The 144,179-nt window shown below is 39.1% G+C and overlaps 6 protein-coding genes across 7 annotated transcripts in view; 3 read left to right on the forward strand and 3 right to left on the reverse strand.

Moving 5' to 3' along the window:
* Positions 1-3,587, forward strand: part of gnrhr4 (gonadotropin releasing hormone receptor 4) — an 11,247-nt gene extending 7,660 nt beyond the window's left edge. Inside the window, exons 2-3 of the mRNA XM_040133183.1 lie at positions 2,821-3,025; positions 3,124-3,587. Coding sequence (XP_039989117.1) covers positions 2,821-3,025; positions 3,124-3,587 — 669 coding nt within the window. The remainder of the gene's footprint in view (positions 1-2,820; positions 3,026-3,123) is intronic.
* Positions 3,588-20,988: 17,401 nt separating this feature from the next.
* Positions 20,989-28,203, forward strand: pex11a (peroxisomal biogenesis factor 11 alpha). Its single transcript, XM_040133382.1, has 3 exons — positions 20,989-21,353; positions 21,530-21,645; positions 26,594-28,203. The coding sequence occupies exons 1-3, from the start codon at positions 21,298-21,300 to the stop codon at positions 27,160-27,162; spliced, it is 741 nt and encodes a 246-aa protein (XP_039989316.1). The 5' UTR covers positions 20,989-21,297; the 3' UTR covers positions 27,163-28,203.
* Positions 28,204-29,016: 813 nt separating this feature from the next.
* On the reverse strand, positions 29,017-56,654 carry LOC120793369 (RNA polymerase II elongation factor ELL). 2 transcript variants are annotated; one of them, XM_040133378.1, is made up of 12 exons: positions 56,497-56,654; positions 53,114-53,161; positions 41,524-41,651; positions 40,818-40,972; positions 38,156-38,397; positions 37,325-37,449; positions 35,567-35,681; positions 34,377-34,833; positions 33,794-33,857; positions 33,135-33,306; positions 32,983-33,027; positions 29,017-31,988 (listed from the first exon to the last, which is right to left on the reverse strand). In XM_040133378.1, the coding sequence occupies exons 1-12, from the start codon at positions 56,632-56,634 to the stop codon at positions 31,878-31,880; spliced, it is 1,800 nt and encodes a 599-aa protein (XP_039989312.1). In that variant the 5' UTR covers positions 56,635-56,654; the 3' UTR covers positions 29,017-31,877. The 2 variants fall into 2 exon arrangements, with proteins under 2 accessions (XP_039989312.1, XP_039989314.1); XM_040133380.1 differs by lacking the exon at positions 53,114-53,161.
* On the forward strand, positions 56,613-88,620 carry fkbp16 (FKBP prolyl isomerase 16). Its single transcript, XM_040133381.1, has 10 exons — positions 56,613-56,694; positions 56,894-57,017; positions 60,501-61,056; positions 61,314-61,483; positions 62,017-62,105; positions 83,955-84,172; positions 85,980-86,161; positions 86,414-86,491; positions 88,017-88,154; positions 88,255-88,620. The coding sequence occupies exons 3-10, from the start codon at positions 60,594-60,596 to the stop codon at positions 88,339-88,341; spliced, it is 1,425 nt and encodes a 474-aa protein (XP_039989315.1). The 5' UTR covers positions 56,613-56,694; positions 56,894-57,017; positions 60,501-60,593; the 3' UTR covers positions 88,342-88,620.
* Positions 88,621-88,854: 234 nt separating this feature from the next.
* Positions 88,855-99,843, reverse strand: zgc:162879 (ras and EF-hand domain-containing protein). The gene is made up of 17 exons (XM_040133377.1): positions 99,216-99,843; positions 97,413-97,565; positions 95,650-95,740; positions 95,193-95,288; positions 93,248-93,325; positions 93,061-93,176; positions 92,893-92,961; positions 91,755-91,836; positions 91,550-91,620; positions 91,183-91,372; positions 90,993-91,082; positions 90,384-90,528; positions 90,215-90,296; positions 89,958-90,072; positions 89,759-89,872; positions 89,572-89,648; positions 88,855-89,477 (listed from the first exon to the last, which is right to left on the reverse strand). Exons 1-17 carry the CDS (start codon positions 99,524-99,526, stop codon positions 89,375-89,377), a joined length of 1,983 nt encoding a protein of 660 aa, XP_039989311.1. The 5' UTR covers positions 99,527-99,843; the 3' UTR covers positions 88,855-89,374.
* Positions 99,844-102,763: 2,920 nt separating this feature from the next.
* The window catches only part of sema4ba (sema domain, immunoglobulin domain (Ig), transmembrane domain (TM) and short cytoplasmic domain, (semaphorin) 4Ba), a 69,061-nt gene continuing 27,645 nt past the window's right edge, over positions 102,764-144,179 (reverse strand). Inside the window, exons 2-16 of the mRNA XM_040131911.1 lie at positions 140,758-141,004; positions 122,187-122,600; positions 111,765-111,925; positions 111,575-111,637; positions 110,839-110,937; positions 110,173-110,284; positions 109,858-109,974; positions 109,379-109,536; positions 106,452-106,633; positions 105,505-105,655; positions 104,919-105,129; positions 104,697-104,812; positions 104,105-104,262; positions 103,883-103,974; positions 102,764-103,674 (exon numbers count right to left, since the gene is read on the reverse strand). Coding sequence (XP_039987845.1) covers positions 102,902-103,674; positions 103,883-103,974; positions 104,105-104,262; positions 104,697-104,812; positions 104,919-105,129; positions 105,505-105,655; positions 106,452-106,633; positions 109,379-109,536; positions 109,858-109,974; positions 110,173-110,284; positions 110,839-110,937; positions 111,575-111,637; positions 111,765-111,925; positions 122,187-122,304 — 2,511 coding nt within the window. The 5' untranslated portion in view covers positions 122,305-122,600; positions 140,758-141,004 and the 3' untranslated portion in view covers positions 102,764-102,901. The remainder of the gene's footprint in view (positions 103,675-103,882; positions 103,975-104,104; positions 104,263-104,696; positions 104,813-104,918; positions 105,130-105,504; positions 105,656-106,451; positions 106,634-109,378; positions 109,537-109,857; positions 109,975-110,172; positions 110,285-110,838; positions 110,938-111,574; positions 111,638-111,764; positions 111,926-122,186; positions 122,601-140,757; positions 141,005-144,179) is intronic.

Raw genomic sequence — 144,179 nt, forward strand, 5'->3', positions numbered from 1 at the left:
GTTTATAACACACTATAATGTAGCTGTAAGCAGATATAAGGACATTGTTTATTAACAAACATTGCCTGTCAACAATTATAACTTCTACGAAAAAATATTATATGTCTTTACAACTGTATAACTTATAAGATTTTGATTGTTGCAAAGCAGAGCATCCACTTTTCCAATTTTATTTTCCCTTATGTAGCTTCAGGGTTGGAAAAATCATCTTATTCCACACTCTCTGACTGTATCATATACTATATATTCTGTATCAGCTTCTTCCAATGTTGCATTGAAGCTACAGTATGTGAAGTTTACATTGAATTGAGTATTTAAACCCAAGCTCCAACATTTACAAGGCTGCACCATTCCATCAAATGAAAATATATAGTCTGGAAGCCTTGAGCATCACTTTATCCACCTTTCTTCAGATTGAGAATGACATATTTGTGTCATTCGTTCGTGTTTTTCGAAACTTTGGCCTCTCTCAAACCCACATCCTTAGACACAGACATTTCTGTGAAATCATACTCACATGTTTTATTGCTACATACAGATGCTATACATACATATTTTATTTTATTTTATTTTGACACTTCCCACTACACTGGGTAAGCTCCTTAGTGTTGCTGTCCTTTGAATGTCCACATACAACAAAGTTTATTGTGAGAAGCAAATTGTGGTTATTCAAGGATCCACATAGGATATAATGATATATTTGCTGGAGGAAAAACCAAGTTGTCTTGCTAATAAAGTGGACTTATCCATGCTTTCCTGAGCAGATGTACTGTTCCTGACTTACAGTGGCGCAGCTGTTGTAAAGCTCAGCCTTTGCAGTCCATTTATCTTCACTGTAATATCTGAAGGACTCAAACAAACTGCACTAAATGTCTTGATAAAAAGAAATAGCCGGGAGCAATACTGCTGCTGTCTATTTTCTCAGCTCAGAGGCTGCTAGGTACTCTCAAATTTCAACCCATGATTTAGCCTCAAAGTGTGACTCTCCCTTGAGACTTGAATCTGCGCTCACTTTATATGATAGCATGTCTTTTCATAAAAAAAATATCATAAAACTGATCTGACATTCAGACCCTGCCATAACCATCGTAAATTAGAAACATACAAGCAGTATAGCATGTTTTATTTACGTTTAATGTCTAAGTTTGTGGCCTATTTTTTGAAGTCACGGATTTCATTTATTTGCCCATGTATGTGTTTTCCATAGCAGAGAAGCATGGGAACACATGTAATGACGACATTGTCACAGGAGAACTGTACAATTGTTGACCGAACATCGGGTTTCTGTTGTTTTTTTTAAACTCAATTTCATGAGAATTAAATCAGGCATCAAATTAATTTAATTGCTTTTCAGGAAACCAGGAATTGAGTTTTTCCTTTGGTTCGGGCTTCATTTGTCTACAAGAATTACAATTAGATTGGATTTTACTTCAAAAGAGGATTGAAAGTGTACATAACCCACAGTGAATGCGGTGTTTCAAGAGCCTTGATGTCTCATGGGATTGTCTTTCCTCCAAGACAAATATCGTTTTTATCTTAAACGTACACAGCCAAAGGCTTCCAATGAAAAATATTCCATGACAGTCTTTTTACTTACATTAGAACCTATTTCAGTCAGTTATTATATTTAGACACATTATCAGTTGATAACATGAAACACATTCAAGATTTCAAGTAATGGACAGTCCTAATCCAACTGCCCGTCAAATTACCATGCAGCATTTTGAGCTCTGTTTCTCTTCTGATTTTTATGACTTGTTTCTTTACAGTTAATATTTGTCAATCACAGAAAAAACAGATCCAATGTGAGGCAACAGTCACAAACAGCTATAACTGCTCTACATAAAATTAATAATTGGTCTGTGAAAGGCTGCATGTACAATAAGCTTGTTCTTTACAGGCTCAGGCCTGGATATTATTGGTCTAATAATAAAGGTGACTGTGCAGATGTATAGGAGAAATTAGAATACCTCATAAGATGCACTTGGAACAGAAAATAAGAAATGACAAAAAGAAGAAAAAGCTTTTTATAGAGGATGAAAAAGTAGAGGAAATTACAATAGTGTTTTCATGATTGATTCGTGTTTCAGTATCTGCACATTGTTGTGGAAGATTTTCTACAAAAGACTATGAACACAATTAAACACCCAAAACACTGATAGGGTCAAAGTGAAATATATTGTAAGTTACAATATAGGAGACAAACAAACCTTATCGCAAGAATTCAATAATGTTCATGCGCTGCCAATGCACGGCTTATTTCCATTTATGGTAAGGCCACAGGCTGCTCCATATGTATGTATCCTCCCCCTGGGAGAAACCTTGAAACTTCTATAGGAACATCACCAAAAGTGAATAAATGATAAACCAACTTTTCCCCTTGCAAAATGTAATACTTTTATTTCATGAATAATATGAAAAATTATAGAGCAGTTGTGGGTGCTATTATTCCTGTCTCCATCTACAGTGTTACACTCACGCTATATTGATAATATTACAGTAGAGCAGTTTCTGCATTAGCCCAGCTGTTCCTCTTACTGCCCCATCAGATCGGATGACAAATTAATAATCAGATTATGATTAAAGGACAAAAAATTTCTGCACCTGTAGAACCTCACTCCAAGCTCCTTTGAGTGCCTCCCTTTCTCCTTGTCTGATCCAAGAAGGCTTTAAGTGACTGGCACGTGTCATGATGGCAAACCTCATTCATTGAGTCACGGGCTGGAGCATGGAGGAGCGGTGACTCGAGACACCCAGTCTGTCTGTCTAACTGATTTAGATTTATTGCTAAGCAGAACTATTCTTTATCTTTTCATGTAGATGTTTATATTTCACAATGTGACCATCACAGTCCCCGAGAACTTCACCCAGTGCACCACCCACGGAAGTTTTGTCCAGCACTGGCAGGAGACCCTCTACAACATGTTCACCTTCGTGTGCCTCTTCCTCCTGCCTTTGGTCATCATGATCTTCTGTTACACACGAATCCTCATTGAGATATCCAGCCGCATGGCTAGGAGTAACTGTAAGTCTCACGTTTTCTACACCATCTGCAGTAAAAATGATGTTTTCTGAGACACAAGGAGTTTTGCGTGACACCGATAGTGTTTTCTTCTGTTCTAGTGGTGTCTAGACATGTCCATCTCCGCCGCTCTCACAACAACATCCCTAAAGCTCGGATGAGGACTCTTAAGATGAGCATCGTCATTGTGACATCATTCATCATCTGCTGGACCCCGTACTACCTGCTAGGCCTGTGGTATTGGTTGTTTCCTGAAAAAATGGAGGAGATGGTTTCCCATTCACTGACTCATATGCTGTTTATCTTTGGCCTCTTCAACGCCTGTCTAGACCCCATAACTTATGGTCTGTTCACCATTCATCTTCACCAGGGTCTGAAGCGATGCTGCCGAAGTTCAAACACACGGTCTGAATTAGAAAACAACACTTGCCTTATACACATGACTCACCTGTCGTCTCACAGGCAGATTGCCTCAGGTTGCCCCAACACAGACATAGAGGAGAAGAGTGACAAAAACAGCAAGAAGGGTGATCCAAGGCCAGTCCTCCCAGTGAGCAAGATATAATAGTGTAAAGAAAAAAGGAATCTTTGCTTTTAATTCAGTGCTGAGCTTAGACTTTTACCAGAGGGGACATCTAGTTCAGTGATTTTACTTTGAAATGCCGAATCTCCATAAAAATTCAGGGTCTTTTGTCAAACGAATCTGTTCATTTTTGTTCAGTTGATATAATCAATGCTTTGTTATAGCTCAGCCCTGGTCTGTCCGTCCCACACATCATCTGATCTGTCACACATGGTATTTTAGATGCCTCTGATCAGATTTTGACAAAACACATCAGAGTGATACATGTTGTTGCTCTTCTGCAGCATTTACAAAATCACCATGACTGGCTGAAGGGCAACGCTGCACATCACACAGAATGTCTCACACACTGCTGATAGGATTTTCAGGAAGCTTAAAGACCCATGTGAGTTTGTCTAAATTCACGCTGAGCTGATGAAAAATCTGGTTCAAGTTGCTATAAACTGGCTAAAAATATTCGCTCTTGATGACAGTGGGTTTAAAAAAGAATTTTGACTGACAAGTTGAAAGGTAGTCACACACAACACCCACAGCACACACACACACACACACACACACACACACACACACAAACACACAATTAATTAGATATAAGCTGTCTGTGATTAAAAATAATTGCCGCACTGGTAAAATTGAGGTTTCTCAGTTTTACATTTTTGGTATATGTTGTTTTTGTTTTTGTTTTGTTTTTTTTGGCTCTAAGACCCTGTGCTAATCATTGCTTATTGCCTCGAAACTGCTCTAACATGTCATCCATAGTGTTTTGTGTACAATGTAAAAGACTGTGATTTTCTTTCATTTCACAAAAGAATGTTATGTCATGATCATTTCTGACCATGACAGCCTTTAAAATAAATTTTATGGCATACAGTGGTATGTATTGAATGTACCTACGCAGCATGTTTTTGATGTGTTATTGACTGCTTAATTTGTCCGAGATCATTTCTGTGTTTACTGTCTACTCCAACACAGTGGAGACAAAGCTCTATACTCTAAAGTAACCGTAAATCATCATGTCATTTGGCATATTTGATATTAGTATTAGTGTCATTAGCGTATTATGTTGTGAATTGTGTTTCTTTCTGTGACGGAGACATGGATGAGAAAGCGGCTTAGTTTAAATTTGGAACTTTAAAACTGTAATATTGTAAAGTTGACAGTGAACAGTTAATTTACTTCTGTGATATGTTGTTGTAACACGGAAACAAAAGATGAGTGTTCAGTAGCATCCGTTTGTTTGCATGATGTTATTTCTTTTCTGCGATTTATGCAAGATGTTGTGATGTATACTTGCAATGTGTTTATTTGTTGAATAAAAAATTCAGCCTTTCTTTTCCCGCTGCATTGGGTGTTTCACAAACAGCTCAATAAGCTTTTGTCATCGGCTGGAAATGGCTCAATCAATGAAAATGAGAGCATCTTTATGGTTCTGGGATGCTGATGCTTCTACTGCAATACAGCCTATACCTCCTGTCTTTTTCACTACCAAAATGAAAACCTTAATTTGCTGCATATCCATTTGTTTTTTCAAAAATAACTACAGTAATGCTAAAGTGTTCTCTGACGTTTGTGAAGTACTGTGAACTGAAATGAGTGAATGAGAATTCCAGCTAATATTTCACTGACACGAGTATCGGACCACTGTGCATGAAGTCTGCTTACAAAAGCACAGATATTACTGATGGGTACAGAGACACTTGATGGTGTAATTGTGTATCTCTCTTGAATTATCCAATTATCAGTGCTTGGTCCACTTGGTATCTGTTCTGGAGCTTTCAGTCATATCCAATGGGCAGATGGAGTTTTCCCAGTAAAATTTCATTTCATTGTGACCACTTTAAGGACTTCTCGCCCATGTTGGCTTATAACTTGAGGTTCAAAGTTCATTCTTGTTCTTGGAAACAAGGACAAGGAGTTGAATAACCAATATAAAGGCAACTAAATGGACTTTGTAGTGAGATTGTTTTCTGTACTGATGATTTCAAGGTCAAGACTGAATTCTGAACCTAATTTTTTAAGCCAACATGGACAATTAGTCCTTAAAAAGTCAAATTCCACGTTTACTGGGAAACTTATTCTGCGAATGAAGATCACGTGATTGAAAGTTCCACAACAACTACTAAATGGACTTTGTGTTTCCAAGGTCAAGAATAAACTTTGATGGTCAGCCCCAGAGAGGACTTTTTAAAGCTGATTTTCCAAATATTTTTTCTCATAGTAACCTTGTCTCTCTCATCCCACTATCATTTCTATGGTCACTGACAAAAGGTTTAAAACCTCAAGATGTCTGATTTACACACATTTACACACTCTTTTCTTTTAGTTGAGAATCCCATCCTGCAGCACCAGCAATCCAAGTTTGGATCAGGCCTTTGTACAACACCAGCTGCACTCCTACGGAAGAATAATTCTCCTATGATAATCAGTTTTGTATCTCTGACGATTCAAGAATTTTTGAAAAGCTGTTACATGGAAAAGAAATGCCATACAATGACAGGAGACATTATCTAGCCACTGTCTCTCCCTCACTGACAGCATTTCCCACTTCTACACAGGGCTCCTCTTGCCACAGGAGGTCCTTCCGTCCTGTGGCCATCCATTTGTATAATTCCTCCCCTCTCTGAACATCTCCACCAGTACTATGCCGTTAAACTACTGTTGAGTTACTGTTGACCCATGTTAAACTTTTCAGTCACTTCACCTTTCCACATAATGGTTCATTTACAGTTAAGTTACTGATAATCTGCTTTGCATGTTTTCATTTTTGCACTTGTGTCCATATTATAATTCTATACTCATTTACTTCCTCTCTCCTAACTGAGTGTTGAGCAATTGTAAGATCACAATTCTCCTGCGGAGATCATTAAAGATTTTCTGAATCTGATTCTGGTTCTGGTTAACTGGGGATTTTCTTCAGATTTAACATTCCTTGTAACTATGAGCTTATCTCTTCCTCTGTGTTCACTGCCAAAAAAGTGATTTTTCTGAAAGTCATTATTAGGAATTTGTTAGATGAAAGTGTACTGAGGATTACATCTATCAAGGGGCATTGTTAAACATGTCTTAAAAGATGGAATCACGTCAAGATTTTTCATGTTTTTATTGTTCATCATCAGTTAATCTCCAGTGTGACGTTAGTGTGGCCCATAATTATGCAAAGCCGCTTGACCTAGAAATGTTTGACATTTCCTACAGAATGATGTTGTAGCTGTTATCTGCATAATGAAGTGTTATTTAGTGTGATAGTGAACATTTCAATACACCATATGTGAACCACTTGTGTTTTATTATGCCCCACATTCTACATTCCCAGAACTTGTTGAAGACTCTTTACCTATAATTACTACAAAGGAAAGCGGATCATGGTATAGCTGTCTTAGCATAATGGCAGAACATTTTAAATTGTCTTATTTACTGTCCTTGCATACAGAGTGTATGATAGATAATGAGTGCCAGGATTAAGGGTTGATATGAATACGAGAGAATAGAATTAACCTCCTCCGTTATTCCTGAGACAAATTAAAAAGTTTCAGTCCAGTGCAGATTTCACCTTCAGCAGAGAGGAGGGCATGTTGGCTGAACCTGTAAAAACTGACAGGAATGTGGAGGACAGGCATAGGTATTCCCAGAGAAATACTCGTTAGTGACATGGAGCATATGTGCCATGCTGCAGCAAATGACAAGGTCATTGATCTCGGCAGATCCACCCCAAGTGTCGTCTTTTTGCTGAGTGACACTATTAACCCAAAACCTAGCAGGAGATATCTCACCTGTCACATAACATTTGTGGATGAAACTGAATCATAGATTTCATGCCAGGCTTTCTGGATGGATTAGTTAGAAGGCAAAATGTTCCAGTTCACTGTCCCCCAGAAGTGACAGATACGGGGTAGTAGAATTGATAAAGTGAAAATTTCCTTTTTCAGAGAAACTTTTGTCAATGTGCAGTGCCGTCAAAAAAAGTAACTTCATTTGTACATCATGAGTATAAGAACAAGTTCTATAAATGTGATACAACAAGCGTACAAATTCATAATGCAAGAAAATCCTGGATTGGGTGGTTGTCCGCCCAATTGGGCTACTTTTCATTGGATTGGGTACTGGCACAGGGAGGATGTGCAAACCTAGAGATGGTTATAAACTGATTTTGAACAGTTTGTCTGTGTCATATCCTCTGCCGCTGGGAGGGGCTCTAATTCACGAACGCCAAGGAGGGTCGAGTGTCTCCAGTGAGCACAACTTTCTGTGGTTGGAGCGCTTTCTAATTCCACCACTGCTGCTGATAAGACACACCAAGGTTCCAATTTGGCCAATAAGTCATTTTTAAAAAACTTTAAGGTTACTTTTTTCGATTAGTACAACTTCTTTTGTAGGAGATAGATACTCCATGAGCTGGCAAGATTTCTGAAACTGTGTCGTGAACTGCCAACTCTGATGAAGCAATGTCTGATGAGTACAATGTCTGTTGTCAGACTCATCCAAGCTGACCCGATGAAGAGCAGGGTGCTAACAAAAACACAAAAAGAACACTACAAAGTGGTAGAAAATACACAATTTCAAGTGACCTAAGCTCAAAAGAAAAACCTGAGCTCCACTTTTTCATAGCTTACTAATAACAGCAATATAAACAAAAAACATCAAAGGCTGCCTGTGCCATCTAATATCATCAAACCCAAATACAAGTCGAGTTTTCGGAAAGGAATGCAGACTGCAAATCCATCATCTGGACACAACTTTCACAGAGTAATTTCTTTTTTCATAAGGGAAGAACTGATATCTGACTTAAGCAAGGTTCAATTAAGTGAGTGAAGGGACATGATAATGTATTTTTAAAGATATCCATTCATTAAGTTTCATAAATTATTTTTTAGTGTTTTAAAAATTGTCATTAAAGACAGAAGAATAATCATCGGCCTTGTAATGCATTGTTCTGGACTACTTTCTATGTGATGTCAAGGCAAGCAAAACGTTCAGTGAAATGCTAGATAATTCCTCCTCCAATCAATCAGTGCATCATTTAATCTGAATAAAGATAATCTGAATCCAATTCATATTCAGTGAAATGCACTGAAGTGAACTGAACATGAAGACATGGCGCTAGACAGCAGATAAAACAGAATAAAAATAATCACTAAATACCAATAAAAAAGAAAGCAGTTAAGTTAAACTAGATACATAATCAATAATAAAATAGAAGAGAAGAAGAGATCCTCAGCAGCATAATAAACTGACCTGTACAACAGTTTAAAATCCAGGCTGATATCATGTTCTGCCTCACTCACACGTCAAGACGTTCATCCTGTTTAACCTGTTCATTACTAGTCACTTGTTGTGGCCCTGATTGTGCGCTCATCAAAGTGACTGACACGACAGGAAACGCATGAGCCACTCAGGTTCAGTGCCACCAAAAATCATTAACCCACAGAGAGACCTTCTGATTACAAATCCACGCAGAGTGGCGAGGGTTTTGATTGTGTCAGGATGAGGAATATAAGTAGATTCAAGTGCATTACTCCCAAGTTTTAGACTTTATCTGTTTTTTGTTTTTGTTTTTTTCAGATTCATCATCAAACATTCCCTAAAACACCTTGGCTAATAAATAATTTCTACAAATTATAAAACAGTCTAATCGCAATGAGGATTATTAAATTTGTGAATTTACAAGCAAATATCAATATTGATATTGTTATTGATGAAAATAATCAATAAATTAAAAAAACATGTTACTTCTAGTAGAAATTTTTCATTTGCATTCAGTGTCTGATCAGTGAAGTCCTTATACACACCGTGGATCGACTGATCCGAGCACAGTTTAGATACAGAATGGAAGTTTTTATTAATGTGCTTTTTCTTTTTCTTTTTTTTCTGTTTTTCTAGGGAAACATTTGGAGAGACTGGAAGGAAAAAAAACCCCATCACTGTTTGCTCTTCTTTTTCTATGGACAGTGCAGATATGGGCAATTCCAAACCACAATATTGTAATATGCAATATGGCTATTAAGGCTGAATGACAGCTGACCCAGCTGTGTCGCTGTCAACAGAAACAGATGTCACAGATGTCATAGATGAAAGTTCAGAAGAAAGGACGTTTCATCTCTCTGTAGATGTGTGTCCTTGATTCCTCTCTTCTCACATCTTTTCCTTGCATCCCTCCATGTGGGAGGGACTAAGATGCAAGAAAAAGACTCAAGTGAGGGAAATGAGGATTCAATCAAGGGAACTGGGATGTACCCTAGGAGTCTCTAGCCCTGCTAGCAGCTCTGTTAGGCTGTAGGCACAGCTCTTTGAGCTTAATGCTAACATCAGATACTGTCACGCAGAACACAAAGTACAGTACAGCTGAGCCTGATGGAAATATATTTACTTTTGATGGTGTTGTTGACATGCTGGTAGCGCTGCAGGAAAAGTAAGGGGATCATCAAAGTGATTAGGATTCATGCTCTAGGGAACATGAATGTACAAAAGTTTGTACCGAACCGTCTAGTATATGTTGAGATATTTCTCTGTGTATGTGAAAACTTTGTCTTGATGAAAAGACTAGATGAAAAGTCGGGGGGGGGGGTCAGTAAGATTCATCCTCTGGGCACCATGAATGTCTGTTACAAATTTCTTACTCGTTGAGCTATTTCCGTGGGGACAAAAGTGGACAACAGACAGACAGAAAGACAGACACCGCAATTCCTAGACTAAACAATAATAAACTACTCTTTGTGCTACAAATAGTATTCTTTGAAATTTCTTGAGTTTTTTTGGTCATTCTTTTATAATGCATTTTTAGTAAACAACGAAAAAAACAACAAACAAGCAAAGACACCATTGTGCCACAGCCATTATCTTCACCCAAAAGTCAGTGAGGACACAAGTCAATTAGGAACAATCCACCTTTGCAGTCAAGCATGGAGAGCTGAGCAACACTGAATACAGTATCACTATCAATGGATTCAAATAAAGACGGACAGTTGAGAAAAGCAACAGGTTCTAGCCAGAAACACTTTATCCTTTCTTTATCCTTTTTCACACTTACAATTCATGTCCTGTTTCCACTTTAAAAGCTAGGCGATCAAAAAGTATAAAGCGAAGATCCAGGACTCAGGACAAGTGGAGAGATTAAGATGTTTATATATTAAAAACCATCACACTCATCACACCTTACCATTGTAACATTGCTCTATTTCAAAATCCAATCAGTGGTGTCTGAAACATTAAGTGGGACAGAAGGACAGACAGACAGACAAATGACTGAACTAGGGAGACTGATCCAGTGGGGCAACTATTTCACATTAAGTACAAATTATAATGATTACACTGATAGCTCATTGGGCAGCAAGCACGGCAGCAATGACTGGAAAATGTTACCAGGATTAAAACAATGAACAATCCTCATCAGTTTTGAAAGACATTGCGCGGTGTGTATTTTGTAGAGCTCCAGGTTGTGTGGATTAGTTGTAATTGCTATGAACATCAAACAAAACAGACAGAAGAGTTAATTCTGCAATGCCTCCTATCATAGGCCCATGTAACACAAGTAGTCTATATATACCTCCACAACGTGTTCAATTTTTATTGTTATGCAGCTTTTCAAAGCAAACAACAACATGGCCAGAGGCTTTATAATGAATACAAAGAATTCTTTCAACTTAGCTGTGAAATACAGTCCTGGTTGATATTATAGGCACCCCTGAACTTTAAGTACAGAATTTAGGATATATTCAGAAATAAATGCAAATAAGACCATTTTGTATAATCCAAATATTTTAATAAAATGTCCAAGGTTAACTGAACAAAAGAAAATTAAAAAAAAAAAAACTCCTATGATAATGAAAAAATACAAACACAAAATGTTCCCCAGACACAATTATTGGCAGCCTTCCCTAATATTTGGTTGCAGAACCCTTGGCAACAAAGGCAGCCTCTAAACGTTTCTCGTAGCCATCTAGAAGCTTCTTGCACCTGTCTGCTGGTCGTTTCTGCCACTCTTCCACTGCAATGCGATCAAGCTCTTTTAAGTTTGCAGGAGTCCTTTTTACAAAGGTACAATGGTAATGGAATACAAAGGTTTTCAATGGGACTCACTGCTGGCCAGTTTAAAACAGTCCATCTTTTCTTAATATGTTTACCATGTTTTACTGTAGGTAGGGCATTCTCTTCCTTATGGGCTTCATTTCGTCCTCTGTAAACCAACCAATGCACTGCATTCCCAAAGGGCTCCACTTAGCTTTCATCTATCCATAGAACATTATCCCAGAAAGACTGTGGCTTATCTAGGAAAGTATTTGCAAACGTAAGTCTTGCCTTTTTGTGCCTTTCTTCCAGTAGTATTGTCCTCCTTGGCCTTAGCCCATGGAGCAACTACTATTTAGTGTGTAGCATATGGTACGGGCTTAAACCACAACACCAGATTGCTCCAGGTCAGCCTGGAGCTCTCTAGATGTCTTGCGTGATGTTTTATTCCACAATCTGCACCAACCTTTGCAGACTTCTCTCATTGACTTTCTTCTCAGCAGCATGTCCTGGAAGCGTCTCAACAGTTTTATGATGGTGAAACCTCTCGATAACAAACTGTTGAAACAGGGATTTCAAGATCTTTGGAGATTGCCTTGTAGCCTTTGGAATTGTTATGTTTTTTGATTAAAGCATTTCTGATGCTCTTAAACAGCTCTCTCGTCTTCACGATTGTGAAAAAGAAACTGGAAACCATCAGCCCCTTGTTATGCAGTAAAACCGTCATTCATTGGTTAATTCAGGTCATGTGAACACTGAAAATTAAGCACAGGTAAGTCTTATTTGTTTTTTCTTTTTGTTTGAGGAATTAGTTTAAATTAATCAAAAAGCCAATAATTGTGTTCAACGTACATTTTATGTCTGTATTTTTTATTTCACTATATGAACGCATTTTTTTGCTGTTCAATAACCTTGCACATTTTATTAAATATTCTGATTATACAAAATTTGTTAATTTGCATTTATTTCTGAAGATATTCTAAAATCTGTACTTAAAATTCAGGGGTGCCAATAATCTCTGCCAGAACTGTATGTATTCTACATTATCATGCCCTTGACAGTTTTCTTTGCTTCTGTTTACTCTTATGAAGCCTTTACCTTTACAAGTATTTTTTTTTTCTCATTTAATGTGAACTATTCAGTATGCAAATCACATTTGTGATACTACTGTCTAGCTGTGTGACTGAGCTCAGATCTGTGTCATTCTTTGTATTCTTGTACAATATTACACATTGCGTTCTAATTTAAACTAGTAGGACAAATCCAGAGTTCCGTCAATGACCCACACAACAATTCAAGAATAAATTTATGCATTCATCCTTCCCTTTTCTGTGTGTTTATAACAATTTTTATACATTAATTCAGAGTTTTGGAAGACACAGACAGATAAATTTAGTAATAAGGGACAGTTACATTAGGCACAAGTTATATTGATTAGAAGGATAACTAGGGGCAATATAGGGCAATAGGCACAGTCTCTTTTCTATGTTTTTATTACATTTCTAATTATTTCTATACATTGTTTCATATCTGAAACACTATCACCATAGTGTGAAACTTGACAGCATCTTGCAGTAATTTACCTTTCTTTACAATGCAGATTAAAAAAATTATTTAACATTGACATTATGATTGCAGTAACATATCTCAGATTGTCTGCATATTTCTAATATTAATGACAGCCCTTTGGCCTCTGTGCTCACGTCTGTAAAGATTCATTACAGTCTTAGTATTTTACAATAAGCTACAAACACAGTGACACTGCAATCGAGATCTCTTCTTAATGAGAGCTTTTTGTTGCTGATAAATTAGGCACAGCTCATTAACGTATGAAAGTGGTGAAACAGTCAAAGATTTACTATAAATTTGATGGATTATTACAGTGGGTCATGAAGAAATGGGTTTCTTCTGTAACATCTAATAGTGTCCTTGATCGTGTTAAACTCTGTAAATATCCTCAATGGCAAACTGCTGTTGAAAATAAAATGAAAATGTCTGTATGTGACATCTCTGAACTTTGCAATTTTTGGTGACGGAGTCAAATAAATACGGGGCCTGAATCCAGTGGTAGTCAACTCTTGAATACAGTGTGTGGCATATACATAAGAAAAGATGTTGAAAAGTCCAGCCAATTAAGAGAAACTAAAATGACAAGTCAGTCATAATCATTGTCAGATACACAGAAAAAATGCATTTAACAAAACCTTGAACTATTATGATTTTCAAAATATTGAAATAGCTACTTGTCTTAGTTGATGAAGTCCTGCACCAGCAAGACATTGTTTTCCCTCTGGCTAACTAAAGAAATGTCCACTGAGGTTTGGAGGTTTGCATGTTAGATATTTGAAAAGACATACTGTATTTCAAAGACTCATCGCCAGCTGGATTATTTACTACAAAACTTATGAACCTTTTTTTCTTAACATTAGATAATTCATTAGCGTATTGATATTCCCCGATTAATACTAACGTTTTACGACTTTTTGCTGCATTAATTACAATGTTAAAACCAAAAATTATTTATGAAGTACACAGAGTGGGGTTTGAAGGAATGGAAATTGTGAGTAGGAAGGTCGGGTGGTGGATTAAAAGCCGCTCTCAGCTGTCTCAGGGTCATGATTAACTGTATTCAATCATGTCAAAATCTCAGAGTGGAACACTGAGAAAAATTTACTCCAGAGGTACAGAACTACACAGTCTGTGTATCTATCCTTATTTTCAAGCTGAAGTGGCGATTTTAACGCTTCATTATCTGATGGTTTTTTTTTTTTTTATGAGTCATGTAATTGTTTTTCTTATTTCTTTACTGATTATGGTGGTCTGGTCTAAATAATGGTATTGTTGACCCTAATAGAGGCAGATTGCAACATTGGTCTTGAGTATATGTCACTGATAAATCAAGCTATAGTGTTTGTTTGCATTTTTCAGTGAATATAGTTGACTACACCGCTCTGGCCTGTACCTCAGTACCTCAGGTGTGTTGACTTACATAATTAACCCCACACATGGCCTCAGAGATTTATTTGCTTCAGTGAGCGGAGTCCCATGAGCCTCGTCGAGACCATTGTCATTTTTCATTAAAAGATCCTTTTGTCTTTATCTCTGGCTTCAGCTTATTGAACAATGATGCATGTCAGATGCACTGATGTTATAATGTTGCAATTATGATTGTGTATTACTCCAGCATATGCAACGTGTACACTGAGCTATTTTACCACATCATTTGATATGGACACAATTTAAGGGCTTTTCTATACATTAGAAATTATTTAATATAGTTTATAGTTAATATAGTCCCTTGAATTTTTAGGGTTTTCAACAATACTCAAAGTGGATGCACAGCCTGAGTATCAGCAATGCAAGTGGTTCCCATAGGAATCATTCAAAAAAGAACTGAAATCAGTGACAAATCTCTCTCTGTCTCAGTAATTCAAAAACCAAAACTTTGCACATTTGGCTGGAAATGTATACAGAAAGCCGCTGTTGGGCTCTTGGCGGGTTGCAGAGTATATCAGCTCAGCATGCACTCATCTTCACTTTATTTATTTATTTTTTTGAATGGACTGGGTCCTACTTATATTGTACTTATACCGAACTCCTACGCTCGCATTGAACCCCAAGGTCCCTCACGTACCTTGAAAAAGACCTCTTAGGTTTTCTACATTCGAGGTTGGAACTGAAGGCAGATCTGGCGTCTGAGGTTGTAACCCCGGGATCATGGATCAGCCTCCCACTCTATATCAGATCTGCTCCCATCACTTACACTTCTAAAAATGGTCACATCTTTTTTCCCCTCTTGGCCTATAAGTCTGCATGACATGCCTGTAAATGCGTTGTTGTGCATCTATTTGCAGCACTTGTGGTGTTGTTGATTTATATTTGTCTATATCTATTCTTGATTTTGGTCTTCAAATGTACCTGAGAAATAAACTTGTACACACATATGAAAATTTGCTAATACCTATGAGTCAATGCGTCCATGTAACACTGTAGACACTAGCTGCTATATATTTAATACTGTAATTTAAAATGACTGACAGTGGAAGAAAGTGTCAACATTAAATGAATGGTTACATCGAATAGTTTTAAGGGATACACGGTATATTCAATTATAAATAGAGGATACCATAAAGCAGGCACCATTCATTGCTTTTTTTTAATTTAAAAAAGGTGTTCCTACTTTTCCATGATTAAACCCTAATCAACCACTTTATAATGTCCTTCACCAAAGAACCATACTGCATATTGAGGCAAGGACATTATCTACAATGATTTTTGCAATTAGCTTTTCATTCATGAACTTCTTTTTGTGCATTCTAAAATCAGCAACTTTAGCTTTACCCGTACATTGTATAAATAAATACGAAAGCTGGAACTCAGGGCAAAACTGAATGTATCTGTTTCAATAAGTAAGTAACCTTATTAAGTCACTTTAAAGAGTTGTGCGTGGGCATATTACTGAATCAGCAGAAAATAAGAAGGGTTTTGGCAGGGCAACTACGTATTTGTCAGGCTGAGTGGACAGATATGCAGTAAATTCTGGTAGTTGAAGATTGATTTTTGCCACCTGTCGACCAAGTGAGTATCATCAGTGGATTATACAACTGAAATGTTGACAAAATTCCCCCTTGGAACCAAAAACCCTCTAATTTAAAAAAAAAAGCAGAGTTAGTTCCTGCTAATGTTGCATGACAACTGTTTGTCGAAGCCGAGGTTGTGTAAAGCTTTTTATGAGCAGAAGTGATCCAGTCATTAGTTTAGTCCAATTACAATCTTTAATTGCGGTGCCAAATGTGAGTAGTATCTGTGCTGAGTTCAAGAACGATGAGACTGCAGACTGCACTGAAATGGACTGGAAACGTTTTTGAAGAGTGAGTGAAACCCTCAAGGTTTCGTCAAACACGATTGATTAATTAGATTTCAATTACATAGAGAATAATCTACTGAAAGTAGATTTTTTTTTTAACTCTTTTAAGTGTGGAGTGGGTGTAATATAGATTTTGTAAGAGGTTTTTTTGAACTTCAAAAACTTTGCATCATCACATTAGTAAGGAAAAGTTGCTTTTAAATTTATGTCTTTAGAAAAAAAGGACCAAATCCTACTATTTCTACAGTTGCTAATTATTAATAAATGTTTCATTTTATTTTTTATTTTTGTCAGATTAAATATTTCTTCTCAGATTTTCTTTGAAGCATTTGTTGTCATGTCTAGGGACTGCTAAGTTTGTTGTGAAAATACGCTTTTTAAACCTCTGGCTAATTTTTTTTTTTCGTCTCTACTCTCTTTACTTTTAATGACCAAGTCTTCTGAGAGGTTGTTGCAAATTAACTCTCAACGTCAGTGGGAGCAATGTAAGCCCTTACAAGCACTCATCTTCTGCTAAACTTTTCAGTACTTGGAAGCGATTTCTCGTACTACAATACTGTCAGAATTACTTTAAATACTTACAGTAGATGTTTAAGTGAGCTGCCTTCATGTGGTATTCAGTTGTTCTAAGTGCGGAAACTAGGTATTGCAAATCAATTGACTGGCAGCCTGCCTTGAGATGTCAGCCAAAGGCATTGTATGAAGTTTGCTTCCAATAAGGTAAACATTTATTCTGTAAAAATGACAATTATGATGGAAGATATACTGTACATGTACGTTCATCCTAAAGGTTGATGCATAAGAAATTCTTTCAAGGTCACTTGTTTTACCCCCGCTGCCACGTCTTTACGTCTATGGAAATTAGTTCAACTGATATTGCAGTACAGAGTGACGTTATCTACAAAGAGCCCAGGGGATTGGGAAACACTACATCTGAGCCTGACTTTCAAACACCCTCAAAATACTGGAATAGTAATAATGCTGGATTTTTGGACAGATAGAATTTGTCACTCAGGATGTTGACAAACCCCTGACAGTGGAGACAATATATTGGCAGCCCAAAATATTTCTCAAGTAGTACATTAAATCATAATCACTTCACCAAACTCGCAAAGAAATACACACTACCACACCTTTCACACATCCTCCCATTTCTTAATATGATGAAAGTGTCACATCACATGCAGTAGTAGGACAAGCAGGAAGTTTAAATTTTTGTTTCAGTAATCAGTCGATATTTTTCGGGGCATAGATTTCTTATGTTTTGAAATAAAAACTTGTCATTTAAGCTCTGCGTGATCTGAGGTTTAATGTTATAAGGCTGGCCAAGTTGCTGCCATTTATCATCATCCACTGTGCACACCTGTATATTGTCGGGAGCAGCCTTCGCATTTCTCGAGAATGAAATTATTTGCCATTTCAGTCATAGACTATTTTTTTAGGATTTACAAGTAGGATTTTAATTGGGCTATTATGTAAAGCTTTGTCATTCATTTTGCACAGGTTAAAGCTATATAAAATGAAATCCTGTTACATGACAGTGTACGACCATTTTGCGACTGCAAGTCCAACTTTTTATAGTAATAAACCTTCACTTTTGCTGAAGGGTAAAATACAACACAAAATACTGTGTATTAGCTATAGGCAGCATCAACAAAATGCACTGTTATCAAGCCTCAAAAACCCACTCTGGTGAAAACCCTGATTGAATGTTATTGTATATAAACTCAACCCAACAAAAGTATCTCTAACAAATGTAGGATCCTTAATGTTATAAGGTTATTGATTGACTCACATGTTGAAATTAGGTCTTTAGAGCAGCAAACAACTGGAGCACAAGAGTAAACGGTATTAGAAAAAAAAAAAAACATTCAAGGAGGGATATAAATATAAATACTTATCAAACAATCAATAGCTTGAGGGAGAAGTGTAATGTATAAAAAATACAGTTCACAATGCATCACAGTATTATGACAACTGAATGAGTAACAATGTTTGTAGAGGCTGCTGAACAAGGAGGAATTACGATACCATGAGCAATCAAAGGCACTAGGGACCAAATCGGAGCTAACATTTAGAAATACCCAACAAACCGAATACAAACACACCACAGACACAGTTGTCATTACATCTGCAGTTCTACACCACAGTCAGCAACCATGTTGTCAACACGTATGAAAGCTGCCAGACGCAAGATGTTCACACCGTACAATTTAATCTACAGCACAACGGAAGCAAAATAATGCCAGTGATAACAAAAATAAAGCTTTACTCAAGACTCATGGCTCATCAGTTATCAATGGAAATGTTTCTACAGAGGAACAATTTTTAAAGACTGAAAGTTTAGGTATGTTCACAAACAGTGATGACTAGGGCCACTGTACCCCCAGTGAGAACCTCTCGTGTACAATCAAGTTACAGTCAAATAGATTTTCATCCAGATGGTTGGAGGAGCTTTTCAGTATTGTGGAAACAATTTTATGATAGTGGTAAGTGTCATTAAATAACCTTGAGGTGTTTTCAAAAATTGATGCGGATTTATTTCTTCAGAAAAACCGACGCTTAGCTCTGTGACTAAAATGTCAAGATAATACATGAGGGGCACAAACTAGGGAAAGGTCCACAGATACCAGGACTGCACTGTAGTAACAGCAGGAGAAACAAAATGCAGCATCTACGTAAATATTATTCTGAAACCAGTATGGATTCTTCAGTGGTGAGTACATTTTTGAGGTACTTTTACTTTACTTCCCTATTTCAATTTTAAACTACTTTATACTTCTACTCCACTACATTTGAGAGGGAGATACTGTACTTTTCACCCCACTCTATAAATCTGACAGCTATAGTTACTTCACTAATTGAGATTTTACAAATAAAAAACGTGATCAGTTTATAAAATATAATGCAATGCCATAACTTAAATTGTCCAACTGTATATAAAGTAGTTAAAATGAGCCCCATCTCTACCAGCTGCAACGTTAAAATGCTGCTTACATGTTAACGTATCAGTAATAATAACCCAATAATATAATATATATAATATATACAGAATATTAACATTTCAAGTACGTTTAGCTGTTTACTTTTACTTCAGGGAAATCTTGAATGTTGGACTTGTAACAGTATTTTTTAAGAGAAGATTTATTTCGGGTCTGATTTGTGCCTTTGGCTGGCCTCTTCTCCAAAGCAATCTGATTAAAAAAAACAACAACATGAGTTTCAGGCTCAGCTGTGATGTTACTAAAATAAATGACCTAACAGAAACGTGTAGAGTTGTTAAACTATCAAAGATACTCTCGATGTTGAGGAGCAGAGGATGTGAGAAAACTTTTAAGTGGGAGTTTTTTTTTCAACTTTATTAAACTTTTAAATTCATACTAGGCAGATCAATTAATCACAATATGAGAGCAGCAAAAGAGATAAATCGTAGTTACCAACAGATCAAAATGAAGCAAAAGAGTTAGTCTGCAGTTTGCCCAGTTTATGTAATGAAGGATCAGCTTGCACAGTTGTAATGTTTTCCATACATCGGAGTGACTGAGTGACATTGACGAACCCTCACGGTGGCAGCCTAACTCATTCATTCAAGTCATGGGAACTGTCATTAATCTCAGTGATGACATTAGATTATGCGCAAAATATGATACTTTCCTATCACTGAATACTGTCACATACAGCAATTAATCTATACCTTTTTAAAAAATAAGGGGGGGCCACGTGGCTGGGGCTGAATTGACAGTGGTACAATGTGTTGCAATTGCCTGAAAATGACTGATCTTTTTGTAACGACATGAATTACACAGTCAGAAAATACAGACAATTTTGGGACAAATGCAATTTTTGAGTAATAATAGATCATAAAAATCATTGTATTTTATCAGAATAAATAAAAGCAACATAACTAACAAATTATTTATTTTTCAAAATAAATAACCTTCAATAACATTAGTCCTTTTTTTTTCGATAGGACGATATCACAGTTTTTGAGTATTGGGTCAAGTAGATCCACGACTTTCTTTATTCTCTACACTGTGCTAGATCACTGTAGAAAGACACCTGTAAACCTACCTTGAAACGTATAACACGAGCAGAAGTAAACACATTCATGAGAGTGGCATCGTTTTACTTTACATCTAACCACCTGTCCAACACTACATTGCCCCCTGCCGTTTAAACGTAGGCATCTCAGTTTTTCAGTACATGAAACACTTAATAAAGGTTCGTTTTTCTACAGACAAGACTCACTGTAACATTCAAGTAATACACCTGTTGGGACTTCGTGTTTCTGTGAAAATGTACAGTGATGGTTTTTGTCGCATAGTCTACAATGTTTTCCTTATTTTTATCTGGTAATATCTTAAAGTAGTTTATCTTTCTTAAAGTGCTTACAAAGTTTTTATTTTAACTTTTTACTTCTGAAAAAAAAAAAGACTATGACTGTAAAATGTACAGTTGCCATAGTAACCAATATGTAAGGGGGCTGGTACGTCCACAAAACCCGCTCGGCTTTTGGTCCGTTTGCAAAACTTTCCGTAGTGAGACAAGAACGTTTCAGCCCAGCTGTCATGTGTCGGCTGAAGCGACCGGATAATTAGCTTAATGTCAAAGTGGAAGAAGTGTCACAATTCAGATTATCTGCTTGAGTTTTAGTCGACAGCGCTGGATGAACCGCCGCTGCTGACGTTATTTAAACCGAGACAACTAACTGACAACGGCAGCGAGAAGTTACATCGACTTATCGCAGCTTCGGTCCTTTAACGAGGGTTCAACTCTGCCCTCGCCTCGGCTAACTAGGACAACCTGTTCTTGTTTGATCTAACCATGGACGCGGTTGTGAAATTCACAAGTCAGAGTCAAGGAAGAGACCGTGTATTCAGGTGACTCAGAGTATTGTGTGACTTGGACTTAAATGTTGACGATTTATTTTATCAGTGGAAACGTGAAGTTAATTTGCTAGGTCGGCGTGGAGCAGAGGCAGAGCGTGCCGAGAGCTGTGCATTCAATATCAGCTTTCTCCGTTTTACCTTCTCTCCGTCTAATGTCTTTATTTCAGAGCAGCCCAGTATGCATGTGCTCTGTCAACATATCTACTCCGAAACAACTCGGAGAGAAAGGAGCTCGTGGCAAAGCTTAAAAGTCTGGAAGCCAACATGAGTGCTGGACGAAAATGTGAGTATAACTGTAAGGCTGAAGTGAAGGGGGGGGGTGTCTGAGTAGTTACGCTGAGGTTAAAGTGGGGTTTGGTGATCCCGGGGACCCCCCGAGGTGGTTTCATTAGGTCCCCAACAAGATGAGGGAAAATGGAATCAAACAAAAATCACAATAATAAAGATTTATCACAATTGACAGCGTTCTACAACGGTCAATGTAGGGTCCGGCATGTCCTCATGTACAGTGTGGGAGTTTTTAAAATTAAATACTAGAAACTTAACAAGACTGTGCTAAACATATAGGTCCCTGATACAAAATCACCTTAGTCCTACCACTTTGCCCAGTAATATTTGCAGCAGAGTGGACGTGCTGTATTCACAGTAACACTGCTGTCCTATGTTTTCCATCAAATATAACCTTTTGGATCCAAGTCCAAACATAATCCTTACCTTTTAATTCAAGTAATCCACTGATTATTATTTTTGATTAATTGTTAGCCTATTTAGTGTGAAAAATGCACCATAAAATCTTTCAAAGCCCAAGGTGACATCTTCAGATGGATTTTTTTGTTTGACCAACAGTCCAAAATTATTTTACAAATATATAAAATAGAGAAAAGACAAGTCCTCACATTTGAGGAGATGGAGGCAGCCAACCATTTTTGCTAGATCATAAATATTGTTGTTGATTAATTTATTGTCAATCAATTCATCATTTCAGCACTAGCTTTACATTTTTGCAAAAGGCACTTGCAGCTTGTTCTACTACTTTTTATAGTTTCTCTGTTACCTCTGCCAAGGAGGTAATGCAATCACCCATGTCTGTCTGTTTGTTTGTTGGTTTGTTTGTTTATTTGTCAGTTGGATTACCCAAAAAGCACTGCACCGATTTGCACTGAACTTAGGGGGGGGGTGGGGCATGGGTCAGTGAAGAGCCCATTAAATTTGGGGGCAGATCTGGATCATTTACTATGAATTTCCATTTTTTTCTTCTGAAGTCTGGCGTATGTTGTTGACATTGGCCTTGGCAGAGGTCTGCACTCTACTGAGTGCATTTTCCCTTTGTTTTCCTACCACTAGCAAATACTGTTCTAAGCCACAGTATTGAGTCACGATGAAGTCAGTTTAATTTTCCTTCTGCATAGTCACTATTAGTTATAGAAACTCATTCCCAAAAGGAGTGAAACAAAGCCTGCATCCTTTTTCATTATTTCATCCCACCGTTGCTGAATATACATTTTAATAGCAGTGTGGTCTTTTTGTGGCATAATAGTCTGAAATCTTCTATTTTTGTTCGGAAGTGACAGATTCAGTTTCATGAAAACTTTTGAAAACGCCACTTTTGTTCAAGGAAATATAATAGAAAATAAAAAATAGAGCTTCTTCCAGACAGTTGTTTCTAAGTAACATTGAACATTTGATGGTAAAATATATAAACCTTTATCTGCTGTTTTAATGTATAATAATTACATATTGCATAGCACTGGGTTCTAATGGTCATATATATCAACAACATATATCAAGAAAAGGTTGTACAGTTTGAACATTTGTGTCCAAATATAATTTCACAAATAAGCAAAAGTTGCGACATATCTGATAATGGCACTAAAGAAAGATGCGTATTTTCGAATGTAAACTAAAAATCAGAGAAATAGTGTGGTAAATGGTCATTCTGTGTCAAATCACACAGAATCCAGGGAAGTGGCTGCAGCATCGTCTGATTTTGTTCTATATGTCTATATAATTTTTAAGTCTAATAACTAAGGCCTGTGAAATATTTTTGTTCAGCCTCATTGTTTTTTATTTTTATTTATTTATTTATTTATTTATTTATTTTTTCCCCAGATAGTTTTTCATTTTTTACCCTTTCAAAAACACCTTATCTGGGAAACCATGTCTGGGCATTATTATCTTGAAGAGTATTATTCCTAGCCTGACCAAACTTTGTAGGATGGAAGATAAACATGTTCTCAGTATAACTGAACCATTAGAAGTTCGTATTGAATGCCTATTGATTTTTCTAAAAGGCCCTAGATTTTGAAAAAAGTCCAAAACTCCTGAATGACCACCAATATTTGCGGTCTCTATCACTAATGGACAAGAAGATATTAAGAATAAAACAAGGCGTCCCAGCATTTTTCAGTCATTTTCATAGTACCAAAATGGTATGTGGCGTAGCTAGAAGGATCATGAAAACTTACATGGAAATTGCTTAATGAATGGTCATTTAGGGCAGAAAGTGCCAATGTCCTTCCATGTTGCCTTCGTAGATAAATACATAGTTAAAGGAAGTTTTACCTCTAGGAAACACATCCATAATGAAAAAGCAGGGTCTTCCCTTATTATCGCTACTTGTATGTGTTTCAGCCTCTGAAATATTGGTAGGAGTCAAGAGATACATGTTCTCTGTAGGCTCATTTTACTATAGGTCAGCAATGCCAACTATATTCTGTACTATCAGGGCCTCATTATAGAAAAAGGCTGTAACTCTGATAGATGTTATATTCAATGGGGTGGTTAAATTTTATATTCCATATTTAAAAAATAATAAGATACTCATAAAAAATTCAAATAACTATTGAAAATGATGTGCAATATAGAATATTATGTACTAGAAATAGCATGTGAAGACGACTACTATCCTTTAACCATATAACTTGAACAACAGGACTGAACTGGGTACATGCTTGGTGTTTTCTTGATAAAATGTATGGGAATATACTGATGATTTCACTGGACACGCTTCAACATGCGTATCATATAGCTTTCTAACATGCACACTGTAAAATTATGTGTATAAACACATCCAACTTTTTATGTGGCAACACATTTAAAACGCTCCCACTGGAGCTTGAGAGGGCCATTTAGGATACCACTTATTCCTCCTTATACCAGAAGTTTAATCAAAATATTTCATTTATTTTCAACATCCGGGACCTTACCAGAGACAGAATTCCCATCTCAAATGCCTTCTGTTCTAATGAACATACTGAAAACAGGTTTATCCTTTCGTTTATCATTTCATATGACCCAGGAATTCAATAATCACGGAGATACCGTGACAATAAAATTTAATCATGAAATGGACGTTTTTCCTCTCATAGGTAATATCTATTTTTGTATGAAGGAAAAACAGAAGGACATTAGAACTTTGTACCCTTCATAACCATGCATCAAGCAATTTCCATGTACATTTTTATTTTTCTACTAACTGACCCACATACCATTTTGGTCCTATGAAAATGACCAAAAATTGCTACCACACCTTGTTTTATTCTTAAAATCGTCGTGTACATTAGTTGTTGAGACCTCAAATATTGACAAAATTGGCACAAAACAAGATATTAATACCCGTGGCTTTTTTAGAGGGTATAAAAATGAAATAATGGGGCTTGAAGAAAAATACGAAAACATAGGATTTGAAGAGAAATATTTTACATTCTGGACCCATCCAGGATATAGACAAGGTTTTAACAAAATCTGAGATGATGCTGCAACAACCCTGTCTGATTTGACACAGCCTATTACTGCCATACTAGTGTTTACCCCAGGAAATTGATTAACAGTACAAGTGTGCAATTCAGATTCTACACATCTTGTCCTGTAATCAGTTTAATCAGTGGTTGATGGCCTAAACATTAGCCACACTCATTAAATATATAGGGCGTTTGCTGTGTTACTAGAAAGGTTAATATATGACTTTCATAAAAGTCTGTTAATTTTTTATGCTGTTAGTAAAGATGATATTTATTTCAGGCGAGGTGGCCCACCTGTGCTATAATACATGCACTATTTTCGATGTTAATCTTTGATTAAATCTTTCGTCAGCCTACATACTAACTCTCCAAAAACACTGATACATACAACTATTTGACCAAGTTCTTTTGTGACACTAAAGATGCTTATCCTCGTAAACATGTTTATTGTTACAGCTGTTTCTTAAGTTTTTTTCATATAATTAGATTAAAATAAATAAATACACGCTAAATACAACACACATTTGTGGCTGTTCTAAAAAGTGTGTCTCATCACTTTTTTGATTGTGCTCTGTAAAAATGCATAGCAAATTTCATTACAAGTTTAGAATGAACTTTGCAATTTTGCATTCTTTTTGCCATCCATGTGTCCTTGGCCCGTGGGCTTAGACCAGGTTGATGGCTGTTTGTGGCTATGTTGAAATCTGTAGCTTTTTCTCTTTCTCCGCTGTGAGCTGAGATGGACACTTTGGGTGACTGCATTGTTTGTTGCCACATGGACCCACAGCAACACTGATTGACCCTGAGACTGGCCTAGACAGCTCATAGATCGGTTTACTTTACAACCTTGTGTGACTTCTTAAACCTTTTGCACTTAGACACATTGTGGTTTTTATTTATGAATTTAAATTTTTCAGAGACTGGCTTGATGAGTTCCATGTGGAAATTATCCATAAGGTGCTGCCTTAGAGCAGGGTCAGGCAATAAAGACCTTGCCGCCCTTGATGCTGTTCCAGTAGAGCTGTATGAGGGCTAGGGCTGAGCCAAAGAGAACCAGGCCAGGCTCTGTTGGTGTACCACTTAATTATCTCTTCTCTGCATCAGAGCTGCAGCCACGGGGCTATACTGCCTCTATGCCTGGCCTGCCTGTGGGGAAAGAGACTGGCAGGGCACATAATTTAAAAACAGAGCTTTTAAGAGGAGGATTTCTTGTAGATAATACTAATAACTTGTTTTCTAAAGTGTTCAGTAAGTAAAGTATGCAAGGAAGAGCCACAGCTAGAACTGATGTGATTACAGTATGTAAACACACTGAGTAAATGAAGACCATGACCTTCTTCCCTCAGAGGGATACTGTAGTTTGATAAAAGTGTCGCTTAACAGTATTCTGCTTTCCACGGCGGACTGCTGCTATGAAATGTTGACCTGACATTTCATATTAAATTGATTACTGCTCTAATACCCTTTTTTTTTTTCTTCCTTCTTTGTCAGTGTTCAGGCTGGGAAACACAGTCAATTCCATTGAGGCTGCTAAGCGAACCATGCAACTCTCTGACCGAGTGCTGTGTCTGTGCCTTACTGCAGCCAACATCAACCGCGCCTTCTACTTTATCTGTGACAATATACTTTGGGCCAGAAGTGTCAGTCTTATCCGCGATATTGACAAGGAACGTTGGAGCCTAAACGCCTCGTGGTGCTACTTCTTGTCGCTAGTTATGAATCTGACCAGAGATGTTTATGTCGTCCTCCAGTTAATGATGCAGAGAGCAAGAGATAAGCGCTTTAGACAGAAAATGGATCAGCATCTCAATGAGAGTCCTGAAGTGGCTGAAGTTGTCATTCCTCAGCTGGATGCTTTGCTCTTTCTGCTGTTGGACAGCCTCAAATCACATCCAGCTGTTGCCTTGGACATGCTGAAAAACATTTGTGATCTCTTCATTCCCTTAGACAAGTTAGGTATTTACCAGTCAAATCCAGGAGTGGTTGGGTTTTGTGGTCTGATATCCTCACTGATTGGGATTTTAACCCTTGCACAGCCCAAGTTACGAATCAAACCATGATAGCGAAGGTAGAGATAAACCTTACTGACTAACTGGAGATCAGAACGCTTATTATGACAGGTGACAGGATTTAGTGTCATCTAGCTGGAGCTTTACTGGTGGACTGAGGTTAGCCTGGTGCGCAATGAGATTAGGCAACACACCACAGGCACATTTTGTAACATTTATGTTAGAATGGCAGTTATGTTTAACACCAAACTCAGGCTAGCAATAACTGAAGGGCTTGGTTTAAAAAGGAGCAAATCAAGTTAATATAGTATCCTTGTTTATTTTATTTTACTTTTTTATTTAAAAGAGCCAAGGCAAACCTTTGTACATTCCTGTCTTCTCCAACACCACATATAAAACCAGCAGTTTTGTAACCACTGCACTTGCAAAATAAGAGCTCCTTACTGATGCAAGCTTTTGCATCTGCTTTTTCAAGTATCTTTTAGATAAGCAATGCGTTAATCTGGGTTGCGTTGTCACTTTAAGCCTACTGTCTTTCTCTGCTCTGCCTTTTATGATAAAATGCTGCTTAAAGTTTTATCCCTACCATTCAAGTAACGAATAAGCTGCTTCTCAACCAAAAGTGCTTCTAGAGGGGATAAAGCAGCTGAGAGATTTAAAGGAATTATCTCAAATAGTATTTATTTTTCACTCTAACTTTTAAGGCAAGGCCTGGACTGTGGCTGTCAACAGAGGATACTGTTTAACGTAAAGAAAAATGTAAAGAAATTATTTGAGTACAAAGAAAATGAAAATGAAAATCATGTTACTATTTAAAAGAGCAAAGACACCCTAAACAATGTGTTTATAATTACATTTTTAATAAATTGACTAGGAATTGTATGAATATGTATGTACAGTATGTTTTTTAACCTTTGTTTCACAGATAAATCAAGTGTACGAGGATAAACTAGAAAATACCATCATGTGACATATACTTTCACATGTAGTAGCGTAATCCAGTTTAGGGGACTAAATGTTTTCACTGTCGTGTTGATTGAAAGGTTAATAAAAAACTTCATAATAAGCATAAAAATGATTTAAATTTGTGCTTTTAAAAACTACATGTTTGTATTTCAGTGATGTGAATAATTGCTAAATATCTGAGTAGTAGATCATTGAAAAACATTTGTGGTTCAGTTTAGAAATAGAGTAACACTGCCCTCTTGGGGTAACATGACACCATGCTGAATTGAAAAGAGCTTTTATTTTTCAATTTTACCGAGACAATAATACAGTTTTTTCTGAAAGCTTTTCTCAAGAGGATGACCTTGCGATAAAGCATCCACCATCAAAAATTGCAAAAATATATTCCGTTTCCCTTTCGCCATACTTAGTTTTGCTGTGAAAAGAATGAACAGACTATGCGAAGAGGAATCCAATAAAAGAACAAACACATACAAAGCAATAAATAAAGATATTTGTTCTCCTAGGTGGATCAATTGCAGCAGTTTATAATTGAAAACAATGTTTAATTTCACATTTCCATGGAGGCATTGTTTTTTCCAGTACCAATGCCAACATACCAATTAAGCACACCTGTATGAGTTATGTGAACACAGTTTCCTGGGCTGAAAGTACAAATTAAAATAAAATCCAGGCCATTCTTTCAAATATGCCTGTATGCAATAGCAAACATTAGAAAGAGTTTAATTGGTGTCCTTGAAAACCTTGCATTTTTAAAATGCTAAATTGACTATTTAAATATATCATGTCCGTGGTAATACACTTTATGCATTTTACAAGGCATTTGATGTCAACTTAATCTAAAAATGATGAACAAAGCACTTTGAACAGTGGCAACAGTGTGAAACTACACGTGTAAATACTGCTGGCCCAGGTTTTTTTTTTTTTTTTTTTTTTTTTCCTCCCAGAATACAAATGATAGTTACTGGCAGAGTGGCTCTGCTTTCTGAATGAAAAAGGCACCTTCAGTAGTTAGCTCCTGTAACAGTAAAAAAACATCACAGTTAGCACTTGAGAAGCCCCATTTCATCAAGGGTCTGGTTTCCCAAAAACAAGTTCAAACGAATTGAACAATTATTTTCCTTCATACTATGATTAGACTGATATTTTGCCCACGGAGTGTCACCCATGATGCAGTTTGTTCGATTACAATTGATCAGTATGACTTAAGTGGTAAATGGGAAGCCCTTAACTTGAATTGGTTCTGTAAATTATTATTACTTTCAAGGTTGCATGATCTAAGTGGTATTTTGTAGACATTTTCGTCCTGCCGTAATTAAACAACAAAAATATTTAGTACCTTTTTGTTTTGAAATAAAACAATTTCTGTAAATCACAAACAATGCCTCACTGATTTCCAGTACCAGAACAAAACACAAAGGTGTTTTCAGTTGGGTGGAGCAATGTACCACATTTGTTAAGATCATCAAAATGCATATAAATAAAAGACTCAAAAAAGAGCAAGAGGTCTGGTCCTCAGAAGAGATCCACATAGCCAGAGAATGAAAACATTTCTGTAGGTGCGTCGGAGCTTTAAAAATCCACAATTTTTAGCTCTGATGATATTTAATGGTTCCTAATTGATAAACACCGTTTGGGCTTATAATGATCATTTTTCTAATAAATTTTGCTAATAAATATTCCTTTCTTTCATATGTGCCAAGACAGAGCAACTGTTGCTAGTCTCAGATCCTTCAAATGTCCCAGAATACCAAATGTAGAAACGTACATTTAACTGCAAAAGAACTGCTAAATATGTGACAATGAGTATTTGCACTGAGAAATCAAGAGAAGCAAAGCACATTATTTTGTGTATATTTCCGCAATGATTCTTACTTTTGATAGTGGTGCTTGATAGCATTAGACAGTGAATTAAATTCCTTTACAGTCCATGATTATTGGACAGATTATGAGACAACAAATGAAGCTAAATACGAAAAATGATTAAGACGTACATCGAAAAAACAAGAACAACACAGATTAAACAACTGTTGCACAACTATCCAGTAACTGATCTTTCCCTCAAACTAAAAGACATTCACAGAAATGCTTTGAACCTTGCAGAGAACACAAAAACAGTTCAGAACAGGGGTACCAGAATCTTGGAAATTTCTGACATACATGTTAAGGCAAATATTAGCTTCATTCTCCCATTTTAAGCCATCATTAAGACAACACTTGTGAGTACAGCTACATTGATGCAAATTTCCAGAGAACACTGAAATCTGATCACTATTCCCTATTTCAGGCCACAGCTAATTAAGGTGAAATAAAACTACAGATTGTTTTTCCTCAAATGTAACTGAAATGAGTCTAAAAAGTCTAAAATGAACTGAAGTGGTTTGAACTGAGTGAGTGACCCACAGTCCCAACCTCCACATGGTTCAAACATGGGGCTATAAATTACACAGTCCAATTTTTTAAAAGGCATCTCTGTCACATTCAGCAGAATAACATCAAAGAGTAACACTCACTGAAATAAATTATTGTTATTCAACCAAATCCCATAAAAAAAACATTGACTTAAACCAAAAACAAAACAATAGTACATCAAAATGTGTGGACTAGGTTGATTACCCAGATAAATAGCCTAAGTTTTACAACTGCACGTAAAGTGAAAAGTTATGTTTCATAGAGCAACTTGTAGTCGTTCATCAACACTGTGACTACAGCATGATTACTGTATGTACTGTACAGTACAGTGTACACTGTATGTGAGTAAACCACTGTAACTTGAAAGCTTGAGAGATGTGAGAGTTGAAGTTTTATCATTATACAGTGAAAAGGCAGTTTGTGGTACTGTAGGCTACATGTGGATGAACTTGACACTATCTTGAAACCAGCTTTACTGTACTGTGAGGAGTGGTTTTGTGGCATTCCAGTATTACTTAGAAAAGAAACAGGACGTTGGCAGAAAGCTATGTGATAAAATCCTTATGATCAAAAAAACTGGTCCTAACCACAGATTCTGGGTGAAAACACAACGTAGCACGTTTTCAAACAACTCAGCATATAATGCATTAATCTTCATTTTGTGATTATTTTAGAAGAAACCTTTGTATGGTCTCAGTCCTGCAGAAATATAGGTTTTGTATGGATGATACATTTTGTCTAGCCTTCATGAGATGAAAATTGAATGAATTTGTCAGTTTGGATGTGGCCTGAAGAGAGATACACTTTTTGTAGCATGACCATATTACTGTCATTATGTAAGTGTATTATTGTAACTAATGAATAATTAATGTGATTGAATGTGTCAAAATTTGACTTTCTATCAGCAAAACGCAAATAAACAAATTCCTCTGTAAGTTAAATATATAGACTTTAGTAGCATTTGTTTCCCCTTAAGATTGATTGTACCATCAATTTTATACTTTATATAAATCAATGCTTTGTTAGTTCTGACAAGATAAAGGATAGAATAAAAATGCAATTAGGCAGGAAGGATCACATCTGTTTTGTATTTCAGAAAATGGACTTGGCTTTCACTGTGTCATCTGACCATTCTACAGCGGAACAAAACCAAGCCACTACAGCAATAATCATAGACGAAAACCATAGTGTTAAAGGGTAACGTCTGATCACGAGTCGGTGGTCTCAGCCCACTTTTGAAAAAGAATCTCAATCCTTGATTCCATTAACAGGATGAGTAAAGTGAAAAGTGTCTCAGCCCCTCCAGGACCCAGCTGGGCAGTCTTTGGGTCCATTAGGAGTCTTTTGGTCCAGTCATATTCCACCCTGCTGAGGGTAGAGGCCAGTTACTAGGAAAGTTCCTGTGCTTGGTCATAATCTGTGATCAGGCCTTTGATATGCGACAGTTTCTGATGGAGGTACTCGCATCGCTTCTTCTCTTCCCGATACCCAGGAAACTTCTAAAGAGAGAAAAGAAAAGGGGAACCAGTGAGTTTTGAGTAACACTCATTAAAATCCAACTCGATGGGCCTCATGAAAGAACATTTTTGTATTCTTATCATAAACCTCTCTTTGTTTTTTTCCAGGAGGTTTGCTGAAGTGTTTCATATTGGATTCAGTAGACCCTCTTAACTGCAAAAACTTCTTTATAAATTGCTTTTTTTCAACCCAATGAATGCCAGCCAATGGTGGCGTAGCTGCTCATAGGTGAGATTTGGCCGTTAGCATAATCACAGTCCCCGCATTGCTACAGTATACAATGCAAATTTACTCGTCTCAGTAGGCAAGTGATATAAGGGGGATTATACAACAGTACTATAGCTATTAAAGCTATGTCAAAAATGAAGCAGGAATGGACTGACAAACAAGGTGGTGATCCAGGCGACATGACATATTAGACGATCGTAGATTTGATTATGTTAAACTGTCAGGTGCTTTACGGAGGATGTTTCCCTGGACAGCAACCTACATATAAAACCTTGACTAAGGCAGAATTTTCTGAGCAACTACTTAACTGTTTACTCGGTTGTGCTAAAATACACATGCAAATAAAATCTAAAAGGAAAAGTTGTCTAACCTCAGTGAGCTGGCAAGCTATGATGCACATCACACTGATAAGCTGAATAGAATATTAATATTACATTTTATTTTATTTTACCTTTTCGGGAACATATGATTTCCACATTCATTAAGATTAAAGCATCATAATTGTCAGGTCGTCAAAGTATTTTTTGGAGAAGTGCAGACTATCTGTACATGACTGGTACGACAGGCCTGCATCACACCAGAAAATTGTAAATACAGGAAAAACTAGTAAACATGATACATTGTCTTAAATTCCTCATATGTGCCACATAAGAATGAATATTTTCATACGAGTGTTTCTTGCATGAGGCCCAGTGCATAGTGCTTTAAGTGTTACATGAAATTAGTTACAATTTAAACCATTCTTACTTTCTTATACTTTCTGTACTTTTGTAGTATTTGGTCCTCCATGAGCTGAAAAGGTTACAAAAGAAAAGGTGTTAGGGCGCCAAGAATCAGATCTGTTTTCTGTTTGGTGTTTTGGTAGAAACAGAGCAGCGGGTTTCTGGTCCAGACAGTACCTTGTACTCTTGTGTTCCCGGGGAGAGAGTGTTGATCTTTGAGCCCAACTGAACAAACATCTCTGTGATAGCCCCAATCCGGTCATGAAGAGCTCTGTATTCATCGTACTCTGCACAGAAGTCGTCCTTATACTGTTGACGCTGCTCCAGTGCTGTTATGGTGCTGTATTTTCTGAAAATACAAACATAATCCGTTTATTTAAAAGCAGAAGTGATTTTTAGAGGCCAAGTTTGCCTCCCTGGTCATTCCAGTAGATGGCACTGCAGATCGATGGAGTTAGAGGTCTGACACGTCACTGATTTAACAGCATGATGTGTCGACCAGATGTCTAAATGTAAGACCTAAGATCTTTATTTTTCAAAGTCGTTCTCAGTGACACTTTGTGACAGCTTATTTAGACAAGTTTTATTTCCCTTCTATTAATGTGAATGTTTTGAAGCTGAACTTAACCCTTTAGGGACAAGTTTCTATTCTCAGCAACAGTGGGTTGGACTCTGAAACCTAAACTCCTCAGTGGCAGATGGTATCAACAACGACTTATGTGGTTCCACTGATGTTGGGGCAATTATATGGAATTCATTCCTGACTCACACATCCATTTAGAATCTGGGAATATAACATTTGGACAGTCAGGGACATGATATGTATTTAATCTTACATTAAATAGTCAGGCAGTTCCTCTGCTGAGGTTCGACTGACAGGTGTTTTCTCTCCCTCATGGTCTGTAGATAGGAAAAACACACATGCAGAGAAGGGAAGGTTAAAGCAATCAGCCAATGCAAATGTGATAATGTGCCCATCATATCAAGGCTGATGGAATCATTTATCACTGTCTCCGATAAGAGATCTGATCCAAGGCAAGCAGTGACGTCAGCAGCCCAGAGTAGGAGGCAATACTGCCTGCTGACGCGCTCGACCGTAGGTCACCCAGCTGTTCCACAGTCAATCATCAACAGACTAGAGCTGGGAGTAAGGACTGGAGGGCGGAGAAAGTGTTACACTTCTAACAACACTCACTGCACTCTCAAATGAAAATATATGAATTGCTCTTTGCAGGCTTCTCGTGGGCTTACTCTATAATTCAACCCTGAGGATTTTTTTTCCTTTTAGTTGAATGAAAGCTGATAATCTTAATGGCCTGAACAAATAATATAAAACAGTTTCATGACAGCATAATAAGATACATGAAGTGTGACAAAACTTTTAAGGGAAGACAGTTTTCTAATTTTAATGCCATTTACCTTTGAGATTTTCTTGGTTCTGCTTCAGGTCTGGACTGGTCTCTATCCAGTCTTGTTTTAAGCGTTCTCGTTCCTTGTCTTTGTGCTTTTTGGACCTCTTTTTTTTATGTTGGCCATTGGTGAACTGTTGGTCCGTGCAAATTGAGTTATCAGTGTGTGGGAGCTTTGGGCTGGGAGCAGTAAGAGCTGGCTCTGTCCTATCCAGTTTGGGAATAGCAGATGACCCGCTGAGTTTGTGCGGCGAGTACAGACCATTTGGGCTCCTCTGGAGATGATTGTTGGTTTTGTCGAACTCCATTTTGATCTGTACACTAGAGTTTCCGTGACTGGAGGAGCTACGAGACCCATTGGTGCTGTATTCTCCATGAGAAGGCGACTGCAGAGGCAAACACTGGTCTAATAGTCTTTGTTTTTTGGGGGTTTGACAGTTGGATGGGTCCGAGTGCAATGGTCGTTTCTAGAGAGAAAAAAAAACAAAACAAAGTGATTGACTGGCCTTCAGGTTTTGGATGAACTAGTGCAAGTTACATGAGATTTGCCAAAAGTGCTTTTAGCATATGCATAAGAATTACACTCAAGCAATAATTCAATATTTTGGGAAATATGTTTATTGGCTTTCCTGCTGAGATGAGAAGACTGATACCACTCGTATGTCTGTAAGGAAAAAATGTACTTGGAGCCAGCAGCCGGTTAGCTTATCTTAGCACAACTACTGAAAACAGGGGAAACAGCTAGCCTGGCTGTGTCCAGAGGTAACAAAATCCAAAACCTGCAGTGTAAAAATTACAATTCAACGTTATACGGGTCTATATTTCTTGGCCAGTACTAGTAACTTCACGGAGTCTCTGTTGGTTGTTGACAACCCGTCCCAGCCAAGAAATAGCGTGGCACATAGCATGTTAAACTAGGCTAACTAGTTCCAGCTACATATTTACCACACAAGACATGAGAGTGGCATAAATCTTTTCCATCTCGCTCTTGGCAAAAAAGCAAATAATATATTTCTCTGAATGTCAAACTATTCTTTTAATTCCAGTCAGAGCTGTATTTCGTCTCAGGCAACTCAATGTAATTACAAAAAGATATAACAGAAAAATACTTCCTGTAATGTCTATCTGCAAAAAGGAAATACCTTATCTATTCTCAGTAGAAGTAGGGGAAAATAGAATTCATTCAGGGTGAATAATTACCACAGAGAGATTCTTGGCAGGACTGAGTTGTGAAGGAGAGTTCCCGGGAGTTTTGTGGAATGAATGGTTGGACTGGGGACTCTTCAACTGGCTACTGTGGAGTGGCTGAAGTTTCCTGAAGAAAGATTAAGAACACAGTACCTTCAGTTGGACATGAACTGTGAGGTAAATGGTCTGTAAAGCTAAACAGGAAAAGGCAGTATATAGGTCATTAAGTTTGCTTTGGTAGGTTTATGAGCAAGTGGATGAGCAATTATCATTAATTATGATGCAGGCTCCAGAAAAAATACATAGATAGCAGCTTTAGCAGAAGAAAGAATGATTGACAATACAAAATGTTTTTGACGTAATCAAAGGTTTTTGTGTGTTTCTGTGGTATGTTTTGTTTTGTGTCTCTGGTGATACAATCTACAGGAGGCAACCACAAAGACTGAACACAGTCCAGGGAGCAGAACAATAGCAGCAGATTTAACCTCTGTAGGACCAAACCCTCTTCTCCGTTAATCTGCTTCCTACAGCTCCTTCCTCAAAGAGACGCCACTACAAAAGGACGCCCCCCCCCAGTGGATTCATGCAGCCCTCTTGATCATTTGGTCAGTGTGAGTGGAGTTCAGGTCCATTAAACATTAACATCAGTGAGTAAATGACAGTAGAAAGAGAGCCTGAATAAGAGGATGATTTAATTTTTCACTGTAAGCTTTTTACACTTAGCAGGGATGGTGAACAGAAGGTCTCTGCAATCAGCCAAGGGGACTTTCACTTTTTCCAAAACACTCATGAAGCACATGGCCTGCATGTTTACTGGCAAGCAGTGTAAACGTATGAGGGGAGGAAGCTCACCCCGAAAAGCTCAGCCTTGCTATTCTGAACCTTCCATGCTAATGCCATTTGGCAACATGGTGCAGGGAATATTTTCCTCTGCTTTGATGTGTCCATTAAGAGATTCATCAGTACAGAAGACTTCTATGTTAATTCAGTGGCCTTTCTGTATAAACGCCAGCACTGTCACAACACATCCATCCCTTAGTCTTTTCTGCATTATCTGCCTAAACGGAACTCTAAAAGTCTAAAAGAAATTTTAAGCAATAGTTTGACAATTTGGGAAATATGCTTATTTGCCTTCTTGCCAGGAGTTAAATGAAAAGATTGATACTACTCTCATTTCTGTACTGTAAATATAGGGTTACAGCAAGCAGGTGATTAGCTTAGCACAAAGACTGGAAACATGGAGAAACAGCTAGCCTGGCTCTGTCTGAAGGTAACAAAATCTTGTACCAGCACCCCTGAAGCTTATGTATTAACATCCTAAAATTCTGCTGATTGCCTCATGGTGATGACAAGACTTTCAGAAGTTGCTGCTCCCAGCCAAGAAATTGCCTGGCAATTAACCCCCATAAAATGACGAACTGTCACTTTTGCACTTTGGTTTTTGTACAGATTAAACCAACGAGATATAGCGCTTTAATTATTTTTATCTTGAGAGGTGCTGGTAGGTGGATTTTGTTACTTTTGGACAGAGCCAGGCTAGCTGTTTCCCTCTGTTTCAAGTCTTTACGCTAAGCTAAGCTAACTTACTGCTGGTGGTAGCTTTATACTTTCCTCACCTAACTCAGGGAGCTAATAGGTGTATTTCCCAAAAAGGTGAACTATTACTTAAAAAAAAAAAATAAAGATAACATTTTGTTATACATTTTGAAGTCTTATCAATGGAACAAAACAAAAACCATTTTATAGTATTATGTCTAGCTTAATAACCACCTGATCAGGAGCCTATGGATGAGTTGCTTTTCCTCTTCTAAATATCCAGGCCAGTCTCTCTGGACGTGTCTGTAGAGCTCATCCTTCAGAGAGTAGCTGTGGTCTTTAGGGTTCAGTTTACCAACCTGAAGCACAGACAGCACACAGTGTTAATACATCAATAGAAAGAGGGCAGAATACAACAGGAAAAGAAGCCTGCTCAGGTCATAAAAGCACCAAACTGTGTTAACCTGCAATGCCGTAATTCCACCTTATATCTAAATAAAACAAGACCTGTTTGTGATTCGGTGGGTCTATATTGTTTCCCTGGTAAACAGTTTAACCCTGCCCTTATATAACGTAATCCTACTGATACAAATCTCCCCAAACCAACCACTTTCAATTCTGAAAGTAGCCAGATCCCAGCTGGAGACACCCCACCCCTCTCCTGTCAAAACACAATCTTCTCCTCCAAAGATAATTAAAGCACAGCCCTAATTACAGCTACCAGCGGCAGCACAGTCCCCATTTAATGATTGCAGTGGGACACTCAAACATTGTGAACACAGGAAATATGCCTGAAATAAACTTACTTACTTCACCATTTTAGAGAAGAGTTTTAGAGCTGTATAGCAGTAGTCTGTACATTAGTATCATTAGCAAAATGGCAAGTTATAAACCTCATTTATGTTCGCAGTTTGAAATCCTTGTCCTGATATCAAGTGATGCTAAAAGCAGCTAAATTTGTATTTATCACACTAACATTCTGGTATTTTCCTTTACTTGTTGCTTCTAAGGATATAAGTTTTTGGTCGACCATGTGTTTACATAGCAATGTGCCAGATGTCTCACCTCATCCAGTACTGAGGTCAGGTCAGTCTTGTCCTTTGGACTGGCCCGCTCCCTCTCCAACCACAGTAGCAGCTCAGGTTTCCTATAGGGCTTTAAGGCCAGGAGATGAATGATGCGATCCCTCAAGGGCCGGTGTGCCACGGGGCTGGGAACCAGGCTCCTCTTGTTGCTGGGGGAGTGCTTGTTGCTGCTATCTGAGCCTGATACCAGACCCTGCTTCCTCTGGACCTTCACGCACTTACCTGAGATCAAAATGAAGGGAGACACAGTAGAGTTTCAACAAGACTCTTCTGGAAGATGTGGGCAGGTTTATTCTGTCAGTGATAGTGGATCAGAAAGTTATCAAAGCAGTAATCTAAAGCTGTTTTTGAATGGCAATACAGTCGCTACCCTACACAAAACTAAAGAAGAGCAGAGAGATAATAACTGATCTGATAACAGAATTCACATATGTTGACAGTATCCTGTAATAGCACAGCTGACATATCATTCCTAATCCAGTCCTCAGGCCAGTTATTCAAATCACACACTGATTTTGAAAGACAGGCCTACACATGAGAGACAACCTAATACATTTTTATCTTTCTATATATCTCTATTGTCATGCAATCTGTTTATGCAAATGCAACAGATGCAGTATGTGCAGCACTTTCAGCCAAATCTAAAACAGCAATTTACACACATACAGTAAATACCTTGAACATGGTACTGTGCTTATGCACAGAGGCTGTGTTGCTGCAAGTTGAGAACAGTGAAAGGGGTTGACAGTAGGGTTAGCCTACTGCTGAGTAAACAGGAGCATGGAAACTAAAGCAGCTAACACAGAGAGGCCCTTTCTTCCTGGTGCAGCACTAATTCACTTGGACCCAGCCAGGCAGTACTTATAGATATCTGCAGACTGTAATCTCATTACAATTTTAAGCCATAATTTAGACGTTGCTATAGGTCGAAGACTGACAGGACTTTCACACAGACAACATGGCAGACTTATCATATGTATCCAGGGCATTTTACAGGACAGTAATACTTTCCTACTATTTTCACTTTCTAAAAGTAACTCTAGACATCAGTTTTAGCAATATACAGCATTCTTTGTAAGATTCAAAAGGAGTCTCTTTTAAATCTGCGGTGCAAAATACAGCAGTCTTGCAGGAGCTATTTTTCAACATCTACCTTGAACTAGGTCATGAAGATTTTGGGCAAATATCCTTCCTGCACTGAAACAGCTTGTACTGCCACATTTCAAACAAGCAGCAACTAGAGCCATTGTTTGACGGTAATAAATTAGAGCAGCTTTAGGGAAATTTAACTCAAGGCAGTTTTTGGAATGATATTTCCCATGGTGACAGTGACATCGTACTTAGGATAAATGACATGCTTTAAAGTAATGTGGGCGTATTTATGAGCAATGACCAAACACTTAAAATAGCAACTGTTTGCCATAATGTATCAATATTACAGAGGAAAAATAATTATAAACACTAAAATGACTTTATAAATTATGTGAATTTATTTTCAAAAGCAATTTGTACAACATCACGTGAGTACAAATTGTCACTGCTGCCTTTCCACTGAATGCAACTGAACTTTGACTGACATTTTTATGATGAGTATAGCATTACTCAACCTTAAAGACAGTCAGTTACAACAAAAAAACAGTGTGCTTTTTACTGCAGTTTTTATACTGTGATGCATAACCTATTTAGTATTTCACTCTCTTGTGCCCAGGAGAAGGTAAAGACAGCTTGACATCTTGAAAACAATGTGCAAGTGAAGCGGGATATCTGTAAACTTCTGCATGTTTCCAAGCAGGATCTCTCATGTCTTTTCCATCATTTATTAGATGCATACACATGCCAGATATGTTAAATGTATTTTGTAAAAGCCTTAGAAAAGCCTCTTAGAGAGTATTTCTGCAGCAAATCATGGCATGCACTGGCTAAAAACAGGTTCTGGCAGCTGGCTTCTACAGCAATTACCCTAAACATTATGTTGTAGCAATGGACTAAACAACATTTTTCAATTGTTAAAATATAATCTACACAAGCTTTTAAACTCATTGGACCTCTAAATGTCACAAGGCCTCATGGGTAGATTGTTTGTTTATAAGGATGCAGCATGGTCAATTTAATCAACAGTGCCTCTAAAACCACGGCTCTGGCAAGGAGAAGACCATGAATAAAGAAAATTAATTGCAAGAATGAAATCCTGTATGTCAGGCCCAGATTACTCCAGGTTAAGTGTGGCCTCTTCTTTAGATGGTATTTAGAAATATTTTATCAAATGAAAATGAATTAAATTCCAGTCAGTGCATATTAGGCAAAACTTCATCAGTGTGAGACTTGTTAGCACATAATGGTGCTAGCAGGCAAGCTGGCATAGTGCCTCAACAATCTGGTTAAAATGAAAGGAAAATTACAAGAAAGAGAGGCAAGCCTCTCGCATGAATAATTGCAACGCAGCACTTTGATCAATTATGTGATAACTTCCACGCCATATGGCAGTTATCAGCAGGATGACATGGTGAGAGGCAATGGTTTAGAAGCTTTCTGGATAAATGAAAACTCTGTTTATCTGTCCTTGATTCCTACGTGCTTGAAGACTAAAACTGAGGCTTGAAGATACATCAGAATCCAGTTACAGCCATTAAGCAAAAGCTTACTTGGCCCAGGCTTGATCTCAATTGCTGAGCGGCTCCAGATGTCCTTCTCCACCTGAGACATGCGCTCCCTGGTTGTTTGGTAGGAGTCGTCTGTGGCACAAACTGTGATCTTGTCCTGAATGCTACCCTGGCCCTCCAGGTGATCCCTGCCCTCCCTGTTTGGAGGACAGAGGAGAAGAGAGAAGGCTTAAGAGTTTAAGCTTTCAAATTCTCTGACTTGGCTCAATTAACTGGCCGACAGTAGAGATTATTGCTGATTATTGCTGTCCTACATTGATATGTGGTGTTGTCTGACACAAATATAACTGGTTGTGCAACTTGTGCTTGCATACAAATTCTAGTCCTGTTTCATAAAACTTAATTCTTAACTACAAGTGTGCAGTTATAAAGGCTAAAAGATTCCTGTAGAAATAAAGCAGCTCTAATGTAACCCTTTAACCAACCATTTGGCACTGCATACCCACCAACACTACCTCTCTGTTCTCAATTATTAGTGGTCACACCTCTGAGGTCAGTCATAGCATTACAGCCTTTGGGTGTTATTGTAATCTTGTTTGAATATAGCCTGACAGTGGTACTGTCTGATGTTGTAGTATTGAAGAGAGAGGCCCCTGTTTGGTAAAGCCCTCTGGTCTCAGTCTCACACCAAATTTACTACAAATTCAATTTGTGGTCGACTGTGGAAGGACTTATGTGTGCTGCTTACCCTGAGACGTACTGGTGAATACAGTCGAAGCTGGACTGAGGCTTGTCTTTGCTGTCACTGGATAGGTAGAAGGAGAAGACTCTGAATCCCTCAGGAGACTCAGGGGTCGGTGCTGGGATCTTTATGTACTATTTAAGACAAATAAAGAAATAGAAAGCATGAAATGATAATAAACATTGTTTAGAAGTATGAGATATTTAGAATAAAAAGTAAAAATAAACACCAAGCAAGTTCTCAATTTGTATTTACAAAACCCAAGTCATGAGGATTTTTAACCTGTAACAGTTTTACAGTGTTGTTGCATGCTTGAGTGTATCTGCTAGCATTGGTAATTTGAGTGATGTGTTATGTAATAAAGATGTTTTCTCTTTCCCAGATGTAGCCTGATCTGATTATATGTAATCTCAAAGTGGAAAAACACTGGGTAAAATAAATCAACATGAGCAACATCTTCCGTTGAAACTGATGAGGGCAATCTTGGGTTGCTGGTTTTTGTTTTTTCACGCAATAAATGTGACCTAAATAATCTCCCACTTGGGCCAATCACAAAGGCTCTACGGGACCTCCCAGGTCAGGGATGATGACCTGTAGCCAGTCATGGGAGGAGCCTGTCTGAAAGGCAAAACAAAACAATAGTAAAGCGGACAGCTTTTTCACTTGGGTGATAACCTCTCCTGTCACAGACTGTCCATGTCTCCCTAGCAACACACAAGCCAACAGGGTGAAATCTATCTCTGTCAGAAACCTGTTACATAAAATGACCCAAAAACCTACTTCCACTAAAAGGACAGTTCAACATAGAAAGTCATTAACCAACAGGTAATATGTCCTTTAAAACACATTCGGCAGTTTCTCTCTTCTTCACTGCCTGCAGCTGTGTTTCAGCCTGAAAATGGACTGGACAGTTTACTTTTGTTGATAGAATGTCCTAGATTCAGCTGAACCTCAATGATTATCCCCCATCCTTTAAAAGCATGAATACGTGATTACTGAAGAGCTCAAAGTTTTCCTCTTTACGTCTTCTTTTTATAGCAGACCTTGTGGTACCACCTCAGGCCAAAGCATACAGGCATTTTTAACTGCAGGTCTGAAGAAAAACAAACGTCAGTCAGACGGATTTGAAGCTGCCTCTTTAGTTATCAGTTGTTGGTGATTGATTATAAGCTGACTGGCTGAGAGCACAGTGCCCCTGGCAGATGTGGCAGGCAGGACTATAGCTGTCACAAATGCCCAGTCATGCAGCAAAGCCATAAGCAGTTTTTTTTTTTTTTTTAGCAGCACGGAGCCAATGAACAGCTTCTCTCCTTGACACCCCTCCTCCTCTTCTAAAACCCAACGCATGCCATTCACCCTACCCCCATCAGCCTCCAGCTTTCCTTCATGTGCACAAGCCCACCCATGTCAACACAAAACGAAAAGCAGCCCACAAGGCCATGGGCACTTGAGGCACACAGCTGACCATTAATTCTGCCCTATTTATGTCTGACCATTCACGTGAAGTGGTAAAGCAGTTCTGCATATGTCTGCTTTGGGTTTTATGCTAATTAGGAACAATCAACCTAAAAAGCATCAAAGTGAGCAGGGACTAGAGGGGAAACATGTCCTCAGGACCTGTTCTTAAAATCATAAAGTAGTAGCTGCCTTGACCAAAATTACACGCAACAAGTCACTAAGATGGGGTTACTGATGTAGATAAAGGCATGCAGAGGAACTGCATTTGAATTTGTTTTTAAAATGAGAGTCGTCCTCAACAAAAGCTAGCTTCCAATAAAATGAGGGTGCACATTTAGACATTTAGAATTGCAATGGTGCCACCACGTCTCATCTTTCAGTCGATGGCAGCAGTATGACCCCTTTCCAGCCATGCATTACTTTTGCCTGTCACCCCCACCCATGCCACCGTGCACACTTCACATTCAGATTCTAATCAATGTCACTCAGGTCAGACTGTTCAGAGGTCGCCCCCGTTTTATTCACAGCTTCCTTCTCAAGCTTCATAACCATATGTCATTTAACCCATTAGCTCCCAGTCCCTGACTCCTGAAGGAGAGCCTCTCTGTCTATCTGTGGGTTCAGAAACTTAGCCTTTAAAGTGCTGCACAAAAACAGCTCAAAATCTTGAAGATTGATGTGTGCATGATAAATACGAAGCTAAATCCAGTTAGCTTACCTTAGTACAAAGACTGGAAACAAGGGGGAAAAGCTAGCCAGGCTCTGTCTGAAGCTAACAAAATCCATTAAAGCTTACTGTTTACATCTCATTTTTTTAATTCATACAAAACTAAAATGTACAAAGTACTATGTCTTTTAGTAAAGCACTTATGTAAACATCCCTGCAGAGGCATCTGATTTGCAGTAAAAGTTATGCTGTGTCCCTTCTGATAAACAGCGAGAGATTGACTATTATGAGATAAGAGTCGATGCTAAAACGTAGTGTAACAGTATTAAGAAGAGTCATTAAGTCAACAAAATGAGTCAGTACTGTGATAATATCCATCTGAAGTTTGCTAACATTAGCAATTATTAGTCACCATAAGGTACTGGTCACACCAGACCAAATAAGGCTGTAGCTGCACATGCTTGCTAATGACTTAAACTTTTCATTCAAGAGGGAGAAAGTGTTATCTCAAAAGTTGCTAAAAGTTGGTCAAAACAATTAAACAAGGCAGGAAAAATTGAGTGAAATGTCAGGATTTTGCGGTAAAATCTGTAATGTTTTAAATGATATATCATTATTATATTTTATCTCTGATTTTGGTGAAGCAATGTTGTGTACTTGAGTTTGAGAATCTTTTCTTACTCTGCTATTGAGTCTCCGGTTGACAGTGCCAACGCTTTGTATCTGAGTCAATTCAGTTAATATCCACAGTCATGTTATGCAGTCAGTCGTTGTCATTTTCACAGCAAACCAACAAGAAGAAGCAACTCAACAACTTTGCCGTAATCTTAAAAACCAGAAGGTTACAGATCACAGCTCTAAACAGGGACTGCAGAATACACTAATCAATTTATACAAAGTGGCCTGTTTCTTCATCATCCCACCAAGCCTGATGAAATTAACTCTGAGTCTTGATGTGCTTAGTTAGTGACACAACTTGTGCCAACAGGTCTGTGATCCTGAAGCTGCTGTCAGTCAAGTAGTAGGTGTAGATTTACATAGAGACGCTGAGTCATATACATATCCGTACGGAGCTTTGGTCTGATCCCCTGAGGCTGTGTGTGAGTGTGTGTTGCTGTCGTCTTTTTTTTTTTTTTTTGAGGCAGGGGAAGCCTCACGCTCTCAGAGGTCACATGCAGGGAATGAGTTCAAATACCCCGAGTTACACCGTTACTGACAGTTTAGGCCTCTCCAGAAAGAGGCGTTTATCAGTAAAACTCTGTTATGTACAATCATCAATGAACAAACACATATAGAAAAAGAGAAACTGAACACACAATAGTCAATGTGAGTAAAATGGTAATTGAATCGCAAATAGTACACATAGGGCAATTTTTAAAGTTCTCAGATTGGCCAACAGATTGGCCAACAGAGTAATAATAAAATATGGCTCCAGTAGTCCCAGGTCAAGGACTGGTGAGTCATGTATACACATCCATGTAACAGCTCTGGCTACATGACTCTGGTAGGGATGTGCGCAATTAGCCGACTAAATGATTAACGTTGCTACCCTTGCTAGTCGGCACTAGAAGTACTTGTCGGTTAAACTGATTATTAATATTTTATTACTGTACAATGTCGGTTAGCTGTTGCGTCTAGGATGTCACGCAGCTGCTAGCCACTAGTTGGGGCTGCATCCCTGACAGACGGCAGCCCCACGCTTCCCTGCGCTAATGCTCCGAAGTTGTAAACCAACAATGTTTTCTTACTTTTAGATTAGTCAAATAGCCTAATTTAAATTTCCGTTTAACCGACAGGGAAGTAAGTCGTTGGGATCATCCCTAGACTCCACCAGACTGCATGTATTTTGATATTTATGTTTTCAGTTATATTTAAATCTTGTATGTATGTATGTAATGACATGTAATTTGAAGTTGGTATTCCTTCAGAAGAAATTACTAATAATTATGGAAATAACTATTAAATTGGTATTATTTGTCCAGTTCGGAATGATGGGAAGAATTCATTCAATTGCTTATGCTGCATTGTATTCTAATTATGATTGTGGGAGTCTTTTAATCTGATGAGTAATTAATCAAAGAAAAGCTTAAAGGGGCAATAAATGCGTTTTTTATTTTTATTTTTTAATTTTTTGGCTTTATCATTATGAAGTTAATGTTGATTGCACAATGTAATGGCTATAATAATGACATCATTGGTATTTAGATTGGTTCTCTTTAAGCCTTGCTTTCACTATGCAATTCTGTCTGTCACAGGGTACGAAATCTCCTGGGAAAATGAAGGCTCAATTTACGGCACAAAGGAAGTGCGTCTGCCATTGTGTAACCAAAACGGGAAAAGGATAGCATTATTGTTTTAGCTATCAGTCGCTTTCCCCAGGTAGCAGAAATGGCAGACGGTGTAACAACCAGACTAACTGTGGAAACACTACCCGGTAAAAGAAAAAGAGCCCTGTTGTTGGAGAAGGCAAAGAAGACAAAGAGGGAGAGTGATAGAAACCAAGGTTAAACAAGAGTGAACCTTGGACAGACATTCACTTGATGGAGAGAGCTCAGAGACTTGAGAGGGTTCAAAACTGACATTCAGTTGCCATTATTTCTACTGGATGTTTTACTCTGCCTTTATCATAGCACTGAAAATAGAAATTGATCCGGTCTTTGCAACAGCGGTGCCAACACTAATACCACTTGGAAATGCTGTTTGGGGGGGTTGTCTGTTTCCACTTTAATGGGATATTATCAGAGTGCACTGTAACATTTCTCAGTTTAATGAAATTGAGCAGCTTCACAAACACACAGATTCTCATTATCATGATATGAGTTAAGACAATGGACAGTTATAGTCAGAGCAACCACATGGCATCAGAACAGCAATCCTTAGCACCTTCTCAGTGGAACCCCCCCCCCAAGGAGCATCCAGGCTGATACAATAACTGCCTCTGTGGCCTTGGCCCAGCCACATCTGCTAATCCAAGCCCTGTGTGTTTGGAGATGTCAAATAGTTTCAAGCTGCTGTAAGGTGTGAACTGGACTGGAACAGAAAATCTTGGCAGGGGGCTCAGCATTTGAACAAGGACAAAAGGCACTATCAGTGATGTCCTTGTAAAACTTCATCTTTAATTCCCTGAGCATCTTTAAACTGCTCATCTTTGATGAGGTTAAACAGAGTTCTTAACCCTGCTCTTTGGTGAGGAAGGAGATATACCTTCAGTAAAGAGATCTACTTTTTCCCCAGTCCTGTGTGCTTTTTGCAAGCCAAACATCTGCTGGGAATGATGAGACGATAGTTTCTCTCTCTGTCTGTCTTTCTTTGCTCTGCAGACGAAAGAGAGAAGGCAAGGTTCCCAGTTCTGGTATTTGTCATGGCAGCACTGAGATGGGAATGGGCGCCTGGATATGTGATTTATTCTGAAATCTTTGCCTCCTGCCCCTGTCGGTACTGACACTAGTTACCATTGTCTTCTCATCTGAGCCTATCCAGCCATAGCTGCTCTGTGAGCTGCCCATCTTTTGTTCTAGCTTCTTCCCCCACAAAGCTGAGTGCAATGGCCTGTCGGCCCGCCTGGATTATTCATGAACAGCAGGGACGTGTGGCTGTGTGTTGTTGGGGGTAAAGGGAGGGATTGGGGGTTTGGGTGTGTGTGTATGGAGGGGAGGGGGGTTGGCGGTGGCTCCCGGTAGAGGGACTGCATGAGGGATGGTCCTAAATAGTCTTCCTTAGGAATGTGCAACTCAGTAGAGAAGAGGGGGTAGAATCCCGTCTGGACTGATCCCAGCACTGTATTTGTTCCTGATTCACTCCTTATTTAGGTTGATGTGTAAGTGCAAATTTGAGCTCATACATCATATAATGGACTCTACAAGTTGAGGCTTTGGTCTGACAGTACAAATCGTCCAACTGTCAGCTGTGTTTCAGTGTCAAAGGCAGTCAAGCAAGTGAAGTGGAGTTGACAAACCGTTTCTCAGAGAAACGCAGGGGTCAGATTAATTTTTTCCCATCCACTGTCCTCAAGCTTTGTACCATATGATCTACAATTCCACTGTGACTCATTTGTTAAAAACAAAGTGCATGACATCACCTCTTAGGGTTTAAATCATGCTTTCAGTGAGCCAGGATGGATGTGGTGGTTCCTGTGCTTGAGGATCTATTCATTGAGGGGGGTTGGTAGAGACAGGAAAAGCAAAATAAGGGGGGTGGGGACTGACGGGAGTTAGTGTGGGGATATGGGGATGGGCAACTGTCGAGCATCCCCCAAGGTACTGCCTGTTATGCCAAGCAGAATCAGTCCTTTTCCAAGAAGCTGGGGCTAATCTGTCAACCTTAACAAACACTCTCCTTCCTCCCATCCCTAACACCCCCAACCCTCTTTACTTTAGGTGGCTTCCTCTTCCTACACAGAGGGATGGAGACATAACTAAAAAGAATACAGCTATATTGTATTGAAGTGGTATGCCACTTTTTTTTCTCATTACAGTATGTAAACTAAAAGTTTTTTAAATCAGTTAGACATGCTCAGACTGTGTTTTTCTGTAAATGTATTGCCCCCTCTATGCCTTTCCTAATTTGCATTTGATGGTGACAGTGTTTGGAAGTTAGGAAATTCCCTTTACATGCTGGTTATTAAACCCTGGGATACACTAACACTAGTAATGTTTCTGTTGTTGATTCCTAGCTGTTGCACTGGAGCAACCCAACAAACCATTCGGAGCTCTGCACTCTCATGCTTGCTCCGGACTTTTTTCTCCACGCAAGCAAGCAGTCTGTAATCCTTTAACAATTCACAGATTGTGCGTTGGAAAGTATGTCCAAACCTGATTAACTTCCAGGGAAACTTGGAGAAAGAAGGGAAAATCTAAAACATGCATTGATATGTGATGTGCAAAATCAGGGTTCACGGACTGGGGAGGGGTAAGCCAAATAACACAATGAACCTGTTTGAACTGTCAAACACATGCAACTTTCAGGTGTAAGAAAGGACAGGGATCATTGAGTCTGAGTTTTTATATGTGCAATTGTATCGGTGGTGTTCATGAAAAACATGATGAGCAAATTCAATTTAAAACTTTCAAAATATTCTTGCCTTGTCAACATCTAGGCACATTATTCTTGATTCCTTTGACTTGTTTATTTTATTATAGAGGAACCATAGAGAAAACTGTTTTAAAAATCTAGTGAAAATAGTCATTCTTGTCCAGTGTGTACCTTCCACCAACATACTAAGAAGGAATACATGAAGCTGTTAAATCTCTCTGTCTTCATGTTAAACAATAACTCTCTGATGTTGGTTTCAAGCTCTTGGGTTTAGGCTTTAAAGACTCCTCACTGCTGTACACAGAAACACTGCCTGTGTTTACTTGCAGTGTGTGTGTTGCTCATATCCTGTTGTACTGCATTTTTAAATCCAAGAAAAAAAATGTTGGTGATAAGACTCCTCAGAGGCCAGTGCCAACACCGTATGAAATATTTCCTTATTATCAACTTTGGTCTACCTTTACAATACCAAATGACTTATTGGATAAATTAATAATCAACAGTTTTGTACAGTGTGATTGTAACATTTATAAAAGGTCCTTTAAATGCCAATGTCCTTATAATCATTTAAATCTATAAAGGTCTTAATGATTTGAACATCTTTAGTTTGTGAAATGAGGCTTAATTCTCTTAAAAGATTTATAAGATTTTGCTGAAATTAAACCTGTTTTTCTAAAAAAAAAAAAAAGTGAGAAAATTGGAAAATGTTTTAATAATATATAGCTACAGACTTTTCTGAGAGTGCAATAAACAGGAAAACCAACGATTTCCTTTTTGCAATCCATTGCCTTTCATTTATCTACATGCTAATATTTCAGATAATTCTTTAAGATGAATTGTTCAAGGTATTGCATGCTGGCTTTGGGGATATTGAACCTATAATTTATCGATCAATCAAACATTTTTTAAATCTGCAATATTCCCTCAGTCTCTTTTCACAGCAGCCCGTGCTGTTATTGTGAGGTTTTCTCACTGCTATTGTCAGTTTCCCAGGGTGGCGCTTACATCTTTATTCCTAATGGTTCCAGATTAGCGTGGAATGTAAATAACCAACATAAAACCATAACAAGAACACAAACCTCTGTATGTGTTTCACTGCGTTTCTACTCCTGACCAATTAACATTTTTATATCCTTACTGTACATAGTGCCGTCTTTGGTCATATTGCCTGCTCAGATTGTCCCATTGATTTCTGATCATTTACAGCACCCCTGTAACCGTAAAATACTCTTAAAACTGCCACAGTCACCTCGGCATCCTTTTGAGATCCCTTGTTTGAAGCTAAAGAGCACAATGATTACAGAGGAGCTAACTAAAGAAAAGTCTTTTAACTTTAGGATCTCATGAGGCTTGCTCCTAAAATACACTGTACGATCTAAAAATCGTAAGGCCGAGAGCCTCTGTATAAACACTGTGGGCCTCAGACGAGCAAAGAACACACAGACTTTTGCCTCGCTTAACACATCTGGATGAATAGAGCGGCGTGTGCCCTTTCAGAAACACGTGGGACAATTCTCCCTCTCACTGCTATGCCACTGGGAGAGGAGAGCTCTCAAACCACATTCCTGTTATTGTTATTCTAATTAGCTTCCAGAAAAAAAGAGAGGAGTAAAAAAAATGATGTGCATGCATGCATGCATACACACTTGCACAGTGCAAAAGCTTATTTGCAGTGCGAGCAGGAGGCGAAGCAAAGCGATGTGGTGGCGGGGGTAGAGTCGGAGCAGCCGTGTGTGAGATAGAGGCCCTGATGTCTCCTAAGGATTCAGCCAAGGCATGGGGTGAAATGGCACAATAATCAAGAGGGCAGGCGGGAGGGAGCCGAGGGGAAGCTCAGCCTTCACACACAGTCGTCATGAGAATATCTTTAAGAGCATCTCTACATTCCCCTTTCACCCTTTATGTGACAGCTGTGCACATAAAACAGACAGAGCCATAAACAAAAACAATTACACTGGCAACTGCAATTCAACATTTATGAACTGAGGAGGAAAGGAAACCGATGTCACACCTGACACAGCACCGCATACAGCATTCAAATATAATGTCCGTGTTTACTATGAAAATATTACACCCATAAAATTTATATTCAGCCGTACAAAAAAAAAAAATCAAACCACTCAACGGTATGCCACAATTTTGCAATGCAATAAGTTACGGTGATCACTAACCACAGAAGTGTAACTGAAACAATCAACAAATAGAAGTATGTGAAGTATGTGCTTTTAAATAACAAGCAGAGTTTTAGTTAAGTGGATAAAACACATTATCAAATCAATACATGCCCTACACTATGAATTTCATAAATAAGAACTAACACAAGTTTCATTTCTCACTAAATATATATAGATCATGCCAACAAGCAGGCGGCGTTGCCAGCACTAAAGGAAAATAAGCACTACGATGTGAAATTCCAGGCCATGGGAACCCAGACCAGCTGAATATATTCCTTAATCCCCTCTGATGATTTCAAAGTAATCCAGAATCGAATTTCTTTTCAGTTTAGAGCTTCTACAAAACGTGAGAAGAGTATCTTTCTACTTCTCCTATTTCTTTACAGTTGCATCACCATCTACACTAATAAAAATTTTCTTTCACTGCTCCAGATGGTGGTTGTTGATCAAACCCTTTAGCTCACTTTCCACATCCAGCTTTAAATCACTTTTTACTCTGTTTAGATGAATAAAATTAGAATTTGGCGGGATTCAGAAGCAGAATTTTTTAAATTTGTAAATTTTACAGCTGCCCTTGGACACTAGTTTCAGAGGAATCTGAGAGCTTGTGTCTTTCGTTGCATGATTACTAGCCTGGCAGAAAATTTTACAATAGTAGGGCTTAATGCCGCAGGGTCAGAGAGAAAGGCAGCTGAAAACCTCAGCGTGCTATTTCTCGATAGGAGCCCTGCCCCCTGATACTGCTGAGCCCTGGAGTGATGCCAGGACAGTGATTTGAAGAATTCCTCTGGTTTTTGTGGCCCTGGAAGTGCCCCTTTACAGGAAATCTCATGTGAGCCAGCGAGAACAAAGATCAGAAAGAAGCAGTCGTGGCTTCTGTGATCAGGCTCTACAGCTGGCAACTGTCAGTGGACACAAACCTCCTAACTCGCTACATATGACCTCTTGAACCTCATGCTGCTTTTGGGGAAGGGATGAGCTACAGCAAGCACTTATTCAGCAAATAAAAAATAGGGGAATACCTGCATCTGTAATGCTGTGACCCTCCAACCTGGAGGCTACGATACCGGTTATCCCCTCAGTCTGTTGTATGCCAGATTGCCATATTCACCAACATCCTCCCCCCACTAACGGCTTAATCTGGCCTCCCCCGCCACCAATGGTTGCAGCTACCTCATTAATGCCCAGTCGTCCAGCTCGGGGACTGTTGTCAGAGGGGGAGGGAGACCATGCTCAAATTCTGCAAAGCAATTTGAATATGTAATGTGCCAGCCGAGATATAATCACCAAATCCAATTCAGTGATTAAAGCACACTTAAATTGCACTCACTTAACATTGCTTCACAGAAAGACTCTTATAAGCAGGTTAATCTGCGGTTCGTCTCACAGATGTTTCATTACATGTTTACATAGATTATTTGTGTTTTGGATATTTTTTTTCACCTTTTCCTTGATAAAAATTCCACCGCTCCTGTATCATTCCTGTATTTCAAGTCTTTCATGTCTGCACAGACACAGCAGGCATGGAGACACAGGGGCTCCCTGGGGTTCGCCAATCCCCCTACCTCCTCCCCCTCACTGAACAAAGCCTCCCTAGTTGTGAGCCTGACCCAGTAACCTGGCTAGCAGCCTGGGGGTATAGCGTACCCTGTCTTAGGGCTTCCAGGGCCCGTGTGAGCACAGACGGCCAGCATTTGTGTACAGTCACTTTCGTCAATGCAATCGGCTCTTGCAGGGATTAGAACAGCTCCTTTTAGACAGGGCTGATTGTGTGGTAAATGTGAGGTAGCCTAGCAGGCAGAGCCAGGGAAGGTGGAATAGTGGCCAGGCTAATCTGGCTGGACACAGGCATCTCTCTTTACAGCGGCTTCACAGAAATGCCCTATTTGCTTTCAATGCCAAATGTTTTGTAGACTATGTAAATCGTCTCTGTACATTAAAACCCGTAACTGGTTTTAATTGAGCAAATTAATGACACCTTTCCCTCAGGATATGGGCTCTGGCACATTAACAGCCAGCCACGTTCTCCATGTGGATCACTGCATCTTTCAGTTTTGATGTTCTAAGAAATAAACGACCGAATGGCAGTGAAATCATCCCGATATTTGGAAAGGCACAAGGCCGACCTCTTCTTGGATGCATGCAGGTGCTTAAGAATCAAATAAGATGTGCACAGGAACTGTCACAAGTGCGCTCCACAGCAAATCAGAACTAATTAGAGCATTCAATTTCGGAGGCATTAGGGAGAGTATGCAAAACATCTTACCCCCTGGCTCCCCTTGAAGCAAATCGCTGGCTGATTTGATAGCGATGCCTGAGGAGAGAGAGGAAAAAAGAAGAAACTGGTCACTGATTCAGAAAACGTGTTGACGTTTAATCTAATGGACTCATACATTACGAGTGAAAATAAATTGCCATTGTTCCAGCTCTGCACAGTGGATTTTTCCAGGTAACAGCGTTCTGGCTTGGTTAGACAAAGCTTGGTGAACTTTCCTCATTAAATTCCAAAACACCATGATTGCCATTTCCCATCAGGCTTTGCCCTGATGAATTACTGTCATATTTCTATATAATCGAGTCTACAGTTCAGGGGTTTCTGGACCTAATCTGCAGGGAAATGTGTGTGATTAATTGAGCTGTAGCCTATAGAAAATTTATGTCAGGTAGTTAGCTGACCATGTTTGTGTGTATGTGGGTTTCGGGCGATTTTTTTTTTTTTTTTTTTTTTTTTTTTTTAAACAATGAAATTAATACAGGCTGAAACAAATCCCAGAAGAAAGACAAAGCTCCTTCTGAAACCACTTCTATTTCTTTAAAAAGGTACTTTTTGTAAACCCACGGTGCTGTGGTTTGTATAATCTGGACTGCTCTCCAAGACCACAGTATACCTGGCTTAAGATCACAAACATCATATTGCCCCCCCCCTTACTAATAAAGAAATATCAATATCATAAAGAGTGTCTGCCTTTGAGGCAACATGATACATGGTTAATAGGTAGAGACTATAATCCGTATAGTACAGCTGTGCTCGTGATTGACAGCGCTCTTAATTTATTATTAATGGTTTTGGGAAATGTCTTCCCTATCGAGGGGTATTGCTGTGATTTTCTTCATCATCCGTTAGCTTTTAATATTGAATGGAATGATAAATATTAAAGCACATAATGTTTGTAACATATTACATATACAGCCGTAGGGCTAAATCCAACTTGTTAAAGGTCTCAGTCATTTTTAAGAGGGTTTCTAATAAGTGGAGAAAAAAAGCACCTGATTTTTTGTACAATAATTTAAAATATGAAGTGTTTATTATTTTGGAGCATTCACTAGAGCTGAAACAATTAGTTGATTAACTTGTAACCCTTTCTAATAAGGCACCCTTGATTGAAGATTTATAAACTATAAGTAGTAGCTTTATAAATGTCAATGATCATTTACTAATACTTAGTAGACTAGTGATGAGCCATTAAAAAGAATTTCTGCAGACCTAATGACTTATTAGAAAGAAACCCATGAGTGTTAATTAATGGATTACTAAATTTTTTGACTGCATTATCACAAAATAGAAAGGGTAAACATCAGTCAAAGGGATTTTTTTTTACAACTTGGCAACCAAAAAGTTTTTATAAATGGCTAATAACTGATCTGTAAGGCATTAGTAAATGATTTATTAACCATTTAAAAAAAACCATTAGTTACATTTAAAAACCAGTATTCCAGTTTAGAAAGTGGTACAGGTTAATTGATTAGCCCATCAACACAAACTTTATATGCAACTCTTTTTTTAGAATTTTTAAAGTAATTTTTTATGCAAAAGTGTCATGAATTCACTGGTTCCGATTTTCTTAGACATCTATGATAGCAAATTGACTGTCTCTGGTTTTAGGACTGTTGGTTGGACAAAATGAGGCATTTGAAGACATCACCTTTGGCTTTGGGAACATGTGACTGGGGCAATTTATCTATCTATTATTTTACTCGATAATTTCTAGAGCTGACACTATTAGTCGATCAGACAGAGATTTATGTGGCAACTATTTTGAATATCAATTAATTGTTTAAGTCTTATTGATGTCTTTTAAAACAGTAGGGTAAGTTGAACATCTTTCGGGTCTGGGTAACTGGGAGTTGAGGAAGCTTTCAGTATTTTCTGACATTTTATGGACCAAAACCAAAATCATTTGATTACTTGAGAAAATAATGGGCAGATAGATCGATAGTTGCAGCCCTAATATGATCAGCTGTACAATAATTTGACTACACACACGTGAGTCTTTTTATTCTAGGTTTCCCAAGCCTCTCTCCTCACCCACAACATAATCTAATAACAGACACTCTTTCAGGTTGAAGTTCCTGAGGGCAAACTCTTCCACGCCGCAGTCCAGCAGTCTCAAACAGTATTTTCTGAGGTGCTCTTTGACTTGCAAAACTTTTGCAGTAACCTCTGCTGCCTGCCTGCCTGCCTGCCTGCCTGCCTGCTTGCCTGCTTGCTTTGGCCTGGAGGAAGCTGTCAGGCTGTGTGAGCTCTGGAGTTTACGCTGCTTCACAGACCAATGAGCTCCGGAGCTGGGCGGGCTTCCAGGCGTGTAAAGGGCAAAAAACAATAATACACCAGAGCCGAGCAACAACTTGCCGAGCCCTGCCACCGAGCACAATGCTTACTCCACAGCTGAACCGCCGACTCCCACATCCAGATCGAGTTCTGCTATGGCCCGAGACTGTGGCGCACACGTTTTGTACACTTATTTGTTTTGACGGCTCTGGGGGAAGAAAAGAACTCAACCAAATGAGCCTCCTACTGCAGTCATAACTGCGTCTTATCAAGCATTGCTGTGGGAAAGACATTTGGATAGACTAAATGATCTCGGTCTGATCTAATGGACCATAAAAGCAATAAAACAGTCTCCCGATTCAGCAGAGTCGAATAATTTGCTTGATAGCTTGTTCATTAATTTATCCCCGAGAGCAAAACGAGCCGGGGGGGAAAAAAATGGCCTTTTTTTTTTTTTTTTTTTTTTTTAAACATTTAATGACTGACAATCGTCTGTGTTCGCCAATAATCTTAAAAATGAATTTCATGTGTAATGTATCTATAGAAGAAAGGGATGAAACAGCAGGCTTTTAAAGATCCAGGGCATAATCACAAACCTCTGTCATGCGAGAACTTTAATAGCTTTTGGTTTTTTCGGGAAATTGCGCTCTTTGGTAAACAAGCAGACGTGCGCAATTTAAAATAGCCCGGGTTTCTCCTTTTTCTGATCAAAACAAATTTACTCGGGGCTTACGAGGATAATTCAATGAAATCCCTTCGTTCACCGGAGTCTATCAAATTGCCTGTTGTGATGACAATAAATCAAGCTTAGCCTGCCTTCTACTGTAACAGAGCCAGAACAAACCAGCACAGCCTACATTTATCAGCCACCAACGCTTTTGTCGATGAGATCTGAGCAGTCCACGACCCACTAAAGTATCGAAACTTTACTTCTTTTTTTTTTCTCTTTCTTTTTCCTTTTTCCTCCTAAAAGCAGGAACCAGCCTCGTTTTCAGTGGGAACTGTGCAGTTCCCGGAGTTTGGAGGCGATAAGCGAAAAGAAAATATAGATGAGAAAAGACGCACACGCTCCAAAGTTGAACCCGGTAGTTTTTGCTTACCTTCAGGTTTTGGTAGGCCTCCAGGGTCCGGATGGCGGTGTCAGTGAGTTTGACGTGATAGAGAGTTTGATTCGGGGTGTTTTTGTTGATTTTGCCACAGGAGAGCCCATACCGATGCTCCTGTCTCAGCGCTGCCATTTCTACAACTGAAGACTATTGGTGACATTCAGCCTGAAACGTCACGGAGGAGAGAAGCGTGTGGGCGGGGCTAACACACACACACACACACACACACACACACACACACACACATACACGCACGCACAGAAGCTTAAAGTACAAAGTAAAGAAACTACTTTACTTCAGCAGTCCAGGTCACACTCGTTGGCCATTTGTGCCCCCAGAGTTTCCAGCCTGTATTTATTTTGTCTTTTGGTCTATTTTCGCTCTGGGTTAGGTCCAAGTTGCCCTCCTCCAACTGGATTGTGGTAAATGCACTCTATATGTCCCTGCAGCACAGACACGAGGAAGTCTAAATACACCTGCAGACAAATGCATGAGTGAAAACAGACGGCATTTTGGTAAGAACACTCATTTATTTGTGCATTGTCGTATAGAAATTGTAATCAAATTACAACCTATGAAAACTTGTTTTTTTTCCCCCTACAAATAGTCTGTGATGGAAAAAGTATTTATTTAAAGTACCAATACAACAATATAAAACTTTTCCCTTACACATAAATGCTCTGTCTTCAAAATTTAACTGAAGTACATAGGTATTATCAGCAAATAAACCTTTAAGTATGAAAAGTAAAAGTACTGTTTATGTAGATTGTCCCTTTTCAGAATGTTATATTATAATTTGGGCTGCAACTGGCTGTTATTTTCATCATCAATTAATCGGCTGATTATTTTCTTAGTTAATCAATTCGTTGTTTTGTCTATAAAATATCAGAAAACGGTGAAAAATGCACGTCATAATTCTCAGAGCCAAAAGTGACATATTAAAATGTTAAAATTTTGTCCAATCAGTGGCCTCAAACCCAAAGATTTTGAGTTTAAAATTACACAAGACAAATAAACACAGCAAATCCTCTTATTTTAGATGCTGAAAACCGAGAATATTTGGCATTTTTACTCAAAATAACTAAAACGATTAATTGTGTATCAAAATATAGCTGGTTATTTTTCTGATGATAGACTAGTACTCAATTCATCAACTAATTATTTCAGCTCAAATTACTATGTAATATGTAGGATTGGAATATTTTTACTGACACATTTAAGTGTAAGCAGAATTTTAATGACACATCATATTTAGGAGATTATCAAGGCCTCTTGTACCTGGAATGTAAATGTAGCTGTCAAATAAAAGCAGAAAAGTAAAGCATGTAGTATTTTCCTCTTAGTTGTAGTGGGGGGGGTCAAAAGTAGCATAAAAGGAAAGTACTTGAAGTAAAAGTATTTCCAAGTTTTATTGAAGAACAGTGCTCATGAAAGAACAAACTCCAATCAGAGAAATTTAAAGAAAAAATTGAATTTGGATTAATTTAATCCCTAATGGAAAACGTGCTTGGCTGTGCATTGAAAAGCAGCCTCACAGTGAATAAAGGAGGATGTTGATGTCTAAGTATTAGTGGTCTCACATTAGTCTAGTTCTGTTCCTGCAGAGTTCACAAACTTTGTTTTCTTTTGGGAATGGAAATATTATTCTAAAGCACTTGACATGACAGCCAAATACTTGATATAATAGAATATTTCGTAATTTTTGTACTTTGCTTTGTTTAAAAAGTGATGAATAACCTTGCACTTGTATATCAGTGTAAAAACTGGATAATGTTGTGCGCTATTCATTTGCTGAGAATGATAGCAACTCATAGCCTATACTCAAGCCGTAACAGTAGTCTCGTGATGTTTTAATCCATGTTATCTCAACATTTTATCATTATATCACCCTCTGTGAATAAGTGGATGTTTTTAAATAACATATGTGGTTTAAGGCCACAAGACTTTAGCCTTTAGATGAATTCATGACGCAGTGCCCCCAAAATGTTAGTCCTACGCCACTTTAGCTGAAAGTCGAATTTGTTTCACTTTTTAATGACTATTGCGGAGCTAAATTTATGCAAAAAAAGTCAATTCAAATGTATTTATAAAGCACATTTAAAAACAACAGTTGACCAAAGTGCTGTACAATCAAAATAAGAAAAGCCATAAAACAGCACAATAAAAACGCAAAGACCAGTTTAAAAGACAAAAAGATGATAAAATAATAAAGACAATAAAACCATGATAATTACCAAAAAAAAAAAAAAAAAGGAACTCTCATACTGAGTTAAAAGCCAAGGTAATAAAGATGTGTTTTACATTGGGATTTAGAAACAGGCAGTGTAGGGGGCAGCCCAACATGCAGAGGCAACTTGTTCCAGAGTGTAGGGGCTACAACTGCAAAGGCACAGTCTCCCCTCTGCTTCAGCCTTCATCTTGGGAGAACCAGAAGCAACTGGTCAGTGAACCTGAGAGCCCTTGAGGGGATGTGTGGTTTTAAAAGGTTAGAGAGGTAGGTTGTTGCCAGCCCATTTAATGATTTGTAGGCAAACAATAAAATCTTAAAATCAATCCTAAAACATACAGTGAAACCAGATAATATCAAATGTGTATCCTCAAGGAAGTTTACACCATAAATACAGCGTATTGTATTTAATCTATTATCCAGCTTCACTCTTCGATGAGTGTTGTGCCGCTCCTTAGAAAGTGAAAATAAAAATCTCCCAACGTAATTCAAAGCAAATTAAGTTAGATCTCGTGTCTCCTGAGATCCTTACTGGTAGATTGCATTCATGGAAACTGCGTTATGGGGCACAACGGTGGAGTCATTAAGAAGATTACAGACGCACTGGCAGATTAGGTTTTCCTCTTCTAATCCCACAGATTACCACTGCACAAACCCACTGGCTGAGAGTGCTTCGTTGTGCTGAACAGTTTCTTTACATTGATCATTTTTTGCTGCTGACACATCACTGGACTACGTAGACTACGACAGACACAAGCAGGAGACAGAGAAGGTCAAAGTGCAACTGAACTCCAGAAACTACGTAGCTGCAGGCGGGACAAAGCTTTAAAAAAAAACAAACAAAAAAAAAAAAAAAGCAACTCTCATACTGAGTTAAAAGCCAAGGTAATAAAGATGTGTTTTACATTGGGATTTAGAAACAGGCAGTGTAGGGGGCAGCCCAACATGCAGAGGCAACTTGTTCCAGAGTGTAGGGGCTACAACTGCAAAGGCACAGTCTCCCCTCTGCTTCAGCCTTCATCTTGGGAGAACCAGAAGCAACTGGTCAGTGAACCTGAGAGCCCTTGAGGGATGTGTGGTTTTAAAAGGTTAGAGAGGTAGGTTGTTGCCAGCCCATTTAATGATTTGTAGGCAAACAATAAAATCTTAAAATCAATCCTAAAACATACAGTGAAACCAGATAATATCAAATGTGTATCCTCAAGGAAGTTTACACCATAAATACAGCGTATTGTATTTAATCTATTATCCAGCTTCACTCTTCGATGAGTGTTGTGCCGCTCCTTAGAAAGTGAAAATAAAAATCTCCCAACGTAATTCAAAGCAAATTAAGTTAGATCTCGTGTCTCCTGAGATCCTTACTGGTAGATTGCATTCATGGAAACTGCGTTATGGGGCACAACGGTGGAGTCATTAAGAAGATTACAGACGCACTGGCAGATTAGGTTTTCCTCTTCTAATCCCACAGATTACCACTGCACAAACCCACTGGCTGAGAGTGCTTCGTTGTGCTGAACAGTTTCTTTACATTGATCATTTTTTGCTGCTGACACATCACTGGACTACGTAGACTACGACAGACACAAGCAGGAGACAGAGAAGGTCAAAGTGCAACTGAATTCCAGAAACTACGTAGCTGCAGGCGGGACAAAGCTTTAAAAAAAAACAAACAAAAAAAAAAACGTGGATGAAGCCAGGATTTGGTTTAATGAAACACAGCATGGATTTTTGTAAATATTACGTCATGGAGATATTTTTTTTGTTTTGACAGAGTGTAGGTGGCAGAACTTGGTTCACAACAGAACTAATTTACACGTAAGTGGAACATTAGTTCAACAAGGAGGATCATCTTCTTTGGAGACTAATGCAGATGGTGTCCATCGCTCTCTGTAGTGAAATGGAGACAGAGCCATATTGTGAAGAGCATAAAGACACCGCAGTGGAGCCCACAGAGCCTGAGGTAAGAGAGGCCATTTCTGAGTTTGCTGACAAGGACAGTCGCACCGAGCCTGCAGAGACAGGCGAGGAGTTGCAAAGGAAAGAGCAGGCTGAAACAGAGAGCTGTGCCGGAGGGATTAAAAGCACTGAGACAAAAAGCCCCTCTGAGCCCGAGCAAGAAGATGGAGAGACAGAATGCAAAGATCCGAGGAAACTGAAAAAAACAAACAGCTGGAAGATGGTAAGATTTCAAGACCCATCAACAGACGAAGATGTGTTGGAGAGGGACAGGTCAGCAGAGAGTCTCTTTCCAGAATATGCGATGGAGGAGTGGACTTCCTCGAACTTTGAGGATCTGTTCATGGCAGAAGACTGGCAGGACATCACAGGTGAGGATAAATCAGTTAACAGCACATCACATGTAGAGACACACGTTAGACTCGGTAGGTTATCTTGAAAAAATATCACCAACTTATCAGTGACTAGTGTTTTTCATATACTTAGCTTAGACCTTTAAATTTAATTTTGATTTGAAACTGCAGAAGAAGAAAAGTGACCAAAACGTGTTTCTGAGCACTTGTTTACCAACAACTAGCAGATAAAACCTACTTCCTCCTGCATGACCTTTTCTTCTTTCCTCACGCAGAGGAACGGCTGTTGAGGAAGAAGGTGCTGGAGCCTGGGGCCCCGCACGCCCTGTGCCCCACCTGGGGCCAGGAGGTTACTGTGAAGATGCAGTGTGTCTTGGAGGACCGCACTGTGGTGGAGAAGGACTGCAAGCTTGTCTTCGTTATCGGAGAAGGAGATGTAAACCAGGTGAAAGCTTTGATCCCATCAGTTTACTCTGACAGGGTAGTTTTGCCCGGTGTAGAACGCTTGTATCACATAACGCTTCATTAGGGACTGTGAAAATAGGTAAACAAGACTAAGTTATCCCACTAATCTAACATCAGTGGGCTAACATCACAATGACTGTCAAAACACAAAGTACAGCTAAGGCTGATTGCACGTTGTTAGTTTTGTGGGTCGTGAACCAAAGTATCGAAACATGAATGTGTGTACCAAATTTCATGACAATCAGTCCAATGGTTGTTGAGATATTTCACTTAAAATCAAAAAGGTAACCTCATGGTGGCCCAAGAGGAAAAGTCCAGTGGATCACCAAAGTCAATACGATTAATCCCCTGGGAACCGCAAACATTTGTACCAAATATCATATCTGTCCATCCAGTAGTTGTTAAGATATTTAATTACACAAAGTGCTTAAATGCCTTTTGTGTAATGATTTAAAAAGCTGCCAACGCTTTAACAATGCTTGAAATAACAACGTGTGTTTTTGACACCTGTAGGCCCTGGAGGAGTGTGTCATTTCCATGCAGAAGGGTGAGATCACATTACTGCTGGCAGATTCCCAGTATGCTTATGGACTTTTGGGAAGGTAAGGACTTTCCAGTTAATGTTGCTTAATGGTGAACTTTTGAATCAAGGACCACTTTGAGGCAGAAGCAAGTTATATTTTTTTCCGTCTGAGTATAATCTCAGCAAGTGAGCCCTGGCCTCTCATACCTGTTGCTGTGGGGGCAGCCTTGTCATCCAGGGGTACCGGGGTTAATGAACCATAAACAGGAGCAGATGGCTTCCTCTTAACACCATTCAGAGGCAGCCTATCAATGGTGTGTTTGTAACCTCCCAACCTATGGGAGGTAACCACTCATATTACAGCCAATGGCTTAGGTTTATAACCTTTACACCATTAAAGAGCCAGTATAAACACAGCGGTGATTAGTGTGTCGCTGACGAAAAAACCTATTGTTTATAGTTTACTTTACTTTTACGTCAATGTTTACTTTAGATGACCTGAACTAGAATGAGACATTAATGCACCACAGTGATTTGACGAGATTGTGTATAAAAATATACAATTGAAAATATTTGAGTGAAAACGCCTTTTGTAGCAAGCATGCAGGCCAGAGTTAATACAAAATGTGTGTAATGTGATTTAATTTGTTTGTGGATTAATTATCTTGTAGCAAATTACGTTCTGTAGTTCTCACTGCTGCTATAAAGATTTTTAAAAAGGCAGTAATATACTGTATATTGAGCTATTTCATAAACAGCAAAATTGTGACCATTAATGTAATTCTGAAAGCGACACTATCAACTCTATGCCAGTGTTTATGTAAGCCTACACCGTTTGGAGCAAATTAAACATTATTAGATATTAGATCAATCAAGAGCCACATGCGCTCTGTGAATGGATAGCAGTTTTCCAGTTAATATAAAAAGCTCAGTAGACCCTAAATTAAGAGTTTTTTCTGCATTTTTCATTGCATCGAATGCAGTCATATCGAAAATGGCCGTTCAGCTACATGTGGGACATACTGTACCATTAACAGAGTAGCTGTACAGAGGGGTAATGCCCAAAAGCATTGCTGACAACATAATGTTCAGATGTTTATTTAGTTATTATAACATGTATTTTTTTCTGTGTACTTTACTGTTTCAGTCTTTTCTGTGTGCTGTGTGTGAGGGGTGTGAGCGAGGAGTTTCTGAGGTGTTGTCTGGGGTCTACTAGTGTGTGTGTGTGTTTATGTGGGGGGGGGGGGCAGCAGGAGGTTAGTTAATGATTGTTTTGATGCAGCTGATTAGGGCTGTGTGCTGTGGAGTCAGATTTTGCTGTACCAAAGGTAGACAATCAGCGCTTCATGCCAGCTCTTTAAACTTGATTCACTTACTGAGGTTGCTCGTTGCTCGTCGAGTTAAATACATTTGTTGACTGTTTGGTATGAAAATCAAGAAATTATAAAATGAAACACCATGTTGCAAACTTAAGTAAAGGTTTTCCAGCAGCAGGAAAGTTTATTGGTTAAAAAGGCCATCCAATGACAGAAAACTACAAAGTCTCTGAACCCTGAAAAAGCATCAGCTGAGGGGCCTTTAAAGGAATAGTTTGACATTTTGGGTAAGACGCTTATGTTTTGTTTTTTTTGTTTTTTTACTAAGAGTCAGATGAGAGGATTCATACTCACATCTGTGCAAAATAATATATGAAGCTGCCACCAACAGGACAGGAAACAGGGGGAAACAACTAGCCCAGCTCTGTCCCAAGGACCAAAAAAAAAAATAAAAATCCACATACAAGTACATCTAAAACTCAGTTATTCATATGCTACTTTGTTCAATCTGTGTAAAATTGTAAAAATAAAAATGAGCTGTTTTATGAGGGGTTATGTGCCAGACTATTTCCTGGCTCTGAGCAGTTGCCAGATAAGTAGCTGAGACTCCAGGAAATTACTGACCGCAGCAAAGAAAGAGTCCAGCACAAGGCACCTCTAAACCAGGCTACTTATTTCCAACTGTTTCCAGTATTTGTGCTAAGCTAAGCTAACTGTCTGCTGGCTGTAGCTTCATATTTGCCAGACATGAGTGGCATTAATCTTCTCATCAAACTCTTGGCAAGAAAGGGAGTAGGCGTTTTACTCAAAATGTGTTACTATTTCTTTTGGGACACTGAACACTGATAACTACCTTATCATTAATGGCTTGTTGCTCTGTATAAACTCATCTGCTAAACCTGCCAGTTAAGGTCAATTACAGAAATATTTCATAAAAAGAAATAATTGAGCATATAAGCGGACAAAAATAAGAATCGCAAGCGGTGACAGACATCATGTTTCAGAGTGGATTTGACAGGCTCAGCATGTCTGTGCTGTGAAATGACAGGGACACAATGAGGGAAAATCTCATTAGCCTCTCTCTGTTTTCTGGCAGATGAATTGATTGAACTCTGTCAGTTGCCTGTTGCAAACAGCGCCACTAAGAGCACTTCACAGTTATTTATCAGAACAATGTGCAAAGCCGGTCAGACAGTGTGATTCAACACAGCACAGTGGAGTGGTCTGTAGCTTGTTGTGTGGGTGATGGGCGGTCTGCAGCGTCTCATGTGATGTGATGATGATAATGAAACCAATGGAAAAGTCTGGAGTATTTGCCTGATTGATTACAACAGACAGGCTGGGCAGGACTAAGTCGATTGTAAGAAACAGTGACATTTTTCCCATGAGACATTAAAGCCCTGAGCCTTTGAAAGCAGAGACGTGATGAAATTCGCTCACCTTTTCATGGAACAGCAGCATGCGTCATTCTCCACAGAGACATACTGCTTAGACAGAGACATAAACTTCATCATCTCAGTCAGCATGTCCTTATCAGAGAAGAGTGGAAGCTGACATCTGTTGATCTCCGGACAGGCGCAACTTTAAAAATCATAAACCCTCCAGGGGCCGGAGGTAGTCTGCCTCATCAGCCCTGCACAACCCCAAAGTCAACGACATAAAATGTCACTGGCAGCTGTTTTATTTACGTCTGAACAAAACTAAACTTGCAAAACAAGAAACCACAGTCAAATGAGCCTGAACTATTTCCATTATGAATAGCACATGCATGTATTTCTAACAGTGTGTGAAACACAACACCACACATTTAAAAAATTTCTGAGTTGTGAAATGGTGCGCTGTAAGGTTACACTGGCCGGCTGTCAACAAACATAAACAGAAGCTTAAACCCTGCTGCTGGCAGCGAAGGAGTTGGCGTACTTTTACTCTTGGCAGGACTGAGTACTACCTCAGTGGCATGTGTTGAAGTGGAGTTAATTAGACCACTGGGATGTGTCTTAGTTAAATTAATAGTTTAATCCAAGTCCAGATGGACAGTGTCAGCCAGTTAATCATTCGACTGTTGCATCTGTTTGTACAAACGTACTTTACAAAAAAGGAAAATGTACTGTATTTACACATATACCTTAATTATAAACATACTACACACAGAGGCCAGAAACAGAGGATTTTCAACAGTATGAAAGAATAGCAATGGCTATATTTAATGTAAACCAACCATAAATTATTTAAGGTATGTAAAGTAGGACTTACGTAAAATTCAATCTGCAGAAACACAATGAAAAAGGTAAAGCAGGATCAAAAATTGAACCAATTGCAAAGGTAATAAAAATATGCTGTAGATCTATTTGAAAAGCACAACCAAACCATGTTAGTAGGATCTAAGGGCCTGGTGGTTATATCGGGGGTGGGTAAGTACATAACAAGCAGTACGGACTTGAGCTTGAATTGATAATGAGCAGGGATCCGTCGCAACAGGGAGAGGATCAGGCTGGTACAGTCACCTTTTAGGGCATTCTTATATTATGTACAATTGCTTCATACGATTGCACCCCCCTCCCCCACCCCCCCACGGATCAACGATCTGTGCCCAGGTCCACTTGAAAAATTGAGTAAGGTACACGTTGTTCACACTAATGAAATGAACTGGACTTTAGGGTCAAGTCTACTCGGATCTGGGCCCGAGTGCCTGAGGTGAAAGCCCCCTTAAAATATCTGGACAGCAGTGACGCAGCATTATTCTGCACTGATTGGACAAGGAAACACCAGTTTGGGAAATTAAAAAAAAAAAATGTTTAAACTATGTTAATCTGTCTTACATAGCTCACGCGTGCTAATGCAAGTGTGGGGTTTGTTTTGATGAGGGAAATGCATCAAAATTAGCACAAGAAGAAATCTCATGTCGCGAGTTGCAGCTCACATGTTGCAAATTTGGTGAAATGGGCCTCAGGCTCTCAGCTACAACATCGGTTGACGACTGAAGACATCCAAATTATAAAACCTTGTATTTTACCATTAGAAAGAAAGTTGTGTCCTTTAGAGTCCTGAGGTTGCATTATCAGGCTTCAAACAGAATTAGACCCTGGAGTATCCCACATGGAATAACGTGGATAATAAATTACCAGCAGTGACTGTAAACCACAACATACGAGTATAGTAGATAATCATATACTAAACAAGTAGCCTTTAATGGAACAGTAGAGACATTGTGGAGACACACCAGATGGCTATGATTGTTGGTTTCTGAGGGGAGAAAAACAAAGGAATGTCCCTCTCTCTGACCCTGGGGGAGGTGGGCCTGATGGCTGCCGGACCCTTGATTAAACCAGGCTTACTGATCTGGCTTTATAGTGGCAGGGCGGAGCGAGTTGAGTGAAGCTTCGGTTCATGGAAAAGTACAGTAACGTTTACAGTGATGATGGATGGTTAATGCATAATGTTCATCATCTGCTGTAAGCTTTGCAGTTTAATTTGATCTTGTGGTGTTTCCATGTTCTGTCAGACTGCCCCGGCTGTGTCTGATGTTGAGAGTGGTGTAGGTGTACATCAAGGTGGGTGAAATGCTTGGCTTTGTGATTTAATTTATTGACAAAACCTTAAAATACTGATGAAATCAGGTCAGAATGAGGTTGAACAGGTCATAGTTTTGACCTGCAAAAAATCTAGACCGTGTTGAATCTAATTGTCAAATAAAATGGATTCATTACGGTCAGTGTGCAGGCCTTACGTGTGTCAAATATTTACCCAGCGCTTATAGATAATATGCATTGACCAGTGAAACGTCTTCATAGGAATGTGCTCTAGGGGAATCTTTGTTGACACTCTTGAAGAAGTTGGAAAGTGCAGAACCCTTTTCCCCCGTGGCCTCTGAGGCACACCCATATCCAGCAGGGAATGCGGCTGACAAAAGGTAACAGTGACATTTCTCTGAGCAGAAAGGCACACAGGCGGAGAGATTCACGGCAGAAAGTGGCAACACGATCTGATGATGAGTGAGGATACTTGTAGGCGTCGCCCCTTTTGACAGACATGAGAAATGTCAGTAACAGTAGCTTGGCACGTGTTCTCTGGTGTGGCATTAATTAAAATGTAGGGTGTTCCTCCTCTTCTTATAAACCAGTCTCTCTTCTTATCACCCAGTTTAACATGACACAGCTAAGAACTGGCAGTTCTGCTTTTCATTACATCAGGCACTTGCCAGTACACAGGTATAGTGACTCACTTGCCACAGAGTTGTGCTGGTGTCTGTCACTTCTATGCACACCAGCCCTCCTCCCCCTGTCTCCAGATTCGTAAGCACGTTGTCCACTCAGAAAATCTGTGGGGTGGGGTTCCTCTCTGTGCTGAAGGTAGCGTGACTCACTCTGCAGAACCACCTGGGTCAAATGAATAATGTGACCTTTGAGACGCTCCTGAGGAAAAAACAACGATGAATCTAAACCATTCTTTCCCGCCCCCATGTTGCTTTTCAGTGCAAAATTACTTAAGCAAACAATTGCCAGTCTGGCGTAACTGACACCAGTATGATTAACATGTTTCTCTTGGCTGTGCTGTCACGTGACCTCAACAAGTTTGACTGTAGCTTTTGAGCTCTGTGTGTCTCTTTCCCTGCAACGACACAGCAGGCTGACCAGAAACCACACCCAGACCTTACGCTGCAGGAGCAGACCAGCCAGCACCGACAGCTGTAGCACGCTCCAGATAAGATCAGGGCTAGCTCTCAATCAGCATTCACTCTTCTGTTTGCCACAACCACTGTCACATTAGTTTGGAGCTTCATGTGTTGACCGTCAGCTAAAAAAGAATTGTTAGAATTAAATTTGAACGAGTATAGACTCTTTGTTTTACCTCTGAAAACTAAATGGTGGGTTGTGTTGGCGCCGCGGCAGTATTTTGCCACTCAGACCAGTGTTTGAACTGTGCACGTCTCTCATCTAATCTCCCTGGATGTTTACCTTTTTCCCCTACTGCTAGCAGGCTTATCTCTCTCATCGGCACAGCCTTGATAATATAGCACTGCCCTCAGTTATATCTACTTCTGCTTTCCATGGTCGTGGGGTAAGAAGTGGGACAGTAAATCTCCACAACCGAAATGTGCTTTTATTGAACTTAAGGTAGATAGTGTATTTTTAGAGCAGATAATACTTGGTGGAGTAGAATTGGCTCTGTACTGTATAAATACCACCAACTGGTGTTAGTTTTTTTTCTATATTTGGTTTTGTATAGCTTTGTTTCAACCTTTTTATTTATTTTTGCTGCTTTTTTTTTTTGGAATTCACTTTTCGCTGCATTCCTTTTCCCTGTCAACTCCACTGTTGGTGATGTCGGGGCAGTAGGTTTTCACAGGATGGATGGTTCGAGATTACAAAACAATTAAATCCCTCGCTATTCTCTTACCACACAGCTTCTAAACACAACAGAGGCAAGCAAAAGGATATTGGTCAACATAATACAGACCATTTCCTAATATCCAGTTTGACTGGCACACAAACAAAGCCTACAAGAAACCACCACAGCAAATTTTAATTTCAGTTATAACAGGTTCACATTAAAAGACATAAAGTTAAAGGTATGGGAGTACAGAAATAACCAACCAGATTTAAATGAAAATCATGGCTGTAAATAGGCATACCACAGTATCACTTTAATTTCTTTTTCATCAAGCTTTTTTTTTTCTGTTTCACAATATTTTGTTGAGGTATCTGTATAATGTATATTAAAATATACATATACAGTATAAAAATGTATGCCTCTCTAACAATCTTTGAAAAAGGGTACACCTGTGACACCATAGGCACCTGCCAACCATCACCCTACGTGTGATGTTGACTCCGGTCTCTTTTTGGGAAATGTGTTTATTCACTTTCTTGTTAGAGACTTGAGATGAACAAATTGTCTGACACATAACCCCCCCTCTAAAACCACAACATTTTTTTCTAGTCTTTTTACGGGTTAAGCAACAAGATTTACTGTGTTTATTACTGAGCTATAGAGACGTAGGTAGATGGATTTTGTTTTGGTGGACAGAGCCAGACGAGCTGTTTCCTCCAGTTTCCAGTCATTGCACTAAGCTAAGCTAATCGTCTGCTGGCAGTACTGTAGCTTCATATTTATTTTTTGCCACTCTTGTTTATACTCTGCTCTACAATTTTTGCTGCATATTGGCTAATGTGTGCTGTATGTGCACATTAGAGCAGTGGCTCCTGAAACTATTTCAAACTGCAGCACTCCCTCTGAGTGATGTTTCATGGCATCAACACAATCCGCAAGCGTGTGATGTTAATTCAAGTAATGTCACTAGCTGCAGCATAACTGCACATTTATCAGGGTTTTTAATATGGATATTCTGATATTTATGGCTTATTTCCTACATTTGTATATGTTTGAAATGTAGTTAATGTAAATGCAGCTTCATTTTTTCAATGTGGTGGAATGTTATTAAAATGTATTATAAATGGAACTGAACAAATGCTGTGGCCATGTGGCCTGTCCTTCAGGCACCCACTGTGGAAATTGCCGCCCTTGAGAATGAGATGATGACGTTTTTCCAGCTCATTCTTATCTTTTTTTTTTTTTTATCAGGCGTCCTTGATCATGTCTTAGAATAACGGTGTGCTCCCAAAAATGTAGACCAGCTGGATTTCATCTCAAGCTGTTTTAAAATATAAAAATAAATATCGCTGTGCAAAAAACAGATAATCCATTATCTTGTTAGGCTCCATATCAAGAAGGTTGAAATCCGTACCTACTGTCCTACCGTCACCTTTGATATGTAACTCTTCATATGTTGGTGCCAAAACATGCTGTACTGGAACACTGACACCACTGTCACGCTTCACTGGCATCATCTCCCGTCCACTATGCCACTAGCTGTGCTGTTGTATAACCACGATGTTGCATCAGAGTCTGTTTTACAGAGCGTGGGATGCAAGAGAGACACAAGGGAGAAACAAAACAAAGTGAGATGGCTCTTTAGCCCTACCCCTAGCACCTTGCCTACCCATGCCAGCGACTCTTTTTAAATCACTTACGCCTGCTGTGCACGATACACACAGGCAGGGAGAGAGAGACAGAGCTTAGAGAGGCATGACAAAGAATAGCTGGCTGCACAGAACTCGCTCCAAATGTAATCTAATGTGCTCTTGTTTACAGCAAAGCAAGCACTATCCTGTGTGTCATTAGCTGGTTGTGTCTGTCTCGAATGTTTAATTTTCAAATTAAAATATAAGAGCGCTCTCTGTAAATAATCTGATCATTTAAAACTTGTAAAGGGTGTTTGTTGGACGTCTGAAACCCAAACACCTTCCCGACACCACACACAACCAGTTCCGTCACTTTTCTTACAACGAGTGCAACAAAGGGAAGACTGTCCTCATATGTGGCGATATCCCAAATTGAAGGTTTATTACGTCTCCGCCCTGTGACAGGCTGCTTGTCAGCCTACCTTCGATTGTGGCTGATCAGAACAGCTATAAACACTTTTGCTTATGTTATATGCATTATTTTGTTTTGAGCATTTGCTGGCCCTTACTCCCCTGCATTATGTACCCATTGCTTTGTATTCATAGCTGCTTTCAACACAGACACCGTTTCTGGGATTCACTAACTTCCAGGACCATCCAGTCCCACTCGTCATTTGTGGCTCAGAGGGGTCAATTTTCATTGTGAATTTACAACTTTAGATACACGTTTCAAACTCCAAAAGAATGCCACTTTCCCAGAACGTAAGCTCAGACAGACTGTTCGGTGATAACAAAAACAGAGTTGCTGGACAATTCATGAAGCCACTTCATACATTTTGCTCATTTCAAACTCCAACAGAATGGAAGCAGATGGGACAGTGGAGGGGCAGGCTGCTCCTTACTCACACTGACACGCTGTGCACACACATGCGCACTCATACAGTACGTAGCAGGTCTGCATCTACAAGTTAACACGCTACATGTATCATGTACTTTGGCAGAAGTAGAGACAACAGTGTATCTGAGTGACTAAGCTTACGTGTCGGTAGAGCAGTGTCGTACTACTGCTGTGGAGGGATGTGAGGTGATGGGTGCTGCCTTACCGAGGAAGGAGATGTGTAGCAGTGTGACAAGTGGCACTGGTGCGTGCTTTCGTGCGTGAGTATGTGGATGTGTGTTATGGGGAGGAAGAGGTACTGTCAGTGAGGACGTGGAGCATGACTCATTTCACTGAGACGTCAGCGCGCCGTCATCACAGGCAGTCTATCACAGGAGCGCACACTCAGAGGCGCACACACACACACAAACACACACACACACACACACACACACACACACAGCCCCATAGACTTAGAAAATATTCCTCTCAGAGAGTTAATGACTGGCGGACTCCCACTGACATCCTCATTACAAAATCAAACTCAGATGTGCAGTGTTTTTGCTTTAGGAATTAACAAAGTAAGTCTCAGTTGTTTGATAGCACTGATGGGATTAGTTGCAGTCTGGTAATGTTTCATATTGTTATTCCAGATGGTGACGGAAAATACAACTGAGTTCATGTAAAGAAAAACACTGCAGTATTAGTGCAAGAAAATAAAGCAGCTTGCCCACATAACGTGGGCAAAAAAAAGCCTGAAATTCTTTTTTAACAGGCTCTCTGTGATGAGAGTGACCTATGCCATTGCCACTGACTCTGGTCAAGTAAAGTCCTGCCCCACCTCTTAAGAAACGTGGCTGTTTGACTCATGATTGATGCTCCAGGTCTCAGAGAGAGACTAAAGGACAGTGCTAATGGCCTTGCTACATTTGCTTTACTCAGCCAGCTGCTCCTCTGTGACAACCTGACTAATAAGTCAGGAGTTCAGTGTGCTGCTATTGATTCACGGGCTGCACAGGGAGGCAGAGCTGGCTGCTGCTGAAAGGAAGCTGGATCTCTATTTGGTTAGATTACAGATCCACGTTCACTGAGGCAGTCATCTTTCTCCCGGACAGCAATATGACAGGAGGGCGACAGAGAATGATGATGGTGCCTTTTTTTTGGTTTGATGTACGCACACTGCACAATTGGTACACCATGTACACATCATGGATGTCCGACATTAAAGGTGTGAAGGCCAAGGTTAGCCGTCCACGTGCACATAAGCAACAACTGCTGCTTTAAAGTTATACCTCATTTAATAATCAGTCAGGAAACATGAAGACTGCTGGCCGTTTGTTTTGCGCTCAGTTTGTAAAATGATACTCCAGAAACTGTGACATTTTCTCAGTGGGAGTTATCTGGTTGCAGCACATGCATGTGTGACAGCTTGGACTCAGAAGGGAAATTAATTTCTGATCAATATCTCCTTATGACATTTATGTCCCTACCAGAATATCATACATAAAGCAATGAGCAGCATGTGGTCAAAAAATTTCACAACCACAGAGGGAGGCATACAGCAACCCTGTAGAATGATAATTTTCTCACCCATAGTTTATGCCCAAATCACACACTCTGGAAAGAGTAAATCTTTGAATTGCTCGTCTAAGCAGAAAGCATAAAATACTCCCACAGCATTCAGGGATTCGTATGTCCACTGAAGTAGGCAGAGATTTATGTGAAGTTTAACAGTGATGGAAGAGGAGGACTTTCATCTTTCAAAGAGCAGGATTTTTGGCTCCTCGTTCAGAATTTGTCGTAACTTAGAAAGCTTTGAAGTTCAAAAGTGAAATCCAAAACTGGCAGAGATTCGGTTTACGTAATCAGTAGACACAGCGTCTGTGCAAAGAGAGAATCGAGCTGTCACTGCTGTTAACTACAGCTTCACATTTACCTTTCAGAGAATCCACTGAAACTATACCTCAGTCCCTGGGGCTGCATGAGAAATTCCCTCATGACCACACCGAGCACAGCTCAGAGATTTCTGCTTGTTCATATTGATTGATTATATATTTAATCAGTCATGGGATAAGATGTCTTCTACAGATAACTGTGTGGCTAATATACTTGATAATGACCCTCGGTGATATATTTCTGTATGAGACAGATCCACCCTAACACAGACCAAAAGCTTTGAACTTTTTTTTGTGAGGAATTATTCATTTGGATGCTGCCACGCATCAGAGCCCAAACCTGTGAGAGATTTCAGATCATTGCATAAGGTAGAAATTGAATCTTGTCCTTCTCGCCTGTGGGTCAGTGTAAAAGTGTTATTTTGTTTAAAAGGTTGGAACTTCCCTCATTCATTCACTCACTCATTCTCATTGATGTGATAGATAAACATCTTTATAATTCATCACACTTTGGATGCTATTTATTATTGAGCGTGTGCAGTGTGGTGTAAGGATTTATCGTTTTAAGCTCCATCGAGTGATAGAAGGGTCATTCATTGCTCTCAAACTGCGAGAAATAACCACCAACTCAAAAAAGGCTGCTGCCACATCCTGAGTGTGAAATGTCAAAGAGATCAAAGCTAAGACTCAAATGTGAAATTGAATCGGATTTAACCACTAGTAATGCTGTATCGAGCAATGTTTTGATGAGCGGATCTTTGTATTGTTTGTAACACGCATCTGTACTCATGCGACAGGGGTGACCTGATAAACAGTCCTGCTGACACGTTCATGCTCCTCTACTGACCGGCGGTTGGGAGTGGTAACGTGTCGGGCGTGGTATCCGTGTGTCTGCAAGCATGGATGTAAACAATGTGGGTTTTAAACCATTTTTTAAAATCAGATTCGCACATGGTTATAAGCAAGGAAATGCCCTCAACACGCTTGTTAGACCTCAGGTATACGCACAAATAACTTTGTTTACAAGAAAAGCCTAGATGGTCCATCTTTTCTGTAATCACACCTTTATGTCTCAAACAGTCTGGCACCCACTCCTCTACTGCAGATAACTACTGTATGCACTGTACTTACTCTACTTAGAGCTGCTTTAATAAAGTTGCGTAACCAAATGATCCCCATGAGTTGCCCTGAAATGGCTGGGTAACTACACATCCCTGCTATTATAAAGCTACTATTTGCCCTGCAGGTAGCCCGGGGCTGAGATTGGATTCATTTTTACAGGGTAAGGAAATCTGTGGTAGATTATATGGGGACTTTTGAGGAGCTCAACAGCCAGGATGTAGGCAGTAGCTGCCCTTGATCCCTGCAAGCACAGTTTCATTGGCTCATTGCTGCAGGAGGAAATAAAAACAAATACTAGAGGAAAGCACATGGCGAGGCAGCAGCTGAAAGGCCTTACACTGTTAGTTTCTAGCTCTCTGGCTGTAATAGGAGGCTTTTTTGCTGCAAATTAACTAGTATGGCAGCAGGCGAGGAAAAACAGCTGTGACGTCTCACCAGTGTCAGGATTAAAGCTAAGCTCCTTTGCATGGCCGTATTGGTGCCGTGTGTCCATCCAAGAGTCAAAACAGACACAAAACTGAACGACAACAGCAGCAGACCTGTTTTCCCCACTGTAGATGATAAACAACCCCATAAATCCTCTTGGATTCTTTATTATCATACAAGCTGCACACCACATTTATTACAGTATATTAGTGTACTATCAGAGGTTGTAACCATAGAAACAGTACGAGGTACATCGCTGGCCTTTCAATCATTTAAAATGGCTTGCATGACGTCAAAGTGACCACTGTTTTTCCTCTGAGAGAGTTTTTCCTTTTATTCAGGGCAGAGTGGGGTCTGCATGACTGATAACCGGGTGAGTCAGCCGCACTATCATACACCTTAATGAGGAAGTTTATAATGAATGCATGACTTCCTATGACACACAGTGGAAAAGCTAGTCCTCCTTATCACATCATTCATATGAACACAAGAATAGTGGAAACATTCCTATTTTAATCTGATTTGTTTACAGTCACAATACAAGAAATACAACAGTGTAACTCAAACATCAGACATAAAAACACTGCTGGTTTAGAAACAGTGTCTGTCCTCATTACATGCCGATTAGTCAGTTGTGGAATTTCTGTTGTGTAGTTTGCTGTTTGTGATTGAAAGTTGTTGTAGAGGGTCAGAAGATGGAACCTTTTTAAGACAAAATTTTTAAACTTTTATTTAGTTAGAAGAAAATCCTATCCTGTATCACATTTGATATTGTTTTATGTTAGAGTTACATTTTATGTCTAAGGTGGTGCCAGTTTTTCACCAAATAAAACAGGCCTGGTGTTGTGCTCATGGATGAGTGCTCCCCGTGGCTGGCAAACAACCCAAGCAATCAAGAAACGTCATGTTCTTGTGCCATAGCCAGAAAAATACAGACAGAAAAAAAATTGCCACAAAAACGCTGACAAACATGGAAGAGATGGACACAGCCGTACAGGCTATTCTAAGTTGAATTACGGATTTAATAACGCATAAAGTAAAGTTCAACATTTTGGGAAATTTGCTTTCTTGCCAAGAACAAGTTGACATGATTGACACCGGTTTCAAGTCTGTTCAACCTCATAGTAATGATAGGACTCCAAGAAGTCAATGCAGTCAGCTAAGAAAAAGTCGGGCACGTAACCACCCAAATAAAATAACTACTTGATGATTTTTATGCTTAGGTTTTTGTGCAGATTTAACAAACGAGATACAATGTGTTAGGTAGCTTCAGAGGAACTGTTAGGCATATTTTGTTACTTTTGGACAGAGTCAGGCTAGCGGCTTCCTCCAATTTCCAGTCTTTATGCTAAGCTAAGATAACTGGCTGCTGGCTTTAGCTTCATATCTACAGTATGAGAGTGATATCAAATCTTCTCATCTAGCTCTCAGCAAGAAAGAGTGCCTTTCACAAAATGTCAAACTATTCCTTTTATAAGGCCACAGCAAGCTGCTATGTGCTTCTGTGACAACTAAAAATTTACTGAAAATCAACTGCAAACACATCAGTTAGGGCCAAATAACAACTCCGCCCAACATAAACACGAGACTGAATAATGAAGTAAAAATAAGGCCAGAAGCGGCAATTTGTGGGTTCTAACTCCTTTTGAGCTGAACAGAAGGAAGCAGCTCAATTAAAGCGGCAAGCAGCAACAAGCAGGTTTCAGGCTTCACAAAGGTGAGCAAAGTCACTTCAGCTAGTTAAATTCTGTTTGAAGAAGGCCAATCACACACTTGTTTCACCATCACAAAGCCTGCAGCACTTCAATAATTGCGCACTCAAAGTTCCACCATTGGGCCCCCCCTTCATCAGATGTGAACGAAACTCTGTGGTTATGTTCAGGAGATAATGCACGATGTCTCCAGTGAGTTTAATCAGGATTGCTCAAAGGCATCTTGAGTTATGAGCACAAATATGATAGGTCTCGCCCACTTGCAAGAATCAATGTGGTACTTCAGATCTTGGATAATACTTACCCCGAGAGCATACACACCATTTTTTTGTGTAAACCTGTCCATGGGGTTTTAAGAGGTTTGCAGCATTTGTGGCACCCCCTATGGGGGCTGAAAATGCTTTGGTAGACCTACTGCCACACACATTCTGAAGATATGTACCAAGTTTATGATAATTGGACATATGGTTAATAAGTTATGTCCAATATTGACAAAGCCCCACCCTTATGCGAAGATATCTTGGTTGACTGATCTCGCTTATTTATAATAGAAATGTGTAGCTGAGTCCTGCAGGTATGCTGTATACCCAATTTGGCGGTAATAAAGTCAAAATCCAAAAAGTTCTATTGATATTACTATTTTCAGTTTATGCAATAATAGCAAAAAATCCACCATGGCAGACTTTTATGTTCCAAGTACTTTGAGCTGGACTTGTGTGCGTGTCTAATTTCAAGTCAATTGGGCGTATGGTTTGAGGTTTGTGGCCTCTCCAGAATTGCATTTTTGGCCTTAATTACAGCACCACTATCTGGCCGATTGGGCTGATGTTTCTTGGGAAATACTTGAACATTATTTCCAGTTATTGGGCCAAGTTTCATGTTTTTAGCTCATTCCAGCTCACGGCAATTTGAGCTGCAGCAGAACACAAATAAGAGAAGACAAATAACTAACTGCTTCGCGGGTCAGAACCCTAATTAAACGTCAGTGCAGATAGAGTATAAGTGAATTAATGACTGATTGAATGAATCTGAGTGAATGAGTGACTGACTGATCACCATAGAAATAAGGAAAGGTAGCTGCAGTACAGATGAGCAAATAGACCAGAAAATATGAAATGGCAGAATGACACCAGCAGCCATCAAAACACTTGAATTTCCGTTCAAAAACATAATATCTATATTCAGATCATTCTAACATATACTTGTATATTAAGTAATATTCGTTTTTCTCGCAATATATAGTTTTGATACTTCTCTTGCTTGAATACTAGCAAAACTACTGACCAGCTATTTGACAGTATATTGTTAGCAACTGGTATCCTTGATGACCTGAAGTAAACATTAGCATAAATGTGAGCAGAGAGAGTCTCTATACATGAGTCCAGCGTGGCACCTGAACCTGTCTCTGTCTCTCGGCGCTGTCAGAGCTGCTGCCTCAGCAAACGTCTCATTTCTTTAACCCTCACTTCAGCCCTGATCTCTTCAGGCCTCAGGCTCTGTCCTGCTGCTGCAGCTCGAAAAACCTCTCTCTGTCTCTTCCCATTGACCTATATTCTGGTTAGGGTCAGGTGGCAACTAGCAGGGTAATTTCTCTGCAAAATGGTTTGAAATGGAAAAAAAGATTGAGGTGCCTTCATTTTCAAGTAAACCTGCAACAACTCTCAACCTAACACTGTGATAAACAGAATGTTTGATAACTCTACATACATTAATATCACAGGGATATTTTCTATACATTTTCTGACCAATGAACCATTTTTTTTGGATCAGGGGATGGCAAAGTTGGTGGGTCCGCTCACCACTTTGGTCCACATTGAAATATCTTGACAGGCGTTTTCCAATGTTCAGGAAATCTCGCCCCGACATTCTTTTTCCTCAGAGGATGAACCGTAATGACTTCTTCTTGTGAAGTGCCATCAGCTGGTTGATATTTTTGGTTTGAACTATTGGATGGATGGTTCAGCAGAGCAGCAGCAGCAGCGCCGGTGCGCCGTGTGTGTCCACACAAGACACATTCATGCACAGTACTGAGTTATAGGTCATCTGCGTTTTGGCAGCGCTCAGAGTTCAATAAAAATGTAAAAACGAAGGAAAATAGATTAGAAACAGAAAAATGTGGTTTAACTCACATTTATGGGCGTATAGTGCAAGTAAAATGCGAGCTGTTACACGCACTGATTAAAATAGAAACATATCTGTTCTGTCAGACACACGTGACACGGGTGCTTTCTATGTAGACGCGCCACAACAACAAATCTCAATATACGAGTTTTAGAAAAACTTTTATAGAAAGACTAGCAACTTATCTACCATTGCACAAGATTAATTCCCCTTTTGTAATAATGCTCAAAAACTACAATATTATAACAACCACGTCAATCTAGTGGCAGTCTTAAAAACTAGATATTCTGTTTGTGTGATGAGTGAAGGAATCTCTTCTAGAGCAGCAATGAGAGGCTGACAGGAGCAGGCAGGAAGACCAGCTCTGCAGCTCAGTTTTTTGGGACGTGGACCTGGGCTAAAGTTGCAGGTTTGGGTTTCACTTGGATCTTGTGGAGGGATCTCACCCCGCTGACCTGCCTCTGCTTCCTGTTTGCACTAATAAGACCCCGGGGGCTCATTGGCTGAGCGCTGCGCAGCAGCACACTGGTATGGTGCTAATCACCAGTGACCCACATGACACCGTAAACCTTATAGATCTGTCAGCGCGTTGCATTCTCAGATTACACTCGGTGGCTCGCCAGTCATGCTGATTTTTGTCTCTCATGATGGTAACAATGGAATTTCAACTCTCAGCTATTCACATTACTCCTCAGTGTTTTAGACAATAAGTCCTAACCTGGTGTCCTGTGCACTGTAGCGTTTTGTTTTTTGTTTTATGCTTTTTTGCCGACTGCTTGTTGATATTAGCTGAGAACGGCTGCAACACAGAGCAGCTGGAGCAACATTATCAAGAGCTGAGCTTGAGGAAAGATGGAGGAATGTCGCCAAGAGAGAACGGCTGCAACACAAGTTTATAGCCTACCCACAGTTACTACTTCTTCATCCTCTCATGTTGGATTGAGGGCAGACTGGACGCTACAGTGACTCATTATTGCCACTTGGTGCAAAGTGGTATTACGAGACGGGACGGGCCGGGGCTAGCCGGTTAGCATGCTAACTTCAGTAGAACACAATCTCTGCAACACAATACATAGGCGTCTTTGACATAACGTGAAAACTGTTATTTCTTCACATTCTGTTGAAAATCTTAGTTAATTTTTGAATGGTTTAAAATAAAATACTTACATGTTGCCCCTTTAATGAGATGTGCAGTAAATCTTTTTTACCTCAGTTGCTGATGTGCATTTACACTTACTGTTTTTTAGTTTTTCTATTGTTGATACATACATATATACATAAGAGAAACAGATATCTCTAAAGCTGCTTTAGTTAAGTCTTTTATACGCTTTTAAAGAGTTTCCAGAATCACTCCCTGTTTACTATATTGTGCACTACATTTACTGTCCGCCATTTTATTTGTCTAAAATCTGAGTGTGAAATTTATTTACATTATAGTGCCACAAAAATTCCCACAATGGAAAAAGTGTCTGTAGATTATTTTCTCCTGACAATCCCACAACTCAATTTGACAGTTGCAAAAATTACAGGACCGCGACTGTACACCTTTCAGTGATGATGCAAAATGACAATGATTCTCAAACGTCCAAAATCTTTAGTCTATAGTGAGCAATAAATTAACTAATGAGCATTACAATATAACAAATATGGACAGTTGTGGAATGGAACTTTTTACTGGGAACTGCACAGTACTGTGCTTAGCAAGATACAAACTGATAATGACTTTGAAAAGATGGATGATGCAGAAAGACTTAGTTGACTGTTCACATATGAAACATTTAAATTAGCCAGTTACCTTTGAGAAAGCCTTAAAGAGAGAAAAAAAAAAAAAGCTCTTTATCAGGACAAACTGTAGCTATGTAGCAGGTTTTTTTTTTTGTGAACAGTTCATTTGGATTTTTCTTCCCATATAAATGTTAATTTAAAGAATATAGAATTACTTGTATGGATGTAAATTTGTTTGTGATTGAGTTCTTTTTTCAGATCTGTTTTATTGGAAGATGCATGTTTTGTAAAATAGCAGTTTCTTGTAATGTGTGATAACCAAGATGTTTGGCATGATACAGTAATAGAAATGTAACTAAGTAACTATAGATTAAACTATATTACTAGCTATTACAAACTAACTTCAGCTTCAGCTCTATAAACTAATACGGTATAATGGATCAGTAACAATAATGATCATTTTAAAGAGTATTTTTACACTGTTGTATTGCCGCTGTTTCTTTGGCAAAGTATCTGAATATGTCCTTCAGCGTGTGGGGAACAGTGAATGAGAGTGTTTGCAGACGCAGCAGTAATCAGTATTTGGGACATTATCAATGAACGGTGACATAACAAAATACTAGGATGATACCAAGGCAGTGTCTTTTTACAAATAACCCACATTTCTTATTCCACTGTGTCTGCACTGATAAGGAAATCAAGCTTAGTAAAAGCATTTTTGAAAGTGAGAAGAGTTTGGCCCTAAGGACTTGCATTTATTCAGTCATTTCTTGAGTTGTGGCTTCAGAGGTGAATTCACAGAAGTCAGTTTAATCTGGAGCCGGGCACCGGCAGTGCATAGTATGCAGGACACTGTGTGCGTTATTGTTACTCGCTGCACACCATTACATAATCCGCAGCCTTCGGAATATTGTGTAATATTTTCAGATAAGGGTAGAGAAAAGTATGCAAGAACAAAACACAGCTACAGTGTGTTCGTGCACTGTACAAACTGTGCAGTGAATCATTTGGAGCTGGTGTCAGTTTCTTTGTACGCTGGTAAAAGATGACTAATTGCAAGAAAGAAGGAGCCGTCTCTATTGGTCAGATGTATGAGGCCTGTTTCAGAAAGTCTAGCGTTACTCAGTGCAGCCCATGCCATGTACTGTAAGTTCTTCAGAAATGAATCAAGTGTCTTCTTCTCTGCTGCTCCTGAACTCCTGTTACACAACTTGGCTGAGAAGTCTCTGATCCTGGTAAACATTATGCAAAAACAGCCGACAGGACTAAACGCTGCTGTCAAAAATAGTTCAGTGCAGCTTCTAAGAAGACCTGCATCTACTTGTTCACAGCCCTAAACGATAACGTCTCTGAACACTACCTCCTCCGGCAGGGATCCGGCTCAGGTTTCTGAGTCCTCGCGTCAGCTGCTGGTTTCACACTCCTGTGTCAGTGGAGGAGGTCTCCAGAGAGGGGAGGTGAAAGGGTAATCCGATCCCACCTGCTGACACAGCCTCACGGTAACTGGGGATACAACTGATTCTGTTAGACAGACATAAATTGTGTCATTGACACAGCCAGTTTGAATAATTCATGACCTGACACAACTCCCAGTACTATCACTTTGCAGCAGTCGATGGGTGAGGTCTTTGGGGAGGCTGTACTTCCCTCCGTCCATCTTAATTTCAGATCTTTATTTTGTTGAGCTCATTAAACTGTCAGGATCCCCTTTGAAGATGAAAAGAGTCACTTTATTTTGTTGTATAGTCACTTATACTTTATTATAGTAAAGAACAACTAATACTGTATGCATGTTTAAACATGAAACATACAGCATTTTTTTTCAGTATCCGTATTTTTCAGTGGTCTTGTTAGAATCTATAATGTAGGCCCATTCAAAATTAGCTTTCCAAAACATAGTAATAAAAATGTCATGCATTCATTCGCTCTCTCACACCTTTGGAATCAGCCTCCAAGGAGTAACTGACAATGGACCATTGTGAGCCATGTGGTCACGGGAGCCAGATGATTGAAAACCAAATTAACTTTCCTTCTGAGTGACTCTTGAGTAAGATGAAGCCATAGACGGCTCACAGGCTCATACCAGTTTCAAATTCTTGTCTGCTTAAATAAGCCGGAGTCACTCAGACATCTTTAAAGGTCTTGCTTTTAAGGTGTGTGAGCTGTTGGATACAGTGAAATTTAATCTATAAAGAGGACAGCTGTCAAGGCTCATGAGGAAAGCACCAATGTATCATTAAAAACACTGTGTAACTTCAGGTCGCACCATGTATTGTGAAATCGCAGTTTTTTGGTATTTACGTCTAAGTTTTGTTTTCCTGGACAGTGTGTTTGCGTGTGTTTGACGAAATACCTTTGAGGAGACAGTGACACAAAACCTCAAGTATTCAGTGGTGCAGTGGGATAAAAATGTTTCTCTTAGTCACCGAAGTTGTCCTGACGGGAGAGCTTCAACTTCAGATCAAACTGGAAACTCTTCTGCTCAACTGAGTCATCACTTCGAGGAACTTAACCTCCTCGAGCCTTTTTTAATTTTATGGCCGCCATTAATGTCTGAGCACAAAAAAAAAGCCTGTTGCTGTTTGAATTTCTAATTCAGAAACTGGAAAATTCCCAATTAAATCAATTTCTGCGTGTTTCAGCTGAGAAAGAAAAAAAACATGGTTAAATGTGAGATTAACTGCAGATATTTGGATATGTTAGCCAACGTTGAATAATGGTGAATATAAATTCAACTTGACAAGTGAAATATGTTCAACTATTTTCAAAGTATTTTTATTAGCGTTAATATTCAAAGCAGTTAATCGCATGTACTATAAACAAAAGCGTTTCGGATTAAATCTGTTTGTTGGAGACAACAATAAGTGAATCAAAGATATTAAAGGGATTACACCAAACATCTTCAAATTAGTTCTCAAACACTCAAGCTGTTTGCCATTATAAATATCGAAGAGCTAACTAATCTAGCTAATTTAGGATAAAGTTACAGGTTATAACTACACGCTTGGATATTTCTTGTATTTGACCAGTACTACGACTGTCAGTGTCAGAGAGAACTTCCAACCTCAAAGCCGTTCAGAGAAGCGAATCCAAATTTTCCGACTTACTGACGTACCTCGAATACAATATACTGCATAAGGAGAAATGTACATGTTAGCATACATGCAGCAGCGTGTATGCTTACATGTAGAACCCATTTTCTAATTACCTTAAACGTCTGCATCTGCATGTGGATGAACGCAATGTGACAGATGTTGTAGACTTTGAGGGGGAGCAATGTAATGTAATACGTGTTTATAGAGCAGCGGCAGAGTACTTTGAGTTCGTGGATGACGATGGTGTTTGCCAACAGTGATGGATAACATCCGGGTTGTGTTGGCCAAAGACAGAAGCACAAAAATAATAATATCTGACTTGTAATCAAAGTTGAATAATATTATTATTATTTTATTTTATAAATGACAACCAGTCAAGACTAAAGGGTAAGTTTGGTTGTGATGTATAACTGTATACACACTGTGTAAACTAGGACTTTTTTGTCCTAGTTCAGGATGTTGACTAGCTCGCTCCAGCTTTTCTTGAGGCTGACACTTATCACTTGAAAACAGACTAATTTCTCGATTGATTTAAATAGCCTTCAAAAGATCAGAGCATTCTTTGGAGGATTTTAAAAAGACATCTGGAGTGAGTCTTAGCTAAAGTATTCCTTGGCTCTTTTACTTTGATGATATTGATTATGTCTGTGTTTGTTTTTGTGTTTGTTTACGTGCAGAGAGCCTGATATTCCAGCCTGGGCTCCTTTACTCTACCAGCTGCAGCTGCTGCACATTCGAGAGAAACCAGACCCATTAACTCTGCCAATCGCGGACCGCATCCGCATCGGCAACCAGAAACGAGAGCGAGGAAATTTTCATTTCCAGAGAGAGGAATACAGCATGGCTGCCAGAGCCTATTGTATGGCTCTGGATGTGCTGACCACACGCAGACGAGGTAAACCAGCTTCGAAACCCGAATTTATTCATAGAAAATGTTTCTGTACTCTCGGCTCTACAAGGAATGTGTCATAGTAGTTGATGCGAGTATTATCTTCCCAGGAAAAGGCGAAAATGGAGGTACAGCACAGATAAAAGTGTGTGGGCATGCACACACACACACGCGCATGCACAACAAAACATGAAACACAGCGTCTAATAGAGACCTCAGACACAACTTTTCCGCATCAATCTCAGCCCAGAATGACATAACAGTTTAGTGCTGCCATCACACTAATCACACCATCACGATGCAGAGCCAAATCCATCTGAGCTGAGGGCCTCGATGAATGTGTTTTTGCTTAATTCTTTTGCATAATCAAAGCTAATCAACTTTCATATTATTTCCACTTTCTTAATCACTTTAATCATTGACGAGGCAGGGAGAGCCCGAGGGGAGAATGTGACCGGACAAGTCAGTGAAGAGAAAAACATGAACTGCTTCATAATGTATCAATGATGAGTGAACTCACTGTGGCACTGGAGAGAGGAGTTTATCAGGGCATCAAGATCATGTAATTAGTGGGTGAGAAAACGAGCAGAGGAAAATAATAATAATGAAGCAGAGACACCAACACTTTAACTCTTCTTGGGTCATTTTGGGCCTTTAAGATTTCATTTACAAAAACAATTCATGACACGTGGAGATTATTATGCCCTCTAATCGACTAAGTAGTAACCCGATGCAACTGAGCATGCGCTCGCACAAAGGTTTTCTGCAGATTTCTGACAAGGTTTTTTACAGGTAACTGTCTTGATGGAAGTAAAGAAAATAATTGAGTAGGGATTAAGAAAAGAAAAACAAAAAAGAGAGAAATCTTAACTCGGTGTCTGCTTGCTGGCTTTTGGAGGAAAGCTTTAGAATTATAATTACGTGGAGTTTCAATGTTAAGTATGAAAGGTTATAAATACATTTTACTAACTAATTAATCATTAAGTACCAAACAATAACCGATCAAATAGTGACATTCAGAGAACTGAAACTCAAATTTTGTTGGCTAAATCCCATCTTTGTTACTGTGCTAAACAGCTAAATGACTACCTAAATGTTTCGTTCTTTGCTAATAAACAGGCCACACATGTCAATACTTTTTATAGTCACAATGGTCGCTTGTGGTGATGAACCCACAACTCTGCAGTCCCCCCCTCAGCTCTACTTAGCTGTTTCACGTTTTCTAGCTCACGGCTCTACTGATTTGCTTCAGTCTCTTCAACCTGGTTTCCAGCTATTGTTCTGTTGCCACGAAGTGACCCGCCAAAAAAAGAAAACAAAGTTAATACCACTTTAAAGAATTCCACTTGGGACAGCATCTGAAATGGAATCTGCTTTTGGAATTCAACCATAAATCGGAGAGAAGTCGTCTAATACAAAAAAGACATGCACCCACGCAGATGTCGTCCCTGAGCTACTAGCATTTATTACCCATCATGCTCAGAGCTAGGAATAAAAGTGCTCCTTACATGGGTCAGCACTGTACTCAGCTGGACACGTATGGGTCTAATGATGAAACCATTCCGTTTTTACAGCAGGGACAGTGATAGAATACCCAGCTGAATGAAAAAACAGAACGTGAACTCTCCTTATAATGACACCCGATGGGAGTTTCTCCTTGAAAGTCCAACTATTTATTTAAAGTCCTCTCCCAGATGAGAGTACTAATCTCTGTCAGACCTTTCCTTGTATCTTTTTTTTTTTGTGTGTGTGTGTGCTTAAAAGTCCACAGCAGAATGTACGTGATCAGCTGTGTGGCTCTGTGTCTGTGCAGATGGTAGCGACGGCGGCGTGGAGGCAGAGGAGAATGAGGTGCAGGACTATCGGGTGAAGTGTTTGAACAACCTGGCCACCACTCAGCTCAAACTGGAGCAGTGCGACGAGGCGCTGCACACCAGCCGGGACGTTCTGACCATTGAGCAAAACAACGTCAAGGCCCTTTTCAGGATGGGGAAGGTGAGGGCCCGGTCCTGCGCTGTTATTACTGAGAGACTACATGGAGCATCTCATTTGATCATTCTCAACCCATAAATTATTATTGCAGGGAGAGTTCCTGGAAAGAAAAGGGATTTGTTTAATATGGGATTATACTTAATTATTTTTAAGGAAAAAATAGCAGTGACATTATTGCTGTCTGTTCTCTGCCTGTTTTTAATTTATGGGTCCTCCAGCACTGCTCAAACTGTAGGGTTTTCTAATCTCTTTCAGCTCCTGTCAGACAAGGGTGAATACAAAGATGCAATGGAGGTGCTAAAAAAGGCCTTGAAACTGGAGCCGGCAACCAAGGTGAGATTATGTGGGCGAGCGGGTCCATCCCACTCGCCATGTTTCTTCCAAGTCTGCCCGTGGATCCAATCCATCCCTCATATACACAAAGGAAAGGTCATTCTAAAATTAGGCCACCATTATTATTAGAACCAAATCTACCAATCAATACAAAAAAATAATGGCTGATTAAATTTGAGATTTCAGATGTGTTTGAAGCCAATGCAGAATTTATCAGTTAGTTATTTTTCTCCTCTTATTCCAAGCTTCAGAAATTTATTCAGAAAAAGCAAAAATATTGTTGAAAAAATTGTTTGATTAAAGCTCCGTCCTCAGGTTTTATCAAATCTCAATCTGGAACTTGAGTTTAAGTGAGTGAATTTGAGGTTCCACCTCATTAGGCTCACAATATTCACAGCTCCTCTCATCTTAATCCACACCGTTCTATTTTAAAACTGCTTGTTTATCGCATCTTTTCAGTTAACTGAAAACAGTTGTGGGAAACTGTGCGCATCACGTCCTCCTCATGAAGAAAACCCCCCTCCATATTAAATATGAAAGTTTAAAGAGAAAGTTTTTCACACATTAGCAAGGAGAAAAGAGATCCCCGTGAACTACTTTCTGTACTTCTGAAGGCCTGCTCTGTCTTGTTTGTGTGGTTTGTATAATCTGCCAAATCCTCCACAGAGGATCTGGCAAACTGCACATCTGGCAAGTCTACAGATGTGACCACACTGCTCAGAGTTGTCCAACAAACTCGGTAAAAATAATACATACTTGAGCTAAATATGAAAGTGGTAAAATGAAGGTAAGAAAGAGAATGGGTCTTCCTTTCCAGCGACAGTATACCTCTATACGCTCTATAACTCTATGGATGACTAGTCAGGAGAAGCGTTCATCACAACAGAAATGAATCTCGGTTGACGGACATTGTTTCGGTTGAGTTGCTTGACGAACTGCAGGCTGGATTTGGACAAGAAAGTGTGAGGAATACATTTCTACCAGCTGTTTACAACACACTGCTTCCAGTATTACAATATGACCTGACCTATAGGGCACACAGCCACGTCTAGTCTTGTCTAGACACAACGAAAATATCTGCTGCTTTGGTAATTACACCCTTGTCTCAATGCTGGATATAATACTTAATTTAGCCTCTCTGTGAGAGAGTTATTGTACTGCAGCCTGTAGACGATCACAAAAGAGACGACGCACATGTAGTTTTGAGTGTTTTGAGAGAAAGTGTTTGTAAAACATGATATAAGGTCCTTTACATGGACATCTGGGATGTGCATTTTAAAAGGAAACTTAAAAATGAAAGATTAATGTGATTTGTTGCTTTCTTTTGGCCCTGGTCGTAAAGGTTTTGCATTTCAGACCTCTGCTCTCACCTGCTGGACATTTTTAAAACTGCAACTTTACCTTTTCCTCAAGATAAAAGGCTTCAGGTTTCCTGCCAACATTAGATCTACAGAAAGTTTTTTTCCCCCCTTCTTTTTCTTATGTTACAGGAAGCATTAGGATTTTTCTTTCCCTTTCTCTTTAGGCGATCCACATCGAGTTATCTAAACTCGTCAAAAGGCAATCAGGAGGCAAAGATGCCCAGGAATGGAAAGCCAAACCTGCAGAGATTCTTGGAGACAGTATCACACCTTTTCTGATTCCTTCCAAGAAGGAACCATCTGTAAGCCAAAACAGAAATATCACCATTACTGGAAGTTTTATTCTGATGAACAACAGACTGGATTTTGACTGTGCCTACTGTCTTTTTTATGGTGTTTTAGGGAATTTCCTGGAAGTTTATACTCGGAGCTCTGGTGGTGGCCTTGGGAAGCTTAGTGACGTCAGTGATTCTGACTGCAAGACACTGAAATCTACTTTGAAGATCCTCATCACCATCACCATCATCATCATCGTATGAAGGAGTAGAGTTTGGTCTCCAGTCCTCTTTAGTCAGTTAATTTGAAGGGACTTTACTACTGTGAAGACATGAGAAGATACGCGCCGCAGCAGCACCAGAGCCGGAACTTGTATTTATGTGAGTTTCACATGGTAGAAAAATGTTGTCTCTGAAGGTGCACAGTATTGATGAAAAGGAGAATAGTACAGCATCGGGTGAACTCACAATAGCAGCAGAGATACCTGCTGATCGATTCGACAGAGGTTTCTAGCAAGATCTTTCCAGTTATATCTGTTTTATTTGGAAATGGGATTACATTTCTTTTTGTCATAAAAAAAAAAATTGGTCCTGGAAAATGTTCTGGTATCACAGATACTCAAGTTTAAAAAAAAAAAAAGTCTGTAACCAAACCAAACTAAGTAATTTTAGTAAACAAATAATTTAAAAAAAAACAACAAAAAAAAGCAAAAACAAATGTGAAATTCTGCTTCTGTAATTAAAAGGTGTTAAAACTGCACTGTAATATCGCTTACACTGATGCTTAAAATAAAAATGTGTCAAAACATTTATTTGGTGTTTTTTCGATTGTTTAAGAACCAATCACATCTGTCACACAAATTTGATTTAGAATTAGAATTAAAATGATTTGCTAACTGTTTCGGTCCAGCAAAACCATTAAAAAATATTTAGGTTGAATCTGAATTGAGGCATTAATATTCCTTATTTATTTATCATAAAATGACTTTACTACCAAATGAATACAAAACCTAAGACAAATATAAGCATGATTACATTACAAGCATTTATATTTGTACATGTGCAATTTTGCAGTAATACAAACCTTCATTTGATCAGAGAATTAACATTTATAAAAATATATTTAAGGTTTGAGATTTACAGATTTTAACCTTTAAAATATTTAAGAAAATTAGGTTCTTCATCACAAAATAAAAAAATCACTTCTTGTCCTTCACTGCTCCATCGTATCTACTGCTATCAGACATCTACAGTCTGCAGCAGCTGTTCAGAGTCTTCTTTGGGTTGGTTTGACTCAGTCTGACCTGAGAGTCTGACTGCGGCCGCAGTTTGACATTTTTCTTTACCTCTCTGTGGAAAATTTAAAAAAAAAAAAAGGCTGCGTGTTGCCACGGTTTGTGAAGGAAAAAAATTGTAAACTCTAACTCTCTCTCTGGCCTCCTACCTCGCTAGATGAAGCACAGCCTCCACGACGTTGGTTCCCTCTTTGGCACTGGTTTCGCAGAACAAGGCGCCGTATGCCTGCAAGCAAAGCATCGACATACCTGAGTGCAGTCAGCTTATTTAGACACCTGGGAGGCCAGGCGTCTGTATAAACATTTTTCCATTCACTGGAATGAAAAGTTGCACACCTTGGCTAACTTCTCTCCGTGCAAACTGCTCACACAGAGTCCCTCTGCAAGCTGGTCTCGGAGGTCCACCTTGTTTCCAATAACACACATGGGGATTTTCTCGTTCGTTGAATCCTGTATAAAAATAGTGTAAAATGTATTCCTGCTTTTTGTCGGGGTCATTCATTCACCATGTGTCTGTCAGCATTTCCACCGTTACCTGAATTTGATCCACCCACGCTCGGACGTTGAGGAAGCTGCTTTCTGAACTAACATCGTAGAGCAGCAGGATGCCATGAGCTTTACGGAAATAAGACCTGGCAATACTACGGAACCTAAGGGGAAAAGATATAAAGCCCTGTTTAAGTCTAGAGTACTTTCCATTTTTGAATTACGTGTTGACCCGGTCTGAATTGACAACACCGTGCTTTCCCTGTTATACTTCCTTGAGAAACACTTTGAGAGTCAGTGCAGTACCTCTCCTGCCCAGCTGTGTCCCATATCTGCAGGCTCGTCTTCTCTCCATCCACTAGCATCCTTTTCATTTGGAAATCAACTCCTGAAAACCAAAAGGCGGATTTAAATGTCTATAATCAAGAGCGCGTCGGTGGTTTACTGAATGTGATGTGTTTGCTGTGGCACCCACCCAGCGTTGTCTGAATGTCCCCTCTGAACTCGTTGAGTGTCAGTCTCAGCATGAAGCTGGACTTTCCAGCTCCGGCGTCTCCAGCTAAAACCAGACGGTACAGCGGAGCAGGTTCCTCAGTTTCTTCTATGTCTGCTTCCAATGGCTGCATAAATGAACAAAAGATGACAAACTTACCCAATTTTAAATTAATTTTTAAAAATTATTATTTAAAAAAACAAAAACAAAAACAAAAAAACAGTAAAAAACACAGTATGCATTAATAGTTATTAGTTGAGCTTCAAAGTTGATTATTGACCAAAAAAAACAAAAAAAACTTCAAGGTCCAAGTACTACCTTTTTCTGGAGCTAGGTCATGTGATGACAGCTGAGCATCCATTGATGAGGACCATCAGTTGAAGCTGAAAGCCCCACCAAAAGCTAGTAAGTGGACCATGAGTTAACATTTTTTTGGTAAAATTGAATTTGTTAGCTCCATTTCAACATGTAGTTGAAATATATAATCATTTGAATGCATGGATGTCTCCCAAGTTTTGAAATACAAATAACTAAATCAACTAAATCAAATACTGGGGAGGTATTAGGCATTAAAAGGCTGAATCATTTTACCTTTGTGGAAAATGCCGACAAACGTCTTCGTAGGGATGATGTGATGGAGCTCACCCTGCTGGGAGCCACTGACACTGCAGCTTCAGATATCTAGAACAGACAAGGAAAATATTCATTTAAAGTCCTGAGAGCTCAGTAGCATATTGACATCATGTGACCTACTATTTGAAACTACTATGTGTGTTCTGACCTCCACATCAGACGGCACATAGGAGTAACTGTGGTGCACCGTTTCCACCGAGCCTCTGCCGCAGTCGCTGTCATAGTCACTGCCTGAGCTCTCGGCCGTGTCCATCGGCAGAGAGACTCCACTGTCCAGGTACTTATCAGCCCAGGTGGCCACATGAGAGTAAGTTGTTTTGCTAGGATCCGGCTCCAGGCTGCAACAAAGCACCGACACACACACACACACACACACACACACACACACTGGCTTTAGCTGTGACAATTTAATTAACCTAGATCCATTCGCAGATTAACAGAGGTGTGTAAAAATACAAAAAAAACCAAAAACAAAAACGAAACAGAACCAAAAAAAACCAAAAAACTTTATATACCTGCTGTGGTTGAATGTGCTCTGTCGGAGTGGTTTCATCCTCCGGGCTGGGATTTCATTATGGGGAGACAGCTGTTGAACAGATTAGGAATGTCAGGGAGGAAACTTTTACACTGGAACTAGTGAAAACAATTTACTGTCAGCTTCTATCTGATGTACAGCCAGAGGGCATGAGGAAATATGTCATCAGCAAACAAGGGACTTACCCTTCTTTTAGCTGCAACAACTTCACTGGCCAACGCAGAGCGAAGCCCGTCATTACTGTCATACAGGTTTTGATTCATTTCCCTAATGATGTGTTCAAATAAACACAAGACAGGGTCAGATACATGTACAAACATTTACCTCCATACAACACTTGTGTGGAAAACAAGTATCGGCAATTCAAGGGCTGATTTGTTTGCAGTTTAACTTAACCTGGAAGGCATTTTTGAGACTGGACAAAGAGAAATAGAGAAAAAGAGAATTTACACAAAAAGAGCACAAAAGTATGCAAAAGTCAAAATCATAACTTCCGTGCTTTACTATGTACAGGATATGTACATAGCACTGTCTACTGAACACATCTCTTCTGGTAATAAGTTATAAGATTAGTTCACACAAATTAAAAAAAATATAAATATTCCCAATACAGGGTCTCTTTATCCACCTATTTAGCCTTTATAATCACAATAATAAATTGTTTTTAACATTATAATGCAGTTATAGTTACAGTATGAAGCCATTTTTTATATCTCCTGTGAAGACATTTTATATTATTACAACTGTTTTAATATATTAAACTTATAGGTGCCCATGGGAGTAATTACAGTTAAGTTACATTAATAAACACTTGCATCTGTTTACAACTACATTACAGTGTGTTATAAACATTTAACACATGTTTATATAGTGCTTATAAATGCTAAATAGGGGGGAATTAAAGTATTACTGAAAACAGTTCAGAGTGAGATCTGTGGGTTGTCTTAAGTAACCGGGACATTCTTTCTGAAGAGACATGTTGCTGATGTAGCTTTGAACTGTAATGTTTAGTGGTAATTTTATAAACATATTCAGCTCACCTCCCGTGTACTATAATGGGAGCAGAAATCTCAGAGACAACTCTTTAAAACTTGAGCAAGTAAAACTAAAACCACTAGAGGTCCGTGATTAAATGTGTTTTTGTAATTCCAATGAACCAAACTTTCAAAGAAAAAGGTTGGTAATTATTAACTTTTCATACTTTCTGAAAAATTTGACACTTGAGTGCTTGAAACCCATCACTGCTCTCTTGATTGAGACACCAAAAAGTGATTTACTAAATGTCCAAACTAGACAGCTTTGTCATCTCAACGACAGACTTACTGGAGAATCTGAATCTGACTGGAGTACGACTGGTATTCCATAACCATCATCTTCAAATCCTCTTTTTCTCTGTTAAAAAAAAATATATACGCGCATTGTATTGGATGCTGGATCATATTCTGTTTACATCAGACATGAGCTGAGCTTGATTTTAACACGGTACCTCACCTTTCATGCTGAGTTGTCTGATCTGCATACATGTTTTTCAGCTTGTCCAGCTCCGAGTGCAGGATAGCAATGTTTGTCTGGGCTTGTAGCAGAGAGGCCTGGAGCTGCTCGTTTTCCTGCCAGGAGATTTAATGAATAACTGGAACAGTCCATTGCCACTAATACAATCACGTCCAACATGACTTACCTGTGAGAGATCGCTGATCCGTCTGTTCAGTCTGATCACCTCCTCCTTCGAATGGTTAAATGCAGAGTCCTCTTGGCTCTTGAGAATAGACATTTACATTTTACATTTAAGTATTTTGTTAAACAGTTTTAGATGCTGATGAGGCAACTGTGGAGCCACAGTGCAAGCAAGGTAGGACCAGAATTTCCAGACCTGCAGTTCCATATATTGGTAAACAAATTCAACAGCAGCAGCGGTTTAGACCTGCAGATGTAGGCACGTCAATTACACCCCAACTGATGCAGGACATTTGGGGCTAATACTGATAGCAATATTTGAGAGTTTTTAAAAAAAATCTGATAACAATATATTGGCTGATAGTCTTTTTTTTTTTTCTAAATATAAATACAAAACATCAACATTTTGATAAGGATCCCTTAAATTAGCTGTTTAAAGAATTGCGACTGTGAAATGTGTGTGTTTACTATTAAAAAATAAAACTTGTCAGTGCTCTCTGATAACACAGTTTCTAAATTACCTGAATCAATAAGCAAATATTGGCCGATATATAGTCCCAATTGATTTATCAGTCTAATGATGCTATCAACCTGTTGATAGCACTACTGAAACACAATAGGATACAGATGAGTCTTGAATTATCAGGGCTCTGATTATATACCCCTAGGTTATGGTGTTTACTTTGTTTTATCTGCACTGAGATTTAGAGAGACAATTGGAAATGAAAAAATAGAAGACTACAGTCATGTAATCAACAGCTCAAGTAATTATGTTTACATTCTTTAATTCACTTTGTGATTTAAAGCATGATTTCTGTGAGCAGGTTTACTTTGGAAATGGCTTCCCAAGATGTGCGTTGCCGAAAAGGAGGAGATCACTGACCCTTTCTTTAACCGGCTTGTTAGTCTTCACTGTCAGTTGTTGTCACATGCACTGGAAACTTGTCAGAGAAAACACAAGCTGCAAGAGATGACCAATCACAGTTCTTGTGGTCTCGACATGCCGTCTACATAGCTACTGTAGCCCTAAGTTATATTTTGGTGCATGTTAAATTTTGGTCTGTTGCTATGGTGTTTGCTCCTGATGCATTAGCTATAAAGTGTTTAACATAAACCCACAACACACACACACACACACACACAAACAAAAAAGAAAGATATAGAAGTGAAACAACAACACAAATTTACTCAAGTGCTGTGACAGAAAAAGGGGCACTACAGGAAACAGCATGTGGCAGAGTTGTCAGACTGAAGTGCGGGAGCTAGCATGGCTAGTGGACAAACCAAAGTGTCAGCAAACAAATGAGGTGAGGTAAATTTACGACCGGAAGCAAACAGGTCCTGTGAATGAATCTTAGTGCAGAGGTCTGACGACTCAGGCTGTGTTCAGCGGTAGCCAGAGACACATTTGTCCTCATACCGTACATTACTCTCAGCTATGAAGCTATTCCTTATTCTCTTTTTTTCTACTTTTATCGCGTATATAAATAGCCTCCACCATTCCCTCACTATAACCACAACTGTATTTTTCAGTTCAGCATTTTTTATCTCATGTGAGTGCAGAAGCAAAATTTGATCAAAAGGGGTCACTGGAGACATATTTGAAATGCGTTTGATTCTCAGCTGGATCTTGACACATCGCAGATACACCAGATATTGTATACTGATGCACGAGATTAGGTCTTAATAGGTCTTTAAAAGATGCTCTTTAACGGGTCACCTAGAAAAATGTAGAAAATTGGACAGAGGACACGTGTTCCAATCTGGTGCAGCAGGGTTTTCCCAGAAACGAAGGCAGAGCTGCACATACAGGAGCTTTTGTGTTATTGTTCAGGTACACTTGCTCTCTTCTCTCTTTTTCATGTTGTAAGAAACCATTGTGCCATCATCATGCAATCTGTTTACCAGGGAAATACAAAGTAAATGCACATATGTGTGGTGAAGCCTACCTTTAACAGTCTGTCCACAGTTGCATGCAGGTCTGCGACCTCATTCTCATGCTTTCTTTGCATGGTAGCCGTAACTCCTTCCATTTTCTTACGCTCCTACAAACATTAAATCAAAGCTGTTAAGAGGCCAGCTAGGGCCTTGAAGAGCAGCTTTCAACTGACTTTAAAGAGGCTCTTTGTGAAGAGACATATAACCTGCTGCTGTGTGCTGCACCACAAATATGCAGGTAGCTCACAAGAACCAACAAGGAATGTGTAGAAATGCTCACTTCACTATGGAATTAAAATATATTTTTTTAGTCCATTTCTCTCTGCACAGTTTATTGATTAAATGCAGCTGCGTATAACACAGCCAATTCATCTGGTTTGATACATTTAACTTGGATTTTTTAAATAAACATTAGAGTGAATCACAGGAGCAATAGTCAGTTAGTAATCCTGCACGTATCCCACTCACCTCGTCTCTCACCCTCTCCTCTGCTCTGGCAAGTTGTTGCTGTATATCGTCCTCCAGTTCTGCCAGCTGACTGTTGTTCATCTCCTCAGCTCTGTTTGAACAGAAATGTACATTAAAGTTTGTACTGGCAGACTCACCGTGGCTGAATCAAAGCAGATTCTCCAACAGCAGTCCTAGAGATTAATGTAGTAGGTATAAAAATAAGAATCCATTCACCTTCTATTCGTATGTCAATTGTACCTGACTGATTTGACTTCAAATGTGCTGTGGTTGTGACTGCTCTCGTCAGACAGCACATGAACCAACCAGAGGGCAGGGTGGGACAGACTTTGAAAAGCAGATTCCACAGACGCACTCAACTTTGTGGGTGAGATTTCTTAATAAGATCTCATGAGTTTTATGTTACTTTAAGTTCTGCGTTAAAATTTTCGATGGTCTGTGTATTTCAACTGATAGTGGAAACATGGGTAGAATAGATGGGAATACCCAGTTTGTAAAGGGATTATGAGAACAGGCAGGGCAGCACATTTTAGTCTTCCTACTTCCTTGAATAAGAAATGTCCCCTTCCTCATGCCATGTAGGTACTGAGAGAGCTTAGACACTAAACAAAAACGGCTTAGACACACAATCTCTTCCCATGTGTAGGACTGAAACTCAACAGTTAGTTCAAGGTACTATGTGTGATGGATCACTTTACAGATTTACAGGAAATTATCAAAAGCTTTTGCAATATAACGTAGAGTATTTACTGTCCTTGTTGTTCAGCCTAACTATGAGTAACTACTGTGTAAAATCTGAAATCGACAATAATATCTTCCGTCTGCTGCCAACTACACGGGAATAACCTCTTGACAATATTACAGAAAAACAACACTGTATCTGACCAAGTTCAGGAAATTTGCAAATCTTAAAAATATTGTATCTCAAATATTAAACAGTGATACAAGTAAATGTAAAAATCTTTTAATACTATAACGGTGAGTAATATACGACTTTTTTTAATTTCTAATATTGCCTTAATCAAAGAACATACAGGATTGCTCATAGTACCAAAATCACTGAGAATTAGGCGAAAACCTAACTCTCTGTGTTTGGAAACTATTACTGCATGATTTAAGTTATCAACTTCAATAAACAGCTGTTTTAGCATAAAAGTTTGGATAAACCCACTGGACCCTACACACCCAGCACCAAATGGTACAGACAAACAAAGTTGGTGACTAGCCAGTAAAGACAGCTGAATGTCCAGCAGCTGAAAACACTTTTTCCTCAGAAGGTGGTGGGGACTAAAACAGAGCTAAAAGGAGGGTAAAAACTATAAGGAGATAATGTCAGTCATTTATTAGTCTGCTTGTTTTGAGGTTTTGCTCCCCCCTGGTGGCCAAAAGTTGATTAAGTCAAGCAGTTTATCCCAGCTGGTAAAGTAGAGGTAGTAGTTGTAGAGTTTTTGAATTTATTCAATATTGACGTGGTTTACAGCCACAAGAAGCTATAGGTTACCACTGCTCTGTAGTCAAAAGGATAAACATGATAGTTTCATAAATTATTCAAAGCTGAAAGCTCACTATCACAGGTTTTAAAAGTTATCACTCTTAAATTACTTAATGTCACTGCTCATATTAACATATTATAGCTACATAAGCCAAGTGTCCATCATCATTAACACTTATGTGATGTAACTTAGTGTTAAAATATCCCCCATTATTTCACATTCTGAAATGTGAAAGACCCCACAAAGGAAATCTGTGACATTTGTTCTTACCGCTTCAAACTGGTCTCCAGCTGTTCACACTCCAGTCTGTTGTCCAGGTTTTGACTGACCAGAGAGTGGATGATTTCCTCATAGTGGTGCAGCAGAGTCATGTTTGCAGAGGAATGAATGGCCTGGTAAAGATCAGCCAGCTGCTCCCTGAGACTACAGTCAGAGAACAAATAGTTAATACCAGTTACTACCAGGTCAGTGCCATTTTCTCAGTCATGCTCCACCCAAAATCATTTTTTCTGGTATCACATACTCACTCAGCCACTGTCCATCTGTATGTTCAGTATATTTGACATATCCATGTTTTCACCACAACATCTAATTAACACTAGTTGTGAAAGTAACGTATGTCAGTTAAAGGTTAATTTAGATGAAACAAACAGAAGCAGTACATTTAGACATAAATGCAGAAGTAAATGCAAAAAGTAAATGTAAAAATGTAAAAATCACCAGACTTGGTTAGATACTTTGACATTAACAACATTTGATTAAACAAATAATGACTGTTTAAATACCACAAAGGATCATCTTAAGCATTGCACTGTTTGAGTCAGCAACAGCTGGATGTGCATAGAGCTCACCAATCATTTTATAGATATGAATAAATATATACAAGTAGCTATGCTTATTCTCAAGTTTTCAGATCTGCAAAAACAACTACAGAAACACAGGGAAAATGTCAACAAAATCCAGATTTGTCAAAAAAAAAAAAAAACACTTTTACAAATCTGCTCATCCCGCTTTCAAAATTTCTACTTGTGTATCTGCTTGATTTGTGAGGTGATCACCAATTATTTTCATCAATAAACTTCCATCTAGAAATAATGCTTGTGACAAATTTAATGTCAGTCAACATGGTCACCTGTAACCATTTGTAACCTCTTCCACACAAATGCCCATTTGAAATTGATGACATACACCCTTAGCTACTAGCTACACCTACCTGAACCTAACAGTCTAATACAACAATCTGCAATAAATGCTACTGTCATGAATGTTACAGAGATATTCAACCTTATAGTCATTTTAAGGGTGTAGTTTGTGTTGCTGCTGAATTATATAACATTAAACTTCAGTGTTGTTTCTGTTATTTTTTCCACTCCATTAATATTAATAATGTAGGTAGAGCAGCACCTCCCTCAAACAGTTTTAACTGTAGTTTGACTAAAACAAACAAACAACCAAACAAAAAACAACTTAATGTCCACTTACAAGCTTTTTTCTGGGCTTTCATTCGAATCTAATGGTCTTCATTATGCGTGTTTGGTCAGTTGTCATGGAGACAGCACACACATGAGCACAGCACACGTACTGTTTGACCATATGACCAGCTATTGACTACGAGTTGATTATGAGTTATGATGTGTTTTTGTCATTTTAATTTATGAATTTTTTTCTCATATATGATCACTTACCATTGTGGAAAACCGTGTTAGTTATAGTAATAAACTGACTGTAGATGTAATTTAAAAAAGTATATTAAATTTATTAAATAAGTTTTTCTTTAAGTTACCAATAGGTCTCGCACCTGTACGACTAAACGGTGCGGCGGGGCAGAGCGCTTGAAGCCGTGTTACATTAAGTCTTGATGTGAGTCCGCTTTATGAGCCACAGGGACAACCTGAAAGCTTGAAAATAAAGTTAGAAATCCACGTCTCAGCTGATGAAATGTAGGGGAAAAAGCGACAGGAAAAGGTTCCCAGCGCAGCCGTTACCGTTGGCTAACGTTTAACTGAAGCAGCAGGAGCCGTTGGCTAGCTAAAACCCGGTTATCACGGAGTAGACAACCGGATGTGATTTTACCTTTCAGACAGGAGAGACTCCGCGTCTATCCTTCCCACAAACTCTTCCCACGGACATCTTTGGTCTTCGGACGACCCAGCGCCAAAAGACGCCAGGTTCAGAGTCTCTGAAACCTCCTGAAACCTGGAGGAAAACTTGCTGTAGTCGATGTATCCTTCTTCGTCCGCGTCGAACTTGTTGAACAGAGTTCCGATCTCGGTTTCGGGGACGTTGAGCTCCCGGCAAACAACCGTGAAGTCCTCGTACTCAATCTTCCCGGACTTGTTCACATCACAAGCAGAAAATAGTTTCCGCAGGCTGGGTCGGTCCATGGTCACGAATTAAAAATCATAGAGAGCCTATTAAATGCGTAGTTAAAATTTAACGAAGCTTCTCTCAGGTGCTGGCCTCGGCAGCTTGTCTGCCAAAATAAAAGCCTCTATTAAAGTCTCAATTAAGGTCTCACAGGGGGAACTAAAGAGCTATTCATTGGTCCAGATCTCGGTGTAGGCGGGTGTCACACGAATCAATGGACCCCAATGTGCCACTTCCAGGTACCAGCCTACCCGCTACTGCTACTAGAGCAACCGAAGTTTGTAATAACTTGGCTTCATCCTTAGTTAGATGTCATCCGTGCGTGCAGTGAGAGCTGTAATACAATAGAAACAGGGCAGATACGCAAGTGCGTTCCTCTATTTGCCTTTTAGGTGTGTAGTCCATGTCAGTTTTATCAGACACTCCTCTTTGTTCCCCCGGGTTTGCAGAGTGTTTTTCTGACTCCACCCTAAGAGATTAAAACTGCAAGACATACTATTAAAACCCTCGGAATCTTAACATTGTGGCCAAGCAGTTACATTCATTCACATAAAAAAAAGCAAAAACTTACTCTACAGCATAGTGAGGGGAAATGTTTTAGGTAATAAAATCATGAACCCTTCAAATAAGAAATTATCCATTTGATCTTTATTTGAAAAATTAAAATAAAGTGCTTTTATATACAGTACAAAAAAAAAACCAACCAAAAAACAGTAGTGATGTATTGTACAAAAAAAATACGGTTCACAATATTTTTACATTGGCAGCTGAATTTACAAAATTTTACATAACTTTTTTTTGTTTTGTTTAACTTATACTTTTTACAATACATGTTGACAAGAGTGGGAGCAATTTGTACTGCCACAAGCAGGAAGCCTGACTATAGTGGTTCATTAAGAGAGAGCAGACGACGATACTTTCATTAGGCTTGTTTTAAAAAAAAAAGCATGTTCAGTACCTGCACATATTTGACTAAATCACTGCCACTTTATATTTGTTCTGCGCTTAGTAAATTTAATATTGTTCTGATGACAGCCAATTCACCAAAAGCTGCCCTTTGTTTCTTTTTTCAATAACAGTCAAAGCATAAATCTTTCATACTGCATGATTGATTGTAGACAACCAGTCTTTGAAATTCATATTTGCGGTGCCATTTACAAGAAATGTAACATAATACTAATGTTTATCTATAATTCAATATTTCAAAATCAGCCAGTGGTTATTTATGTGCTACAGTTCAAGAATAAAATTTAGTCCCTGACTGAGGTTGAAGCCACCATAACATAAAATAAAATAAACACCTCATGAGCACATAGTGTACAATGCTGACGGTATTAAATCACATGTATTCAATGCTTTCACTCCGGTTTCTGAGCACGGCCAGTAGCATTTGACTCTACAGCACTACTACCTGGTTAGATTATTATCCCAAGAGGCACATCTCTCAATTATGGTTTCAGAAGGCATTATCCGTTTTCCCCAAGGCAGATTTGTTATCAAATCCATAACCTGCATTGTACTAAGGCTTTTCAACGTCATGTGCAAATCCCATGCATTCTGAGTCGAGCAGTATGCCTTCCCGCATTTTTGTGAAATTTTAATTTTGCTGCCCGCATTACAATTCTAGAGCCAAACTCAAGTAAGACTTAATATTGTATGAAAAATGCTTTCAAGTTACTTTAACATCTGACTCATAAATTTAGTGGAAGATATGGTTTATAATTCTTTATTCCTGAATATGGAGATACATAATCAAGATAATTAAATTACACAATTCTTCAGTTTATTACTAGACTGGAATGAGTTATTGCTTTTATGGTTGCCTTTAAAACCATTTAAGCAGAGGGCATTTTCTTCCATCCATTAACACTCACCAGTTAATATGTATATCAAAGTTAAGGCTATACAGATGTGTTATTTAACTCAGGTTATGAATAGGTGTAAAATTTAAATATGTATTATTATTTCCCTTTGAGAATAGTGATATTTAAAACATTGAAGAATAACTTTGATGACTAAATGTCTCTCTATAAAAGAAACATTTGGCCACATAGTCATAATAAATATTTATAATCATGTATCATGTTGAGAAAAATCAACAGCCAGAGATGTACATTACGGTACTGGAACCTTGTCTATTATTGTTTGTTTTCGTGATGCCAGCCTCTCAGAGTTTCATTATCCTCCTTCCCGAAATACACCAAAATGGCTAAAATCTCTTGCATACTTACAGTAAGTGTAATGAGAGCGAGTGCGTGTGAGTGTGCATGTGGGGGTGTGTTTGCAGTGCCACTGATCCTAAAGTCATTAACAGTGCCAACACTTTTGTGCTTACTCAGTCTCGAGGTGAGGTTTTCTTGGTATTTACCCCACTTCACATTATTTACTTTGCATAGACCGCCTATCTCATGAAGAACAGCATGATAATACCTGGAATGAGCTTTTTCCCTTTATCACATTTGGTGGAAGAAAACCCAGTCGACAGCCAGGCTTCCACAGAGGAATATTTTTACCCACTAATAATACCAATACTTTTTTTTAAAAGCGTATGTGTCATTTATGACTATATAACCTTTGTTTTTTTTTTTGTTTTGTTTTTTTTGTGGTGTTTAATGAGTGAGGTGGTAAGGGTTTCTACAACATTTTCGCTGAGGCGATTCCTTGTTTGCGTCTTCTTTCTCTTTATGAATAATGGCCTCTTTTTGATCAACCTACTCAATCTCTCAGCGCGACTCTTCTTCTCTAAATTTTCTCTCTTTTGCTGTGTTATATTTCAGCCTAAAAAATGAGTATATTTGTGTGAATGCACATGGGCTATCTAAGTAAGTGTGGCAGGGCACTTTTTTTTTTTCTTTCTTGCCTGCCACTGACTTGTGAGTGTATATTCTGATGTGAGTGTTTACTTTGCTACAGTTCTGTACATAGTGCATAGCCATAACAGCAAACACTGTGTCCTGCTGCCAGGAACATATCTGAATATCACTCTGCCTTTCAAAGCATCACCTCTAGATTTTACGGACGGACTGAGTGGCAATGCTATGAAAGTCAGTCACTGAATCATGGTTTGCGACGCCACCTCTACGCCTGTTACATTCCCGTGAGCCATATGTGAAAGCATCAAATGTCTGAAGGCAAACTGGAACTTCTTCAGTGAGCTTTTTGAATGCACTTGAATAAGGTGAAATTTAAGTGTACATGCCCCACAGGGACAGAACCAAAAAAAAAAAAAAAAAAAAAAAAAAAGAAAGTGCAAAATCTGTGTAATGAAATGTCTCTCCACAAAGAGTCTGATGTTCCTCAGTTTTCCCTTTCATAGGGTTTTGTCTTTCTCAGCAAGTGCACTCTTTCCTTTCAGTTTAAAATGAGTCACTCCACATAAAATGAAGCCAGCCTCACACTATAGAGTCTTTAATCTCAGAGCCCAGTCTGACTCGGGGCCGTGGGCATGTGGGAGAAATCTCTACATGGCTCTCTCTCAAATTCAAAGGCCTCTTCTCCGACTCTGAGAAGCTCTTGCTGTTGTCAGGCGACGAGCACTCGTGCGGTGGAGTGCTGCAGATGTAGTTGTCGTTAAGAGTCTGGTAGCCCTTGTGATCTGACACTGACGCCGTGACTGTGTTGCCGTTGAGTGGCAAGTTTTCAGCCGGTTTCCCCACTATTCTGGGCTTCTTCTGCTGCATGCTGGAGCACTCTCCCTCCTTGAGCATGGACTTCATGTGGTCGCGGTTCCTGTAAACCACAAACAGAGAGAAGACCACCAGGGAAAACACCAGGAGGGAACAGACTACGATCAGCTCATTCCAGTAGGTCTTGGTGTTGATCTGCGGCGAGCGGGCCTTCCCCGGCAGGATGATGAACTCCTCCTGGGAGATATGTGGCGTATGTGAATGGCCTGTCAGGGTGGTGCTCTCCTGCTTGGCCTCGCCCCTCACACAGTAGTTTGCCAGCAGCTGTCTGAAGCCTTCCTCCACTGACCAGCACTCATAGGTTTCCTGCTTGTCCGCTTGAGCTACCACTACTAGCCCCCCCTCTGGGCTGGGGTAATGGAAGTGACCTGCGCTGTCACTGAACTTCCATCTCCTCTCAGCCAGATTCGAGCGCAGTTTGCAAGGCAGTACTTTGAACGTGTTGGCTGGGATAATGATCATATGACATGAAGACTTTCCTGTGGAAAGGCAAAGGAGAGACATAGATTGATCAGATACTACATAATATAAGCTGTACTGCCTTATCTGGTGCAGAATTCATAATGGTTTGACACAATTAACACATTTGTAATCAAGACTCAAATTGAAGTACATAAAATGGAAAAAACCAGTGCAGACTGCTGCACTCTAAATCTCTGACAGACTAGAGAAGAGAGGTTCACTTACGTGTAGGTGGAGGTTTAGCAAACCGTGGGCTTGGCACTGTCTTGTTGCAAATAGCTGATGTGTCTGCCTCATCTACATCCTGCTGCCAGGAACTAAAACACACATTTAATCAGAAAACGTAGGCAAATGCAGTCTCTTATCATGTCATATTAACATATCATAGAAATGTCTCTCTAAAAGCTGCAGAAATGTTTGTAGATTACTATGCAGAGGGATACATACTTTCTTGTTGAAGTCTGTCTGACATCCACACACTGCTGCCCGTTCCAGGCACAGTAAGGATCCCTGGAGAGGATGCACTCCCCGCAGCTCTGATAATTAGTGCAGTTAGCTACTGGGACCTCCACCAGTTCAGAGTAAGAGGAAACATAAAGCTGACCCTGTGGAGGAGAGATGACAAAGAAGGGGACAGGAAGGAAGTACCCCATATGCAGTTACTAGGTTACTATTTTCATCCAGCATCTTTCTGGTCTGACCGCGATCTAAATACAATTCACTTGGCTTTTCTTTATACCACTTTAAAAGGAATTTTTTCTTTGCCCTGAAATACAAATCTAAGCAAAGGCATGCCAGGGTTCGGGAAGTGTCACAATTCCAACTGTTTAAACCCCAACTGTTTGCAGATCCCCTGAGAGAAAGTTGCATGTAATCAGTTCATTGAACATGAGGTCTGCTTTGAGCTGTGACTCTTCTTGGCTCATGGATTCTCTAAACTGCCCATAAACGCATTTACTGAGCTTGCTATTAGTTCACACCACGGGGAAACTCTGTAAAACAAACTGGGCTTGTTTTCTCTCTCAGCACTGCACTGTACCTTTTCAGTATCCAGCTCAATGTGCTGCACTGGTTGGGAATCACGGAAGACCACCATCTCCTCGATAATGTGCATCTTGTTGTTGACATTGATGGCTTTATGAAGTCTTCCATCATCTAGAAAAGACATAGTATGACTTGAAATTAGAAAGAAGTCTTTGTGAATGTTGTTGTGAATGGATAACACAGGACGATACAAACTGACTGATGAGTGTGTTTTTACCTGTGCCAATGAAGAGCACGTTATGGGCCTTGTGTGCTGCCAGGACTCGATGGACCGCAATCTGGGTGTAGCGGACATTACGTTTCAGCAGGAGAGGCTGGCTGCGAATCACGCTGTCCATCAGGAAGTGATCTTTGACAAAATTCAGCACCTTGTCCGGCATGTGCAGCGAGGAGGAGATGCTCTGCTCTCTGGCAGCATTTGTGATACACTGTGGAGGCAACATGACAAGCCACATTTTGACATTTATTCACTGGATAATGACACGAGCTGCAGCTGTATTTTGTTTCTCTCTCTCTCTTTCTTCCTTCCTTTTTTAAAATTTATTTTTTTATTTATTTCTGTGATTTCTCTGTGACTCCAAGTCTGCCAGGAAATGAAAGCAACAGCAGTTTGATAAGAATCAGAAAGGGGGGGGAGGGTGACGCCTGCTCGACAGAAAGCTGCTGAAGCCTTGATCGCCAGTCAAAATTCAGGACGTGACTGATGAGCAGACAGGCACTTATGAAACCCCTCATGCAGCTGAGAAATACTGACATGTATGTGTCCACAGGTCGCCAGCAGAGGGCAGCAGACAGGTACTCACCGCTCCAGGCCGAGGCTCTGGGACCGGATGGTTGTATGTGTACCACTGCTGGGTCTCTCTGTTGACCTCACGGTATCGCCCATTGAACGCTTTCTCCACCTGGTCCATTGTGAAGGAACACACTGCAGAGCTTCCTGAAGCACCCTTGTACCTTAAAAGACACAGACAAGCATCTCAACAAGACTTATCGATCATTTCAGATGTATAAATCTTGAAGAAAGCTGTCTATAACCTTATAGAGGGGATGTTTTACATCAAGAGCCTTTATATAGAGACTATATGATTTTATAAATACTGCATTCAAGTTTAACGGGCCAAGGAATGCAGATGGAAAGTAATTGGAAGCCAAATCTGGTACAAAGCATCGCTTCTTCTCTCTTGTCGCTGTCAAAACACAAGTCCAAATTCCTGTAAAATAACCCCCTCCTCCAAAGAAATTTTTAATAAGCCACCCACAAAATTTTCTGAAATTGATAAATGAATAAATAATCGCAATTTAATTATTAACTGTTTAAAAAAATACTCTCTGTAAATTTTATCTCCCCACATCATGATCTAAATGTCAAAGCCTTCACTAACTCTGCTGGGTATGTAATTGTGGGGGAAATACGAAATCCCTTTTAATTTTTTTTTTGTAGTTTTCTGCCCTAAAACAGTCAATTTTAAAGATATTTAGTCTAAAAAATATCTGAATCAACCTTAAAATGTGTAATGTGTTTATTTGTTTATTAAACCTGCCCAAATTCCCAAAAATCTACAGAGGACCTTGGTGTCCTCAAAGGTAGCTATTGCCCTGCCTGCACTTTGTTGTTTTTTTTAAGAGCATTTTTAGGACATACCTCAGACCTTTTTCCTTGTGTGTGCGCCAAATCTGCACTGTATATCTGAAAGTATGAGTACATGTCTTTGGTGATGTGTTAATTAAAACAGTGAAAGTTGGTTCTCACCACTGAGATGTGAAGACTCCGTAAAACACAGTGTTCTTCCAGTCCTCGGGGCTGGGTGTCAGCACAAACATGTCTTGTATTATGTTGAACGGAAAACCATCATCGGGCAACGAGCACAAGAGCTGAGCCTTCAGGAAAGTTGTCCATTTCTTCTGCAGAACTCTCTCGCCTCCCATGTCACCCTGCAACAAAGATAATGTGAGTTTGAAGCCTTTTAATGTGTGGCCAGTAGAGAGTGCAAGAATACAAGGCTGACACCTCTCCGCAGTGGTGACTGTTGACAATGCCTCAGAAAAACAATTTGATACGCAAGTGTGATTTGATGGGATCTGACAGGCTTACAAAAGGCATGAAATAATAATGTGCACAATATGGTGCTTTGCAATTGCATACATTACATACAATAACATTCAGTACATATTGTATTTTAATATTATATTAAGAAAATTATTCTCTTTTTTAACCTTCTTCATGAATAAAAACAAATACAGTGTTGAGCCCAAGGGTGAAGCTGATACGATTAAAAAACATTCACCTCCTATAATAAAACCATGATAAGCAAAATCAATTGTACCCTCAAACACATACCACCTGAGGCACCAGACTTCTAGGTCATGAAAACAATATACAGTACATTATCACAACTGGCTTAGATTAAAAAAAAAAAAAAAACACTCAGGGCTTTGTGGAGGACAAATGCTTTTAAATTGAAAAAGAAAAAGAAACATTGTTCCCCGACAATCCTTCTTCACTGACACTACTGCTGTGATTCTGTGCCGTTGGCACTAACCTTCAAAGTGATGTGAGTGGCAGGGGACTTCCTTGACATGCAGACTAATTTGGAAAGAAAATCCATCTTTAAACCTCAGTGTGAAAGTGGTTCACAGTGTACAATGTATGAGTGTATAACTACTGTATATTCTACGGGGAGCATTTAGTCACCTGCAAAAGGTGACTAAATGTTTTACCTACACCAACAACACACAGGAACTTATTTTGGTTTTGGAAGACGACCTGGGATTTAAAAGGAGGATCATCTGCTGCACCAACCACTCTGTGTGTTTACATTCGCGTCATGGTATCAATTATTCCAATTTTCTCAAAGGCATGGATCTTAACAAGATGAAAGTTGGCTGTTGGTGGAAATAAGCAGTTTTAAAAATGTGCAGAGCAGAGGACCAAAGAGCAATACTAAATGATCTAAACTACATAAAATCCTTGAACATGAAGCTTCAGTTGAGTCTACCTTAGCATTACATTAAGCAGAGGAAATGGCAAGGATAGAAGGGAAGGGAAATTACACATAACCAATACTGAGCTTCTGAAGCAATTACTTATGGTAGTAACCCAGGCAGATAATGAGCAACATACAGTATATTCCCTGGTCCTCCTGGGCGAACCTAGTTTTGTAATTTAATGCCACTCTGTGCTTAAACTGAGTTCTGAATAACTGAAGCAAATGCATCCCATTCATTAATCCCTTGTAAAAGCATGCATTGTTCAAAAGGCTGTTCAAAAAGCTACGAACATGGTTGGCAGTAAAGGCTTCTCTCTGGGAAACCGAACAATTCTGCAAATGAGAACATGCTTTGTTTTGTTTGTTTCAAGCAAAACGTTGTTTATCATCCCATAGTTAGGCTCAATGAAGTGGAACCTGTGCACTAAACACCTGAATAAACAAAGAGCGAGAATGCAGCAAACATAATAAATGAAACAGGGGATTAAGAGAGACAGGGATAGGATTGCTAATTTACTTGAACAGGAATCAGTATACAGTATTACTTAAATTAGATGACACCATCTATCTGCTAAGAATTCACCTTCTTTTAAAGCTTTTTGTGTTTTGCATTTTACACTTTTTAAAATCATTTTTGATTTTTTTTTGTTTTTTTTGGGAAAACCTGACACTTTATTACTCATTTCCTTGTGGGTAGTCTGCAGCAGGATACTTATATTCAGCACGAATTTGAACCGAATGAGACAAAACATGAGTCAATATTTATATAACTCTTAACTGGAATGATTTTTAAAACTGGATGTAAGGAAGCACTGAGTGGATAACTGCATGAAGATGTAGAACACACAACCCTCGGGGCAGAGTCTGACTGTAAAACAGGCCTGTGATTCACAGCTGGGCTTTCTATGGTACCACCTTGGGGTTTATATCTGACGCACACACTCTAGGTCGTGTCTTGCCTTTGTATGACAGCAGAGTGACTGCCAGGACACACAACTAAAGACAGTTTACCTCTGAAAGTGAGAAAGATACTAGCTCTCAATATAAAAGTTTGATTTAAGATTGGATTTTAGGATAAGTTTGAAAAAGAAAAATATGTCTTTGCTGTCCATGAAGAACAATTCTAACTTGTCATGTTTACTCTGACGTGAACGTCAAACTGTCGGTCTGATACAAACACAAATACTGTGTGAGGTCTGCACTTCAGTTTAAAATGCCTCAAGTATTTCAACAGGTGATAATCCATTTATGCGCATGGATCTTGTGCTACAGTAATCCTAAGCCCTTTTGAGTTGGCTACTGAGTCCTGTCTGAACACAAATATTTGGTGAAACATGATAAGAATAGAGGGAGGAGAGGATCTGGAGAAAAAGAATCAAACAGAGGGAAACATGCAAGAGGAATGTTTTTCTGTAACAAGAGATCCTGCGTCACTGGCCAGAAGGACTCTGAGCTATAGTAGTCGTATTTAAGCTGTAAGAAGCTTTCAGAAGACTACATATACCGCTGTGTAGGAGCATTCCCTGAACACATGAAATGCACAAACACACAAACAACCCCCTGGCCCAACCATACCCCCCTTTCCTGGTCCAATAGATTCTTTTATTGATAGGAGGGGGGTGTCAGGAGGTGTAGCTCAAGGGTAAAAAGGCCCCTTTAGATGGACCATCTGCTTTCAAGAATTACTCACCTTACACACGCGAGCAATGCGTGACACAATGGTGTTGTCAAAGAAATCAAACTCCTTTCCCGCTTCACTGAAGAAGAAGTAAATCTTATCGTCATCGCCCACTGGGTTACCCTTGGGCAGGCTCTCCTGTATGTAGGCAGAACCAACAAAGGCCGGGTCTGAAAGAAAAGCGACATGAACAATACTGTCAACCTACAGTAGATGCAATTCTGGCATCCAGGGACAGGCATCCTTATTCCCTCTGACATCAACACACTGAATGGAAAATCCAGTTCCACCAGGGACTAGATTGCAGGTAAACACTTTTCATCTACTTAATCCCTAATGGTGTCATATTCCAGACATCTCATAAAGCATATCTGGCACAAACAGTTTGAGAATGCCATTTATCTCATGAAAGATGTGATATTATAGTGTATAGAATTTTTACTATATGAAAATATGATGAAAAGCACTGCCTTCCAGCTACAGCACCATACCTTGAAGCCAGTTGAGCGAGTTTTCTGTTTTTAGAGCGGTTCCTTGGCTTATACTCTTGTAAATGATGGGTTCATTTCCTTGGAAGTTACTGACTGTACCGGCATACAGCTCTCCATCTGCAATGCAATGAAGACCACCAGTATAATCACAGTGTTTACCACAAGAGAATGGGCTCATGCATCATGCCAGAAGTTATTCCCCAGTTTGTCTTGATATCAACCACCTGTATCTACCACCACCTGTGGCTTCTATATATCAAAACATTTAAACAAAACTTGATTTTATTGACAGCTGACGGCCATACTCAGACCTACCAGCCATGATGGCGGTGGACTTGTATTCAGGGTTGAACGGGCAGCGGCTTCGTCCATCCTCTGTAACAATCTCACCGGTATCACTCCTGACAAGAGAGAAATCTGCGGTGTTCTGGAAAAAAAAAAAAAAACACACCACATTAGTTGAAAAGTAGGGCTGTAACCTGCTCTGACATTGACCGACGTCCATCTGTCCCACAGTAAAAAGGTGGCCAGTTGGTTTAAGTTGATGCACAGGTCATCCCTGTAATGTTTGTTATGAATTGTTTTAAAAGGCTTTTAAGGATTTGAAGGAAAGGATCAAAAATTGGATCGATTCTGATATAATCTGATTGCAAGCATTAAATATTTTGATCCATTTCCCTTCGGCGCAGGGCATAATAAAATAATGCACATATACTTATCTAGCTGGGCACTGGCTCAGCCATTCTGCTAAGTGAGCTGAGAGGCAGGAAGCAGTATGAATCAAATTTTAGCTGCTCTTCCTCTAGAATCTAATAAACACCACATATAAAGTCTTGCACCAGGGGTAATCAAATAACTTTTCTAGAAAGGAACAATGACACAAGTTTTTAGATGCTCAAAAAACAAGAGATGCACATGTATGATCAAACTCTACACAGCTGGTCACTGCAACAGATGTGACTGTTTTATATTACCACTTACTATGTAACCACAGATGGGGCTGAAGGCGTATGTCCCACAAACGTACAGATGAGTGCTGTTCATACGTAGTAAAATCTTGATGTAGTTGAAGCAATCCGTCTGTAAGAATTTCATGCAAAAATGTTGAAATTTAATTTACCCACTTATTTAGCTGTATTTATAAAGATAAATAAGGCAGATTGTGTTTTGGATTTCATAATGTTTACCAAACATTGATTTGATTTCAAAAAGAGTGTTTGTTTTTTTTATTCCTTCATCCAAGTTATTTTTTTCCTGTTTCTCAAGTCACAGTAGTTTACAGAAGCTTTTTAGAAAGTAAAGATAAAATTCAATGAAAACAAATGATAACCAGATTTTTGTGCCATTTTTTCATAGAGTAGATTTGAGATCATTTTCAATTTACAAAAAAAAGAAAAAATGAATGACAAATATGAAAAATAAACTAACTTCACAAGGTTCTAGGTCTGTTGTATGTTTACATATAGCAGTGGTAGTGGAGCAGGCTGACAAAAAGAAAGAGTGTATTAGAGGAAAAGGTTGTTTGAACAAGAGGGGAAAATCGATTGTTGTAGAATGGAAAGTTACAACTTGACAGGAAATTTCCTGGGCTCTGCCCTGGGTTTGTTTCCAAAGTGCCTTGTAACAATGGTCAACTTAACCAACAAAGCAAACCCACAGTTATGTAAATACTGTCTTGAGTTTAGCTACTTGAGATTTACACCAGCAGTTCACTCACCTGCAGGTCTTTGCCTTTGAAACTGCATTCCTCTCTCTTCCTCTCTGGAGTTGTCCATGTGAACTGCAGGAGAGAAACACTGTCAGTCTCATACTGTAGGTTTAATATAGTCAGGTGTGTTACTTTCATATGAATACGGTATACTATATATGGTACTGCAGTTTACAGATGCCTGCACACTGGCTCTTACATTTCTTTGTAGCTTGACTGCGCTGATATCAGAGAGGTTGAGAGCGAAGAGAATCTCCCGAGCGCCAACGTACAGCATATTGTCTTCTTTACTGAGGAGGAGAGAGGTGTAGTTGAAGACTCCGCCGACTGTGAAACTTCTGGTCGTCCTCTCCTTCGCGTCTGGACAGCAACAGACACAGACAGAAGAGACAAAAGATGTAATTCATGCATTAATTGTGCTCAGGTTGAACAGGAAGGGGATGTCATTCAGTATATTATGACTGTTAAAAACCATTATAACCTGCTGAAGACAGAAAATAAATAAAGGCACTCAAATATGCAAATTAATTTTTGTGTGTGGTCACAACATTTGATGTACTCCACAGATATAGGACAGATGTTCTGTCTTAATTAGACACAATCGCACAATGTGTAACTCCAGACAAGCCTCACCAGGTTTCTCGTTCTCATGAAAAGTACACAGCCCAGAAACATTTTGTGTTTTAATAATGTTTAAATTTCATGAATTTAGATTTCATAGGGCAAAAATTCACAAATAAATTTTCATCACTGACATATGATCTACATATCTACAAGCATTTTTAAAGAAGTTTTTCCTGACTTTATCAGACAGTAGACAGTAGTCATTGTTGTGGGAGATCAATTTTGAGGTCATTTCACTCTCTTTTACTAATCACAACTAAGGATCTGAGACCCATACAGTATTTGATAGACCTGGAAAAAAACGTACGAAAACACATCAATATGTCCGTGTCTGTGTGTGCACAGAGTGAGGACATTTTGGCCAGTCCTCACTTTCTGTCACACCTTCAATGGGCTATTTGAGGGTTAGGACTTGGTTTTAGGGTTCAGGTTGGAATTAGTTTTAGGATAAGGTTAGGGGCCAGGGAATGCAATATGTCAATGAATGTCCTCACAAAAATAGAAGTACAAGTTTGTGTGTGTGTGTGTGTGTGTGAGTGTGTGCTACTTCAGCTTCCAAATCCAGCTCTTCATCAGCAAGAGAGAGAGAGAGACAAAGGAGGAGAAGAGAAACAGAAAGTTCCTCATATTCTCCTACAGTTTAATAAGTAAGTGAATGGCTTTGTTCCAGCACATTAACACCTCCTGACTGAAGCCAAGGGTTAAATCATCAACTCTCCTAATCACTGCTTTAAGGCCCATGTGTATCTCAGATTTGCAGCAGCCTGGAGGCCTTCGCTGCTGGCCCAGCTTGAACAACTTGCCTTAATTGCATTCCAGCATAAACAGAAGCAGTGAGCTGATGGAAACTTGAAGTGACTGAAGCTCTGAAACACAACCTGCGCCCCTGTAATGTGACGAATGAGGAAAAAAAATTATAGACCAGAACACTCCATTTATTATATTGAGGAATGTCCTCTAATATTGTTTTTCACAATCAGCCCCCGTGAGTGGAAGGTCTTTGGACCCTTTGACTCAGAAAAAAAAAAAAAAAAAAACAACAGCAACACCAACCTCCCAATAACTCAAATTGAATTGGTTCAAGTAATTTCATCATTAATTTAAGTGTATCCCAAATTACACAATAATATCATAATGGAACAATCCTTTCCACAGAGCCACCAATGAAATATAAATAAATATTTTGTAAGCAAAATTTTTATGGCAAACATTACTAATGGTTATTAATGCCACTAAAATGAATCTGAACTCTGAAGTGGACCCAATGTGTCATGCTGAACTTCAAATATACTATTGAAAATTAAAATATAGAATAAATATAGAGAAAACAAAAGAAAACAAAAACATAAAAGTCTCACAAAAAGCCCAGTCTCACTTCCAATCTGCCAACAGACAAAAACATGATGCATTATAATACTAAGACAGTCAGTTGAGTGCACTGTATTTTCGCTTTCTAGATTTATAAGAATCACAGGGATGACAGATTCACACTGGATTTAAACCACAGATGCTGGTGGTAATAATTACAGTTATGGGATTTCCCTGCATAAAACTAATTCAGTCCAGACAAAATAAGGTGTCATTATGTTCTACTGATAATAAGCACACTATGCAGTACGTACCTTTCAGTACGTGTGACCTGATATAACCTCACCTCAGTGGGTAGGTACAGGAGGTTGAGAGACTTCCTCCCCCTCAGGAAAATAACATGTTAATAGCAGTGCATCGCCACAGCAACAGAGAGCCATATTGTAGTTAAATCTGTCCGTAAAACCACAAGAGGCTCTGCTCTACTTTCTGTACATGGACGCATTGGGGCCGTTCTTTCTCCTTTTCACTATCATTACAGGATAAATGGAGTGATGCTCCGTGCTGGCACTGCCCCCCCACCACCACCACTCTCTCTTTCCCTCCCCAGAGCTTGGGTGAATTTAACTGGGATTTACAGAGAGAGAAAGACAAAAGCAAAAGCCCAAACCAAAACAAAAGGCTTTAAGCTTTAAGATATCTACACAATTATTCTCTGGGGTCAGATAACAACTGTCATACTTATTGACCGCAGCTGACGGAGAATAACAATAGGGCCCCTAACTGAGTATCAATAAAGAGCTCCAGGAGGGCTTGTAACTGTACAACACTTTCCATTCATAATTTAAGGAAAACATGAATCATCTTTCAGTATAGACCTATTGGTTTACACTTCTTTATTTCTCTGAGAGGGTAGGTAATTGTCAAATGGTATACTTTACCATCATATTTTGCCCATATTCTGCTCTCTATTATAAAAAGGTATGCCTTAAGGTCAGGCTTAAATTCAGCACATTGTTTAAAGCTGCTCTAATCAATATTTTATATAAAGAGTTACTATGGATGAGCTTTTTAGCATCTTTCCACTCATTGTTTTTGAAGTTACAGTCTGCTGCTTCAGCTAAAGCAATAGAGAGCCAAGTCATAAGCAACAACACAGTCCTGAGACCACAAAACCAGGATGGAATAACTTCTGGGGTTCAAATAGCGCGCAGACTGTTACCCCCGCAAACAAAATCACAAGCTAACGAGTGCATCCTCCTTGAACTTTTCCTAAACTTCCCCTCTGCATCCACCACAGTCTCTTAAAGAATCCCCTCTATTGTTATTTGACTGTCTAAGGTTGACTCCTGAGGGGTGTTTTCGTGACAATGCAGCCCCAGAAATGCTGTGGCGAACATCAGAAGAGGGAAACAGACAGGACGGTTCAGAGGAAGCACTAAAGAGGGGAAGAGCAGCTTGTATCTGGTGCAGTCACACTGTCAGAGAAGTGGCCATCATGCCACCGAAAAGATACAAAATACATCCTCGGCCTTGTCCATCTTGCTTTTCTCTTGTAAGAGAACCTTTGAGGAAAAAAAAAAAAAAAAAACCTTACAAAGAATACATGGTCTCCACTTTAATGTGCATCGCTGTACTGGAGGGATGTATTTTTAGGGCATATTTATATTGAAGTGGTTATTATCAGGATGCCATATGCGTTTACACAGCGGTCCATCATTCATCCATCTAGACTAGCTGCAGAGACCTGGAATATTTATGCAAAGGCACAGTGATGCTGTTGGTGGCCCAACAGCTTACTTAGACACTTAACGTTCCTTCAATTCATCACCCATGTTTTCACTTACCCTTACTAATATCTATTCATGCATACAGTTTATATGGTTTGTCTTTTTCTGCTGAGGTTCTAAGATATCCTTCAGCATTTAGAAAATACAACAGAAAAACTTAACAGGAGGCCGTCGTCCAGGAAAAATGGCCCTGTTACACTGGACAATCCACAGACCTGACTAAACATTTTTCACCGGAATTACTCTCTACAGAAGAAAAAGGTCTGCGGATTATCCTCAGTATATGGGACTTTGTCTCTGGAAAGACAATTTACGTAGAGTTTTTCAACTGTAATTTTAATTTCTTTTTATCACAAACAAAATTTAATTAAGCTCCATTGTATGGGAGGTGAAACAACTTTCAGAAGCTGATGTGTTAAAATCTCCTAGTTAAATGACAACGGAACAGAAAATGAAACAAAACCAAACTTCTCCCCACTCTGATGGACTTAGGATGGAAACACTGGTCACAGACAGACAACATTCAGTGTCAAACTCAAAAGTGAAAACACTACAGAAAAAGGGAACCAGCAGGCAGAGCGGGGGGATATTACACCTCACTGTATCACTGTTACCCTTCCTAGAGTTTGATAGAGCAGCATTCTCTGGTTCAGAGCACTTCATCCGTGACCCTTTATATAAGTGCATGAACAGCACACTCAGTGGTTCGACCTCTGACAGCTGTAAGCAATATGAGATCATTGCCATTATTATGCAATTAAAAGTAATTTCTGCAAATGACACTGCTAAATGGACTGAAATACCCGCCTGGATTGGCTTACTAATCTATTTAGAGGGGAAATTAATTATATTGGGCTTAAAGGAATCCTTCAACATTTCTGCAGCTGATTTCCGGATGGGTCTGTGTCCAAAAAAAGTGGAAGGATAATTAAAAGCGTGGAACATCCCCTCTAGAGGGGAATTGTAGAGTAATTTGTCCTTTGGTGACAGAGATCTAAGTGCCTTCTTTTGTAGGGCAACTATAACAGGCTGATTGAATCAGTGCCCTCCCTTATGAGGGGGCTGCCTTTATCAGTTCTTACAGCTGTATGTTCAGAAGATCAGACAATTGCATACCTCATTTAAAGCACCTGTTCTTATTTACTCACTGCAGGACTATAAGAAAACACTGTCATGAACAAATATACCATACATCAAATAACCAGTGAACTCAACAAACTGGACACTGAACTACAACTGGATCAGAATCTGTTCATTTGTAAACTTGTTGTTCCAAACAAGTTAGACTGAGGAGACTAACAGATAACAATTATTGTCAAAATTAAAAATAAGGAATGGCCCTGACTTTAGTGCTGAGTCTTAGCAATTTTTAATTTTATAAATGATTTGTTGTGGTTATAGTCCACTAGTAGATGCCCTGGAAAAAATCATCGCCTCTCTTTATAGAGATCAAGAGCAAGCAATAGATTCATGATAAGGTCATTTTTAAGGAACATCAGAAGCCTCATTTCCGGTCTTGTGACCATAAACATGACCTATTCTTGTCTTTGAAGGGACATAAGAGATGCTTGCAAGCACTAATCTTGCAAGAACAAGACTCACATTTTCAGCAGTGTTGAATGTGCACAAGAAGCTGCATAAACTGCACCTTGATAAGATGAGCATTTAAAAAAGTTATTAAACCAAGGAACCTAAGAAAATAGCCATGAAGCTATGTAATGACTAACCTTAACCACCATATCTAGTTCAGTATAAACTGTAGAAGTCCAGTCTATCCAGTAGTTTAACTGATTGAGGAATCTTTTGAAGAGAGATTCAATCATCAATTTGCTATTGTTTGGAAATACTCTGTATCTTGATCATTAATGTCCTTTAAACATTTACACAACATGATAAACAGACTCAACAGAAACAAATTTAGTCTACCATTAAAATTTTTTAGTTTCGATCATAAACCAAATTGTGAAATGTTTATGAAATACAAACTTATTAGACTTTGTCAAGGATAAAACAATACAGTCCTGGATGTATTTCCATTGTTGTCCCTGGTGTTTTGTTGGGCATTCGATGTTTGAATTTAATTTTTTAAAGCAAACTGAAAATTTAAAATTTAACCAAATGAAGAATCAATTACAATTTTTCAGGAAGCAGAAAAGGTAAAAATATCATAGACACCCCTGAAAAAACATAAAAGATAATGGCTGTATGCCATTTTAAATATAAAAAAAATATTAAGATATTTACCTTCTACTAGTGAATACTACTTAGCACCCATTGTTTAGCCCTTGGCTAAAGGCAGGAAGATTTGTTTCCTCCATAATCAAAGGAGGTAGCTCGTTCCTCTCCTTGGCACCAGCATACAGAAAGGAATCCATACCCATCTTATACAAGGTAAGGTGAGAACAGTAGAGCAAGGCCAGGAAAGCTAATTCCTGATGTCAGGGATGGAAAACTGTGATACAATTTATTTAATTTGTTGAAAGCGAGAATTGACAGCTGGGACACCTCACCATTGGAATGAGCTTGTGAAGATAAAGACACAAGAAATGATACTAAAGTGAAGTAAGGAAGTCTACTCAGGCAGAGCAAAAAGACAGCAGGCACAAATCTCTCTGTCTTCATCTGCCTACTGTACTTGCTCAGGGACTTTGCTCGGGATTGAACAGATGAACCCTTGTAAATCCAATTGCTTTGAGAAGAAGTGATTAAAACCCTCCGTTGAGAGTGAAGCAATGGCCACTGCGACAAGACACCCGCAGTGCCAACAGGATTCCCACTGGATCAGTGTCAGAGCAATGCCAGAACTCCCACTACTGTTGCATTGTCTGGTGACACAAGACAGAAAACAGGCCACACTGGAGCCCTAACCAAATTATTCCCAGTAATTTTAAACTAGCTATTAAGAGCTGCTGCTGAATTGGTAATTGTGCTGGAGAATAGACCTGGGAAGCTGAAGGACAGGGACTGAAGCATCTGGAATGCATCAAGACAACAGGCCAAGGGGATCAATTTACAGAGAGATTCATTAGCCAAGCTGTTCTCCTGCTGTTAGTATTGGTAACTTGTGGGGCTGCATCTTGTTAGCAGGATATTGTCTCCACTGCACCATGCTGATGCTGAGATTGGTGGCAATTTTGAACACAGCTTCAGGAAAAAGATGCTGGAAAGTCATTTTGTAAATGCTGCAAATACTGTAAATGCTGAGGAAATTGTAAAGTGTAGAGATAAAGTATGCGCATTACGTATTCACACAGCAGGGATGAGCGATAACAGGCTTTGGTAATGCAATTTACTGGAGGATGGAAACTAATCTGTTAACATTTAAATAAAACACTTTCCCCCAATATCCATTACACCTGTAGTTTGTAAAATAGCCTGCCCCTCAACTCTAAAAGCTCCTTTCCCATGAAAAATGTTGATAGGCCAATCTGTTGGTCAAGGAGCAACAAAAGCTGACCCCGGATTAAGCACAATAATGTAAACCAGCTGCTAGTTCATCAGGAACTCACCATGACCCCTTCTCCTCCAGTGTGAACAGGGCTGAAGTGTCAAGAACAAAGAGACGGTACATGAGGTCATGACATGTCTCTAACTGTACTGCAGCACCCTGCTCTGACCAGCCAGATGCTATGCTGTGCATATACAGTAGGAGCAGAGACAAGGTGTCCTGACAACGCCTTGAAAAAGAACATCGAAGTACTGGGAGTTCTACAGGGTTTGTTGAGTTTGATTTATGTCCCACTCCACGGTGGACTGGAAAGAGTGGGTGATATAAACATCAGCAATATCAGGATCAATAATCTGCCTTTTCATGATGAATTGAAAATAATCAATAAAATGGACACTGGTCAATCACACACACACACACACACACACACACACACACACAGTGCATTGCTGAGTACACATATTACAGCATCAAAAAATCAACACCTGTTGTATTCACTGCTGTATGTTTAAAATCAAAATAAATCACATACCGTTCTGATACAGGTGAAATCTATAGAACAGAGCAAGGTTGTGTAGTGTTCTTTTTCATTTTATAGCAACCAACGTAACCCTAAAATCTACATAGTACTAAAATAATTAGTTGATTAAGTTAGTATTTCAACAGAAAATTTACATTAAATCTGTTCATCAAGTGAATTGTGAACTGTAAAATACAGCATCACAGAAGTGAACAGTTGCGGTGAACAGTTTCACAATATAATTGAATTCTTTGGTTTTATGGGTAAGCAACTTTTAAGGCTAAAACTACCTATTTTAATTATCGATTAATTAGCCGATTATTTATTTGATTATTTTTGGACATAAATTCATAATTTTCTATACGAAATGTCAGAAAATAGTGAAAAATGCCCAGAGCCCAAAGCAAGGCCTTCAGGTTAGTTATTTTGCCTGACCAACAACTAAAACCCAAACATATTTATTATTATTAATAATAATAAATAATAAATAATAATAAATTATAATTATAATTATAATTATAATAATAATAATAATTATTATTATTATTATTATTATTATTTATATTTATTGACATATAAGAAAAAAGAAAATGAGAAAATCTTAAAGATGAACCCAAAGAGTTTTTCATATTTTTTTCTTTATTTACTAATTAATTATCAACATTGTTGTAATGTCAAAATCACTTTGGGCTCTGTTAAATTTTGTTGGGCCCTGATTACCACTGCCATTAGAATACTTGATTAGTGATAATTAAAGTAATAAGTTGCATCCCCATTAACGTAACTTTCGATACTGGTGGACTTTAACAAGTCTTTAACGAGTGATATAGTGAAGGATGTTAAAGCATTCATACCATTAAAAACCGTTGTTCATCTATGTGGCACCAACAAAGTATTGAAAAGCTGTTATCTCACTTGTCACCACTGTCATTTTGAATTACTTGAGGGTAGCTGATTCAGATGGTCTAGACATGACCGCTTTTAAATAATTAAATAAGCTTTACTCACAGTGTGTCTGTGGGCATGGCCCCAACACAAAATTAAAGCACGACTGTCCAAACGCATGATGTCTAACAGAGGGCTGCATAGATCAACAGGCAAAGACAACATATGGCAACATAAATGGCTTATAGGTTTGCCTTTAAAGTGTTCCAACACACTAAGCCGTTCAGCATGGTCTGCATTAAAGCCTGGAACAAAAGAGGAGAAAAAATCAGATGCAGACCCTACTCCATGAACCCATGATCCATCCTGATAGGCACATAACGAGAACCAGACAAGTGTTCACACTATGACATATACAAATCCCCATTCATTATTCATGGCAGATTACCCTCTTCATTAAGGCTGAGGCGGGGACCAGGGGACAGAGGCAGAGCAAGAAAAGTGGAGTGGAAGTCAGTCTATGAAAATGTTACCGAATGGGAAGCAGCCAAACAGGGCTCTGGCCTGCCTACACTACCAAGGTTAAAGCTAACTGGCATCCAGATAGGACAGAGAAGACCAGAAACCACGATGAGACCAGGCAGTTTCTGCTGTATAAAGTTCAGGTCCCTGAGGCCCACAGCTCTGCATTCTGCTTTGACACTCTAAACACAATGTGACAAAGCTCTTCTGCGGAAGGTTAGAAAATGTCTGTGTAGCAGATCCAACATTGCTACAGAAAGACAACTTCTATCACCAGGCCCCGCTAGCCTTCGTCAGGTTGTTAAAGCTTGTTTTGTGCCTAACATTAGTCTTTTAAACACTATCATCTTCAGTCTTTTTAGATTGACTCTGTCAGACACACTGCATAACCCGGCTAGTAAATTTCAAGTCACTATGAGCCCTTAGCCATGTCGAGATCGGTCAGAAGGACCTGATAAAATTCACTTCTTGCTAAGTTTTATGGGGGATCGTAACTTCTTCTGTTGTTGAAGGTCAGAGCTTATCAATGTGGCTAAAGTTACAGCAACATAAATGCTAGTACAGAACAAGCTGATGACTGAGGATTAGTTTGGTTAGCTCTAATAATATTACCGAAATAGACACAAGATCGAAAACACAACCTTCCTATATATCTATATATAGATATATAGATATATATATAGCATATATACAGCAGGCCTCTGATGTGGGTTTTGCATGTTTTATGGTTGTGTTTAACATTGGCTGCATGCCCTAAAAGCAAATCTTTCCATCAGAACAGGGAGAAGTGTGAAGCGTCTTTTCAGTAAGAGATTGATGATGTGTGTTGTTGTGAAACGCTCCGGCAGGGCTGAGGTGTGGGCTTTGTTGAGGCTGCCAGGTGAGAGATATTACCTGTTGGTGTAGAGGTCCTACAGGTTCAGACAGGCAAGACGGCGGACCTGCTCAGAATTATCCCCTTACTGGAAAATTTTAATCCATGTCCATAATAGATTATCAAGAGAGTTCTATCAACACAATCTTCTGACATTAAGATTGTAATGATGCCTGAACGAGAGTCACTAAACCGCAGTTCAATCATTGATAGCCTGCACTGATCTCATAATCCATCATTATGTTTAATTTGTAAACAAAAAAACAAAAAATACAGATTATATAAGAGCAATAACTCTTATGAGACTATGTCAGGCTGCCCTTAGTACGATGTTGCAAAATAGGCCTATTCATTTCGTCATTATGTCTGACCTGTAGGTACTTGACAGAGCCACACTGATGGCACTGCCATTCATAGTGCATATTTACATGGATAATAAATCATTATGGTGCACTCATCTAAATCCTTTTAGCTCTTACAATGGACATATATGAAGCGTATTGATTTTTTTTCAGTCGAAAGAGCTAGTCCTGTAGGCAGCCTTTTGAGTCTACCTTGCACGCAAGTGACTGAGTGATGAATGCATGTGATAGTAATGCATTACTGCAGTGTCATGGTTACTCTATAGTCAAGAAGTTGATAAAACTTACTGTAGGAGAAGGTGAGACGTGGAGTGACATCGTTTTCCATGACAGCTGTATGAAAGCAACAAACAAGCAGGAAAATGCAGGCTGGGAGACATAGCCAAGCCATACTCATTGTCCACATGCCTCCTCAGGACCGAGGAGCCAACTTGCAGTATTTGCCTTTCAGGGTTTTGGGTAATTCATGAAGAGCGTCTTTTTTAACCCGTGTTTATTTTTTCTCTCCCCCTCTCGCTCTTACTGCAACTCCAGGCTCCTTGAATGGAAGGCCTATGCACTGTTGTGACGTCACGGCACTCCTTCGGGGCTGCAGACGATGAGGCTGGTTTGAAACGACGACCTGTGACTTCAGAAAAAGACGGAAAGCCTCCACTGATCAGCCTCCATGCGTTCACAACACCACAGCGCCTCAGCTCAGATCTGTGAAGATGAAAGAAACAACATTGATCCAAATGAATGCACTGTATACGCTGTTGTGGGGTTAAATGCTGAAGTCAGATTGCTAACATGCTCACAGTGATAATGTTAACATGCTGATGTTTAGCAAGTATAATGTTTATCATGTTCACCATTTTCATTTAGTGCATTAGTATGCATAACATTAGCTAATTAGCTAATAAATTAACCAAATTTCATGGCAATCTATCCAATAGCTGTCAAGATATTTCAGTTTGGATTAAAATTGGTGGACCAACCAACTGAAAAGCAAACCCTTTAAAATATTATTTCCTAATAACTGACAGTAGTTAGCACAGAGCAGCATATTTCTCTTAACAAAATCAAAAACATTTAAAATTAAAAAAAGTAAGAAACTGATATTATTGGGTTGATCATTAACAGAATACTACGTGCATGAGTCTGCTCAGGTCAGGTTAGGCCTATAACAGTCACTACTTTGGATGATACACATTGTCCCAGAAATAATTGCGATAAACGATATTATTGTCATTTTATGCCAATGATATAATAATATAACAGGATAATAATGCAAGTATAGAGTGTCATTCATTCCTTAACAGGCAATATACTGCTGTATTGCCACTGTTTTTAAACAAAGTTGACATACTAGCCCGTTTGCATTAATGGGCTCTCCTCTCTCATTCCTCTTAAACCCAAAAATGTTCCCACAGAGGAGCAATGGACTGCGGCTTTGAAACCAAGTGCATTTGGATTTATTCTTCTAAACTTTCTGGCTGCAATTATTCAGTCATTGGGAAAACACCTATTAGCCTCGAGTAACACATTATCTTTACTTCGGCCTGGTTCACTGTAGCTGTCGCTCTGTGTGCATGTGTGTGTGTGTGTGTGTGTGTGTTTGTAGGAGCTGCCCGAGCGTTGCCCACGGTGAAACTCCAACAAAGATAGCAGACAAGAGGACAGTAGCAGCGCGACCAGAAATGACAGCAAAACGTGACTCAGCATATTGTCTCTCTGTTCTGTTTTCTATTCGCCTTAGGCGCTGTGAAAAAACGCTTAGGTGCTGCAACCAAGTCTTATAATCCAAGTAAATACCCTGCTGGCAACATGTTGGCTAAAATGTTGGTGACTTTCTTATGTTAACAAACACAAATGTAAACAAAATATCGAGGTCAGCAAAAACGATCAGGGACATGTCCATACATTGTACGATAAGTGGATAACTTAATTATCGTGACAGGCCTAGGCCAGGTTATTTTGATAGTGTCAGCTACTGACAAATAACCTTACACTCCAAAAGCCGTGAATCTCCATATCTGAACTTGCTCTACTGTGCAATTCACAGGAAAGAAAAGAAAGCGGAGATTTCTTGGAAATCTTAGTTAATAGTAAAAGTAATAGTTCTTGATCTTGATAACAACTCATATTACAGGAATTACAGGAGTTGCTTGCCATAGCTTTCCTCCATTGAACTATTGTTTTATTACCGAGTAGTGAGAAAGTGTGTATATACACATTATAACCGTTGATACTGTAAAATGTTTTGATTCCCAAAGGTCATTGGGGGCTTTAGTTCTGCTTGTAAACAGTTTTGGTGAGGAATTTATGGAGATAAAAGTGTCCAAAGCCAAAGGAAAATTATATATTTGCATGGGCATGCTGTTCAGCTCTCATCTACTCAATGTAGATCACAAATGTTTAGCTTTTATATGTTTTTGCCATTTAAGAGTTGACACCGGGTAACTCATTTATCCACAACTTGTACAACAACTTCTTAAGAACACATCAGAACAAAGCCACAAGATAACTATTATACCAGTAATGGAGTTATGAGGCAATTCAGTGATGCTGATTAACTGAACGTAGTGAGACATGAGGGGAAACTCAATACAGACATCTAGGTTCCAACTGGAAACACTCCATTACAGTTGCCAAAGGGAGCTCCTCATTAAATACAACCAACGGGAGGCTCAGTTTCATGTGAGGTATGGCAATCAATAGCAAAAGGTAGCGAGTGAAGCTATTCCTGGTTTCTATCAAGGGGTCCCTGACTATTAGTCAATGAACAGTTTGATGTTTGCTGCAAACAGACATCTGAAAATCTGATCCTACCCGGGTAGGTGACATTTGGAGGAGCAGGAAGGCCACAATAAAGACCAGAGAAATAGACACAAAGAGAGTTACTCCTACAGCAGTAGAGACAACACACAAGACATGAAAAGTAAGAATACAGGGAGACACATTCTTTTCTGTCAATTTAGCCTTGGATACTCTTGAGGAATAACACTTAGTGAAGCAAAGGATAAATTAAGTCTCTTTCTTCCAAGTTAAGTTGTTTGAAACAGGGTGTTTCATTAAAAGTCTTTCAAAAATGAAATAATGATATCAACAGGAGAGCTAAAAGATCAAAATCTATCACTCCTTTTTCCACCAAAGCCAAAGAATTTCATCCCACAGCAGCGGGACTGTGACTCTTAATGATCATAATGACAAAAGCAGATGAGGTTATGAAAGGCTTCTGCTTTGAAAACTCTATGCTAGGTCACTGTCTGTCTTTCTGACAATGCCCCCTGCCAGCAGCCTACGTGATGTCAGTAGACTTTAACATATAATGGACAAGGAAGGAGCCATAAGGATAATTAGTGTCCTTTGTGTGGAACAATTCAAAGTGAGACAACACTTGACCACCAAGCAGTGGAGCTAACATTAACTCTGGTTTTGTGTGACACTCAGAAAAAGAGTCCTGCATGCATCCAGCTGAATTTGACTGAGGATCATGGAGAGATCTAGATTAAGTGTGAGCGAGAGAACAAGGGCCCTTTTGAAGGCACTGAAATCTATATGCAACTCTGCACTTCGCTGCTCTCTCCTGCATGATGCATAAACTGAATCATCCCTTTCACTCCCTACACAGACGTGTGTAGGGAGTAGGGATAGTGTGCTCTGCCTAAAAATGTGGTATTAATTTCTTGGTGATTAATGCATTCAGTTTGAAAATTATATGTAGTATCATTGATAGAGAATTGATAGAGACTGGCATAATGTTGTATTTACATCTAACCACAAACTTAAGTAAATAAATAAAACAAAGCATACAAAAATTTCAAGGCAGAAGTACACTTCTAGTCATTGAAAATGACTTCTCGTCTCAGGGACACCGTTCTTTTCTCTCTTAGCTTTGATGGATAGTGGCTTTATATTAGAATAAATAATGTTACACATTGTCATCTGGAAGCCAAACAAACACATACAGAAGAGGGTGTCTTGAGCAATGCCCTCAGAGTTTCCTGTCAGTGACCAACTCCAACAACCTACACCAATCAGACGCTATTACGCTGGGATACAACGGGATTTTGAAAAGCTGATACCCCCTGTCCCCACTACGTTCCCTCCATCCCAAGTGGAAAGTGAAATATCTTACGCATTTGGGAAATAAGTGGCACAAACAGGCATCACTATTTGAGCCTATTATCGTGTCATCAATATAACTAACAACAATTGTTTGGGCAGTCCATGCAGTGAAAATAATTACTAGGAGGGGAAGAGAAGATTAAATGAAGCAGTAAGAAGCTGTGCTGGGAATAAGGAGTGAATTCTGGGATAAAAAATTAGAGTAATCAAATGTGGTTGTGATAGGTATAAAACTTCCATAATAGGCAAATCTTTCACTGTTATCACTATTTCACTACTATCAATATGCCCAACCTGTAACGCGAAGTAGTATTCGCTATATAAAATGTTCTCATGAAAAGTTATGGGCAATTCATATACTACTAATCTTTTCTACACTGTCAATATACTTTACAGTAGAGTATGTCCAGAAAGAGGATATAAGTTTATATTTAACTAAACAAGGACATTTCCAGAACTCTTTACCAGTCACTTCCAGCAATACAGCTAAAACTATCACTGTATATCACTGAATGGCAAAGACTGAGCAATGACAGCAGTACTTATGAGACTATGTGAGTATTATAAATAGCAGCGCTGCATTTACTGCTGAAACAGGTGGCACCACTATTAGCATTTGCCATCCGAGTAGCGTAAGAGGGGGTCAAGGCTCCCCGGATTCCAGACACAACCTGTTGACTGGAGAAGTGTTGACTGATAAATATGACCTCGTGGCATACCTGTCATCTCAGGAGACCACCTGTACACGCACACGCAAACGCAGGCCAACTACGTCACACCCAGGTCACATGCTCCCATATGTGGACTTCGACCTGTGATCAGCACTTCCCCTCCGTCCCCCCTCGACACCTCCACGCCCCTGGAGGACTCTCAGATGTGCGAAGGAGCAGATGTGAGATGTGGTGGATATCATCTGTCAGGAGAGGCTTTAATGGAGGAGCATGCTTGCACATATGGACAGAGTGGCTGATTCATAGAGTGGTGTGTGGGAGTGCAGTGTTGACACAGTTCTTTACAGGTCCTACTGCCTACTGTCAGGTTATTTTTTAACTACCCATCTAGCTCTACCAATACCTATCTATGAGTAAGACATGACAGGACTTCCGTCACAGAGCTCAAGTATTGGGTCAAAGGGACTTGTGACAAATCACAATCACGGCAAACTCATGGTACAGTATTCTCACATTGCTCCCATGAAAATGACTAATCTAGTAGTTCCTGTTAAAACAGATTCTCTAGGAGCCATTATATTCAAATGGATTGCACCACACAAACCAGTTCCTAGGTAAAGATAAGTTGTTCAGGTGTACCAGGTGTAACTCTTGGTTAGCTAACTGAGCAGAAAACTTAAGTGACAAAACTAATGTTACCTTGCTAATACATGTTATGATCTGTTTAGACTGAAACATAAAAGAGGAAATATGAAATATTGTCAATACATCTGACCTGACACTTAATATAATGCTGTTATATAATGCAAAGTTGGAAGATTTTTAGTTCCATTTCACAGAAACAACACAGTATGTTTAGATTCCAAACACATTAAGACTGAATAACCAAAAGTAGACGAGCATAATCAGATGTTTTCTTACAAAATCTGAAACACAGATTTTTCCATGTATGATGATTGGCAATGATGATTGGATGACCCTACAAATGTTTCCTAGTACTGCTTTGAACATTACTAAAGCCTTTTATTTTTTAATGTTGAAACCTTCTTTAGTAAAACCCCAAATTGAAACAAGCTAGTAGTTAACTTTCAAAAGGAGTTTATGCACAAACTTGGTAATGAATTTTCAAAAAGCTGGTGCAACCCGATGCTTTTCCCCAGTGAGTGAAAATTCTTCAGTCTGTATGTCTGATTAGGTGACCGTGGAGTCTGAAGAAATACTCTCTCAATCCTACTCGACCCATTTTAAATCCAATCCCCAGACCTAGCTAAGAGTAATTAATGGCTCATTCATCCCTGAGTGAACCATACATCAGTAATTATGACCATATGCTATTCCAAAGACTTTTAATTGCCTAATTAAAATCTTATTAAACCACTGAACAGAGATAGGGGACATTTTGAACTTAAGGTTCAGGAGAGTTAAATTCATCAAGCTCGCTTCTCCTCTGGGGCCTGTGACACACGGTCAGAAGTCGTGAATTTTATCACAAGCACTGACTTTCTAAAACATCTCAAATTTGAAGCTATCAGGCGTTAAGAATGTATTGATAGATTACAGTAATATATAGCTTTGAAAGAGGATGAGCATATTTCATCACCTCTGTCTTTGAAACCTGTACAAGTGCCTAAATCAACCCTATCTCAGAAGTGAAAATATTCAAAATGATATTCTATTTCATTCCATTTCCCATCTGCGCATATTTCCATAACAGATGTGGAGCCAGCAGAAGCTGCTTGCTGATGAAATGTAAAGTTGCAGAGCTAGCTCTGTCACTCGGCCAGCTATCACTATCAAGGCCGAAGTGGGTGAAAGAAGAGCAGCAGGGGCTCTGCGACAGACAGAAAAGTGCAATAAAATACTGAAAGGGAGAAAAGAAAATAGAGAAGCAAATTAAAGGGCAAGGACACATTTTTCTATTGTTGGTCTCCTTGTCAAACTCTTAATTTCTATATTAGTACTTTTATGGAGATGTCGATCATCTATGAGTAACCAATCTCACCAGACAAATAATAGATTCAATGTGATCTGTGTGAGAGTCATTTGCCACTCCTGGCTTTCTGCCCTCCTTTTCCCGGTACCAAATCTCCCTGTCAAAACACATCAGAGAGGGCATAAACTTGGATTAAAACTATTCATGTGTTTTCATTAATAAACCCTCAAACAGGGTAAATACTGACAGACTGAGGCGATAATTGGCAGACATTTGTACTTTTCCCTCTCTCTGCACTCTTCTCAGTTTTCAACAATTCAGTGTAAGCTGATCCACCTTTCAGAAGCAGCCTGCCCTGTTGATTTTGCAGAAATGGTTTCTTTTCTACTGTTGTCACACCCTTTGCTGAGGAAGGGAACACCTACATCTTTGACAGTATTCAGTTTCATCATTTTATACACCTTTTAGACACTAAGTCTGCCACCCATTTTTACATGCCATTAATCAGTCATTGTAAATGCTAACAATCCCTCTATAAATTTTCTCCTTTTCTCCATCTATATCCCCCCTTAAGATTTTTGAACACTCAGTCTACTGACCCAGCTGTCTAGATATTCTACAAATTCATGGGTCTTGATTCTTATGTTGACATTCAACAACTGCATTCCCCCATTAGGAAAGGCTTCTGTCTTTTCTGAGCTACACAATACTGTGTATCCTGACATGTAGTGGAGCAGCAAAACAAGAGGACACTGCTGCTGCTTAAACCACAATTGTTTATACTATTTTTTTTATTATAATAAATATTTATACTATAGTAAATATTGCTTATTAAAAGTGTGGACACAAATGCTCCATAAGCAATGCCAGTGCTTAAAGTTAAAGTTCTTAGGCCACACCCCTTGTCTCAGAAGTGATTTTGGCCTCATCTCCTAGTTGCAGTTGGTCCCCAAAGATTTGTTGAACTTCATAGTTTGGGCGTTAGTAAATGTATTTGTTTTGCTAATCCCCTTCCAAGTACATGTAAAATAAATTCTGAGAGTGGCAGCATGTGTTGATAGATCTCACATCGACTGCAGATTGATGCACATTTAATCTCTCAAACTCTTATAATCTCATTGCTGCTGGAAAATTCAAATTACCTACATTAGCAGAACTCAACAGAGTCTCTCTGCTCTCGACAAAAATGCAGGATTAAGATGAGGGTGACATTTTTGTGGGCTTTCCTATTTAAAAGTTTTATGCTGAAAACTAATAATACATTTATGATGGGCAGTGATGAGATGCACAGATGAACCCTCACGTTAAAATTACAGTATGGAAGAGTCTTTCCATTTCTTTTTCCTATTACACCCATGGTGCAAATGCTTTAAGAATGGATAACAGGTTCGCTGACTTTACTCTGTCCTTCAACATTTATAATATATACAAGGTAACATTTTGTTTGTAGAGTCCAGTGCTGATACTAAATAATCAAGTAACTGAAAAATTGCTTTTTAAGAGTGAAATTCTCTAAACTCTGGTAACCAACACTGACCTATTGCCTGAACTCAGTCCTGGTCCTAACGTAAAGTCTCGGTATAATCCTACTGCAACTCAGTTACTGCACACTAATTTCTGGTTTTCAGAAACTATATTTCTGGTTTTTGGAAAGAATGTACCATCAGCGGAAATTTGGCAGGGGCTTTAGTGTCATATACAGTAGTCAGTTGACAGTAACTTGTGTAACAGTTTCGACCAGCCAAACAAAGTGGGACCATATGCAGCACAGTCCAGCAAAAGCAGCAAATTCGTCAAGGACTATTTTATGACAGACATAAAAATATACAGTATAATATTGTTCACTGCACTGTTTTAGATACTGAGGGCCTGTGTTTTTATGATGGGTCCTGACGTCTGCCAGACAAAGGTGAGGCGCAGCTTCAGCCCTGGCTGCTGTAAGTAGGTCAGGCCTGTTGAAACACTCGCTCCCATTCTAGATGTCTACACTTGTTTGCCATAGTGGAGTGAAATATTGATCCTAATAGAGCAAGTGCTGATAACACAGCATTGACTTCAGGTGCTTAATGTTGCCCATTCTTGTTTACCTTCACTCACTTAATCTGTTATAATAGATAAGTCTACGATACAAAACTACAGTATGTTGAGGTCATTGTTCAAATACAAATATGAATATGTAAATATTAAACACTAAAATTATTATTAATTAGAATGTACTTAAATGAACACTAACTTAGATTTTACATCTATAGCTTTTAATTGATAACAGGACAGTATTTAATATATGTAATGAAGCTGCTAAAAGAAATGAATCACTGTTTAAAACAGCAGGATGTGAGGATTTTTGAAACACATTGTATTTATTGGATAAATACATCAAAAATATGACTTCCGATTAAATAACCAAAAAAACAATACGCTTTGCTGAGAAAGTCTTTGGGATAGGGTCGAAAAGCACCAGCAGCTGAGTGGACCTTATAATATTTCAACATAAATACTAACTTTATCTTGTGGATAAATTTAACTGAAAAAGGAAATATTTTGCTGCATTAATATTTGCTGCCCATGTAAATTCATGAACCATTCAATCACCAACCATGCACTGAAATGCTTATCCTCTTTGAAATTGATTAGGCTGGTGTGGCATCCATGAAAGGCTGTAAACAAAGCGGCGTGGCTGTTCTCTCTTGATGTCCACAGCAAGAAGCTGCACGCATTCCAGTAGCTTAGAGGCTTAGACAGAAGCTCAGGCTATAGGCCATTGGGCAAAGAGCTGAACACGTCCATCACTGTGTGAGACCGATAAAGGGCTCAGAACGTCCGCTTCTCCACATGCGCACTAACGACACAAACCACAGACCCACCTTCAACACAACTCAAGAGTTTTTCGGGTCTACGAAGCACATCGTAAGCCTCAAGAATGGACGAGTAAGTGACACGCTGCTCAAGGTTACACAAGTCTCATACATGGACTTCAGTGCTTTCTATACAGTGACTGATGCACTTATTAAATGGCTAACTATGCATTTGGCAAAGTGTAATCAACCAACCTTTTTTTTCAAATTACTAAAGGATTAATAAAGATATAGTCTCTTCACTATTAGTGATCATGCTAAGCCCCTCTAAGCCTCACAAAAAGCAGTTTAAATTTCATGAGCTCAATTTTTCACTGGGAGACATTTTTCTGGAAATGTTCATAGTATAGGGAGAACTATGGGGAGTGGTTCACATGATATTGATAATGCATTTTATTGCCTATTGAAACCAATTAAACCTTGTGAGAAGCTATTTAATTTATTGTTACATGTACATATGAAACACAGTGAAACACAACACTGTATAGTCTGAAAAAGATTTTTGCAGATTAACAACAAAAAATGTGATGTTTCCAAACCAGCTGTCATGTGTTTTAACATTAAAGATCAGTGAGAGGCCAGGGAGTGGTCAGTCATCCAAGCAGGTGTAATCAGGTTCATTTTCATTTTTCAAATTGTTTAAAATAGCACTTGTTTAAAGGCTAATCCAGTTGTGTGCAAAGTAGTTATGATTTATGATGTTCTGAACTCAAAAATGAAATCTGTACACCTTGTTTGTGTTGTTTTATTTTTTAAATGTTAGGATATTTTTGTAACTTGGTTTGCTTATTTGCATATTGCTAAAATTTCATTTAAGTATTCACAACTCTTAATTTGCTATTAAATGTAGACTTCTTCTCCTTTACACTCAGTGAGATAAAAGACATCTTTTGAGGGATGCAGATAGTATGTAGTGCTCTCTGAGGGACTTTAAGAGTCTCTTAACAATGCCAAGACTGGCTGGCCATCTGATATTCTCTAAATCAAGTTCATGAGATACAGTATACAAATGGTGAACAACTGATCCTGGGGGAACAAATATGTTGTAGACACTCAGCTTTCTTATGCCTGTGGTTGTACTGGTTCATTTGCTTCTCATCTACAATCCTCAGCATGTCCTAAAAGTTGATATTAGGCTCTTTATTTTACTTCTCTATTTGGCAGATAGACCACATTAAAATATCTTTGTGAGGGTAAGCTGCCCCCTTTATGTGGGGTCTGAGACTGGGGCAGCTGCCCCCCACATGCAGTGACCTCACTTAGTAAAGATCAATAGCAGGCTGCACATTCCTCACTCCTAGTCTGCAGGAGTCACTTAGGCCTTGGTATCCCAGTCATTCAAGCCATCTTGTGAATCCTTTAGCACCCTGATATTTGGGCTAAATTCCAATTATTGACATCCAACATCCTAGACAACCAGATCTGACCTATGAGGGCAGCGTATCTGGTAAACCATATGGGGGAGATGAGTTCTTGTGAATCAAGAGTATCACCTTATAGGCCATGCTAATGCAGTCACTCAAGGGCAAATTTGTCAAGCTAGCTTTGCTCAATTTAAGTCTAATTTTACATATTTATACTTAAAATTTTTCCCTTTACACTCTCTCATTTTCCCTTTCAGTCTCACTGTACACAGTCAAGCACAGAGCAAAATTATGGGGCCCACATTGATGCCTAGGCTAGATGATTTAATGGCTGACTGGCTGTTCTATTTAACCAGACAAGCATAATAAGGGGATTAGCAACCTATCAGATGACAGAGTTGTGTGCTTGGCTGCAGGTATACGGGCATATATCCTACATGACATGATTTGTTAATCACTATACCGCAGATGGTATAAATTAGTTCATTGTAATTAGTAAAGTTTTTCAAGTAAAACGCTTAAAAAAAAACAAAACAACAACAACAAAGACTAACAGTTTAGCAAATTTGCACCACAGTTCTTGACATTTTTAATGCCAATTTGGTGTCACCAGTTAGTTAAGGTAGAATGGCATTTGAACTTAAAAAGTAGCCCTTGAAGTTCATGTACCTCTTTGTTTGCAGTGAAACACCACACTAGTGTGCGTCTGAGATGCAATCAGAGTCCTGACACGTCTATACAGCGCCCCGGCCCCCACAGCTGGACGTGTGTAGGAGGGAGCTGATGTCTTGGAGAGATGCAGGTGAAATGATCTGTTTCTAGAAAGCTGAGTCTCTTCACTGAGATATCAGAGCACGTAAAATATTCTGAGACATCTTCACCTACTTTCACAGCTTAGAAGTAAGGGCTGGTCAACTACGTTGCAACCATACAGACAAAAACTAAGACAGACAATAAGTGGTTAAAGAAAACATTCAAGTCTCATGTTAACAAACATTTACTCTGCTTAAGTGTCCTAAAGTCAGTACATTCACGCAAACCCAAGAGGCTGCTCTGTATCTTACGCTGTGCTTTGACGTTTCCATAGGGAAAGCAAGTGATTCATCTGATTATTTATAAACTATAAGATGTAAAGTCAGTGATTTGATCCATGACCAGGAACAGAATAAACAGGCTTGTTTTGCCTGCTTCACAAACTAAACATGAGGAGAAGCAGACAAATAGAGCAGCCAGAATTCAGACCAGAATACATTTCTCTGTGTCGACAGCAAATTTGAATACATTGATATTTTGCCAAGTAAGCTTTATGTAGTATTGTTAATTATGAAACTGAAAGATGGTAAGATTACTAAGAGTGTTGTGTCTTGCCATTACTGGAATGGAAACTTCTGTGTCATTCTACAGAGTAATTATGAAATAACCCTGTGACCGAACAAGGTCTGACTACACACAGAAAACAACCAGGTCCAGTTGCCCTTGATTAAGCCCTTTTGGATAACCATGACCTGGATCACAGAGAATCTTCACAGACACAACAGAAAAAAGTTAAATCGTAAACCGCACAGATAAGATTTTTTCAATGTAATTGGGAAGCATTTATTGATTCTCCGTTAGCTAAACCAGTAAGACCCACTGACCACAGCAGAAAAAATAGTCATAGTGGTGAAAAAAAAACAAACCAAAAAAACAAAAAAACAAAAAACCAACGGTGTTAGTTCCTGTGAGCTTAAACTGCACCTGCATGCTGAACAGCTTCATCCCCTCCAGATGTCTGGAGGCCTCGCTAGACTCAGAGCCAACTCATCTATAACTGTCTCCTCAACTGCCCAGACTGGTGGATAACTGCCAGAAAGAAAGCAGAAACGCAGGGGGATCTGAGCCCTACCGCTACTCAGGCTGCACAAAAATTGCTGAAAGAGGCCATAAGATGGCTTGTGTGCAGTGTCTTAATATATCACATCTTCAATCCAATCTGATGAATTATTCAGACGGCCCTATCTACTGTGTCTTTCACCTAAAACATCTGCCCTGCCAGCCTGTCTGCCAGGTCTGGCTTACACTCTGTTCTAGCACAGGAAGCTTTTAGTCTGCTGCTGTCCTGGGGTCTCTATTCCATATAAACCCCTTCCTCTATCTCTATTTCCATCTCTCGGACTGGAGGTATAAAGTATTGAGGGAAAGACATTATGTTACCCTGTTAAACAAAAAAAAAAAGGGTGGGTCAGTCTATACAAAACTTTCAAAAGAAAATAGTATCATTTTGCTACTACTATACAAATATCTGGGTTGTCAAGGCTGCAGTATGCTCGAAACAAAACTAGCTTGTATGATGCGTTGTCCGACCATATCTGAAGGCGAAATACTTTATAGCTGTTCTGAACATCCAAACTCAAATGTTACAAGAAAAACCTGCCATCATAAAGAGACACGATAATCATGCGTATGGGGATGACGTGCACGCTTTCAAACAGTCTCTTTTCAAAAGGTACTTGTGATGTTACACTTGTTTGAACGCATGAAAAGTGATAGTAACAGCTGTGTGGACAACAAAAAAGCCTGAGAGATAAGTTCAAACCCTGCTTACTTTCTCACCTCAGCACAAGTGACCAATCGCAGCATGAAGTGGGTTTAAATTGTCAGATTGTTGGTATCAAAAAGTTACAAAAATTGTTGGATGCAGGCCCCCTGTTTTGACATCAGAAAAGCATGGGGCTGGAGGCATTTTAGACACTGTTCGCCTGTATTACCATAAAAAATTTTTAAAAAGTCAGACCTGACAAAACCTTTGCCTTTGGAGCAAGGAGACGTATAACATTCCAGGTCTGGGCGACATCACACACAAGAGCGGACAGCAAGCAGAAAACAGAGCAGGTTGCATTACATACTTCCAGACCATTAAAGTGAGGAGTGTTCATGAGGAATAAAAAGGTACACAATCCCCTCCCCTGGACTGTTTATGGCTCTTAGCAAAGCATGGAATGACTGAGTACCAGCAACACTCCTCCTGTCTGTTATCCTCCTTTGCAAATTTCTCATTCATAACTTTAAGCAAGGATGACTGACCCACCCAGCACTATTTGTATCCAAGGTTAGACAAGAATAACTTTGTCAGTCAAAAGGGCTTCCTAGTAGAATTGGTACTTTAAATTAATATTAAAAGTAAAGCTTGTTTACAGCGAGTCAATTAGAGGCCTGTGATTAGAGCGTTACAGCAGGAATGTCTGAAAGGGTCAGTGGTACCATTATCAGAGTAAAGGGCACAATCTGGAATGCTTAAGAGATATCAAATCACAGTGGCAAGGGGGGGACAGGCTGCTAAACAAGGCTCGGTGGGAGGCTGATTCCATTAATCAGGCGTACTCTCATACTCATGTCAAGATGCACACAAACATATCCGACCGCTAACAACAACCTGATTTACATTTGCTGTATCTGACACCTTACAGTCATCCCCTAGCTCCAGTGTCAAGAGTGTGGATGTACACATAGCTTTGAGGATTAAAATAGACCTTTATTATTAAACATGTGTCACGCAAGGGGAACAGGTGTGTGTTGAAGGGTGATGGAAACAACCACTGAAAAGACAATTTTGCAATTCTCACACCAGAACATGAGAAACGCTGACATATGTGTAAACATACTCAACATGGGTTCCCGAAGCTGTTTCACAGGCTTGTGTACAGTTAAAATAAGGCACTGCGTGAACAAGGCGAGGCCCCAGAGTCCTTCATATGTACGTGACGTTTTTTGGTGCATGTTTCATCGGGATTAAAAGGCAGATCTGAGGGGGACTGGAACACTGGAGCAAACACAGCGATCTGGCCACATTCCATGTCCACAGTCATTTCCCACATCATGGCACAGTTCTGGATTGGGAATAAACAGAGGAGCCCGCTGTGCTCCCAGAATGCATGTTTGCAGAGTTCCCATCAGTGAGTACACAGTAATAGGACTCCCTGAAGGCCTGTATTTAACCTTTAGGTTACAAGTGGCTGGCCACTCCACAGCCCACCCCTCCTGGGCCTCAGCTATTAACCCTTTTCTCACTCGTTTTAGTCAGAACAAACAGACTTCATGAAAGAAGTCATATCATATCACAAGATCTGAAGATCATGTGATATGATTGAGAGGTCCAGAACAGCTACTAAAGGGATTTTGTAGTGCGATTATTTTGTCAACTTCTTTTTCCAAGGTTTTAAATGCACTCAGAATCTCAGCTTTTAAGGCAATGTAGTTGAGAGTTGAAAATAAATAAAAAAAGTAGAAATTTGATTATCTATGACTCTTATCTATGAAGACTGGGAATACTCCATCTGCTGATGAAGATCAGCTTTTATGTTTGAAAGCTCCAGAATAAGACCTTGTGGTGAGATTATTTTGTCAAAGAAACATAAAAGCTTTCGCCAGTGTCACTCATAACCATCCTCAAATTTAAAGTGACACAACTCCATCTAACAAGCAGGACGTTAAACATTTTAACAGGCAATGGTAAATATAGAAGAAATGGCCTTAAGATATTTTTAAAAGGCACATTTTTAAAACAAGCTTTCTGTTCTTCATTGTAGACAGTACCAATTTGATAGCAACTTAATATGGTGAGCAGGTTTCTACAAAACTAAAATTCTCCAAACCAAAAACCCTCTCTATCTGTATCATTTTTGTTTTCTGCAGAGTAATTGGGGGAGACAAAACTGTATTTTAGGACCAACTGTTTTTATTTGGTCTATGTTGTGTGACTGCAGTAAGCATAGCTCTCGTCTTGGAAGACACCACACAACATTTTGGCTGAAGTTTAAAAACATAGCTTGAATTTCTTGAAACAAATAACAGTATGATATAAACTGATATATAATGCAGATCCATGCACTTGTCACATAAATTTTAGCCTTTAAATTGCACAGACATTGTTTAAACTTGTGTTACTCGCGTAGTAAAATAAATAAAAATCTAAAATAACATTTGTTCACATCAAAACCATACAGAGGGAAAAACAGTATATTAAAAGAAAATCGAAAGGGGAAAATCTTTCCCTCTCTCTTGCGCACGCACACACGCACACGCACACACACACACACACACACACACACACACACACACACACAGACAATGAAAGGGTGATAGTCAACCTGACTATATAAACAGATGAAGGATCAGAGTAGCCTAATGCTGAGAAAATGCCCTTGGGATATGCTGACAAAATGGAAACGTGCATATGGGGACAGCATAGGGGTTTAAGCTGTGATAAAACAGTGTGATTTATTTCTTCTTTGTCTTTTCTCCTCTGAACAGATTTAGTAATCTGTAACAGGTTGCTCCCTGCTTTGAGCTGCTCCACAACACAGAAGCATAATTTTATCCTTTTGCTTATATTCCTTTCAGCTGACTTAATGTAGAACAGCCCTGCATCAAATAAATTTTCAGTCTGCAAAGGAATGTTCCAGCGTCCCAGTCAAACTCTGCAACAGTGATATTCAGGCTTTCACTGCAAGTAACTATCACCATGTCATAAAATATATTTTTGTGGAGAAGTCTGGATTTGAGGTATTGATATAACAGGCACCGGGCTTTACCAACGAGCCAAAGCTTTTCTGACAGCATCATACAGGCAGTTCATTGTCAAGGCCGCCGGTATCCAGAATGCAACTGCCAGCTGTTTTCTTTGTGGATCAAACCAAAAGAAAACAGCAGACCAAGGTCAGCACAGACAGGCTTTTCTCCTACTGCAAACAGATGAATCTCCATATACGAGGCCGTATAAAACAAAAACTCTCTCTGTCACAAATGAGATAACATGGTTGATTACACTGATCAGCCCCAACATTAAAACCAGTTACCACTTTTAATGTTCTGGCTGAAGGGTTTACACACACACACACACACACACACACACACACACACACACACACACACACACACACACACACACACACACACACACACACACACACACACACACACACACACACACACACACACGTGGAATACCACCTCTTGTGGAATAATCAACCATTCTTAAAAATTCATGAAAGCTCCTATTTATTCCAGTTCTGCTGGGTGTTTGTTGATCATTTGAGGATCTGTGTCTGTGTGAAAGCTTAGATGGGAGGGTTATCTCTCACATCCAGCTGCCTTGTTAGCACTTGCAAGACAGACTCAGATGGACTGACTGAGAGGTATATCAAGCTGTCCTGAGGCCATATAAGATGTCAGTTATGCTGATTTTTCTCTTGGAAAACAGAGAAACCAAAAATGTTAAAATCCCCCTCCACTCCAAAATGTGTTTAGCTTATTGTTACTTTACTTGGATGTCTGACCTTCACTATGCAGAATGATATGTAGAGTTTGACACCAGAAGGCTGTTTTTACATTCATCAGCTGAAGGGAATTTCTCTGTTCTTACATTAAATCTGAGGCTAAGACGTGTGCACCCATGTGCTATTTTGTGACGTTACAACTAATCTGGAAGCCAGTTGTGGTCCAATGTGCAATTTATATGGGTGTGCTGTGGAAACTTGAAGCTTCCAGTACACATACATTGAGAATGGACTTCACAGTGAGGTTGTAGACACGTCAATCTTTTGAAATGGTCAATTATTTAATATTAGATTGTTTTTTTTTAATGAGGGAGAAGGAGTAGTTGCAAGGTAAGATTTTCTTTTTTTTTTTTTACAAAACTATATTAGACACAATTCCAAGCGAAGTTTTTTTTATACCTTAAAATAAGTCTGGGGAAATCTCTCAATATAAAATATGCAAATAATAAAACCAAAGCCCACTCTTCCTGCTTCAAAACTGTTTGCTTTGTCAAACTCTAACAACACAGGAAAGAGATACTGAGAGCTTTTCAAGTAAAAGGTACTTGGCAGTGCACACTCAAAAGTAAGCATGAGGAGTAAATAAAAATCTTAGCTTGACCTCTTCATTGACTTTTGACAAACTTTTCCATTTATGGTTCCTATTCATTAACTACCACCCACACATCTAGCAATTTGGCATTAGTCTTGATTGTGCTGGCAGCAGCGTGTGGGTCAGAGATTTTAGTTTCACATAGTAAGACTTGATGCTTCTGTGTTGTAGCTGCCAGCAATCATAGGATGAGCCCCTAACCAGTGTCTTAACACAGAAACTCGTCAACAGTTTGACTGTGCTGGCTCTCAACTATCACAGCCAGACATACAAAGACAATTAAGAACTTTGTATTGATATTCATGTTCTGGTTCTTGCCCATCAGCTTTTCCAAACTCCTCTGGGTTCACACAAAGTTTGTAGGCTGGGTTAGGACATGTGTGCACTGGCTGCCACATTCACTAACTCCTATCAGTGGAAAAGAGGCCCCACTCCCAGTCACAGGCTCCATGCTGATGATGAGTTGTGCCTGGGCTTAAAGAGTCGGAGCGATCCGAGCCATTTTCCTGCATTACTAGAGACACTCACCCACAAGCCAGCAAGCCTTAAAATACAAACACACCCAGGTAAATAGCTGTGTTTCCAAAAGAAAATAAGTACAACATCTCTTAATGCAAGGGTAGGTCCTATGCATACACAATCACTCATAAATACAAGCTCAAGACATGCATACACACACATATACACGCACACACGCACGCACGCACGCACGCACAAGCTTGCACACACACTGGGTCTTTAATGACCCCCTTGCCTTGCTATCACCTTGCGATAAAGACCCACTGGGGCTGTTTCGTGTCAGCTCACACCCACTTTTCCCTTTAAAGAAAGAAACTAACAACCAACACCACAGAGCCTCAGTCATAAAAAGTTTATGATTCTCTAACAGGGAAATGACAGGTTATCCTGGCATCATTTCAATAGGTAACCAGAAACTGAAGCGTACTCACATCAATGATTCATGAAGCACAACGCAGTTAATGAACACAAGGGTATAATCTCCATAAAAGCAGTACTTACGCTCTGTCCCACTCAGCCGTGACACAAAAACTTCCTTCAGATCTAAAAATGGTTTCCTTTCGGTGACAGACAGATCGATTCCTCCTTCAGGAAGTGTCAGAAGAAAATCCGCACAAGAAAAGAGTTTAAAGCTCTAGTAGATGACAGCACTGAGTCTGCAGGTCCACACTCTCCCTCTCTCTGACACAGTGTCTTACTACAGCCTGCCTCCGGCCACTCAACACACTGGAGCTCCTCCCATTACAAACTGTCAGGGAGAGAGAGAAGGAGAGAAAAGGGAGGGAGACATGAGGTAGTAGAAGGGACATATACTTTTACAGTATGATCTTGACTCATTTTAATTACTTAATGTGCCTACGTGCAAGTTTAAAATACTTTAGTCTTTTTCAGGATCAGAACTATTATCACATCTTTGAGAATATGTTACACAGTGTAATTAGAAAACTATTTCAGAGGGCTCAGGTCAGAGGAGCAATAAAGACCAAGAACGTAAGAAGAATAAGACTAATTTCTGTTTAATAATCTCATTTTGATAAAGATATACTATATAAAGTACATTTTTGACAGTGTGAATTTTTTTTAGATTATTTAGATAGAAGTAATCAATAAGCAGTTCGAGGCTTTTTTCTATCCCTTCACACACTCAGTGTTATCTGTATGTAATTTGCTTGTTTTTAACCTTTGCAAAAAAAAAAAAAAAAAACTCCAATGTGTCCTGTGACTTTCTGGTCATAAGATTGTTGACTGTCCACTTTTGGGAAATCACTGCCACCTCAAACCTTCAAAAGCAATATACTAAAGTTACACAACAAAAAAAAATTACACAACATACCATGATATGGCTGAATTTATGTGAGCCTCCACTAAATGAGACAAAGCCCAAATTTCATTGAATGTAGTCTTGGAGGTTTTTTTTTTTTTTTTTTTTAAGCTCTCCTGGGAGTTGGTTTCCTTGTTATGGACTACAGATGTTAGCCTCTCAGCCAGCTGCTTGCACCCATATAAAGACTGCCTTTAATGGTTGTAATTACCATTAACTTCAAGCTACTGGAAAATAAACCAAATCTATCTGTCCTCAATCACAGTCATCAATTATCCGCTTTCTATGTATTTAGTATCAGTGGAAAGATAAAAATCACTTTGGGTTAAGCTTTACAAAAAATCTATTCTATTCTATATAAATATATATATCTCTATTCTATATAAAACTCGACAAAAAAATTGTAAGTTATTGGTAAGTCACTAATGATCATCCTCAACACACTCAGAAAAAAAAAAAAAAAAAAAAAAAGAGCAGAACTGCACCTTTCGGAGCACAAAAACTTCTCGCTCTATACGGGTACAATACAATACCCTTTACTTTTCAACTGGGTACATGTACCATTTGTACCCTTAACAGAACAATTATTATGTACAAAAGGTTTTAAAAGGTAGCTTTTTCAGTTGAAAGACACCAGTAATACTCCATTTGGCTTCTGAGATAGATGAGATTTAACTAACACTACACTGTACATTTTGGTGGAAGTTACGCAAACGGTCTCATGAGGACCTATTTTGTGTCTTCTGTGGTACAACTGAAAAATGTACTGTTCACTACAAATATTCAAACATAGTGTACCTTAATTTTTTGACATGGAGATTTACTTGTTTACTTCCTCAGATGGAAAATTCTTTTCCGTTTTCATTTTCCCAAATTAATCTGAAACAACACAGATGTAACGATGTCATGAAGATATAAAATTGGAATTTCAGCATACTTCCCCGCTGTTGAAACACTGTGTGTCCGAAGCAATAAAACAGAATGTATGCTTGAATATTTCCTACGCACATAAAACTTTAAAGCATGTATTTCTCCAGTCAATGCCCAATTAATCTTCATGCAACTGTTTAAATAATATGGACTGTGCTATGACACATAGCAATGGCCAATACCATATTCAGCTGAGATCTGGATTCAGAATCCATGAAAGGCACATGAAGAAGATGCTTAGAGCCGGTGTATGGAGCTGAGCCACAAAGTTGTTCTAAAATAATTCAGACAACACTGGCAAGGACAACGTTTTCAGGCCATGAAATTGAAAGTATAACAGTGATGCAACAAAGTCTCAGAAGGGGTCCTTTCATGAATTGTAAAGGTGGCACTCAGCTCCAATGAACCACATACTGTCCTTTATGTTTTATAAACAGAGCTTGGATTTATTTAATCTTAATAATTATGATAAAGCCATCTCAAGGTTGTTAATAAATCTCCAACATGTCATATGAATACATTCTAATGTGATTATAGAACGAGAAAGAATTATACATGTAGATATTTAATGATCTGCCGATGAATGTACACCAAAGGGTTTAAAAAGTTATTTTAAGTTGAAGTGAAGTGTTACCAAGTAACTTCACATGCCTTCACCAGAGATATTTCCAGGGTAAATAGAGAGAAGTGTGGGATAGTGGGGTGTTGAGACGGGGACGTCTGTTTCTAAAATAGCAGATGCTAATTATACACTTTAGGCAACTGCTAAGGAGGGAGATGCGATGCCAAGTTTGAGGTGTTGGGAATCTGAATGTCGGATCAGTGTTTCTGTGCAGAGTGAAGATACCACATGGTCACCTGAGACGTACTCAGGCCACAGCAAGGATACTCACTGGATGTCTTATTTACAGCCTATGTCAGTCAGACACCCCCCTCCCTACTGGACTGGTAACGCACCTCTTGTTGAGTCAGACCACCTGCCACTGCCATGCAGACAACCTTCTGTAAACAATCCATAGAATATAAAGGACCCCTACGGCAGACGTCTAAACACGTGACTCAGACCAATCAAACAGACCAAGACTGGCCTTTTTCATTGCTTGTGACCCCGTTAATGTGGCTGTTCTCAAAATGTCTCTTTTCATTGCCTCTGTTCTCCATGACTTCTACACACAGTGCACCCCACCAGTTACAATTAGAAAACGCAGAAATGCTCAGCAGTTGGTAATGGTTAAAAATTACTGTGCAATAGGTTTTTTGAGGACAATGCGAAATTTAGTAAAAGGGACAGATGTAAACAATAGGCTATTTTTGAAATTTAGGTTTATCCATAGATAAAGAGATGAAAGCGATTTAAGTATGATCTGTTTTGAGAAATGAGGTTGAACAAGTACAGAATTTGTTGCTTCATACTGGAAAAATGGAATTTAACCTTTGTACCCAATGATGGGTTTATATTAAAGGGTGTAGTTGCTAGAGAATGTTCTGAAAATATGTTTGTAATATTGTATGTTTTGTATTAATGGTAATTTCAATTTCTGTTGTAAATTTCTGGATCGTCTACAACCAAAAATGGTATTTGTAAAAAGTGTTTTTTTTAAGATTATGATAATGTTGTTTTGTATGTTTAGTATCCACGGTGATCTGTCAGTCAAAAGATGATCAATGGGCT

The sequence above is a fragment of the Xiphias gladius genome, chromosome 8 (assembly GCF_016859285.1).
Source record: "Xiphias gladius isolate SHS-SW01 ecotype Sanya breed wild chromosome 8, ASM1685928v1, whole genome shotgun sequence".
Taxonomy (NCBI): Eukaryota; Metazoa; Chordata; class Actinopteri; order Istiophoriformes; family Xiphiidae; genus Xiphias; species Xiphias gladius.

Bases quoted from the DNA above. Each gene is read 5' to 3' on its own strand.
- pex11a (XM_040133382.1), top strand. From the start codon at position 21,298: ATGGACGCGGTTGTGAAATTCACAAGTCAGAGTCAAGGAAGAGACCGT. The intron at 21,354-21,529 runs GTGACTCAGAGT...TCTTTATTTCAG, and splicing joins GGAAGAGACCGTGTATTCAG to AGCAGCCCAGTATGCATGTG. The intron at 21,646-26,593 runs GTGAGTATAACT...CTTCTTTGTCAG, and splicing joins CATGAGTGCTGGACGAAAAT to TGTTCAGGCTGGGAAACACA.
- LOC120793369 (XM_040133378.1), bottom strand. From the start codon at position 56,634: ATGGCAGCGCTGAGACAGGAGCATCGGTATGGGCTCTCCTGTGGCAAA. The intron at 40,973-41,523 runs GTAAGCAGCACA...TCCTCCAAACAG, and splicing joins ATTCACCAGTACGTCTCAGG to GGAGGGCAGGGATCACCTGG. The intron at 38,398-40,817 runs GTAAGCTTTTGC...TTTTGATCTCAG, and splicing joins TGAGATCAAGCCTGGGCCAA to GTAAGTGCGTGAAGGTCCAG.
- fkbp16 (XM_040133381.1), top strand. From the start codon at position 60,594: ATGCAGATGGTGTCCATCGCTCTCTGTAGTGAAATGGAGACAGAGCCA. The intron at 61,057-61,313 runs GTGAGGATAAAT...TTCCTCACGCAG, and splicing joins AGACTGGCAGGACATCACAG to AGGAACGGCTGTTGAGGAAG. The intron at 84,173-85,979 runs GTAAACCAGCTT...GTGTCTGTGCAG, and splicing joins GCTGACCACACGCAGACGAG to ATGGTAGCGACGGCGGCGTG.
- zgc:162879 (XM_040133377.1), bottom strand. From the start codon at position 99,526: ATGGACCGACCCAGCCTGCGGAAACTATTTTCTGCTTGTGATGTGAAC. The intron at 91,621-91,754 runs GTAAGTCCCTTG...TCTGTTCAACAG, and splicing joins TTGTTGCAGCTAAAAGAAGG to CTGTCTCCCCATAATGAAAT. The intron at 91,373-91,549 runs GTATATAAAGTT...GCTTTGTTGCAG, and splicing joins AGCACATTCAACCACAGCAG to CCTGGAGCCGGATCCTAGCA.